Genomic DNA, 121,896 nt, shown 5'->3' with positions numbered 1-121,896 from the left:
GGGTCAATCGTTCCCTTTAGACATAAGAGGGTCCGGAGAGGTAGAGGAAAATAGAGACAACAGCAAAGCGGTAGTAGTAAGGAGAAAGCAAGTTTCGTGGAGACAGGACTTGGAGACCCCCCGGCCATAGTGAACCTTACTGACTTTGAACTAAATGCTGACGTTTACAGCTTGCTTAATAAAGGTTTAAATTTTTGCATTTCAGAGCCGTTCAACTTAGTGGACTTTGAGTCTGAAAAAATTTTTTGCACAGGGCCCAGGGAAGATGGAGAAAAAGCTAGATGGGGAAAGACCCATCTTCTAACACTCTAGGCTTTTATTTAGCAGGAGCAGAAACAGAAATGGACTATGAATGTTTAAACACATTGGCAGAATTGATTGGTCATACAGATGATAAAGACCCCACGTGTGAACATGCGTTTTTTACAGGTGGCATAAAATCAAGCTTTACCCCCCCGGTCCAGCCAGGCAGTAATTTAGACCTGTTTCGCATCAAAGTATTGGAGGATGTTAGAGCCTTGGTATATCCAAAGGCACCCCCCAATCTTACTACAGCCGAGCAAAAAGCCCTCAAATGGCTAAAGGAGAATGATGAAATCATAGTGAAAAAAGCAGACAAGGGGGGTAATGCTGTGATTATGACAAAAAAAATATTATTTAGAGGAGGCTGCACGACAACTAAATGACACACGTAACTACAAAAAATTAAGAGAAAACCCCACACATAAACGTAAGGGAAAATTACAAAGCTTATTGCGCACCTATGTAGAAAAGGGAGTCCTAACACAAGCAAAAGCAGAAAAACTCTTGCCACCTAACCCTAAGGAACCATGCTGGTACCTCGTCCCGAAAATCCACAAAACCTTAATAGCACCTCCCGGAAGACCTATTGTCTCCGGTGTAGGATCGCTAACTGAGTCCCTTTCACAATATATTGATTGGTTACTAAAACCCCTTTTAAACGAGGTATCAACATTGGTTAAAGATACCAACGAGTTTTTTGCATCTATAGAAGACACACAGTGGGAAGAGGGGGCTTGGCTAGCGTCAATTGACGTAGAGAGCTTGTACACTAGGATCCCACAGGAGCAAGGAGTACAAATAATACGCTCGCTCTTAATGAAAACTGAAGTAAGCACTGATTGTATAGATTTTGTGTGTGACAGCCTCAGCTTTATCCTGGAAAACAATACTTTCACTTTTAACGGTACCTGGTATGCCCAATGCGGTGGTACAGCGATGGGCACGCCGGTGGCTTGCACCCTGTCAAATTTGTTCTTGGCAGACCTAGAGAGAGAAATGATTTTTAATGTAAAAAATCCTTTTTCCAGATTCATAAGATGTTACAGACGGTTTGTCGAAGACGTCTTTATGATCTGGTTAGGGACGAGGGAGGAGTTTAAAGAATTTATGAATTACTTACAGGAAAACAACTATAACATGTCCTTCACGAGCAAGCTAGGAAAACAAGCTATAGAATATCTAGACGTCTCAATACAAATAAAAGATAACACATTAATCACTACGAGCTATAGAAAACCTACGGCCTCCAACACGCTGTTGCACTACAACAGCTACCATCCTAAACACGTTAAGACCGCAGTCCCTTATGGTCAATATCTCAGATTAAGACGTATCAACAGCACTAATGAGTCCTTTTTACAGAAGGCAGAAGAACTTACCCAGAGATTGCTGTTGAGGGGATACCCGGAGAGCGAGCTTAGAGCAGCACAAGAAAAAGCCCTGAAAAAGGAAAGAAAACATTTAATAGCGCTAAACAACAACAAAAAACACAAAAAACAAAATTTGCTTTTGCCTTCAAGTATAGCCCCTTAGCAGATTTAATACGTAACACTATTTGTAGTAACTGCTATCTGATAGGCAATGATCCCGTGCTCTCTCAGATATATTCAGAAAAACCTCTCATTACTTTCAAAAGGTGCAGGAATCTGAAAGATGTCCTTGTGCGCAGTCGTTTTGAAGAAAAGAAAAAGACAAACTGGATCCGCGCTGCGGCTCCAAAAGGTATGTTTAAATGCGGCAATTGTACATGGTGTGAACAATGTCTAGACACCAAGACAGTTACGCTGGGAGGTGTAGCCTGCACTATAAAAGACTTTATATGTTGCGGCACAAAAGGAGTAGTGTACGCCATAGTATGCTGCTGCGCCGTACACTACATTGGAAAAACTATAAGAAAATTAAACCGCCGTTTTTATGAACATATTTATTCATGCAGAACAAACAAAGGGGCGACAAGACTCATAAAACATGTACAAGAAAAACATCAGGGCAATACTGAGTGCCTCAAATTCGTGGGCTTAGAAAGAGTATACAGCAGAACAGGCATAGACACAAATAAAGTCTTACTCCAGAAAGAAGCCTGACTCATTCTAGCAACGGGCGCAGAAGGGAGCCTAGGTCTAAATGATAGACTAGAATTAAATATGTTCTTGTAAATCACAGCTTGGATGATTGGATTTTAACAATTTTGTTTTTAATTCACTGTTTGTAAACGCCTACTCACACACGTCACGGAAAGAGGCTATTTAGCCCCGGACTTGGGCGAAGGGCGGTGTCTGTAGAAGCGCACATGCGCGTGAAACAGCTGTTACCTGGTCTGGTGGGCGTCTGGCGTCCGTGTCAAGCCCGATGTGTTCAGCACTTTTAATGCACGTATAAAGTTGAAATAAAGAAAGAAGATCACGCTATATGGTGAGTGCCCTCATCTTTCCTCTCCGCTTGGATGTTTGAAATCGTTGTGTATTTCCCTTGGTAGTGAGCACCAACCAGTGATCTACTCCCTTATCCTAATCCACTTGTGGGATCCTACATCAGAAGCCGCAATAGAGCAGTGGCGGTGACTGTGTTTCTCTCTGACTGAGTGTAATATTTCCAATTTATACTCACATAGAGAGCGGTTGGGGGATTCCGATTATAGTTATTAACAAATTAATTTGTATCAATGGTAGCTTTGATTCGATCATACCTAAGTTTAGATGAGGGGAAGAAGGCAATGGCTAGAGATCATTAAATAAATTGTTGATGGGATTTCTTGTTATATACAGTGATACATAGAAGCTGCAAAAGACAACTGGTTAAAAATGTTTGATAAAACCTACTGCAAAAATGTTTTATTCCAAAATACATTCACCTCATTGTAAAAGAAAATGTCCCCATAAGTGCCTATAGCATGTATATAATGATAGCATAAGTTGAGTATGTGTTGGGGGTGATAATTACTGCCCTGCGTTCCTAGCAGTCTTCTGTGTGAATGTCACTCAAGGCTATATATCATGTTCTCTAACAATACCACAGGAGGACTCTGACATTTCAGCAGTTGTTTTGTGTCTATATGTGACAGGAGCTGAACAGATCTACATCACATGTGTATGTCTACTTTTTCCTTTAATGTGATCAAAATGATTTGCTATTGTGTGTATTTAAAAGGCCTTGTAGAGTTTGTACATTCTAGTTTAATCTTCCTAGTATTTGTAATTGTTCATGTTAGTTGCTAATGGTTTATCTATGTCTGGTGTTTGTGAGTGAAAATTACAGTTCAGTCCATAACATCTACATGTATCTAATCTATTTAAAACCATAGACTCATATAGAAAGGACCTGACTGAAAAAAAAATCTAAAAGGGACAATGCCTTTCTGGCAGAGTTGGGACAAAGGGTGCGTATTAGAGGTAGTTGCAAAGGGCACATTTCCATGGGCCACTTGGTTTAAATGTTGTGCATCCCCAGTATGCATCTGTTTGTGCGTGTTGCGGTCATTTAACAGGAGCTATTACACCAAATGAGACAGAATGGTCGGAAATCAGCCAAGTATGGCCGATAATCCTTTGGTGTAATAGGGCCCTTAGATAGTGTCCTTCTTTTCCAACAATGGCAATATGTTTTTAGTGTCCAGTTTGTTCCACATGTGTTTACTTCATTTTCTACAATTTAATTTACTGATACAAAGCCGGGTCATAAAAAGAAATTAAGATCTGACAAACATTTACCCTGGTAAACAGACATAATACAGTCAGATAGTGATGATACAAGAAAACTTGAAATATCTGGCAAATATTCATTAGAAAAAATGTTCCTATATTTTAATGAAGCAATTTTCCTTATGATCTTAAAGAGCATGTTATTAATAATAATAATAATAATAATAATAATAATAATAACAACAATAATAATCACAAGTCTTAGTGATTGGATATCAACACTATCTGATCTTCTTACAAATGATGATAACTATTATGTATTTAACCCTTTCATGACCTGGGGCCATTGATGCCTCAATGCCCAGGTCGTGTTTTGACATCAGCTTATGGGATCATAATGATCTCATAAGCTGATGTTCGTAGGTCTGCCCCCTCTCTGTTGAGCTCTGCCCCCTCCCCTCTCTCCCCTGCCGCTGTTACAAGATAGTAACAGCGGCAGGGGAGAGAGGGGAGGGGGCAGAGCTCACAGGCGCATGCCCCGCACACCCAGCCTTTCCTCCCGTCCCCCGCCGTCTTCCGTAGCCAGGAAACCGGAAGCCTCAGGCATTCCATAGCTACCATCAGGGCTCTGCGATTATTTCTCAGAGCCCCAATGGACACCGAAGAGAGAATTCTGCCTCTGTAGAGGGAGAATTCTCTCTCTGGAGCCCTATAGATGCTGCGGTCGTGCTGACTGCAGTATCTATAGCGGTGGGTCCCCGGCTATCACTGATAGCTGGGATCCGCCACAGATGACACAGGTATAGCTCCTGCACCTGTTCTGCATAGGCTGCAGCAGCGTTAGTTAACAGTGCGGCAGCGGGAGGGGGTTAACTATGTGTGTTTAAACTGTTTAAGAAGAAATGAACTACAAACGGGGGCTTCTGCATTTACACTTCTGTAAAATGATGTTGCCATGTCGGGAAACAAGTTTGCACATTGATGCATTTTAAATGGGGCCCTTGCATTTTGTATGATAAACTTTGTATGTCTTAAAGAAGTCAAGTGGAAAAAAAATCACTAGCAGGCAGAGAGTTGCAGAAACATAATAAAGAATGCATACTTACTCATCCCTCTGCCCCTGTAGAGCCGATGTAAGCAGCAGCAGCAGGAGCTGCATGAGGTGATGATTGTCAGAGATCAGTAAGGCAGCACTGTGGGGAATAGGTAAGTATACATTCTTTATTATATTCCCGAACCCCTTGTCTGCTTTTTTTTTTTCTTTCACATAACTACTCCTTTAAGCAGAAGTTGAATTGCAGCCCACAGGTGAGTTTTGACACCTTATCTACCTTGCACCCTAACAATAGTACTACATATACTGCTCCAAAGGCTACCCTATCAAGTACAAAGAAACCTTTAAATAAATAATGAAATGACTATCAAATTGTAGTACAAATCTTGCTATGTTTCCAGGATGGAATGAACATCTAATCTGACCATTGCTTAGAGGGGAAAAAACATATAGCATTACATATAACACTTGGGGGGGGGGGGGGGTGACTATTAGGAAGAGGGACAGTAAGGCATGGCAGTCAAGTTTCCCCAGGTTTTTAGAATCACTATATTCTCTGCCCTTTAAAAGTCACCAAAAGTGATATGATGAAAGCTTTCATTACTCAGATTTCTGGGAGGGTCCAATTTGAGAATTAAACATAATTCTTTATGACTTTAAAACAAAAAAAGAGTGGGAAGTTCCTGTCAAACCAAGAGAAAACCCGTCTAGTCCTCACACTAGAATCAACAGTAGAGATGAGCGAATTTACAGTAAAAATAAAGCAAATCGATTTGTTCGGCAGTCGGCTTATTAGCCTGTTGCCTTTGAGGTCCGTGATGCTCCTCTCCGGGTGCCAGGAAAGGCTAGATCCAGTCCTGGGAAACTGAGACAAGTTTCCTAAGACTGGATCCAGCTTTTCCATGCACCTGGGAAGGAGTATCACAGACTTCAAAGGCAACAGGCTGATAAGCTGAATGACAAACAAACAAATCGATTTGCTTACTTTTTACTGTAAATTCGCTCATCTCTAGTTAAACAGCAACAGTTATATGAATATGATTCAAGTGATCTAGCCTGAAAATTTATAGTTACATTAAATCATTATCCAATTAGTTGTCCATTTACACACAGCAATTACTATACTACTACAACTAATAAAAATACTATCTGTACTTCTTTACCTAGATTCCTAGTATAACTATACATACAGTTTATTTAGACTACAGGTCTATGACAGTATATGTTGCTTTAGTGGAAAACTTGTATTTTTTCTGTTAGATAATGCTCCAGTTTATGCCACATTAACCCTGTGTATTCTGTTAGGCTCCTTAAACTCTTCCAGGAATTAAAGGCTTAACGGACAACAATTTTCTTTAGCCCTTAAAGAGACAGTGTATCAGTTTCCGAGCAGCAGCTGTGCTCATTACAGAGTTAAGATCAGCCTGGAATCTGTAGATGGCAGAAACACGAAGGGTGGGAACAGCACAATGTGAAGGGTGGAAAGAGGGAATTTAAACAGAGAATAATATTCTGTGTTGTTATCGCCAGTTGTTGCTTTCTATCATATGCACATGAGCTGCTAAAACCGCACACCACAAGCTGAGGAATGGTTAAGAGACTATGCATTGCTGAAGCATTATGTGACAGACAAACACACAGACATTCACTAGGGAATCAGGGAAGACTAAGCATTGCATAAGAAAGTATATTCTATAAGGCTTAACGTAGCCGGGATTATATATTTTGCACCAAGCACAACACCCTAACACAGATCAGATTTGTTCTTTTAGTAACAACCATCATTTACAGCATGAGTTAATAGTAATGTCTATACCACCTCTACTCTACTGCAATATGGACGAGAACAAGTGATTTGGTAGATATCTGGAATTATTGGCTGCAAATTACTTGACAAATAGGATAACTGGGGAGCATTTGTACTCCTCTTGCCACACACCAATTTGTGCTTTCATCTGGGTTATTTCATTTAGCTACATGGATAGGAGCACAGTTATACTAGATAGATAGAAAAAACATTTAAGTATCCTTAAATACACTAGAAATAGCGGAAGATCCTGTCAGAAAGTTCTCCACTGCTCTGCAACTCTGCCTTAGGGGAAAGTACTTCTAGAGGTTTTCAGCTGTAGGTAATTGCTCACTGGTAGAAGAGTCTCTTGATAATACGCTGATCACTGAATGCCCCTATGACAAGGTCCAATATTAAGGAGCAAAAAAACGCCAACATGTAAAGTCAGTGCTCACAAACATTGAATGGGGAGTCCGTGAGGAGCTGCCGGAGGGGCTGCCTTAGATCGTCCACGTGGCCCATAGAAGGTAGCAGCCGTATACTGCCGCCAGTCCTATTACATGGAGTGACAGACAGCAGACCATTGCTATCATTGTCACTTTAATAGAATATGTTGTAAGACAATGATTAGCTGACATTGTGCATGTCGGTTCATCGATGCCTTTTAATATGACCTATTACACCAAACAATTGTTGGCCGGAAAAGCCGGTAATTGGCCAAGTATGGGGCCCTTAGTGATCAGCTGTAATCTGTGGAAGATCCTGTCAGCAAGTTCTCCGCTGCTCTGCAGCTCTGCCTTAGGGGAAATGACACCCATCAGCTACAATAATAAAATCACCTGCCTAATATTGAAACGGTGCCCTTAACGCCACCAATAGGTATGAATTATAAAGGCATGAACTCCACAAGTCCTCTGAAGGTGTTCTGTGGTCTAGACATTAGGAGCAGGTTTTCTTAGGGCAGTTTTACGTGACTGAAACCTGTCTGTAAATGAGTGCTGATCTTTGTGATCAGCTTTTGTTTGGAGGGATATCACAAGGCTTGAATAGTTATGCAGGCTGCACAAGCGATCGCTGCAATCACCTGTTGGCCACACCCGCTAAGATGTGCAACTGACAGCTGATGATTTTTCACCATGTCTGAACTGCCTGATTAGCAGTTTATTCATCCTTGATAAAAAAAAAAACGCCTGATCACCATTGTTAGGATTTTTTAAAGGACTAATTCCCGTTAGTCGATTTTTCAATTCCATCGATTAACGATAAATGATTGCAAACGAGTGCTTTTGGGAATGACCTGAAATCGTTCACCATAATTCACGGAACAGTAGTCATTAGTTACAATCGCAATTAGGATTGTTCATATACGAACATTTATAATTACGAACGAACGATGTGTACATACACTGAAAGATTTGTGAACAATTTGCGAACGATGAACAATGATTTTATGGTCATCTCAAAAGATGTGATCAATGATATACATACAAATTTCCGTTAGTCATTTGATTGTTGCCTGCATACACACTGAAAGATTATCACTTAAATTTTAATTATATAATGATTTTTCGCACAATAATCCATTGTGTGACCTGTCAGGCTTGTGCGGCCGCTATTCATTGAATAGTGGCTGCCCATAACTGACATGTCGGTTTTTCGTGCGGCCACTAGGGATCCCGGCCAGAGTGTATACTATGTGTATACACTCCGTCCAGGATTCCCTCAGACTTCTATGCAACCTAACTTTTGTATTAATAATGGCCGTTGTTGCAAATCAGCAACAATGGCCGTGATTAATACACAACTTACGTTGTGTGAACATGGTTTGATTTCATCAGCTAGTTGTTTTGTGCCAAGATGAATCTGGATACATTTATACACCATTTTGTCATAATACAGGAATGACTGGAGATGAATAAACAGTAATTAAAGTGTTTGTTTGCTCCAGCAATAAAGAATTATCTGCAATGAATTATATCAGGCATAATTGTATGAGGGTGTGGATCTCTTGGCTAAAGTTATCAATATTGCAAAATAATTATCAATCATCACGGCAACACACTTCTCAAACCATTAACCAGCTAATATCCTTACTTTCACCATTTGTGTAAAGCCCCTATTACACGGGACGACTTGAGGAGCAAACGAGCGCTGTCATTGCTTGTTTGCTCCTCGTTCCCCGCTCGCTGCTGCTGCTGCCACCACTACACGCGGCGGCAGTGAGCGAGTAAGTACAGGGGAGGCTGCGGGGAGCTGCCTGGGTGATCGCTAGATCGTCTGGGCAGCCCATAGAAGATAGCGGTGGTCTGCTGCCGCAGCTACTGTTCCATGGAGTGATGGCAGCAGATTGCTGCTATCAGTTGTTTGTCTTTCAACAAGTTGAAAGACAAATGACTGCAACGATCAGACAACATCGTTCATGTCAGCTGATTGTTGCTTTCTATTACACGGCCGTAGCGGATGATATCGGCCGAGTACAGCCGATAATCGCTCCTTGTAATAGGGCCTTCAGTCTGTACATATTGTGAATAAAACCTACTAAAAAAGATAATATGGTTTTATCTAAAAGAGATAGTCTGGGCAAAGAATATATTTTTTTTTTTAAAGTCCAGGGATGGTTTATCACATCTACCTCCCTGGCTCCTGCACCGCTATCCTGCTGCTCCATCACGCTGTTCTGCCACTTCCTGAGGCTATGATGTTGGAAGCCGCTGATTAGCTAGGTGGGCTTGTAACATCACAGCCTCGGGAAGTGGCTGAACAACGTGATGGAGCAGCAGGATAGCGGTGCAGGAGCCAGGGAGGTAGATGTGATTTATTATTTTAAAACAAACCATCCCTGGGCATGTGTTAAAAAATGTCCCTTGTACGGAGTAGCCTTTTAACCCTAAAATTAAAGTCTTATATACGAAAGCCCCCCAGTGTAAATAAAATATGTAGCCGAAGCTATTATACAATATTAATGTGTGTGTGTGTGTGTATATTTATATTGATTACATAGATTTTGTAGAAAGAAATAAACTAAGAAAGACATTTCTTATGTATATAGATACCTTAAGAGTAAAATAGATGTTCTGCATACAAGTAAAGCAAAATGGCAAGAAGAGCAGTGCCCAAAAATTTATCGGCATATTAAGTTGACATCCATGTCGAGTAACCAATTTAACCCCTTCATGCCAAAAGTCATTGATGCACAGATGTCCAGGTCAAATTGAAGCAATGAAGCAGATATGCACATATATGAATGCTATGCTATTCCATAGCATTGCATTGATCAGTACTATCAGTGTTCTGTGGATAGAGTCTGCCTGAGAGCAGACTCTATGCACAGATTGCTGATCCAACAGAAAGAAGGTAAGGGATTTACCCCTGCCTCTCAGTGTAAGTGATTGGAACCACCATAGTCATGCTGCGGGGCTCCCGATCAGTCAGTGACAGGTGCTTATCCTGTCACTGACTTCCTTAAACGCCATGATAGCTATGCATCACAGCATTTAAAGGATTAATGACAGGCAGCTACATGACCGGGGCTGCCTGTAATTCCCTTTGGCGCCGTGTGCGGGATCGCAAGCAATAGAGCGGCCCGGCACACATTTAAAGCCCCTTTATATGTATATGTTCCTAGAGGCGTAGCTTGAATTCATGGGGCCCCATAGCAAAAATTTTTAAGGGGCCCCACACAAATCATTGCATATATATATACTGTATATATATATATCTGCTTTACTGCTGGTGCACTGATAACCCCTTACCCCTGCACATTTTCCTACTTGATTGCGCAGCTGGAGAATAAAGGTCAGAGGTTATCAGTGCAGTGAAGCAGAGATCTCTGTCTTCCGCTTGTTAACCCTTTTTTTTTGTGTTGCAGCATATAAGTAAACATTGGGTCACTTACACACTGCAGTACATAAGGAGTTAAGCAAAAGGACACACACTTTTACCTTCTCCCCTCGGCCCCCCTCCTGCACAGGCCCCATAACAACTGCCTACCCTGCCTCTATTGTAGCTACGCCACTGTATGTTCCTACTGCAGGAGGCATTGGCATTAGGAACGTATATATACATATTGGGGGAGATTTATCAAACATGGTGAAAAGTGAAACTGGCTTAGTTGCCCCTAGCAACCAATCAGATTCCACCTTTCATTTTCCAAAGAGTCTGTGAGGAATGAAAGGTGGAATCTGATTTGTTGCTAGGGGCAACTGAGCCAGTTTCACTTTACATCATGTTTGATAATCTCCCCCATTGTGTACGTGAAATGGTTAATATAATACACAAATTGTCCTATACTCCAGCTGTACTTTCAAAAATTAGAAAAACAAATGTGAAGAATTATCCTAGACGTCCAAGTAGTGATGCAAGATTTGCTGACATGTTGTGGTCATATCCGTAATTGAAGTATTTCTGGAACTCAACGTTACAAAAGATACCACAATAAGTTGCCCTATACTCCAATGTTTATCATATTGGGTGAAATATCCATGGTAAAGGCTCCTTACAGGTTATTAAAGAGAATTGAGAGATTGCTGTTTTATGCCAGACTTTTCATAGTTCATAAATAAATATCTTCCCAATCACCTTATATTGAAAATCGGGAAACATGTGTAAGTATATACGAAAAAACATTATAAATGATTTCTTTTCCTGCTCACCCTCAGCGGCAAAGGGAGAGGGGAAGGGGATAGGGGTGAGGGATGGGGAATTTTATTATGTGTATTGAACATTGATGTATTTTTGCAATGTATAAAAATGATTGGAAAAATAAATATAGAACAAAACAAACAAACAATGTCATAAACTAAAATCACAAATTTCCACTTGATCGCTGCCTTAATCTGTGGGTTACTATGTGTTTCTATTGGTAGGATGAAGATTGGTTATTTAGTATTAATGACTTTCCAACTGCAGCACCCAATAATGACTAAAATAGTCCATCACAGGAGATCAACCCTTTCACAGATATCTGCTCTCAGTCAGCATACATCCTGCTTATTCAGATCACAAAAAGGAGCAAACAGTCGACAGTAAATGGTCTAAATTGGTCTACCAGAGTCAAATTGAAGGTATCCATACACTTTATAGTGACGTTGGCAGGTTCAGCCATAAGTACAAAGTATATAGACTTTACAGACAGAAAATGTTAGTGGAGATAGGGGTCGGGCATAATAGAATTTCACTTGCCCCCCCCTACCCATAGAAAATACAGGAACATTTGACTGTGTCACTATGTATGGGGAGGACAGGAGAGAAAACTGTTGGCTGAATGATCATCTAGCTGACAGTTATTAAGGGTACAAACCGACTTGACGTATTTACTGCGTGAATCAGTCTTAAAAATAAGCAGGCAAAACGCAGGTTGGCTTTATACGATTGTTCTGCGTTAAAATACGCAATTGCGTATTTTTGAAGCGTGAAGCTACATGCGTTTTTCGCACAGGTTGTTAACAACTGATGCTTTGCTAACAACAAGCTTCACGCTTCAAAAATACGCAATTGCGTATTTTATCGCAGAACAATCGTATAAAGCCAACCTGCGTTTTGCCTGCTTATTTTTAAGACTGATTCACGCAGCAAATACGTCAAGTGGGTTTGTACCCTGAGGCCAGGTTCAGACTATGTAACTGTGCGGCTGTATTTGCGGCTGTAATTGTGCGGCGGTATTTTTGGTGGTTCATGCGTACGCTGGAAAGTATAGGATATACGGCTGCACAGTGCACACTATGTATGAATCTACGGCCCGATCGTAAACGGACCCGTAAAAAATGAACAAGACCATTGTTTGCGGCTGGACATGCGGCCGAGGATTGACAGACGGTCCGTAAGGAGTACTTTAAAAATAGCCGGCAATGATGCCGAATGCCGATGCCTCTAATAGTTAATATATTAATTTAATAAAACACATTCTCTTTGTAATAAAGTCCCTTTCGTTGGTCAATAATTTAATTCTAACGAATCCATCATTTTGCAATTAAATATACTGTTAAAATAAATAGATATATAAATAAATGTATATTTATATATATATATATATTTATTTTTTGACAGTATATTTAATTGCACAATGATGGATTCGTTAGAATTAAATTATTGACCAACGAAACTGAATTTATTTCAACGAAAATGTGTTTTATTAATTAAATATTAATTAGTACAGGAAGCTCCATAAGCCGTTAATTCATATGCCGGCAATAGAGCTTTCTGTACTAATCATCACTTTACTTTAATGAAAACATCAAATGTTTCTTCTAATTATGTTATCACAATAGCATTATTAGAAGAAACATTTAGAATTATATGTGCGCTCAGCTGATTGGCTGATCGGCTGAGCGCACATATAATGAGCCGGTCCGCAGTACAGTGACTTCATTGTGCTGCGGACCAGCGAAGAGGACACATCGGGGTGAGTATAGAGCTCTCCCCACCCCCTCCCCAGCACTGCACCCCTCCCAGCAAGGAAGGGGGGGTAAGTTAACCCCTTCCTTGCTGGGATGGGTGCAGTCTGACATCAGTCTGGCCCCCAAGGGGTTAAGGGGGATGCAATACATCCTCCCTTAACCCCTTGGGGGCCAGACTGTAAGCAGCGATCTGTAAAGATGCTGCATACTGTAAGGTGCACAACACCGCTCACAATGATGGGTGTTGTGCTCCTATTTGTGTGTTTTTTTTTTAATAAAATGGTCAATGAGGGGTGTGGGGGTGTTTTTATTTGAATAAAAAATTTTTTTAACTTGTGTCTTGTCTTTATTTCTTTACTTTATAGACTTAGTAGTGGAAGCCGTCTAATAGACGGAATCCATTACTAAGTTGGGGCCTAGTGTTAGCCGGTATAAAATGGCTAACACTAACCCCCTATTATTACCCCAGTACCCAATGCCACCAGGGGTACTGGGAAGAGCCGGGTGCCAGTGGTCCCGGAGCGTCAAAATTGGCGCTCCTGGACCGGGCAGCAGCAGGCTGGTAAGATTTAGGCTGGGGAGGGCATAAACCAATGGCTCTTCCCACCCTGGTGTTACCAGGCTGCTGTCGTTTGGTTTTTAACCCGGCTGGTTATAAAAATAGGGGGGACCCTATGCGTTTTTTTAAAAATAAATAAATAATTAAAGAAAAACTCATAGGGTCCCCCCTATTTTTATAACCAGCCGGGTTAAAAACCAAACAACAGCAGCCTGGTAACACCAGGGTGGGAAGAGCCATTGTTTTAGGCCCTCCCCAGCCTAAATCTTACCAGCCTGCTGCCGCCCGGTCCAGGAGCGCCAATTTTGACGCTCCGGGACCACTGGCACCCGGCTCTTCCCAGTACCCCTGGTGGCATTGGGTACTGGGGTAATAATGGGGGTTAGTGTTAGCCATTTTATACCGGCTAACACTAGGCCCCAACTTAGTAATGGATTCCGTCTATTAGACGGCTTCCACTACTAAGTCTATAAAGTAAAGAAATAAAGACAAGACACAAGTTAAAAAAAATTTTTATTCAAATAAAAACACCCCCACACCCCTCATTGACCATTTATTTTAAAAAAAACAACAAACAACCGCTGGTCATCGACGTAGTCCACCGAATCCGACGTAATCCCCAGGATACCGATATCTGAAAAACAAAAAGGGAGAAACACACAAAAAACACACAAACAGGAGCACAACACCCATCATTGTGAGCGGTGTTGTGCTCCTTACAGTATGCAGCATCTTTACAGATCACTGCTTACAGTCTGGCCCCCAAGGGGTTAAGGGAGGATGTATCGTATCCCCCTTAACCCCTTGGGGGCCAGACTGATGTCAGACTGCACCCATGCCAGCAAGGAAGGGGTTAAGTGACCCCCCTTCCTTGCTGGGAGGGGTGCAGTGCAGGGGAGGGGGTGGGGAGATCTGTATACTCACCCCGATGTGTCCTCTTCGCTGGTCCGCAGCACAATGAAGTCACTGTGCTGCGGACCCGCTAATTATATGTGCGCTGAGCCGATCAGCCAATCAGCTGAGCGCACATATAATTCTAAATGTTTCTTCTAATAATGCTATTGTCATAACATAATTAGAAGAAACATTTGATGTTTTAATTAAAGCAAAGTGATGATTAGTACAGAATGCTCTATTGCCGGCAATATGAATTAACGGCTTACTGGAGCTTACTGTACTAATTAATATTTAATTAATAAAACACATTTTCGTTTAAATAAAATCAGTTTCGTTGTTCAATAATTTAATTCTAACGAATCCATCATTGTGCAATTAAATATACTGTCAAAAAATAAATATATATATAAATATACATTTATTTATATATATATTTATTTTAACAGTATATTTAATTGCACAATGATGGATTCGTTAGAATTAAATTATTGAACAACGAAAGGGACTTTATTACAAACAAAATGTGTTTTATTAATTTAATATATTAACTATTAGAGGCATCGGCATTGGGCATCATTGCCGGCTATTTTTAAAGTACTCCGTACGGACCGCCTGTCAATCCACGGCCGCATGTCCAGCCGCAAACAATGGTCTTGTTCATTTTTTACGGGTCCGTTTACGATAGGGCCGTAGATTCATACATAGTGTGCACTGTGCAGCCGTATATCGTATACTTTCCAGCGTACTCATGAACCACCAAAAATACCGCCGCACAATTACAGCCGCAAATACAGCCGCACACTTACATAGTCTGAACCTGGCCTAAAGGTGTATAGCCACCTTAACCCCTAGCTGCATCAATCTGTAATACTACATCCTTGTAGGAGGTTAGTTTTAGTACCAGGACATACTATTACTGACCTGCTTCCGATGCTCACTGTTTACACAGTGACCAGAAGCCGCAACTAAACTGTCAGCTGATAGCTGACAATTTAGTGTAACTGCCACTGAACCCCCAAAGGTCGTCGGCATTGGTGGATCGGTAACGGTAATTGGTGTGGTAAAAAATACATAGGATTACATTGAAATCTCTGCAAAAAAAGTGCTAATTTTAACTTTCATTCTTACTTGGCAGTTATTCCTGTGAAATGCCCAAAGGGTTAAAAAACTGTATGAATGTCAATTTGAATACGTAAAAGGGTGAAGATTTCAACATCAGGTAAATTATGGGGGTTTCAAGTATACAGGCCTCTAAAATATACTCCAAAACTGAACTGGTTCCTAAACAATTTCTGAGTTTAAAATTTTCATGAAAATTTTGAAAATTCCTACTAAATATTTGCGGCCTCTAACATCCTAAGGCTATGTTCACACTACGTATATGTCTGGTCGTAGTTCATATGCAAAAAACTACGGCTTTGGGAAAAATAGACATGCGGCCGGATAGCGAACATGCGGGCGAACCGCGAACATACGCCCGTAGTACAGTTATGCTTCCTAGCTTGTTTCGAAGCGATCTGAAACAGGTAATTTACTTGGAAATCTTCGCCCAGCCTTGTAAACCACACAGAACCTTTTGGATCTAAAAATCAAGTTCAATTTGGCTGAAATAAGTACTCCGTACGGGACCGCAAGGAAATCCACGGCCGTGAGTTGGAACAGGTCCGGCCGCAAACAATGGTCTTGTTAATTTTTCACGGCGCTGTATACGATCCAGGCGTAGGCTCATACGTAGTGTGCATTGTGCGGCCGGAAATCGTATACTTCCAATGAGAAATGCTATTTTTTTTTTCAATTTTTCCCGACATTTTGGAGTTTTTCACAAAAAAATTCTAAAGGTATCAACCCAAATTTACCCCTAGCATAAAGTAAAATATGTCACGAAAAAACAATCTTGGAATCACAAGGATCGGTAAAAGCATTCCAAAATTATTGATGCATAAAGGGACACATGTCATATTTGAAAAGTTTGGCTGTATCATAAATGCCAAAACTGGCTGTGTCCTTAAAGGGTTAAAGGTGCCAATACACTTTAGTCAAAAGGGTTTGGCTTAGGGCCCTATTACACGGGATGATTAAAATCATTAAATCGTTTGAATTTAAACGATAATCGTTCTGTGTAATTGCAGGCAACGATCGAAAAATCGTTTGTTTGTTGTTGATCGTTGATATAGATCTGAACCTAAAACTATTGTTAATCGTTCACTGTAATTCCACGTTCGTTCGCAAAAGTTCCGCATTTGTTCACTAATCGTTCAGTGTGATAGCATATTGTTCATTGTTTTTCTGGGATCAGAAGGAATAAACGATCAGAGTAACGATCACAATAACGATCATAGTAATGATCGTAACTAACGATTATCGTTCTGTGTAATATGGTGAACGATTTCAGGTTAACGCTAAACAATCTTGTTTGCGATGGTTTATCGTTAGTCGTTAATCGTTAAAAAAACGCTCAGTGTAATAGGACCCTTACTCTCTAATGTGTATTGAACATTTGTTACTCTGTAGATAGATAGATAGATAGATAGATAGATAGGAGATAGATAGATAGGAGATAGATAGATAGCTAGGAGATAGATAGAAAGATAGATAGATAGATAGATAGATAGATAGATAGATAGATAGATAGATAGATAGGAGATAGATAGATAGATAGATAGATAGGAGATGGATAGATAGATAGATAGATAGATAGATAGATAGATAGATAGAAGATAGATAGATAGATAGATAGATAGATAGATAGATAGATAGAAAGATAGATAGATAGATAGATAGATAGATAGGAGAAAGATAGATAGATAGATAGATAGATAGATAGATAGATAGATAGAAAGATAGATAGATAGATAGATAGATAGATAGATAGATAGATAGATAGATAGATAGGAGATGGATAGATAGATAGATAGATAGATAGATAGATAGGAGATAGATAGATAGATAGATAGATAGATAGATAGATAGATAGATAGATAGATAGAAGCTATTACAGTTATTGGGATAATTTACTAGCTCTGTCCCCACTAATATCAGTAAACATCTGGTTCCCTAAGATAATGTATATTAAACAGCTTATAAAAATCTGCCTTATTACAAAAAACAAACTCAGGCCTCCATAGTCCAAACAGAAGTGTTTTAGGATTGTTTGTCCATCCCAAATATTGCTTACTCAGGTTTTATTGGTATCATATCAGTAGATCTTAATCAGTCACGTGTATTACGCCAAGCCAGTGACCTCGAGTAATGCTGTCAACTTACAGAACTCTGAACCTGTTGTGCAAGTCCCTTAAACTGCGTCATATTGCATCATATATCTTGGTGCTGAGAGTAGTGGCTCTGGACACTATATAGAGGGAAAGGGGACAATAGCTAGCCAATGTCTACCTTTTCTGTCCCTTATACAGGGTGCTGACCAGCAGGTTCAGTATTCTCGCTCTATACACAGACTTTTATGAGGTGTAATAAATGACTCCTAATGAGACGCAGCACCATTTTATGACATTTGCTGTGCAAAGTCTCAGTTAATTACTTGAGCAATTAGCAAAGCAGCAAACGATGAAAGTGACCATGTGATTTATTATGACACTACTCCTGTTACCCTACCCCAACCTTTCATCACACGCCATACCACTTTCTCTATTGATTCAAGGTGCTAGCACACCAGCAAACACCGTAGCCGTCTCCAGTTCCGGAGAGATGCCATTAAAACCTCTAGTAATTAATGGAGCACTTAATGTAACACGCATATGCTGAAAATCAATATTCAGTTATTTACTGCAAGGTCAATCATTTATAGTAATTTATTGTTCCGCCTTGCCATGCTGCCAGTTGTATATAACTTGTTATATATATACTTGTGTATACATATTATTTTTAGAGTTCTGAGAGTTCTGATAATCTTCATTATGAGTCATCGTCTTTTTTTGGCCGGCTGTCATTTTGCGGCCAAATATTGGGCATTATTTCAAACAATGGCCGCTACAAATAACTAAAGGCTGTTATTTGGCTGCCAAACTATGGCTGTCCTTAACCCCCCCAAAAAAGACATTGTGTGGTCGTGGCCTTATACTGTACATTTAGTGACATCAACCCTGTGTTCATTTATTGCCAGACCAAAAAGTTTATCAGTATGGGGGAGGGGGAGGGGGGGGGGAGGCAAGAAAAAATTGCCTAGTAGACAATATAATAAAATAATACAAAGCAAGAGCTGTACCATATTTAGAATAAAAACTGTATAGATGTATCTATTTTTAGTAGCTTTAAATTTTAAGTATAAGTGTCCTAAGAATAGTTTTTGATTACTTACACCTGAAACAATTTTCAGATACAGGGACACTTTCCGTAGCAACACAGGCTGTAAACTGCAGTTGAAGGTGTTATCCAGCGCTACAAAAACATGGCCACTTTCCCCCTACTGTGGTCTCCAGATTGGGTGGGGTTTCAAACTCAGTTCCATTAAAGTAAATTGAGCTTAATTGCAAACCACACCTGAACTAGAGACAAGAGAGGGGGAAAAGTGGCCATGATTTTGTAGCGCTGGATAACCCCTTTAAAAAAAATATATAAGTTCTATTAAAGTCTATGGAAAGACAGCCATCAGTGCACACCTTGGATATATATATATATATTTTTTTAATTTCAGTAATTTTTATTGAAAAATATATAACACTGAGGTATTTCAAATCAAGGAATGGCACAAATGCAAACAGATCAGAAAGGATAATCTAGGCATTTCATAAGCATTACATTAAGCAATATTTAGTAAACCCGCATAAAAACAGTGTCATTTTCATTCAAAATCGATCTTATAGTCAGTTTAGACAGGTATGACCCAATACTTATATACGTATATTGCAGGTTTGCCCATGTACGCCATCCTTACCTAAAATAATATCAACCCCAAAATATAACTTATCCTTAACTAATCTCTATATACTCCTTCCAAGCCATCCCAAATCTATTCAATAACCCCCCCCCCCCAAAACCCAACCCCCCCCCCCCCCCACACACACACACACACACACACACCAGCAAGGCCGTCGCTGCAGGATATATAGAAAAAGGAAGGAAAAAAAAAAAACGTTATAGAAATTAATCAATTTGCCTCCATCTCCCCCATATTTTTTGGTAGTTCTTCTTACCCTTAATTGTCTGAGAATAACAGATTTTCTCATAGGAGTGAATTCTGTTAATGACCGCTAACCATTCATTTACCCTCGGTCTATCCTCCGAAATCCAATGCCTCATTACCGCTACACGTGCAGCCAGCAGCACCCTGAGGATTATAAACTAATTTCAATTTTTTTTACTTATACAATGTGTGATCTGACAATGGCTTTTCCATAGATTTTAATAGAACACATTATTAAATTAGAAAAAATACAGCTTTTTCTACCTTTTTATGAACATTTTCTGTTTTTACCTTCCACTGTGTAGCTTTGGGTTATGGTTACACACTGTCAAATTAATAATGACTGTTATTACAACATTTGCCGTAAAATGATGGCCATCTATTAAAAAGACTGTCTTTTTGACAGAGTGTGAACATAGCCTAAATGTGCTATATCACCAACACTGCCAAGTGGCAGCACTTACTCCTCAAGCACCCAGCACTAGACCATGTTACATACCTGTTACATACCATATCTAAGCAGTACCCTGAAGAGAGTTACCAACAAACATCTGATGTGTTTCCCTATAAGAAATTTTCATGGTTATTTTTATTGGTATCAATGCACATCTGGCCCAAGGTATCTCTATGGCCAGTTTTGAAGTGCCTCACACCTTTGGACTAACTTTTTTCCTTGTAGCCAGAGAATTGCCTAACACCATATTATTATTTTGTTAATTTAAAATTACATATGAACGTTATGATAGTGTTAAGGAAAAGTGTTTATAGTAGATATCCAACCATAAATAAACTAAGGAGGGGTGGCAAAGGAGTATTTTTATTCAGTGAGAAGTGCAGCCAAGGACGTTCTGCTTCATTACGAACATTGCACCCATCTGCTTACACATCATTTTGACTCCTGTTCGGATTGGGTGCTGACATGTTTTAATGACCTACTTTTTAGATTCAGGTTAGTTATTCTCTGTCTCTTGACCTCCTCCTCCAGATGTTTTTTTGTGCCTTTTCTCCTTAAAGCAATTTTATTTTCCATATTCCCCCCAAGTACCCCCTGCAGGACACCGTTAAAGTGAGATAATTACAGACTCATTGAACTAAACTAAATTTCCTGTGGACAGGCAATAAAAGTTACCCCTAAAATTAAGTTTAATTACCTGTTAAAAACCCTAATCTTCCGCTGTGATCACTCAACTCAATGTGGGCACTTTGACTTAAAGGTGGAGCCAGTTTGCTGCCCAGGGCTGCTCTGAAATTGGCAACCTAGCTGAGGAATATTATTGGTATTCTCCATTATTGGAGGAACGATCCTAAAACATAAACATGTAATATATTATGCTACAATATAAGTGTTAACAATTAGCCATTATAATTTTTATTTGTCACTTGTCGTTGTGTATTTTGTTGTACTCCTAGATCTAAATTTGTAGAACTTTCTAGTCTATTTTGTATAAATTAATATTTTTATTGGAAGAATTAAAGCAGACCTGTCAGCGGTTCGTGTCTCCATGGATACAAAGACGCAATGAGACCATAATATGCGCGACCCCCATTCTTATCCAAAAGGGGCCAAGAATTACGATCTCGTTGAATCTGTCGTATCCATGGAGACGCAAAGTGACTTTGAGAGGAATTTACTGCTGCTCAAGAAGTGGCTATGCTAACAGGTACATTTTAAATACTACTATAGGAAAGGAGAGCTAAACAACAGCAAACTGCTGATGCTATCTCCTATGAGCTCCCTGGACAATCTAAAGATCGTCTGGGGAGCCCCCCTGAAGCTCCCTCTACATTCATTGTCAGCACGTGTAATAGGGCCCGCAGCGAGCGCTGACCTGAGAGGTCGGTGCTGGCTTGCTCCTGCAATAGGGACTTAACATACATATTTTATGTATCTTAAATTGAGTAAAAGCAGGAATCGAATCAAATGTCACTATTTGACTATATTTGAGCCACCAAAGAAAATGGGGTTCATGCCTGTCCATGCACAGATACATCAGCACCTAATTTGACAAGTATCCATGCCTCAGATCACAGCTTAAATCAGCATACACACATTTGGGGGAATTTCGGGCATAAAAAGGTCACAAAGAGAGCTTTCTGCACATTGCAAAGTGGGAAGGGCCATGATAAAGGGGGTGTTCACGGTGGCCCATTAAATTTAGATTATTGCCTAAAAAAGGCTGTACATTTCAAAGTGCTATGTCAGTCACTGATGTGCCAGATTTATTAATAGGTGTGTCTTCTGTTTTGATGCATTTATCTAAGGCTAGGTCCACACTGCATTAGCAGTTTCTGTTAAAGTCCCCATACACTCTCAATAACTGATGGCCAAACAATTGTTATCTTTCCTGTCCGCCACTGTCCTCCCCACACAGGAACGTCAGGTGCGGCTAAAGCCCTAATTACATGCAACGCCAGAGAGCAGGTGAGAGCTGGGGGGACCGCAGGTAGGTGCGGGGGTCTTCTGCCGCCACTCCTATTCCACGGAGAGATGGCAGCAGATCGTTGCTATCCTGGTCATTTGTCTTTTACCATGTTGAAAGACAAATGACAGCAACAATCAGCCAACATTGTTTATGTTGGCTGATCGTTGTATTCTATTATGTTGTATTCCAAATATGGCCGATAATAATTTAGTGTAATAGGGCCTTAAGAGTTCCTGTATTCTCTAAGGCAAGGGGTTAGCTGCAGTGAGAGAGCTGCTGAGGCTTATCTCTCCCAAAACAAAGGGGTCGGTGGTGATTTTCCATCACACCCAAACCCTATCACAGCCTACATCATCTGTCTGTTTTTTTGGGGGGAGCCCCATACACCTTAGAATGACTGCCAAATCCACTTTGAGTGGAGAGTTCAGCCATGTAAAGTCTAAGGTGTATAAGGACCTTTAGACATATACATTGGGTGGGAGTCCGTATTGTATAAAACTGACTTATCCCCAAGATGGCTATATTAGAGAGTGTCATACATTGGGACCTATGTTAGAAAAAAAACAACGTATAACATACAGTATAATTTTTATAGGATTTAACCGGATGGAAGAGCAAGTTCAACTGTACTATTCCATCTAGTAAATCCCAACGTATATGTCTAGAACTAAGGATAAAAATTACACACTTTTTGCCTTTGTCAAATGATGGGTGTCTATGGATATGTTTAACACATTCTTATGCTAAATGGAGGCTCCTGGATCACTGCTAAATGTAGTGTGGACCCACCCTCAAACAGGCACTGTGATTTCAGCAAACTTTGAATAGATCAATAGTACAAGTGAATCTAAGAACCTTTGTACTATATCTAATCAAACAAAAAATGCTTCCTTCTACTGTCATCAATGATCTTTCCTCTCCCCCCCCAACCCCCTTTGCTGCTAAACTGTTATCTACTCATCAAAATTATTTACTGGTAACAACCTATAATCTGATCCCTGAGCTAGCTGTAAGTCTATAGAGGGGGGATATTTCCGCAGGTAAAGAGCCTTTCACAAAAAATAGCCTATCCTGCAAAAAATAGTTAAACATTCAAATTTAAGAGAGAATCTTCTAGTGTAAATGCAGCAATGATCAAACATTGAATAAAAATGTGTTGATCCCATCTTTTGAGCTGACCTCAAAATCATTGTTAATCATTCTCAAATCTTTCAGTGTAAACACTCATTGTTCACAGTATATAGACATGAATGCAATTACGATCGTAAATACATTCACAGTATACACGAATGCAATTACAACTGTAAATACAATTGCATAGGGATTTATCCTTTCATCTACACTCCTATCCTTTTAAAGAAAAAAATCATTGCTTGATGTTCGCTAAATGAGCGCTTAAGCCATTTATCTGTACATGTAAAAGGACTCTTACTCTTTTTGTACCCCAGCCAATGAAACAATGACACGAGCCTTAGCCCCCAGGATATATAAACTGCCTGCCATCTCTGAATAAACGAAATCCACATTGACCATCAGTGCGTCAGTGTGATTCTTCTGTGCACAAGATAATACATTTAGGCCACGTTCAGACTTAGGGCCCTATTCCACCGGACGATTATCGTTTGCATAATCGTTAACGATTAACGATCTCAAACGACCGCTATTGCGAAAGACCTGAAAACATTCAGTCATTTCCATGGAACGATAATCGTTACTTATGATCGTAATTGCGATCGTTTTTCTTCGCTATTTATTCGCTATTGCGTTCATATCTATTGTGAACGACCGAACAATGTCTTATTCAATGCGAACGATTTGCAAACGTTTTGCGAACAAGCAACGATAAAAATAGGTCCAGGTCTTATAAAGCGATCAACGATTTCTCGTTCGGTCGTTAATCGTTAACTGCATTTCAACCGAACGATTATCGTTTAGATTAGAATGATTTAACGATAATCTGAATGATAATCGTCCGGTGGAATTGGGCCCTTAGTATGACACCGGCCGTTCTGTGACCTGGCCGTTTCACAGAACAGCCGGTGTCAGTGAATTTTATGCCAGCTGGTATTGCAGTACTGGCCGGGATAAACTTCATTTCTACTGAATTGGGATGCGGGCGCATCCATGTGTCCCTGCATGTCAATTCACCTTTTCACACAATGGAAAGTGTTCGAGGAATAGTGGCCGCACAAAACTGACATGTCACTTTTAGTTGCAGCCGCTAGAGATCCCGGCCGGAGCGTATACTATGGGGGAGATTTATCAAAGTGGTGTAAAGTAGAATTGTAGATTCCACTTATATTATTCACAGATTCTTTGAAAAATGAAAGGTGGAATCTGATTGGTTGCTAAGGGCAACTAAGACAATTCTACTTTACACCAGTTTGATAAATCTTACCCTATGTGTATACACTCCGGCCCGGATTCCATTCATTTTCAATGCAATGTATCCAAATACAAAAGATACGTTGGGTGAACGTGGCCTTAACATGTAGTTTGGAACAGACAGTCAATATGACAGCACTCTTAGGGTGCGTTTACACGTACAAGATCCGCAGCAGATTTGATGGTGCAGATTTGATGCTGTGTTCAGTTATTTAGATGAAATCTGCTGCAAATCTGCTGCAGATCCGCAGTAGAAAATCCGCTGCAGATCCGGTACGTGGGAACGTACCCTTAAGGTTCATCCACTTCAGAGGAAGATGAAAGGGGGAGTGCATAGAGAGAGAAAGTCATTTGAAAAGACAACTTGCACATCAGAAATCTGCTGTATATAACATTAGGCTTGATGGACGTCTTTAAGGACAGCCGTCATTTTGAGGCCAAATAACGTCCAATTTTTCTACAATCACGGCTGTCATTATGAAATAACGGCTTTTATTTGGCCTCAAAATAACGGCTGTCCTAAGAGACGGCCGTCAAACTGCTAGGAAAAGACAGTGTGTCAACATAGCCTTATAATGGCCAGTCCTGCTCCTCATGTACACACAAGACAGCTTATCCTGAAAAGTCTCCTGAAATGACAGGTACGCTTTAAACTGATCTTGATTAACAGGCTGTTATTGACTAGAGCTGCATTCACACTCATGCTGTTATGCTGTTCATATGTAAACTGTAATATGGGGGCACCATTTTCTCAATGTACCAGTGAGGCCAAAATGTACTTGTTACATGTAGTGTTGACTTTGTAGAGATCTTTGGTGGGTGGGGAGGATTTCTGCTTACCTTCTGGATGAACCCAAATCATTGTAGTTTGGGGTATTTTCTTTGGCATAAACTCTATAGTATGTCCTAAATAGTTGGTAATTTCCTGGCATAAAATGAAATATGAAACGTTTCTCTTTGTTCCACACTGAGTATATAGAACCTCAGTATTTATGATAGGTAGCAGCAATGTGGACCTGTCAGACATGTACAATTTGGGTATGAACAATCACAATGAACATGAAATGGAACAGCAACTACTTTACAAATCTGGAGCTGCTGTGTCCAGTTGGCAGCTAGGAGATTTGGTAGATTAATGACCTCACTCTTTGTCCTAAAATAATGGTGGAACCTACTATGTATCCCCTCCCCCACCTGGATCTGCTTACCACACCTAGTACTGATTACTGCTTTTGTCTGGGACTCATTACAATTTCAATAGAGCTGCATGGAGCTTGGTCCATTAGTAAAAATAACAGCAGAGAGGAATAGCTTAATCACATTGTGATGTTACTCTGACTATACCCCCTACCAGAAGATGCAGAAAGAAAACAGTAACTTAAAGTTGCCAAGTTAGCACATATTGCAAAGCCAAAATATCTAGGGATTGGTATGGGGAGGGGGAGTACACCTTTGGGATTAATGTGGAGGTAATAATCCCTTAATTAACCCATTCACTGCAAGATGAGCCTAATATAAAACACAGACAGAAACATGTGATCAATACAGAAACGTGTCACATTTCACAGGAATCATTAAATAGTTCTTGAACATACTAAAAGTGATTTATGGCTGTCAGGGAACCAGCTAAACAATGCCTAATCTCTTGTAGGATACAGGTATGTCACCAATATTAAATGAAAACTGTCATAAAGTAATCTCTTGACATGTCACAGGGACATGACAACATTTTGGATTGTTTGGGGTCTTAATGCTTAGACCCTTACCGATCAGGTAAATGAGGTTGGACAATTGTGCAATACAGCATTTCACTCCCCAGCCATCCAATCTCATCCAAGTTTTAAGAAAAAAATACTGTTCACATATATTATATGGAAAAAAATAATGTTTCCTTATCAATTAAAAATTCCTTATTAATAATCACTGAAAGAACCAAACAGAAAAACGAGTGAACATATCAAGTTGAGTGTGCCAAATAGGGATGGTCCGAACCTGGTTCGGGTCGGGTTTGTACGAACCTGAACCCTCGGAAATGATTCCTGCTGTCTGCCCTCTCCTAGAGAGGGTGGATACAGCGGGAGGACCGCCTGGAAAACTGGGATACAGCCATAACCATAGGCTGTATTCCAGTTTTCCAGGCGGTCCTCCCACTGTATCCACCCACTGCACGGAGCAGGCAGACAGCGGGAATCTGATGCCGAGCGATCGGGTTCATACGAACCCCGGCAGGTTCGGACCATCCCTAGTGCCAAATATCACTTTTTTATATATATTTAAGCTAGGAAAAAGTTGGCAACTATTCTTGACCATTAGATGACAGCAAGTTAAATAACGGCTGAGACATATGATGTTGTTATGCACCTTCATTAAGGTGCATCTTGTAGACAGTTTGGTGCATGTATAAATCAAAAGATTTACAAACTAAACACACATAGGGAGATAACATACTCACCCAAACCCAAAATGTAGAGTGCAATGCAAAGAGTGGACAAACATTTCTGCCCAACAAAATGTAAAAAACATTCTCCAAGGGGCACACTTCAAACTGGTAAAGCTGGCAGGATGAATGTACTTAAAGACATCAGGAAAATTAACAGCAAGGGCAAATAAAATGAGTAAATCTACCCCAACAAGTGGCACTCTGAACCATCTAAATCTGGAAATGCTTTATATAGGGTGCCTTCACACCTACCGAGATCCGCTGTGGATCCAGTCCCATTTATTCCTATAGAGCACATACTCGCAGCGGCATTGACATCCCGCTGTGAGTATGTGAGTTAACCCCCTGCCGCTGAGAGCATACATTACCTGCTCGGCGATGCGGCTGCATGTAAGGCTCCCGGCTCCGGTCCCGCTCATCCAATCAATGCACGGCAGCACTGATTGGCTGAGCAGGACCGGAGCCGGGAGCCTGATAGGCAGCCGCGTTGCCGAGAAGGTAATGTATGCTCTTAGCGGCAGGGGGTTAACTCACATACTCACAGCGGGATGTCAATTCCGCTGCGAGTATGTGCTCTATAGGAATGAATGGGCCTGGATCCGCAGCGGATCTCGCTGCGACTCCGCATCGTGAAATCCACTGCGGATCCGGTAGGTGTGAAGGCACCCTTAAGGTCCTCATACACGGTAGGCTTGGCTGTCAGTTTATGGTATATGGGACATCCCCCAACTGTCTACCAACAGCTGATGTTGGTGGAGATAGGGGTCGGGCATGCTGGAAAATCTCTGCTCTACCCCTTTATTTTGGGAGAGATAAGCCGCAGTTATAGAAACTGAATGGCCATCAGATAACTGCCATCAGTTATTAAAAGCGTATGGCTAGCTTTAGAGGGGAGGGGGGATTTCCTGCTTAACAATGTAGATCCCAGACCCTAAAAACCCATAATCGTTATGAGTGATAAGGTGAACTTTTGTTTTGTCTGACTTTATGAAATCAGACTTTCCCCAGGATAGGATGGTTCCTAATTGAGAGTTAGCAGCTGCAGTTCTGCTTAAAACTTAAAATCACAGACACAGACACTGATGTACGTATCAGTAACATAAGTTGGGTAAGCTTCCCTTTATTGATTTGTGTTAGCTTTTATAGACCAAATATGGGACTGTATTACTCATGCGTAGTGTATTCAAGTATTGCAAACGTAACATATGCGTCAGAGTTCCTGGAAACTATCATTGTGAGCGAGATTTCACATTCCTTTCTTCCTTCCAGACCATCTTTCTGTCACGCTCTGATCATCTTTTAATTTAGAGAGCTGTATAAATAGGTGTAGTCCCACAGGTCACGGTGGCAGCAGGTAAAATCACATCACCTAGCCTTATCATGAGTGAGGCCAATTGATTTTTACATTGACTTATGATTCAGTGAGCAACATTCCTGCTTGTTTTTGCCAAGTGCATTACAGATCTATAAGTAAAAAAACAAAATGCTGTCATGTTCACATGAGAGGAGATGTCACATGTTCTTACTTAAATAAATGAATGAAGTCTGGCTTATAAATTATGTAAGCTAAATGTTTTCATAAAGACTTCTATGAGTCTAACAATACTCTCAAATATGTTAGCCCAAGTTTCTATACATATGGAACTGATTTAACACCCATGGTATTTGTCTGGCACTGAAGAAGTTAATGACAGGAAAACAGGGGGCAGTGTGTTGGGGTGTAATATTTTCATAATGTGATCCCTTTGTTTTCTTTTCATTAGAAGAAGGTTAGGAATGTAAAGTTTGTTTGAACACAGTGCAGTCCTGAGAGGATTTAATGAGGAGCATGAATAGCTAAGACACTGCAGGTGGCAGGGGTGGTCCTTTAGAAATCAGTCACCGTCTGCCAGACCAAGACATGCTTTTCTGGTATATGTTACAAAGGTGGCCAACTGACTCTTTTTTTTTGCCAGAAGTACAATAGTCTGAGGAAAATAGAGCCATCGTTTTATTGAATTGAACCAGTAAGTACTTCTGCATTATTGTAGGCATTCGATGACCTGGTAGATATGTGACTAACAAATTAGGTAGACTCTCACAGACTTTATAGAAAAAGACTTTGCCCCATTATGTTTGGCTATAATCAGCCATAGTTACATACACAGAATTAATATCAGCTGTAGTTTTTCGAGGATAAGTGTTGTAATATAGTAAAAGTTTTTAAGGCTAAAAAAGACGTATGTCCATCCAATTCAGCTTAAAACCCAACAGTGTTAATCCAGAGGAAGTCAAAATACTCTATGAGTAAGAAGCCAATCTTCCTCATCCAAACTTCCAACTTGTGAGCTTATCAGCTTAATTCCCTAAAATAAAAGGGGTTGTCCGAGGAGTGTGGTTTCATCTACACGCAATGATTGCCCCTCCACCTCTTGAAAGTAAGCCTTCCGAGATTTGGAGGGGAAAAGACGAAAGTAAGTGTCCGGGAGCTGAAGGCTTTAGCCATCTCCTTCTCCCTGAACAACCACTTTAACAGTTTCTTCAGGATATAATAACTATAACATGTAATATTATTCTCCAAATATATCCTTACACCTTTGTTGAGCAGACAGCTATTTCAATTGATATCCCCCCCAACATGGTGGAAAATTCATGTGTTCCGTATGGCAGGGCCAAATATTAAAGAGTAAGATAGTTGCAATCCAACATACCCGATTCTTCTCTGCCTAACATCATGTGACAATGTCTCCATACAGCAGTCTGCCAAAAATGATATGTATGGGGAGCCTTTAGTGAGTCCACCATGACAACTTTCTCTGGCAGAGAGGTAAATAGTCTCAGTGCTCTTACACTATTACATTGAGTCCCCCCCCCCCCCCCCTAGATATAAAGGATACCCCATGTTTGTATTTACTCATTTGTATGTGTGGGTAACGTTTGTTTACTATTGTCATGGGAATGTACCTATATGTGGGGCCTACATTGTATCCATTCAAATAAGAACAAAATTATGTTTTTGTTGAGTCTTCAAAAACCATCTTGGCTCACTTTAGTAAGAAGAGGACATGAAATATAAAAATAGTGCAGAATAGGTGCTCTATCGTGCGAAACAAAACAGTTTGTTCCTAAAGTATGATAATCCACATAATAAAACAATAAAGTAATAATTAAATTGACATACTATAATTCTATGTACTGTAGTCTATATGTCATTTCCTAGTCATTTTTCCCGTTGGTCAGACACAGATGTTGTTTGCTTTCTGCTGAGATGATTGATATACATATATATAGTATGAGTAACTTAGCGAAAGGTTGCTTTTGCCTAGTATTTTCCATCCTTAATGAGTATGTTGCTGTGCCCTGTGGACAGATGTACGTGAGCTATACATGATTGCAAAGCGCATTATATTTCTAAATTGCCCATAACAGTCTCACTTTCAAGCTGTTACATTTTAATAATGGAAACTATGTATAAAGTTAAAAGGCTGTATATATAGTTTTATTCATAGTTCAATATGAATAGACTTGCTCATTTATGAAGGCTCTCACACATGACAAGCACACAAAGATTTTATGTATAACTTCAGTGAGGGAAGAGGGGGGGGGGGGGGACTCTTAAAAAATAAAACGCAAAAACTCTACAATCCAGTATTGTCTCTTCCAACCTATTTCTCTACATGCAAGCAAATGACACCTCAATCAACTCTTCTCCTCAATATAAGTGACAGCATTTGGTCTCCACCAGGGTCAGACTTGTCCATTAGAATAACAAATGATTCTTCAGGAGTCCCGAGTCTGACACAATAATGGGCCCCAAAGGCCCAGCAGACAACTGCCCTATTGAAGCCAACAGTCTACTTCTTATGTATTGATTCACAAATAGCATATTAAACTTCACCACAATATGTCTTTTCCTGGACCTTCATATATATAGTCATATACATGAAATCCACTTCATAAAAAGATATTGTACTTATAATTTCCATATATAAACGAGTGAATCTGTCAAATGCAATCATTATTTGATTTGCATACAAATTACCCCAATCCAGTTACTGTTTATAATAGATACCCTATAATAGGAACCTAGAAAATAGACGCCTAATTTTGGGCTGCCCGGAAGATTTAGGGATCACCCGGGCAGCTTCACTGCACCTCCCTGTGGCCTCCCCTGCACTCACACGCTCGCTGCTGGAACGTGTAATTGCGGCGGCAGCGAGCGGGGAACAAGGAACAAACGAGCACCGACAGTGCTCGTTTGCTCCTCTATTTTGCCCTGTGTAATAGGGGCTTTAGTTAATAATCCCTCCCTGGGAATGTTGGCACACAAGGTTGGCCCTTCTGTGACGCTACGGGCCCCTATACACCGACGCTCCCAGGGAGGCGTGATTAACAAAGAGGATTCTCACCAGCTATGATTTTTCAGCAGCTGAGAACCACCCCCATGCCTACATAGATAGAACTTACAAAGTACGTTTTTGGGCCATATAAAGGCCCCAATACACCAAGCCATTATCGTCCTTATTTGGCCAATTATCGGCCATTACGGACCATAATTGCTTGTTGTAATACTGTTAAAAGGCAATGATCAGCTGACATGCACAATGTCAGCTAATCTTTGTCTTTCAACATGCTGAAATTAAAGAGAGTGGTGGTCTGCTGCTGCTGCTCCTATTGCGTAGAGCGACAAGCAGCAGACTATCGCTATCGTGATTGGGATTTTTCAACCTGGTGAAAGACCATGATCAGCCAACATTGTGCATGTTGACTGATTGTGGTCTTTTAACAGGCAATATTACACCAAACGATTATCGTCGGGAACGGACAGTAATGGGCCAAGTCTGGCTGATGATATTTTGGTGTAAAAGGGCCCTAAGTTGCATTACTGCTTTATGGAACAGATAAAAGACAGATGTAGGTGGTCACCTTTGCCAAGGGATACAGAGATTGGCATAGCTAGTACCAGCAATCTTCTGATAATGCAATATAAAGTTAAAGTGTACCTGTCTTCATATCTGTTATCATAGAAAACACGGCATTGTGTTCACACTTTTTTTTTCTAAGAGTCTAAAGACATGAAGTCCCGTGTTTCCCAGGTCATCCGCACGTCCACAGAGAAGGCAGTCATGTGATTGATGGACGCAATGCGCTGGGACTGTCTGTACTGGCCGGGACTTCATTGTTTAGTCTCTTTTCTTTAACCAGCACAAAACTAAAAAACTTCAGGAGACTGGACCTGGATTTCTAGTAGGTTCAGCTTTGTTTTAAAACAAAGATGAAAAAATAATGAGTTTAAATTGCAAACTTGCTTTATTTCACATCAACTGTTGAAAGTTATAACAACAGGTACACTTTAAATTACTCTACTGTGACAAGTCCTTTTATAGCAAATTCAATATAGTAGTCTATGTTATAGTTAAACTTTACTCCGGGGCCAATCTATAGCTGAATGCCCAGATATAATATATGTAGTCCAAACAAGGAACAAATAATTATTTATGGTAAAGTTATAGTTAGCAGAGCTAATATCTGTTAAGCAATTAGAACAAAGAAACACAAGTATATGTATGAACCTAGTAGAAAGTGTTTCGTAGAGTCAGTCTGTTTATTGCAAAGGTTTACTAGACTTCAATGAAAGGGGGGATTGTTACCTTTATAATTCTTGCTTAACTTTTTTTGTACGGTATCACAGCCCATTGAAGAGGTCTTGTGAATGGTTTATTCATAAATAAAACTTCCCTTCACATAAATTTCCTTCAGAGTGTTGTGTATTCCAGTCACTTCAGGCCGGGTACATGTACGTGTGTGTGGTTTGATTGAGGTGTTCCTGGCCCTGGATAATTTATGTGAAATTCAATTTCTTTCCTCTGTGCTCCGCTGGTGGAAAAAAAAAACAAGCCTGGTATATAAGTTGTGGGCAAACAACTCGTGAATAGAGTCTTTGAGAGACCGAAACATCAGCCGGTCTCACAGTATAAGCAACAGAGACAGGGCAGGAGGAAATGAAATGGAGAGCCACAGATAGTGAAAAGATGGATAAGGATATTTACCAGACAGAAAGGGTGCTATTAGCAATTATTGACCAAATGCTCAGGGATAGCAGTTCCGCTTTTTTTCTGCACTTTCTTTATTTCCATGCAATTTTAAAACTAAGAGGTACAAAAATATACAACAGAGAGGATTCTCTTTATTTAAATGAAGTTTCATGGAATAAGGAATTGATTAATAAAGGGAACGAATCAGCGATTGTGCTGATATAGCTCCCTAATGCACAGTATAGCTCTGCTGTGCAGCTCCCGGAAGTAGTTTTATTCTGCCAGGCCCGAAGACGAGAGAGGGGCGGCAACTAGTCATCTGGGTGGGGATTCACCCCTGACTAGTCACGGTTAAAAATGAGTTCTCTAAAGTGGACAATCCAATTTACATACACAAATAGAAACATACAAAATTATTATCATGAGCAATGATAGCAGGGGTAAAGCTAGGATTTATGGGACCCCACAACACCCCTTTTACGCACAACACAAATCACTGCATATATATATAAAATTATATATAAATTAAATATATATATGTATATATATATATATATATATATATATATATATATACAAATTTTCCCGTAAGAAATCATTGGAAATGCAGACAATTGGTTCCACGCGCCAAAAAAAATGATTTTATATTCTGAATAACATGTAAAACAAATGAAACAAACATTTATAAACAGCTGAATATGTGATATTATAAGTTACTGTACAGTATAACAAATAGCATGTGGAGTATAATGTATAGTAAGGGCATAAACCTGATAACACAGCAGCAGTTTGTAGATACAGGATGGAACTGCAGATCCCCATAATGAAGTAGCATAGTACAACAGGCTAAAATAGAGATGCAGGGCTGCTGTCAGAGGTGTGTGTGGTCACATGACAGCAATGGGGAAGGGGGGGGGTGTTCAGCATGGACCAATCAGGACTGACAGAGTCTGCAAGGAGCATGAAGTATTGAGTAGGACATATGTGTGCACATACATGCAGCGCTCTCTGTCCGGGGAGAGAGGGGTTACAGCTATGAAGAGATTACCTCCACAGTCCTGTCCCCTGATGTAAGCCCCAGCCTGTAGTGGATCTGCTATGATTTGGAAGGTAAGGTAGACTACCTGGGTCAGAGTACAGTGCTCTAGACCCCGCTATGCAGACCGTGCTCCTCCCCCACTCACCCTCCCACACAGTACAGCGAGCTCTTAAACCAAGTCACAATTTTGAAAAAAACTGTGAGTTCTTAAACCAAAACGCTCTTAAACCAAGTTACTCTTAAATCAAGGTACCACTGTATATACACATGTTGGGCCAAAAAAATTAAATCTCTTGTGTCCAGAGTCAGAATCCTGCCTGCAGCCACAAAAGTGACTGGCAGAGCAGACAGCCAATGGCTACTTGCTCTGTCAGCCCACTGTATTTTACTAAAAAGGCCCATTAGGAGCCCTTATGGTTAAATACATAGGTGCAGGAGTGTGTAAGTGGGCTGCTGTGTATAAGTGACCCAATGTTCACTTACATGCTGCAACACAAGAAAGAATTAAAAAGCGCAAGACAAGGAGATCTCTGCTTCACTTCGCTCGTGCACTGATAACCCCTGACCTCTGCATGGAGCAGAGATTTCCTTGTCTTGTGCTTTTTAACCCTTTTTTGTGTTGCAGCATGTAAGTAAACACTGGGTTACCTATACACTGCAGTACATAAGTGGTTAAGCAGAAGATCTGCTCTCATGTTCTTCAAGCTGCAGAGGGAGGATGCCACCCGGGGACCGCCTGAAAAATGTCTGAAAAAAACATGGATACAGCCATAGCTGTAGATTGCAGTTCCATTTTGCTCTGTACGAAGCAAAAACAAATCTGATTCACTCATCTCTATTTGGGACCGATAGTTCAGCATTTGAATACTGGTGGCTGATGAAGTTGAATGCAGTCCTAGGAAGTCCTGGAAAACATGGCCGCTCGTCTCTATTAAATATTGTATCCATTGCATAGATTAATGTTTGCCATTTTCAAGCTGGGAAAAAGATATCCAGCAAAGAGCTATAACATTAACTTACACAGTATACAGCACTGTGTATATTCAGCTTATGAGCTGAGTGCTACTGGTGACACTTCTATTCTCTATTTTGTACCATTTTGGTTGGTGGTGTGCCCCGGGATTTTTTAAGTATAAAAAGTGTGCCGCGGCTCAAAAAACGTTGAAAATTACTGCTTTACAGATCTTGCTTCATTCCTTTCTTGGTTGCTAAGGGAGTGCCATGCTGATAATGTCAAGCAGTATAAACTAAACTAGAACAAAGAGGAGAACATGATATAGAATAGATGAAGAACTTATTCTTATATTCTAAAAAAATGCAAATTACATTCAAAAAGCTATTAAGAGGGTTTCTAAACGCTGGAAGGAATCATTCCTTGTGTTGGGTTAAAAGGGTACTCCGGCCCTTTAATTTTTTTTATATATTGCTGCACTTATATGGAACATAATAAAAATCCAATTCTTACCTAACCACGCTCCACGGGGTCCCCCTTCAGTGTCTTGTTTCAACAGTGACAGCTCTCTTAGCCAATGACTTACTGAGTTGCAACCGCACCCTGGCAGTGACTGTCCATCTCAGAAGGGGTGGAGGGATCGTTCAGCCTAGAACCTAGTTCAGAGAAGTTAAAGTCTCTCTCTCTCTCTCTCTCTCTATATATATATAATATATTTCTGTAAACCAAAACCCAGGATAAATGTAAACATTGTATTTAATTTAGAGGGCTTCTCAGAGATTTTACATTGATTACCTTTTGTAGAAATAGGTCAATAATGTGTAATATGTGTAATGATGTACACCAAGTTATGGAACATCAAGTGCACCCACTTTCTGAAAAGTGTTTCTCATTTAAAGCTATGGTAACACACGGTAAAACAAATATCAAAATATAAGTCATTTTCAATGATAAAAGGATGTGTGACAGTTAAAAAAAATACAGCCGTATTTTGCATAAGAAGGTGGTAAAGAACCAACATACTTATTATTTGCATGGTTGTAATCAATTACGGCTGTTATTCTGTATGGTGTAAGCAGGGGCGGTCTTGGCATTTCTGGGGCCCCAAGCAAAGTTATGTCTGGGGCCCCCCCCTCGACACGCGTTCCAAAACAATAGACCGCTGCGTGTTGCCCCCAGTAGTATATACCCCTTGTGCGCTACCGCCAGTAATATATACTCCTTGTGTGCTGCCCCCAATAGTATATACCCCTTGTGTCCTGCCCCCAGTAGTATATAGACCCCTGTGTGTTTCCCCCAGTTATATATAGCCCCCCATGTGCTCCCCCAGAAGTATATAGACCTCCTGTGTGCTGCCCTAGTTGTATATAGACCCCCAGTGTGCTGCCCCCAGTTGTATATACCCCCTGTGTGCTCCACCACTAGTATATAGGCCCCCTGTGTACTCACTCAGGGGTATTTAGCCCCCCTGTGTGCTCCCTCAGGGGTATTTAGCCCCCCTGTGTGCTCCCCCACTTGGATATAGACCTCCTGTGTGTTCCCCTACTTGGATATAGACCCCTGTGTGCTCCTCCAGTAGTATATAAACCCCCTGTGTGGTTCCCCCAGTAGTATATAGACCCCCTGTGTGCCCCACCAGTATTATATAGACCCCTTGTGTGCTACCCCAGTAGTATACAGACCCCTGTGTGCTCCCCGTTATATATAGACCACCTGTGTGCCTCACAAGTAGTATATTGACCCCCTGTATGTTCCCCCAGTAGTATATAGACCCCCTGTGTGCCCCACCAGTAGTATATAGACCCCTGTGTGCTCCCCCAGTAGTATATGGCCCCCCTGTGTGCTCTCCAAGTTGTATATAGACCCCATTCTGCTGCCCCAAGTAGTATATAGACCCCCTGTGTGCTGCCCCCAGTAGTATATAGACCCCCCTGTGTGCTCCCCCCATTTATATTGACCCCCAATGTGCGCTCCCCCAGTTAAACAGACCCCTGTGTGCTCCCCCTCCCATATAGTATATAACACAATAAAACAAACACTTATACTCACCTGGGTCCGGGCGTCTCCTCTTCTCTTCACTCTTGTGGCCACAGGAAGGGTTTTCCTTGCGATCACAAGAGGCCGCGCTCCCCTTGTCCTGGAGCCGATGCTCCAGTGATGTCACTGGAGCGCCGGCACCACAAGGACAAAGCTGCCACTTGTGACCGCAGGGAAAATCCTTCCTGCGGCCACAAGAGTGACTGACAGGAAGGGAGCCAATGTCTCCTGCCCTGTCAGTGCTGCTGCATGTAACTATGAGCGCTCATTACGAGTGCTCATAGTTACAGTTCAGATGGCAGCAGCGAGCGGGGCAGCAGCCCTGTCTAGCGGTCTTGAGCACGAGAGCGGGGCGTGGGGCCCCCCCTGGATGTTGGGGGCCCCAAGCGATCGCTTGGGGTGCTTGGTGCCAAAGACCGCCACTGGGTGTAAGCATCGCTGGCCAGTTCCCCATTGACTTCAATTGAGCAAATTTATTATATTTTTTACTTCAAATTATGGCTGCATTTTCTTTTATCTCACAGTGTGTGAAAATAGCCTAAAAATACTGGTCTTTCCACCTATAACTTTAGTGCCATTCCTCACATATAGCTGATTCCTGATATACAGAATGTATTTATTGTGCTCTATCTCTTATCTCTGCGTTTCATTCTGACATGACGAAGTTTCCACTGAAATGATTCGATAGAAGAAATCAAATTACAGCAAAGTATAAAGATCGATCCTGCTGGCACCTTGCTCAATAGAAATATCATAGTCTGGCAATATTGGGTTTGGCTACATGACTCTATTGAATAGACTGAGGTGAGACATTTGATTGAATTACTTTGTCTGCCTTATTAATAAATAACATTTGTGTCTTCTGGCAGATTATTGTTTTCTGTGTTCCAGGTGTTAGTTTTCTAACTTTTACGGACAAAGACTTCCTTTCAAGCTTCCATGGGCTGTATTCAGGTGTTGTCTACTGAAACAAGTCATTTTCTTGATGGAATTACCACTCTGGTGGGAATTTATATTTTGGGACATTAAAATAAAAGTGATTTATATGTCACCAAAAGCTTTTCAGTAGTAGACTGGAGACAGTTACAAAAGGCCAATATATTGCACATATGTAGGAACATTACATGCCGGTTGTATGTATAAGAGTAAAGGAGTAAAGTTTTTTTCCGTACTTCATTCTGTGCGCAGAGAAGTGTATGAAATGGTATATAAGTGAAATTTATATCTATGGATAGTCAGAATTATAATAAACTTCCAGAGAGTGGGTGCTGCATGCAGTGGAGGATTAGGTAGCCCAGGCCCTGAGCTCATCCCCAAACTTGGGCCCCCTTTTCCCAGCGCCACATTGCCATGTATAGTTAGGGTCCTATTCCACGGGCCGAGGAGGGCCCGATCAACGATGTAAACGAGCGGCAATCTGCTAGATCGCCGCTCGTTTACTGGGCCTATTCCACGACCCGATGATCGTTGAGCGAGGGCTGCAGGGATATCGTTACTGATGTCCTTTGCAGCCCTTGCAGCTTCATACATTACCTGTCAGGTCTTCTTCTCTGCGCTGTCTTCATCCCCGAGTCCCCCGCGCTCTATCTTCCGAATGGCCGGTCAGCTGGCCTGTGATTGGCTGAGCGCTCCGTCAGCTGACCGGCCATTCGGAAGATAGAGCGCGGGGGACCCGGGGATGAAGACAGCGCAGAGAAGAAGCCTGGACAGGTAATGTATGCTGCTGCGCTTCTGAAATCGTCGGTCGCCCACCGTGCACCGCTATTCAACCGTAGCGATGCGCGGTGGGGGAACGATGATTTTAGGTCTGGCCCTAAATGAACGATCAGCCGATGACACGATCATCGGCTGATCGTTCTCTCTATTTCACCAAACGATAATTGGCTGAATCGGGCCAAATGGGGCCGATCCGGCCGATTATCGTTACTGTGGAATAGGGCCCTTAAACCTGTGCTAGTAGGTTTCATTCTGTGTAAACAGTACAGTGAGCTCCTGTTCTGCTTGTATGAATAAATCAATACTTGATGTTACAATTCTCCTTATCAGAGGACTGTGCTTCTGCACAGTATAGCAAGTCCAATGATAATTGACAGTAAGGGCCCTATTACACAAAGACATAATCGGACGAATTTCTCTGTGTAATAGAAACAATAATCAGCCGAAAACTATCATCAGCTGATAGGTCTGATGCCAAAATGCACGGCGATGCACGGCCAACGGCTACAGCTGAATAAACTTAATACATTACCTCTCCATGCTCTAGGTCTTCTTCTGCCCTCTGCTCACTTACTGACACTGCGGTTGTAGCTTCAAAGCAGTCTCTGAGCTGACAGGCCACTCATCCAATCACAGCGGCGGTTCTGGCCAGCGATTGGCTGAGCTGCCTGTCCGCTCACACAGGCTGCTCTGAAGCTGCAGCTATAGTTCCGGGAAGCAAGCAGAGGGCAGGAGAAGACCATGAGCATGGAGAGGTAATGTTTTAACAGTTTAGGGCAAGGGCTGCATGGACATCGCTAATGAGGTCCGTGCAGCCCTTGCTAAATGATAATCGAGCCATGTAAAATGGCCGTCATTGGCCCGTCTAATAGGAGCCTAAGGGTCCTATTACACAGTGCACTTATCTGCTAAATGAGGCTCATGTAATAAGGACAATGATTAGCCAAGGAGACGATCATTGGCTATTTGTTGTCTTTCATCAAGTTTAAAAACCATGGCTCTGGGCATGGGGATCGCTGATGAGGGTATGTAGAAAATAATAAAACTATACTTTCCAATGCTCCCAGGTGTCCTTCTGGCTTCCTTCCGCTCATCACAGCCACTGCTGTCACTTCTCAAGCCAAGTCTCTAAACGAGCGCCAATCTAGCACTTTCACTATGCATCAGGTTATGTCATAAGGCCCTAAGACACTGTATGCAAACTGTATAGGGACACAGGTTATTGACAACTGGAACGCACAGATGATTGCAGAGTTTGCTGCAGAGATACATTTTGGTGTTTCAGACCAGATCACTAAATAATTCAGACCTCCGACTTCCTTTTAAATCTTTTGTTATGGGAATCCCCATAGAAAACCTCCCCTGCTCTGGACAGTTCCTGTCTCGGCCAGAGATGTCAGCAGAGAGCACTGTGTCAGACTGAAAATAAAACAACATTTACTGCATGATATATAGTAGCTAATAACAATGGGAAGACTTGAGATTTTTTTAATAGAAGAAAATATTTGAAAGAAAAAGATTTTCGCTGGACAACCACTTTATACCATGGCAAAAACTGACATCTTTTTAATTTTCTCTTTTTTGACATTGTGTGAACATAGCCTTTTAAAGAAAATTACTTCCTGGAATACACCTGGAATACGCAAGATTCCACAAATAAAATTATGAAGATTTGATAATGGCAGATATCTGGTTTCCAAGAGACAGTTCCTCACCGCTAACTACACCCAATATCCATACATAGTCTAATTTTTAAAGGATTGTTTTTCCAGGATAAACAGGTTGCCATTTTGCTGTTCTGACCTCTGACCAAGAGAACTTCAATTTTGTCTGGGTTCAGTTGCAGCCAGCTGGCATTAATCCATTCTTTAGTTCTGCTTAGCAGGAATGTATAGCTGGCGATTGGTTATTGAATTCATATACATTGACAGGCAAAGTTGAGTATCGTTTGTGTTGTAGTGGTATGCTAGACCTTGGCTCTGGATAACTTTGCCTAATGGTGGCATGTAAACCACAAACATCATTGAGGATAGAAGCGAGCCTGGCAGTAGTCCATATTTTGAGGTAATAAGTAAGATGAACCAAGGGATTCTCTTTGCGGTTTGCAAGCCAGGAAGGAACTAAACCACAGAAGAACTGTGCCATCAATTCCACAAAACTTTTAAGTCTATAAATTAAGATGCCATGGCTGACAGTGTTAAATGTTTTTGAAAGGTCTAAGACTATTAGGATAGAGCGTTCACCTCTGTGTCTTGTCATGAGCAGGTCTTTCTGATGCCAGACTTGAAAGGGTCATAGATGCAATCACAAGCTAGCCTGGTATCTAGCTTAATGCCAACAGCCCTTTCTCTTTCTTTGTGGATGGCAGGTTTAAAAAAATTCCGTAGGTACAAAAAAATTGTAACCGTAGTGCACAAGCACAGATGAATGGTTAAAGGGGTTCTCCAGCGCTACAAAAACATGGCCACTTTCCTCTAGAGACAGTCCCACTCTTGTCTCCAGCTTGGACGGGGTTTTGCTGCTCAGTTCAATTGAAGGGAATGGAGCTTAATTGCAAACCGCACCTGAACTGGAGACAAGAGTCGTGTTGTCAATAAAAAAAAAAAGGGGCCATGTGTTTGTAGCACTGGATAACCCCTTTAAGCCTGGCGGTTGAGTCACATGCTCAACTGCACGTGCACTGCCTCTAAGTGATCATAAGGCAGTAGCGATCAGTTAGTTTGTTTCAAGCTGTAATTGTACGTAGGTAAATGTAAATGTAAGGATGTTGTACGGTGAGTGAAGTTCCCAGTTTTGTTGGTGTTCAACATGCCTACAAGCAGTGGTGTAATACACGTGGCCACGAAACACAATGTCAGAATTGTGGTTGGAAAAGCATCCTAACTGAGGGGGACTGGAGACGAGTTTCATGGCTTGTAGATAAAAATCGCTTACAAACTTGACAGAATTGCTGCAGTCAGTGAATGAAGGTGACCCATCGTGGTTATCAAGGCCACAGGCAGAGTTACAGAATATTAAATGATAATTTTCATGATTTTTTTTAGGGGTGACAAATTTTTTGTCAGGGGAGCTTATCATCTGGACTTATAGAGGGCTTCTTTGGAAGCGGTTTGATTGCCGCAGTCAGTCATCACTACCTTAGGAAAGATCCCACAATGCAGAACTGTTGACTACATTTATAATTGTCAGAAAAAGCAGGTCAGAACATTTCAACAGGTATAATGTCCAGGTCACATGTTGTTCTGCGAATATAGTATAGGTCCTGGTAAAGGTGCTTTTACACGGAGCAATAATTTAAAGATTTTGAAGCAAGGATTTGATTTTTATTTAGTGTTATTTAGTGTTTAGACTAAGAGAAAAATCGTTATTGCAATAATTTTAAGATCGCTTAAGCCCATCTCACACGTAGGGTGAATCTGTGAAAGACTATTTACACAAAGCGATCTGCGAATTTTTAGAGAACGACCAACGACTATTTGAGAACATGTTGAAACATAACAATGAACGATTTCTCGCTCGTCGCTTGCTGTGTTTACACAAGCCGATTATCGTTCAAATGCAATCGTTATCGCCAAAATTTGAACAATAATCGTTCTGTGTAAACGCAGCATTATACTGTTCAATTATTGTCAGTGATGGGCTGCAAGATTCATGCAGCTGGATGTCTTATACAACACTGTATCGATCCCTTTGATCATAGCCCTTTTGGCCAATAATCACCCATGTAAAAGGCCCTTTAAGAATGTTTGTTATCTCTGTTTTATCTACTAGATCAAATTGCAACCACAGAATTAAAATGTTAATATTTCTGTTATTACTGACCAAGAATAATATGTCAGGCTGGATAGTAGTTTTTGGCCAATATGGATTGCAGAGTTTGTTTAGGCAACCTTGGGCTGGTTTTATATGGCAGTATTTGGCTCAGTATTTTGCATCAGTATTTGTAAGCCAAAACCAGGAATTGTACTAAAAGGCGGTAATGGCTGACCTCACACACTGCAGTTCTTCAGCCTAAGTCAGAAGTAGGTCCAGCAGGAAGCCGAAGTATAAGTCTTTCCTTCATATTTCCCATGCCTTTTGTGTGCACTCAAACTGAGCGGGTGGCGCAGAAGGCAAAATTCCTTACATTCTTACTGGTGTTTGGTAAAAACTGTGCAAATTTGTGCTGTCTTTGCTGCTCACGCCAAAGAGGGGGAGAGGGGGTAGGACAGTGTGAGTGGTTGCACAAAGAGGGGACACGGCCTGTAACGGTCCTCCTATTCTGAGCAATAAATCTCTCAATTGATCGTTTAACGATTTTGAAGCAATGATTTGGTTTTTATGCCAATCAGCATTTAGACGGAGAGAAATAGTTTGAAAAAAATTGTTTCTACAATCACTTTAAGATGTCTTAAGGTCAACCCACACAGCGAGCGACTAGCGACAATTTGAGAACATGTTGAAAGACCACAATTAATGATTTCCCGCTCTTTGCTTGATCACTAGCTGTATACACACAAGCTGATCGTGCAAATGCGATCGCTATCGCATAGAATTTAACGATAATCGCTCCTAGTAAAAGCAGCATAAGTGTGCCAGTCGCCATAAAACCCCTCCTTAGTTCTTACTCAAAAACTGCAGTGGCAGTTTTCCAAATAGAACAGCCATGGGTGACTGCAGCTTAGGACTGTGTTCACACACAGAAAAATAAAAGCAAAATATGACAATATTTTGAGTTAAAAATACATCCAAATTTTCAATATAATCATGCGCACAATTAAAGTGGGAAATAAGACGCCATATAGAATAATGGCTGTTATTTACGGCCGTCCAAATAGCGAACATGCTCATTATTTACCAAGTTTAACAAGTTTTGAACCACCTGAGAAAATGCCCCAATAACTGCCTGCTGTTTTTCTGGTGTTTTTTTTATCTTTCTCAATATAAGTATAGATTTATTTTTTAGTCTTTTGTGATATAAATTTTATACACTTTTACAAGTCCTGTGATTCTTTCATCATGTGACTGATGACGAATTCTATTCTATGATCAAGTGGCAGGAAAAACAACATGCATAAAAACATGGCATTTTTTCTAGCATTTCCCCCCCCTATGGAGGTCAATAAAAGGAGAAATGCCACTATTTGTTGAAAAAACAACATGTTGAAATGATGCAAAACTGCCAATGAGCAGATAAAAAGAAACAAGAATGCCCTGAGAAAAAAAAATGCAGAAACGCCATATGGATATGGTTTTTCATATTTCCCCAAATGACTTTTTGTTAACATCCGGCCACAGTGCTTTTGAGCCAAAAAAAGAAGAAAAAAAAACATACTAATTTTGGCATTATTATTGGCTTTTTTTTATACCTCAAAAACACCTAGTGTGACAGCACCCTTAAAGTATCTCGCATGTTACTAGTGACTCCCTCTAGCTGCTCAGTCTGATATACTCACCTATATGTAGTTTAATTGCACCAGTGCTTTAAACCAACATAAACAAGTGTCACCATTCCAACTCCTAATATTGTGTAGTTCCTCTTTGTCTCTCAAATGTAGTATGAAGCCTGGCTTCATTATCTAATCACAACGCCCTTTAAAATTCAGCCCGACTCAATCTGGTAGGTGAGGGTGTAGAGACAAGACTGTAGGGGGTAGAAGTAATTGTGTGTTATCTTTTCACAGGCATATTCAGACTGTTTTAGCCAAACACCTAATTAACTTCAATGGACATCAAAACCAGGAATGTGATTGAATAAATGAAGGCACAATGGCTGAATAGCAGACATCAGCTAAGCAAAGATGACTCCTGCTGTACAGTACCGCTTATCTCTAGACAGTAGGATTTGTTCACTGGAGGCAAAGAAAAGTTGATCCATTTGGAAAATGAATATAATAGAAAGTCATTTTGGCTTTTAGTAAAAAAAAAATAAAAAAAATTATACATATACTGGCCCTAAAAACATCCTCTCCTGTCCAGCATTGAAAATCTCTGCTAACTGTGCTTTTTTTTTTTTTTTTTTAAAGAATCCTCTTGTCTATGGAGGTGACCATACACATAAGATAGCAATTGTGGGCCAACATCCATTTCTTTTGTTACATGCTCAGCCATACTCAATGAAAAGTCACTGGCTACATCTCTGGTGGCGGCTTAACTCCCCAAGAACAAAAAACTCCTCTCAAAAAAAGACCTGGTAACCTGTGACTATAACAATTACTATTTGGCTGTGAAAAAAAATTGTGAAAACACCGAGAAGTCACAACTAGGTTGAACTTACATGACACTTGCAATGAGGTCAATGCTGGCAAAAAGTGGGGGGAAAAAATGTATCTAAATTTCGTGTGTCATGTCGACTCATGTCTAGTCACAGCACAATAAAAGTCATGCTGCAGTCTTCATATTGCACAAGCAGTCTCCTAGTAGCTTTATTTCCACATGTACTTTACTATAGAGCTGGAGGACAACATGGGGTCATGCAGGGAATATTCTTCTATAGCGGGAAATCTGAGGTAATCTCTCCACCTTTGGAGGTAGCTGGCACCTAGAGCCTCCTGACCGGGCAGAGTGAGGGGCAGTGTGAGGGACAGCCTGTGGAGCTGTTAGGGGGCCAGCCCCGGGTTCCTCACACAAGTGCCAGGAATGTCATCATTAGGTCCAGGGCTATTGTCCTCAGAGGCAGGAGCCATGCTGGGAGTGAGAAAGCCCTGAGCTGGCCAGCAAAGTGAAGCAGTTTAATCCTCCGCCACAAAGCTGGGGGAGAACTTAGCTAATTTGAGTGTGAAAGGGTGAGGAGCAGGGGGGGAGGGCGGCGGAGGAGCCCGGGGGAGGGAGGGGGAGCAGGGCCTGGGGGCGGTGTCTGTGCTGGGATTCCCTGCAGCATTGCACCCTTATAGCCCATTGTTACTAGTGTGGGGGGAGAGTGGACAGTCCGTGCGTGTAATGTGAGAGCCAGGGATGTGTGACCGCACGGAGCTCCCTGCACACAGCCTGACGCTCGCCAGGTGACGGACACTGCGGCTTTCTATGGGCACCTAGGAGCTGGCACAGGGCGGCTATCTGCAGGCGGCACTCACCCCGCTACTTCTCTTTGGATTGCACTTTGGGAGCCGCAGGATGTTTGGCGCATGAGAGGATTTTGGCGCATTGGATATAGGATTTATGGTGGCTGGAGCCTGCTCATGGATGGAGAGAGCCCATAAGTGAAGGATCAGGTGAGGAGCACATTGTGCAGCCGGTGTGGGGGGGGATCCTCCTGCGCTTTCCTCTAAACTTCTCCAGTGCGATCGGGAGCTGCAGGAAGAGCTGGGAGAAGCGCCTGGTGGTCTCATTGGCCGATCTAGTTGTGCGACATTGGAGCTGGCTCGGAAATAGTCCTATATGGCAGCTAACAGTGTCATGTACAGGGCAGGCAGAGATACATTGCTTACAGGCTGTACATCTATGGAGATGAGAGCCGGCTAGTCCTCACTAGATGCATGTGGCTAGCTGCTGTGCTGTTGTGGCTGGCTAGCTGCTGTGCTGTTGTGGCTGGCTAGCTGCTGTGCTGTTGTGGCTGGCTAGCTGCTGTGCTGTTGTGGCTGGCTAGCTGCTGTGCTGTTGTGGCTGGCTAGCTGCTGTGCTGTTGTGGCTCAGGATGAGGCTCATCTTATGGGAGTGTTGGCTGAGGAGGTGAAGCTGCTTTTAGAAATTGCTTTTGCAACTTGACCCTATAGTATGTGTCTAAATGCAGTGTAACTCCTGTGTGTATCCAGAAGAATTGTCTAAATATAGTGTAACTGCTGTTCTTGAGCCTTGTGTGGATCCAGAAAAATTGTGTAAATTTGTTGCTAGGTTCTATTGTGGATCCAGAAGAAGTGGCCACTGACAGTGTAGTCCCTGTGCTGGGCTCTAGTGTGAATCCAGAAGAAGTGTGTAAATACAGTCTAACCCTTGTGCTGGGGGTCTAGTTTGGTTTGAGGAAATGACTAAATATAGTGTGGATCCAGAAGAAGTGACTACTGACAGCAGGCAGTGACTGGCTGTTTACGCTTGCATACCAGTGCTGGGATTTCTGTTCCTTTATAACAGGGGCCGACCTGTAATATATGTGAGGTTTGCAGTGATGTATGTAGTGTTGTTCTTGTCTGATTCTCTGTTTACTCTCTCCTTATCTGTGCAGATTGCAGAGCTGCTCTGTGTAAACTCACTCTGGTACCATAACTATTCTGTAAATCTATAACCAGGGTAGCCTTGGCACACAAAGGCCTTTGTGGTTTTGTGTTCAAAGATTAAGCTGGAGCCCAGGGTCCCTGCAGCTAGTTACACATTGATATCCCATGGAATGCAGGCACTGCTGGGGGAATTAACCCCCCTTCCCCACCTCCTACACTCACTTAATTTCTTTATTCCCGGATTTTCCCTGCTCCATCACTTGACTGGCTCTGCTGCTTTACCAGTGGTATCAGTCTGACATTAGAAGGAGCAATGGTAACACTGAAAAAACCCATCATCTGAACTAAACATACTGGAGGAGATTTATCAAACTGGTGTAAAGTAGAATTGTCTCAGTTGCCCCTAGCAACCAATCAGATTCCACTTTTTATTCCTCACAAACTCTTTGGAAAATGAAAGGTGGAATCTGATTGGTTGCTAGGGGCAACTGAGACTTTACACCAGTTTGATAAATCTCTCCCACTGTGTGTATGGCATAGTCTTATATCCATGCATTGTAATCTGATGTGTCACATGACTGCGGTATGGCATCAACTATGGTGTTTAAAGAAAAACTAGAAAAGATGTCCCAAACTCTTTACCTGGCTACATAACTATGTAAGTTGTTAGACTATCCATACCTGCATTGTAGTTGTTCAAAGCTGCAATCACCCATAAAAAAAACTATTGCATTTTGTTGCTGCCCTGAAGTGTCATAGAGCAGTGGCCCGGGTATTTCAGTGCCCTGGTCACTCCTCTAAGACACTTCAGAGCGTAAATTTTTTTTTCGGTGTTTGCAGCCTTGGACCACTACAATAGAGGTATAATTGGTCTCACTACATGCATAGCTATAAAACCAGGTACCGTAAGCAGTTTGGGAACTCTTCTCTAGCTAACAGTTTCCCTTTAATCTGTCTCACAATTGCAATAATCTGACATACTGATATATGTGGGCATTAAGGCAAGCGATAGCTAGCAAATCGGTGCTGGAAACGTAATGTTGCTTTTTTTTTGGAACGGAGCACTACTGTGGATAAAATTGGCAGTAAATCTGTATGTGTTACTATGTAGAATTATGTGGTCATATACAGTGTGTGCTGCTGCGTATGTCAATAAATTAAGTTTTATTTGGAATAACTGATGCTTGCACCAAATATATTATCTAGTTGTTTGATAATACTGAGATGTATTGGATGTCAATTGTACTCATTCTTCATTGTTCTTTCAGCCTATCCACACTTTATTGGAGCATACGTGTTCTGTCAAGACTACTTATAAGAAGTCATTGCCATGCAGCGCTTAGGACGGTGCCTGATTTGTCTTCTGGCCTTCATCACCGTAACATCATGCAGACCAGCCGTGCCCAAAAAAGAAGAAAGTCAGAAAGGTAATTACAAGAAGAAAAGCAAATCATTGGCTGGTGCCGCCTTCTTCAAGATTTCCTCTAAACTGGTTCAAGTGATCTAAAGAGCATGGTCCACTACTTTGTTTGGGGGCTCAGCATTTGGGAGTCCTGCTGGCATATCATCACTGGCTTTTCCACAGCTGACTATAGACATAAAGGGCATGATGTAATATATTTTTCTCGGTGGATGTAATGTATAACTTTCGGAGCACGTCTTCTGACCAAAGTGATGCTTTTCCATTGGTCTGAAAACTAAAGAATGTAGTAATACATAATGGTAGATAAAGTGAATGGACATAGTAATACATTTATACCAATTAATTTATTGACTTATTAAATTAAAATTATTTGGTTGATTTGCATTAATCTGTGGTCTATGGTCATCAAATAACACCAATGGAATATTATTCACGAGGGAGCCTAATGGCTTTTAGCAATTGGAAAACGTAAAGCAGACAGGTGGTTTGTAGTAAATGAATGCAGAATATGTGGAAAATGGGCAATATCTAGTTTCCTATAGTATTCTGACAACACACAAAGGTATTTTCTCTCTTCCCCCCCCCCTGTAGCATTATGCCAAGAGACAAATTACTTGGAGGTCAAAAGGTGACCACCAGGTCAAAATACAAGTTCAGGATGGTAATATTGGCTGAGGTGAGAGAAACAACACCCCTCTGGAGTGTGTCTATTTTACACTGAGACCCCAAAAACCAATAAAGTTCACCTAGTGGTTAAATAAACAGAAGGGTGTTTTCTAGGAGTGGCACTATAGGGGTTAAGTAATTGAGTCATGTGCATGTGACCCATCCCTGTTGAGTCCTATGGGCCATAGATGTAATTAATTATTGCTGTGTGACACAAGTATTTCCGTACTGGCATTACATGTAGCAATGTTTTTTTATGTGATGTTTTTGGCTTCAAACTGTAAACTAATCCTATGGAAGGAAATTGGTGTATAATTGAAAACACTGTATAACTGTAGAAGGATCCAAAATATTATTGAAAGGAAGTGCTAAAACCAATCCGCTCTCATCCAGCAGAATCGGCACCTCAGCTAGAAGAACATTATCTTCTTGATCCTGGAAACCACTTGCATCTCTCTTGTGATTCCAATTACAGTAGTAACATTAACTGGTATAGAGAACAGGACAGGCTGCAGGCGGGAGAAAAGATTCGCTTAGAAGGCCATGTACTGGAAATGAAGGATGTAACCTATGAAGATTCTGGACTGTATTTGTGTGTGGTCCGTGGTACTGGCCAGATCCTGAGAAAGTTCTCTATATCTGTTGTTGGTGAGTGATCAATCTAGTAAATGGAGTAACGTCCTATGGTTCTGTGTGTTGTCCTTAAGTAAGCTAATGTAGTTGTATATCTGTAGCCTTGCTAGGAATTGTTATTACAGAGGCAGGTCACCATGTTATGTAACGTACAGGCTACAGTCCTGTGTTTCTCTGAATTTGTGCCTCTGAGGCAGCAGTAATTTGTTCTAGCAGGATGTTCATGACCTGTAAAGCCACGTATAATTATGCATTGTTGGCACTAATATTAGGATCAAACGAACAATGCCTTTGAGGCTCCCAATTCTTCATATGGTTATTTGTCTCTCATAGATTCAGCAGCGTCTGGAGATGAAGACGATGAGGATGGCCGCAGGGACGATTTTCAGGGGGATCTGAGTGAGGAACCTGTTTATATCTACCAAGGTGAGTGCTCTCCTAAAGAGGTTACAAATTAGAGGTTATAATGACCTCAGTCCTCCTCCCATCTAGGCAATAAACTCTAATAGTAGTGTATAGCAGACGTTCTCCACATACCAAAGACCAGACAGTCTGTGATGGCCTGTGAGATGGGTAAAAATGTCTCTGACCTATGCCCTGAAGTTTACAGATAAGCAGACCAGAGCCTGACTGTTTTTTTGGACAAGCAGAACCAATATGACTGTTAAAAATACTTTACTGTTCAACAATCCTGAAAGCATAGCTTATTTCATTACCCTCCATAGAAAAAGTTACTATTGACATTGGTTCTGTCTTTCAGCACCATATTGGACCCATCCACGTCGTATGGAGAAAAAGTTATATGCCTTACCTGCTGGAAATACTGTAAAGTTTCGCTGTGCAGCAGGGGGCAGTCCCCTCCCAACCATTCGATGGTTGAAAAATGGAAAAGAATTTAGAGGGGAGCATCGTATAGGAGGTATTCAGGTGAGCCAATATACACCATTTTTACACTATAAGCTAGTTACACCACAATGCTGACTACTGTAGAGTTTCTGAACCCCTAAATTAATTATTTTGCTTTTATCTAGCTAAGGCACCAGCATTGGAGTCTAGTCATGGAGAGTGTAGTACCTTCAGATCGTGGCAACTACACTTGTGTGGTGGAGAACAAGATGGGCACCATCACTTACACCTACATATTAGATGTGCTTGGTAAGTAGACAAGTATTTTTCTTTTTATTGATTTTGTTGGGTGGAAAGTGATATTTTATACATGGAGGACTTGGAGCAATAGTTACCTAAAAGTGACTGGCATGTGTGAGCAGGGATCCCTATAAATAACTGATGGTGTCCTAGTTCTGTCCTGGAACCTGCTGGAACTTCAAACAAAGTCAATAAGATCCTGTTCGTGTAATAAACCTAATGAAGGTGGTTATCTGCTCTCCAGCCGGCCCTCTGATAGCTCCCACAACTGTCTTCTGGCTATCTAGCTGCCTTTACTTAGATACTGTCTGCACTGCAGGCCATCTTTTATGGATGTTTGTCATGGTCTTAATGCTAACATTAGATTTTGTAGGCGGTTTCACTTCACGAGTCGTGTTACAAACTCCTTTTTATAAGTGTAAATTTATCTGTAGACTTCGAACTGTGACTTAAAATCTACTTTTGTCGCGGTGGTCCGAAAAATATTTGTAAACAGGCAACCACAATGTAATATCATACCTGTGCTTTAGTTATAGGCTCTAACTTCCCTTTTTTTTTTTTTTTTTTTTTTTTTTTTTTGGGTCTGTCCCTAAAGAGAGGTCCTCACACAGACCTATTCTGCAAGCCGGTCTGCCAGCAAATACCACAGCTCGTGTGGGCAGTGATGTGGAGTTCCTGTGTAAGGTATACAGCGATGCTCAACCACATATCCAGTGGCTCAAGCACATTGAAATAAATGGGAGCCGCTTTGGACCTGATGACGCACCATATGTACAAGTACTGAAGGTAGGTTTATGTCATGGATTTTGTCAATTTGATTATTGGTGTAATCCTTTAGTGTAAATTTTTAAAAATATTAAATTATTTTTCCTACTTGATGAATGGGCCAGCTATGGCATGGGTGGTGAACCAGCAGCTTTGATTTCAGGATTGCCAGATTCAGATTTAATGGAGGCATATTATACTTACAATATTTAAGATGCTTCTATCTATTCTATCTATCTAATATATTGGTATTACTACTGGAAATCATCCACTATCCAAAGTTAGGTGACAGGCCAAATCAGTATGGGGGTTACTCATCCCAAGAACAGAAAGAAATTGTATCCACAAATGACTAGAGTGCTTGGACCTACCATCAGTCTGTTTTCTCCTGTCCTGGGGAAATTAGAATGCCTCTTTCATTTTACTTTTTTTTTACATGTTTTCTTTCCTTTTTCTAGACTGCAGATATCAACACTTCAGAAGTAGAGGTGCTTCATCTGCGGAACATCACAATGGAAGATGCAGGAGAATATACATGTCTAGCTGGGAATTCCATTGGCCTCTCATATCAGTCTGCTTGGCTGACTGTTCTGCCCAGTATGTATAGAATTTCTATGAACGTGTGCCATACTAAGTGGGAGAGTGTGCTTAATATGTATAATGTATATGTATAGTTTGCAGGGATTAAATATGCCATTGTAAGTGCAGCCAAAGCACATCTGTAAAGGAAGTCTTGTGCCATCATTTTAATATGTGAAATTGCTTTGAATATGAGGAAATGTGTGGGTGAGACTTGGATAACAGATGGGAATAGCTAAGAAGGGAGACAGAGGCCATAAAGAAGGTCAAGGTCACAGATGTGGCACTGACCCTGTCTATTTCCTTTCTCCACAGATGAAGACCTCTTAGTGGATGCAGAGCCTGCAGAGTCCAGATATATGGATATAATTATATATACTTCCGGATTCCTAGCTGTGGCAATGGCTGTTGTCATTGTAATTCTTTGTCGTATGCAAACGCCACACAGCAAGCAAACACTACAGCCTGCGACAGTGCATAAGCTAACAAAGTTCCCCCTCATACGACAGGTAATAAGGTTATAAAAGTCTTAATTTTGTATCTTTTTATTATTCATGCTTTATTTTCATGTGGCTTTTTAATTTTTATCTGAATATCAACATGCCAGATTTTAACAATCATGGTCTCCCTATTCAGACAAATAGTTTTTTTTAATTTTATTTGTTTTTAAATGTTATTGTTGGGCAACGATCAGTTGACTTGACCACGGGTGAAAAAAAATCTTACTTTTGTTTTAGCATACATTTAAGTGTATATCCAGTTGGCCCACTGGCCTGTTTGCAGCTTCTGCAGGGCTCCAGACTAAAAAATTTACCTAGGAGCCATTGGCTCCTAACCTGAAAAATTTAGGCGCCAAATAGAATATTTGGTCGCCAACATTTTAAACCATGTAAAATTAATGTTATGTTACATGGGACTTACTGTGTGCAGAGGCCGCGGCAGCATCCTCCTCCTCCTCCTCCTCCTCCTCCTCCTTTAGATTCTCTCTTTTCTTAGTTTGAAAATGTTCAACATGGAAACTTGCAACCTGACAACCATATACAGTCTGACAACCATATACAGTCTGACAACCATATACAGTCTGACTCAGTACTTCAGCTTTTAATGAGGCTTACTCTTCTGAACTTGAACTTAAAGGGAACCTGTTGACCCCCGTGCCAGGGTGACAGGCTCCCAACCCCCCGTTAGAGCCCCCTATACTCACCTCATTGCGCCGGATCCCGCTTCTGAAGATGGTCGGGTCCCGGAGATCTCAGCCGCTGCAGCCCGGCGTGCGCTGAGAGATGAGTCCAACGCTCAGAGAATGACGGGAGAGTCCAGCGATCCGTCATTCTCTATGAGCGTTGGACTCATCTCTCAGTGTGCGCGCCGGGCTGCAGCGGCTGAGATCTCCGTGACCTGACCACCTCCAGAAGCGGGACCCGGCGCGATGAGGTGAGTATAGGGGGCTCTAACGGGGGGTTGGGAGCCTGCCACCCTGTCACCGGGGGTGACAGGTTCCCTTTAAAAGCTTGCAACAGTCTATACATACTAAGCTAGACTTATGACTGCAGCCATAGTGACCCCCCACAAGATGTGTATATAGATAGATATATCTCTCACCTAGTGACTAATGCAAGTGACCCCCTACAATACAGACACCTGAGGGGCCCTGATAATAATAATTGTGCATATATCTATCTCCCAGTGTCTGCAGCCAGTTTGCCCTACACTTATAGATGGCCCCCTCCCCTTATAGATGCCCCCTCTCCCCCCCATTATAGATGCCCCCTCCTCCCCCCCATTATAGATGCCCCCTCTCCCCCCCATTATAGATGCCCCCTCTCCCCCCCCATTATAGATGCCCCCTCTCCCCCCCCATTATAGATGCCCCCTCTCCCCCCCCCATTATAGATGCCCCCTCTCCCCCCCCATTATAGATGCCCCCTTCTCCCCCCCATTATAGATGCCCCCTTCTCCCCCCCCCATTATAGATGCCCCCTCTCCCCCCCCCATTATAGATGCCCCCTCTTCCCCCCCATTATAGATGCCCCCTCCCCTTATAGCTAGCCCCCTCTCCCCCCCTTGAACATGGCCCCTCTTCTCCCCCCATTATAGATGCCCCCCCTTCTCTTCCCCCCATTATAGATGCCCCCCCTTCTCTTCCCCCCATTATAGATGCCCCCCCCCCCTCCTCCTCTATGCTAAGCAGTATTTAAAAAAAATAAGCACACAAACTCACCTGACAACCCGCTCCCCCGGCGATCCTCTTCTTCTTCAGGCGCTGTCCCCGGCGGCGGCGCGCTGTCTCTTTAAGTCCGGTCCCCGGCTGATGCGCGGCTGCCGGGGGTGTCCCGTCCTATCCCCGGCAGCGCGGCGCGTCAGTGAGCTCCCTGTACGCCGGGGCTGTGACTTCTGACACAGGAAGCGTCTCTGACGCGCGCTTCCTGTGCCGGAAGTCAGGGCCCCAGGCAGCTCACTGATGCGCCGCGCTGCCGGGGATAGGACGGGACACCCCCGGCAGCGGCGCATCAGCCGCGCATCAGCCGGGGACCGGACTTAAAGAGACAGCGCGCCGCCGCCGGGGCCAGTCGCAAATGGCGCCCAGATTAATAAATCTGGGCGCCATTTGCAAAATATTAGTCGCATTGGCGACCATTTTGGTCGCCATCTGGAGCCCTGTTCTGGATGTGGTCAGGATACGGAAAACAACCAAAGTGATGAGGTTACAAAATTTGCATAATGACTGTAATGTAGTTGCACAAACAGTTTATTGCGTGCTGCATTGCTGCTTGCGCAACTCCTATTAAGTGGATTAGAGTTAATCGAATTGCGTAACTCCTGCGCTTAGCTTGTTTTCAGCTTCACCACCACCACGTGGAGCTTTGAGCGTTCAGTTCCATATAATTCACAAATGTCTGACAGCCTAAATTGGTCACTTTTGTCTACTTTCATCTTATTATGTAAGGGTTTACAAATTCAGAGGGGCTGATGGTTAGTGTGGTTTACCATTAAAGTAATGTGTCATCCTCCTAACAGTTTTCTCTGGAGTCAAGTTCTTCTGGAAAGTCCAGTGCTCCTCTGATCCGAATCACCCGCTTGTCCTCCAGCTGTGCACCTATGCTTCCTGGTGTGATGGAGGTGGAGTTGCCTTTAGATGCCAAGTGGGAGTTCTCCAGGGACAGGTTTGTTGTTGTGTTTTTTTTTTTTTTCTTTTTACTTTAACTTTTGTTTTTACAAGCTTCCCTTACATCTTCTTCAATTTTTTTTAATCCATTAGGCTCGTCTTGGGAAAACCTTTAGGGGAGGGCTGTTTTGGACAAGTAGTGAGAGCTGAGGCCTATGGACTTGACAAAGAACGTCCTGAAAAACCCGTAACTGTAGCAGTAAAGATGCTTAAAGGTGAGTATTGAATAGTTCTTTTTAGGCTTCATGTACAAAACTACTTGTTCAGAGTCAAAAACTGTGTCAGATCTAGTCCTGTAAGGTCTAGAAAGCCTTCCCAAAGTCTGGCGTTTCACATGCTGGTCTGAAGTAATGTTCTGATGTCATTCCACAGAGAAGAGACACATGCTTTTGTTTTTACTAATCAGCCATGCAGGAGCAGCCAGAGATTTTAGTTGCAGCTTATGCCAGCTCTTTGGCATAAACTGTAATACATGGGGTGGGTGCTATTATTCTTAAGCCCCACCTGCTTGGTGAGGGTGGCATAAAATGAAAAAATTCGCAAAACGTGACTTTTCTTTGCCTGTGAAGAGGGCTAATTTCCTGTTGTAAACAAATATGACCGATCCATTGTACAACGGTTCCAAAGTTTCTCCAGGTTTTGGTCAAGGCTTGTATAGTTTTGGCAGCAAGTGAAGTACCATATGCTGTACTTTTTTTGCTGTCAGTGCAGTTGTGGACATAGCCTAAACTAAGATTCAGCAAGTATAATATGTTATAAACAACCAAATATTAACATCATTCACTAAGAGCTGTGTAACAGACAGTCAGTGATATTTTATACTTTGCAGGACAAGAAAATTACTGTATATTTGGTATTAAGGAGAAAAAATCATTATAACCAAAATCGTCAACACTTTTTTTTTTTTTTTTTTTTTCCCCCCCTTTATCTAGATAACGGTAATGACAAAGATCTGTCTGATCTGATCTCTGAGATGGAGTTAATGAAAGTTATAGGAAAGCACAAGAACATAATCAACCTTCTTGGCGTGTGTACTCAGGAAGGTAAATGACTGCTCATGCTTCCTACTATTACATATGGGCTGAATTTGCATGTTATTTATAAGTGCTGTGGAAATGTTAACTTTACTATATTTCTGCTCAGGTCCTTTGTTTGTTATTGTGGAGTATGCCTCTAAGGGAAACTTGCGCGAGTTTCTGCGTGCCCGACGCCCTCCTACACCAGAAGATGCTTTTGATGTAACCAAGGTGCCTGAAGAGCTTTTGTCCTTCAAGGATCTTGTGTCTTGTGCTTATCAGGTTGCCCGTGGCATGGAATACCTAGAATCCAAGAAAGTAAGTTTATACCATTTATTAAGAATTTTTTTTTTTTTTCTTTTTTGCTGCCCAATCAATATACACTTATTTTCATCTTGCATATTTTGCCATTTTTAAAATAAATGTTTTTTTTTTTCTTCCAAGTGCATACACCGAGATCTGGCAGCTAGAAATGTCCTAGTAGCTGAGGATAATGTCATGAAGATTGCTGACTTTGGTCTTGCTCGAGGAATTCATGATATTGATTACTACAAAAAGACTAGTAATGTAAGTTCCTCTACTTGACCATACATGATTACAGAGTGTTCTAGTATATTATCTTAAGTCTAATCCAAACAATCTGTTCAAACAGGGTCGACTTCCCGTAAAGTGGATGGCACCTGAAGCTCTGTTTGATCGTGTCTACACACACCAGAGTGACATGTAAGTTTCACTTTTTTTTTATGTCTCATATCATCGTATTAGCCCTTAGTACATAGATGGAAAAGTTCTTTATAATAATGAGCCTTGTTTCAGGCATCTCTGTTTGAATTTAAGAAATTCTTTTTTGTTTTTTTTTGTTTTTTTAAACCCATCTGTAATAAAACAGACAATATTTTACAAAAATGTATAAGCTTTAGATGCTGCAACTGGAAAAGCTGCTTGTGTTGTACAAACTGATGCCATTTCAGCTGTAAAACCATTTTTAAATATATGGATTAAAAGTTGATCCTGGACTATAACAAGGCCGTACACTGCTCCAAAATTGTGTATTCAAAGACCTTGATCTGACCTGCCTTTTCAATATGTATTTTCTAGATGGTCATTTGGAATTTTAACTTGGGAGATATTTACTCTTGGTGGTTCTCCATATCCTGGCATTCCGGTGGAAGAGCTGTTCAAACTGTTACGGGAAGGACACAGAATGGATAAGCCATCCAATTGCACCCATGAACTGTAAGCACTGATTTTGTACTTCCTTTAGTTGATTTGAGACTGTTTGCTGAAAGTGTGAGCCACGAATGTTGGCCTGTGTGTATGTACCATAACTTTTTTGTGTGCGTGTGGTAAAGCAGGGTGTATATTTGTTTTGTACTTTTTTTATTTTATATTGCAACAATGTTGTGAAAATCATGTCTGCCTAAATCAGGGATGGGGAACCTTTGGCACTCCAGCTGTTGCAAAACTACATTTCCCATCATGCTTCGATTTGGCTGTCTGGGCATGATGGTAATTGTAGTTTTAAAACAGCTGGAGGGCCAAAGGTTCCCCATCCCTGGCCTAAACCAAAACTGTCTGTCTGGTTTTACCCATATCATTTGCAGTTAGATTTCACCAGAGTTCAGATATGAAAGCTGAGCTGTGATTGGTTGCTGTAGACAAAACCAGACAGTGTTGGTTCCAGGCAAACTGATAAATCTGGGCCATATTTTTTATTTCCCAATGATTCATATATACATTTCAGCAATGTGAAAAATTGTACATTTTTATATTGTAACATCTGTAAATAAAAGACATAGAAATGCGATGCAAGGTAGCAATATGGTAACTAATTTAATGAATGGCCTCTTTGTAGGTACCTGTTGATGAGAGAGTGCTGGCATGCTGTCCCATCACAAAGACCGACATTCAAACAGTTAGTAGAACAGCTTGACCGAATTCTCACAGCTGTGTCCGAGGAGGTAAGATTGCATTTTTTTTTATTAATGTGTGTAGATAGAGATTCACTTTCCCCTCGTTATGATTCTAAATAAATGCCATGTTGTCCTGGAGACTGATGGATAGTGTACAGCTTTGGTCAGTTTTATGTATATTTATCCTTGTTAACGTTCTGATCTTTCCCATTTCTTTTTTCCTCAGTATTTGGACCTGTCGATGCCCTTTGAACAGTATTCTCCTTCTTGTGAAGACACTGCAAGCACGTGTTCCTCCTCTGACGACTCTGTGTTTACCAATGACCCTGTACCCAGTCCTTCCTGCGTCTTCAATTATCACAATGTACATTCTCATATGGGGACCTGAAGCTATGGCTGCTCATAATGGGGGAGTATGGACATTATAAATACTGCATATACCCTCATGAGGAACCTAATTTATTCAAGAGACGTGAACCGTGTCTAGTTTTGTAGACGCTGGTGATACACTGTGCTGCTTTTCTGTTCTGCTTGGGAGAAAAATTACATTGGTGCTGCCCTCAAGCCACCGGTATACAGGATGCAAAGCACTGTGAGCCCTGACTGGCTGAGCCCTGACTGGCTGTGCCATGCTATGTCGGGGAATATGTAGTAAAATGCCATGTTGTGGATGTGAAGGACTACTGTTAGCAGGGATGCTTTCCCCGGTTCTGTTCTAAGATTCGCCAAATGGCTACTGGGAAGCACTGCGCTGCTGGGAACATAGCTTTTCCTGCCTGTTAATGCTCTCTGCATTTGTAATGCCAAGCTGCAATCTGGAATTACAAGTGGCCCAAAAGTGCCTGGAGTTTTTATGGTTCTAAAGTCTGTAAATATTTTCTAATAGAAATATTTATGTCCCATTTTCGTTTTACTGCATATAATAGGTCATTTGAAACATTTTGTTGAAGGGAGGACCTGCAGCATTTGTTTTCATGGTTTTTTTCTTCTAGCAGCCATATAATTTATCTCATGGATATTTTTATATTTACATATGATGGACTCTGAAGGATCCTTACAATCAGAATTCTTTTATACACTATAGATATATTTAAAACAGAAAATGCTCTTTTGCAGTTTACCAAAAGTTTCATATTTCAAGTTGATTTTATTTTATATATTGTAAAAAAGTTACTTTTAATATAAAGACTTAAATTATATCAAACAGACTTTGGCTTGTAAGAGTTTTATTACCTCTGTGTGGTGGTGGTGGTGGTGTTCTCCTCTCTTGTCTGTCAACAGACTAATTCATTAGTAATTTAGCTTTCTAATTTTAAGTTTCTTCCCACTACAGACATTGATGGCATATATCATGAAACCAAGAACATCTGACCAATGGGCTGCCAACTCATAAGACTGCTACTGGTACAACCAAGGAGCCCATATGGCTTTTGTGACACCATATAACTAACCCCTGACTGGAAGTCTAGCATGGTGAGGTGTAGTAGAAAAGCCAAAATGGTTATACTAGTCATTGAATGCATAGATGTGAGTAGTTTTGAACTTATAGTAAAGCCCCTATTACACTAAGCGGCCAATAATCATTTTGTGTAATAGAAGAGAACGATCAGCCAACATGCATGATGTAGGGTGATCGCTGGCGTTTCAGCATGTTGAAAGACAACAATCAGCCTGGCAGCAATCTGCTGCTGTTGCTCCACGTAATAGGATCGGTGGCAGCAGACCGGCGCTGTCTCCTATGGGCTGCCTGGACGATCTGACTATTTCCCCCCCCCCCCCCCCCCAAATTCCATCTCATTCCCACTCCTCTTGCTTGTTTGCCCTCTGTAGGCACATGTAGTAGTGCCGGCAGCGGGTAGGGGAGCGAGGAGCAAGCGAGTGCTTACCTGACAGGTCGGCGCCTGCTTGCTCTCCACATAGCCCAGTCTAATAGGGGCTTAAGTTTTGGTTCGTGAACTCCCAAACAATGACATTTGACTCCCACAGCCTGGAGAAGATGGTTGCAGCCCTAGGACTGTCTGGAAAACATGAATAATGGCTATAGTATGTCATTGAGATTAATATTACCAAACATCTGCTTGGGTTTATTAAGTCATGTTCAAAAACTATTTTTTTTTTAGATTTGTGACAAGAATAAACCCACAGCTGATATCTAACATACTGTTTCATCTAAAGTACTTAATAGCATTTGTGGCTTTTTTTAAGCAAAGGTTACTGAAAGTTGATGTTTTAAAACAGATAATTTTTGAATAGTGTTGTTTTTTTTTTTCTCTTCAAGGTCTCAAAGCAAATGATTGATTTGTAAACTGTAAAGCCTTTTTAGTAAGCAGGGGGCATGTGATTGATCTGTGTGGAGCCATGCATGGGTGGGGGTTTCGTTACTTGACCGCAGACCCTTTGGCCATTTTCAATTGTAACACTGTGATGCATGCTGCACATTGACTGAATACCTGGCAAGGCAACCACTGTCCTGAGGGAGAAGCAACTGCTTTCCAACCAATTCATTGTCCTGTGTCCAGAAGGACAGGCTTAGTAGCCTGGGGAGTTCTTGCTACACATTATCTAATGCGGCTCCTCCCATGCATCTTAATGAAAAGACTCCTTCATATATACACACACCTGCTCCCCCTTACAAACACACATGCAGTTACACTGCAGGGGATTACAGATTTACCAAACAACAATACTGTGAATTGAATATTTAACTAAAACACAGCTGAGGTTTTTCCATTAGTTTCTGTGGGGTTTTGAAGTCTGTCTTGTGATTATATATATTTTAGGATATTATATAAAAACTATCTAGTACTAGATCTATGATCAAAATTATTTAGCCCACATGACAGTCCTCAGTTAGATCACGGATTCCTTCCACAACCCCATAAAGCTTTCAGTTGATGGAAATTTAACATTAAGCTATGCCTCTTGGTGTGTTTCATTTGGTTTGCCAAATGAAGTACAATAAAAAGCTTCCATGTTTATTTGCTTGTGTTACACATGGTTTAAGGTGGGAATCACTATCAAAACAATTGCTTTTATAGATCAGGATTTTTGTAGCTTACTAACATAGGCTATGCTGCTACTGCACAGTGTTTCAGGGTTGTTTTTGAGACCTGAAAAGTCACAAAAAAGCCCCCCTCCCCCAATTTTTTTTTCTTTTTCCCCATTTGAATTAATTTAGACAATCTCTTTATGTTGTCCCTTAGCTTTTGGGCTGCTTATGTCACTAAATATGTCTGTTTTTAATGCAAATGTCCCAAAAACATTTTTTTTTTTTTTCCCCCCTTCCACCGCAATCTAGCCTAAGGCTGCATTCACACGTTCCGGGAAGTTGTCCGTGCGCACGGACAATTTTACAGCCCATTGCTTTCTATGGGGCTATTCAGATGTTCCGTGATTTCACGGATCCGTGATCCGTTCCGTTAAGAAATAGGACATGTCATTACTCGGAACAGATGCACGGAAAGGATTCCCCATAGAAACCAATGAGATCCGTGTTTTTCACGGATGTACACGGATGTCACATCCGTGTTCATCCGTGAAAAACACGGATGTGATGTAATCAATATCATTTAAAATGCTGTAAGACAGATCCGTGAAAAAAACGGAAACTGATACAAAACGGATGCAAAACGGACTGTTTTGCACGGATCACGGAGGTTGCTGCCGGACCACAATCACGGATCGGGAAAATCACTGAACGTGTGAATGCAGCCTTAGGCTTAAACCCCTTCCCGCAGCATTCATTCTGGGCCTTGTTCTTCCATGTTCCTCCTCATGTGTGTTTTTTATTTTTTACTTTATCCCCCTCATGTTCAGGTCAATATGGATGTGGTGATACCAGAAATGTGTTTAGTCTGTTTTTTTTCCTTTATGTGGAAAAAGGGAATATATAGGCAACCCCCCCCCCTTGTCCCACATTACTACTATAATGTGTTACACTAGTGCAGTGTATCGGGCTTGTCAACATAATGCTAACAGGCACTATACCTGGCTTTCCCGCAAACATGGCTGGGTATATGGGCATCCATAGGAGCTCTTTAAAAGGCCCCAGCTGCCGTGGAGACCCATCAGCACCAGAGATCCCACTATCTGAATGCTGAGAGGTAAGTATAGAGCAGTAGACTCTTCACATGTCGCAGATACAATCTGATAGCGGCATGTTTAGGGCTAATTTACCAGGTATTGAGGTTTCTCTTGGTGATACAGGGTGGCCTAGCTGTCATACGGATACCTGTGATCTCTGCACAGGGGACCCGATTGTTTTATTTTAGGCCCAATGTAAAAATGTGGGGGGGCGCATTGTCACATGCCTCTCCACGTTGGCCATCTTATTGACAGACTCACAACAGAGCAGGGCAGCACAGTCTGGAGGAGGGGAACCTGATTTTATCTGTGAGGTACACAGGGAGCTGCTGTCAGTAAGTGGTGTGTATTACCTATTAATACTGTACACAGAACTAATTTACAATAAAGTAGCCAACCTCTTTAAAATACACAGTTGTGTTGACCGATTCTTGGAATTGACCCTAAATTGAACGCTGGACAAACCAAAGTATGCAGCATTTGATTACTGATTACCGGTGAATGCAGAAGTTAAATGCCTGGAAAACAGACACAGGTATAGGCTGTACCCATATTTTCCTGGATTCCCTAGGGCTGCATCCAACTTCTGCAGTCACCGATAATCAAATGTTGCATGCCCTGGTTTGGACCCGTGCATATGTGAAATTTGCTCATCTCCAATTATAAAATTTTGCCCAGTCTTTGAATGTGGTCATATAAAAGAGATCAGCAGACCCCATGGAAAATAATTGGATACTTTCACCAATGAATATGTATGAGTATCAGCGATAACATCATGAGATCACTACTATCTAAATATGTAAGTAAGTGATGTCACCGCTGTTAGCTTAAGCTTCCGTTATGCTTTACAGTTTAAATACGTTAGTAAAATTGTAAAAAAAAAAAAAAAACTGTGTGAGAGCCATAAATGTATATATCCATCATACTTTTAGCAGCCCAAAATCTATTAAAAATCTAGGGTCTTGTGAAAATAAAGGTTTTTCGATTCCAATACAGTGGGAATTGTAACACACATGCAAATGTTCTACCTTTTGACCTTTAATTTTCAGCAGGGAGCTCTCTATTAGACTGTGGCACCTTATTGAGTGACAATACAATTGGACTAAAAAAACACTGTCCTATCTAAATTAACCCTGCACAAAAGTTTAATTAGATGCACAACCCCCAGTCATGCAAGATGTTCCATTTGTCATTGTGGGTTAAAAATGTATACTCTAACAAAAGTTAAGTGCACTAGCTGCCCTACAATATTGTCATTTTTCCCCATAGAACTTGCAAGGTTATACCCCTGGTGAAAGTTTTTATGAGTTATGTTCTCTACTGTTTATTGAAACTGATGTTGCACAACTCCGTTGTCGTAATTCAGTCATATTAGAGAACGTGGGGATGGTGTATGTGTGTGTGTGTGTGTGTGTGTGTGTGTGGGTGGGGGGGGGGGTGCGAAGACTGGTGTTTTTATATGTCAGTTGTAAGTAAATCCCTCACCTATTAATCTTTGGCAGAATAGAAGCAGAATGCAATCACAATCATAAAAATGATGTGGGAAAGCTTACAGAGCCATGGCTTTAAAGGGGTTGTCCAGTGAAAATCTTTTCCTTTCAAATCAACTGATGTCGGAAAGTTATATAGATTTGTAATTTACTATTTATAATTTGTAATTTTCTATTAAAAAAATCTCAATTCTGACATATTGCTCTCTGCTGACATCTCTGGTGGAGACAGGAACTGCCCAGAGCAGGAAAGGTTTTCTATGGGGATTCATAGAAAACTGAGACAGAGTTCCTGTCTTGGCCAGAGATGTCAGCAGAGAGCACTGTGTCAGACTGAAAATAAAACATTTCCTGCAGGACATATAGTAGCTAATAAGTATGGGAAGACTTGAGATTTTTTTTTTATAGAAGTAAATTACAAATCTATATATCTTTCTGACGCCAGTTGATTTGAAAGAAAAAAAAATTCGCTGGACAACCACTTTAAATGTGCCACCATTCAATAAAAATTTGGCACAAAGTAAGACAAGCCATGGGTAATGGGATTTTTTTTTATTCCTCCTGCATTAAAAAACTCAGTATAGTTCAGTTGAATTAAAAAATTTAGCACTGTGTGTATGGAATTACAGGCTGGAATCACACATGGCAGTTTTTTTTTTTTTTTAAAACTGCCATTGCAGTTTTTGTGACCTCAAAATGGGATAGGTAATGGGACTTGTGGATTCAAATGGGATAGAAACTTGGACTCTAAAGCTTTAGTGTCAATTTTCCACAAATACTGCCATGTGTGAATCCAGCCTTAAAGAGGATGTACCACCTGGTACATCCTCTTTAACCTAAACCCACTGATCGAACGGCGCCGGCACGGGGAAGCCAATGCCCCGGTCCGTTTTTGGGACCGAGGCCCTGTTCCCGTGCACGGCGCCGTTCTATGCACCGGAACCGGCTGGTGCTCAAGCACTGGAGGCGGGCCGGGCCGCCCCCAGTGGGAGGGAAATCCCTCTCCTGTATGATGAGGCTCCATTCATTCTAAGGGAGCCGCGTCATACGGCACCGGTTCCGTTGCATAGAATGGCGCCGTGCACGGGAATGGGGCCTCATCCGAAAAACCAGTCGGGTTTAGGTTAAAGAGGATGTACCTGTCCAGGGAGCAGAAGATGGCTAAAGCCATTGCTCCACGGATCTGGTAGGACAGATCTAGCTTGCGATTATTGGGGACACTGTGTGCCTATTGGACATCACATGCAGATGTGGTATAGCCCACATGTAATAATCAGGACTCAGAGCCACACCTCCATGTCTCGGGATACTTCCAAGATGTGGCATGACAGGAACCAAGTGCCAGGGAGCAGAAGGCTTCAGGCGTCTTCAGTTCTGCAGACAACACCATTAAAGGGGAACTCCAGGTAGAGGTAAAAAAAAAATGAAACTTCTGCAGAAGCATAAAGCATTACTTCTATCTATTCCATTTTTGAAACTACCAAAAATCATTTTTTTTTTTTTTTTTTTTTTTTGGGGGGGGGGGGGGGGGGGGGGGCTTCATCTGTTTTGTGTTTCTGCACTTCCTGGTTGAACAGTTGTACCTCGTACTACAGGTTCCAGAATGCAATGCTTTCCCTCATCTGTTCATCACAGTCCTCCACCCTGCCTATTCCCCGCCCAAAGCTGTTGCAGATCATCTAGGCTGTGTTCACACATTGCAGTTTCATTGTGTTACTGAATTATTTGCAGTAATTTATGATTTCATTGTGGTCCCACCCACACAGCACGCTGTATTCTCTACCTGTAACAGCACACCCTATTCTCTACCTATAACACCACACAGCACGCTGTATTCTCTACCTGTAACACCACACAGCACGCTGTATTCTCTACCTGTAACACCACACAGCACGCTGTATTCTCTACCTGTAACACCACACAGCACGCTGTATTCTCTACCTGTAACACCACACAGCACACCCTATTCTCTACCTATAACACCACACAGCACACTGTATTCCCTACCTGTAACACCACGTAGCATGCTGTATTCTCTACCTGTAACGCCACACAGCACACTGTATTCTCTACCTGTAACACCACACAGCACGCTGTATTCTTTACCTGTAACACCACACAGCATGCTGTATTCTCTACCTGTAACACCACACAGCACGCTGTATTCTCTACCTGTAACACCACACAGCACACTGTATTCTCTACCTGTAACACCACACAGCACACTGTATTCTCTACCTGTAACACCACACAGCACGCTGTATTCTCTATCTGTAACACCACACAGCACACCCTATTCTCTACCTATAACACCACACAGCACACTGTATTCCCTACCTGTAACACCACGTAGCATGCTGTATTCTCTACCTGTAACGCCACACAGCACGCTGTATTCTCTACCTGTAACGCCACACAGCACGCTGTATTCTCTACCTGTAACACCACACAGCACACTGTATTCTCTACCTGTAACACCACACAGCACGCTGTATTCTCTACCTGTAACACCACACAGCACACTGTATTCTCTACCTGTAACACCACACAGCACCCTGTATTCTCTACCTGTAACACCACACAGCACGCTGTATTCTCTACCTGTAACAGCACACTGTATTCTCTACCTGTAACACCACGTAGCACGCTGTATTCTCTACCTGTAACACCACACAGCACGCTGTATTCTCTACCTGTGACAACACACAGCACGCTGTATTCTCTACCTGTAACGCTGACATTGGAATAAAGTTAAGAAATTTTTGAATTTTTTTTTCTTTTCATTTCCATGCACATATTATGATCAAGCCTCTGTTATCTTTGAAGTTGAGCCCCACAATAAGGCTCTGATCCTCTCTGCCATTTAGCATCATTTACTTGTGTTACTGCATCATTTTTGTGACTACGCTGCAGTACTGCAATGACACTCCAACATGTGTGAACACAGCCCTAATTTCACTGCACAATTAGAGAAATCAGTGCAACACCTGCTTCTGGCTAGTTAGAGATGGTGAATCACTCAGGGGATTGGGATTGGGAGACAGAAGCATGGAATATTTGTCTCCTAAGGGGGGATAGAAGAAGGAGCAGGAGACAATGTGGATTTGTACAAAGGCCATTTTTTTTCACTTCCTGTATTTCTATCAGCTACCAGTGTGGCAGAACTGTATAGATACAGTAATAGGCTATGTTAATACTGCGTATGAATCCGTCCATAGTGCGAACCGCGAATATACGCACGTAGTTTTGAGGTTGATGCGTTCGCTTGAAAGTATACGATATACGCCCGCACAGTGCACACTACGTATGAGCTTACGGCCGGATCGTAAACGGCGCCGTGAAAAATGAACAAGACCATTGTTTGAGGATGGAAACGTTGAAACTCACGGCCGTGGATTTCAATGCGGTCCCGTACGAAGTACTTATTTCAGCCAAATTGAACTTTGATTTGATTTTTCGATCCAAAAGGTTCTGTGTGGTTGACAGGGCTGGGCGAAGATTTCCAAGTAAATGACCTGCCTCAGATTGCTTCGAAACAAGCTAGGGAAGCATAACTGTACTACGGGCATATGTTCGCGGTTCTTACGCATCCGGCCGCATGTCTATTTTTCCCACGCCCGTAGTTTCAGCCTGACATGCACGACGGCGTACGATCTACGGACGGATTCATACGCAGTGTGAACATAGCCATACATTGTATAGACGCATATATTTAACTTTTAGGTTACAAACCCACTTGGCGGGTCTGCAGCGAGTCTCCATGCTGCGTTTTTGCAGCGAGACTCGCTGCAGATCCCGGCCCTATGCTTTTAATGGCAGACAAACACGCAGCAGGGATGTACATCCCTGCTGCGAGTTTGTCTGCAGCCCTCCCCATTAACCCCCCGGCCGCCGGAGCTGATACTTCACCTGATCCCAGCTCCGGCGGTTCCCGATGTCTTCAGCAAGCCGGAGCGGGGACCAGGTGAAGTATATGCTCTAGCCAGCCGCCCGATTGCCCCCCCGCAGCCCCGGCCGCCCCCCCTCAGCCCCGGCCGCCCGATGGCCCCCCGCAGCCCCGGCCGCCCGATCGCCCCCCCGCAGCACCGATCGCACGCCCGATCGAGCGGCCGGGGCTGCAGGGGGGCGTGTAAGCGATCGGTGCTGCGGGGGGGGCGATCGGGCTGCGGGGGGGGGGGGGGGGGGCGATCGGGCGGCCGGGGCTGCGGGCGGCTGGCTGGAGCATATACTTCACCTGGTCCCCGCTCCGGCTTGCTGAAGACATCGGGAACCGCCGGAGCCGGGATCAGGTGAAGTATCAGCTCCGGCGGCCGGGGGGTTAATGGGGTGGGCTGCAGACAAACTCGCAGCAGGGATGTACATCCCTGCTGCGTGTTTGTCTGCCATTAAAAGCATAGGGCCGGGATCTGCAGCGAGTCTCGCTGCAAAAACGCAGCATGGAGACTCGCTGCAGACCCGCCAAGAGGGTTTGTAACCTTAATGTACTTTTAATAGAAAACAAGTTTTTCTCATCCGGAGTTCCCCTTTAACACTTTCCTGGTGAATTTTCCCTAACATCGCCAATCCATTTTTTTGTTAAAATTGAGGAAAAAAATTACAGTTATATCACCATAGAAATGTGGCATTTTTCTAAAAACATTACATGTAGTTTTGAGGGAATTTGTAGAACTGTTTGGGTTCAGCAACATTCTCCGAACCCGAACGCTCAGCATTTGACTCCTTGTAGCTGGAAAAGTTGGATGCCCCTTCTAGGACTGCCAGGAAAATATGAATATAGCCTTTGGAAAAAATGAGCAAAATAAACTTTAAAATGAGGATGAAATACTGACAAAATAATATATGTGAACCCAAACTTTTACACACACAGATATCTGACAGATTAGCTGACAGATTTTTGCAGAAAAAGCCAATAACAGACTATAAACAGAGAACAGGTTTTAAAGGAAAGACTAATGGTGTATTTACACAGAGAGGTTTATCTGACAGATCTTTGAAGCCAAAGCCAGGAACAGACTATAAACAGAGATAAGGTCATAAAGGAATGACAGGGATCTATCCTCTTTTCAAATCCATTCTTGGCTTTGGCTTAAAAAAATCTGTCAGATAAATCTGTCTGTGTAAACGCACCATAAGAGGGAGATTTATCTAACTGGTGTAAAGCATAATTGTCTTAGTTGCCCCTAGCAATCAATCAGATTCCACCTTTTGTTCAATGAATCTATGAAGAATGAAAGGTGAAATCTGATTGGTTGCTATGGGCAACTTAGCCAATTCTACTTTACACCAGTTTGGTAAATATCCAGTTTCTCCTCTTTTTATATCTTTTCGAGCAATCTGTCAGATAATCTGTGTTTGTAAAAGGACCCTTAAAGTTCTTTGCCTTAATTTAACAACCTCAGTCTAATAAAAAAAAATCCCATCAACTAATAAACCTGAAGTCTTCAGACCTTCTATGAAGTAAGAGGGTTTCATACAATGCTTTTTATTTATTTATTTCAGATGTTATGTAAAAATATATAAGGAAAATTTAATTAAACCAAAAAAATGTCACACAAATATATGTTCTAGGCGTAATGAATAGAAAAATACCATTTGTATAAAAAAAAGTAATGTGTGTGATGAAGACCTTACACTTGAAGCTTTTCTGTGATCACCACTTTGTGATGACCTTTACTTGACTCTTCGCCCTTTGAGTGACATGAGATTAGTTAATGTTACTTTTTTAGCACTTGCATTGTCTCCTGCTATAGACTTGTGAATTGACACTTTTTAGTTGGATCAATTGGTTTCTACACATAATTCAATAAAATCACTGACTGTACAAATAATTATTTTTGATGTTGTAATTTCATCCAAATCTGCAGCTTTAATTATGAAAATACTCTTTGAGTCTAAAATGTATTTATATTATTATTCAGCCTTGCATCCTTGTCATGTCAGCTAGTTGATAACACCTATCACTGGGCTTATACTGACCAAATAAAGCATCCTATGCAAAATAAACAACACCTAAAGTATTCACTTAAAGTGTCACTGACATCTCAAAAAACTTTTGACATTTCATAAAAACATGTCAAAAGTTTTGATCAATGCGGGTCTGAGTGTCAGACCTGTACTGATCGTCATAACGACAAAACATTTTTCAAATCAACTAGAAAGTTATACAGAATTGTAAATTACTTCTATGGTGTATTCGTTCCAGTCTGACACAGTGCTCTCTGCTGCTACCTCTGTCCATGTCAAGAACTGTCCAGAGCAGGCAGGTTTTCTGTGGGGATTTGTTACTGCTCTGGAAGACTTAAGATTTTTATAACTTTCTGGTACCAGTTGATTTGAAAAATGTTTTCGCCGGAGTACCCCTTCAACACTGGGTGACTAATGTTATCAAAGCTTGGACAGTTGTTGGAACAGTAAGTCCCACTGATGGAGCCTTCTTGTCCTGCCATCAGTTGTCATAGCATGGGGGAAATGCAAAGTAAAGTTATTCAGCAAACACAAGGCACTTTCTATCCAAGTCTTGATGGGACACTTGTTTTAAAAAGGGATTAAGAAAATAAAGTAGGGAAGATGACCATGGAGCGAGCTCGGCTTGCAGGCTTTTATGTAGATATGAGTTCACAATACTAATTATGGAGTCAGTATAAGGGATGAGTGACAAATCTGAACAGGAGTAATCTGTTGTGTTTAAGAGCCAAGTACTCAAAGAATGACTTTATTCCTGATTCACTGACTACAAAATCAACATTATACTGGGAAATTTATGTGTGACAGCTCCTGGGTTAGGAAGCTAAAACCACAAAAATTCTCACTCATCAGTCTGTTCCTGTAAAAGCATTGTGTTATATGATATCCAGTTTATCATAAAAAATGGGAAAGTGTTTGCATTATGTGCTGGCAAAAGGAAAAGTAGAAGAATGTATATCTCACCCAAATTGGTAAAAGAGTATTGCCATCTGGACATTTGTGGCATATATATCCATATGATATACCAGGAGGAGTCCCACCTCTGCTGCAGTGAAGCCCACTGTACCGGTTAGAGGGTTGTCCGGTGTATATTACTAACTTACTGTGCTGCCAGAGCTGCGAGGAACATAATAGCACTGTGCTGTTAGAGCCGGAACTCTATACCAGAAGACCTGAACGTGGTATATGAGGCAATGTTGTTTGATCAAATAAGATACTTCTGATGTTGGTTTTTAATGTAGCTAAGAAGCTTTAGTATCAACCATGGGTGCGATGTGCAGCCATTTTCTTGTTCTACAGACTTGTACATATTAGCACTGTATACTTACTGTCCCACTCTGCCTCAGCTGCTGGTTCCTGGGACACCCACTGTCCTCTTCATGAGAATTTCTGCTGACATAACGTGACCGCTCAGCATACTGCCTATGGGCAATCATTTATTGGACGATCATGACTAAGCCTTGCCCCTCCACCTCTCAGAAGGGGGCAGTCTTCAGCTCCATGGCTTTTGCTGTCTTCTGCCATCTGAACTGTAGTGTGATAGGAGGGTCTAATGGGGAAAGACTCTTAGGCACCTTTCACATGTTCCATAGTGCTGCCTGTAACCATGGACCCACATCTACAGATGGCATTGCGGATGTGCATTGGTAGTTGTGCGATCAGCAATTGTACGGTGAATGGTGATCCGTACCACAATTGTGGTCAAACCAGCTAGGGCCAACTAGCATTTTTTAAATGAAGGATCACGGCCCCGCCACAGGGCCATATAAATGAATGGGTCCATAATCTGTTATCAGTTGTAGATGTGTGCATGTACCCTTAGGGAAAGAGCCACAATAGTATTGCTAAGCTGTGTCATAAAGTTACACTGAAGTTATTCGGCAGATTCTGAGAGGTGCATTAAAGTCAACACTGTTTATACTGTAGGTTTACATTAGGTTAGTACAAGCGTGAGGCCCCTGTATAGTTAACGGTGACCTGTGAGAGAGGTGGGATAGTTATGTTCCAGAGCACCGGTCAGGGGTAAAGCACTGCAGGTGGGCCTGCCCCCAGTGTGACAAATCCCTCTCTCCTCTGTGATGCGGTTCCATAAGAATCAATGGAGCTGCATCACAGAGGGGAGGGCCAATCATCATACTGGGGGCAGGTGGGCCCACCTGCAGTGCTTCACCCCTGGCCAGTGCTCTGCAATAGACTGGCACTGTACGCAGGAACCAGGCCGCGGTTCAAAAAAAGGACATTGGCACCGGCATCTCCGTGCCAGCGTCGGTCTATCCATGTAAAAATAAAAAAAAAATAAAGGAAAACTAAAACTCCACAGTTTTTATTTATTCCCACATTGTGTTCATCACTTTAGCATATTGAGATATAATAGGTTTTATGTTTATTCCCCTTCAATATGCAGCTTTTTTGTAAAAAGCAAACAAAAAACAAAACAAAAATGTCCCTAAAAAATATGATATATGTTTATCCCATGTTTACATTCAGTTATTGTACATTTACCTACCATGTCTGCTGAAAGTTTGTTCCAAACATCTACTGCTCTTTCAATAAAATATTTTCTCACAATGCTTCTGATCTTCCCCCCAACTAACCTTTCACTGTGTCTTCTTGTTCTTGAGTTCATTTTCTAAAATTAAAAACACTCGATTGGCGCAGTTCTTTTGCTGTTCATCAGCTTGCCCCTATGCACTGGAAGCGGGCCCCCCTTAGTGTAAAGATATTGCCTCCCCTCTGTAACACAGCTCCATTAGAATCCCGCTTCCAGTGCATAGGACTGGGCCAGTGCACGACAAAAGAACAGCGACAAACACAGGAACCAATCCACCTGGATCCCCGCGCCGGCGCCAATTGGCTAATGTAAAAAAAAAAGTAATGTACCGGATGGTAGATTCGCTTTAAGTCTTTCCTTATCTATGTTATAATAAATATATTATTAACTGAAACAGAAAAATCCAAATGCCAATTTATCAGTTATGTTTTATTTATCTGCAGGTTATTGTTTTCTTTAGCCTTACATACTCCATCTAAATGCCATTGACATCTATCTATATTACACTCTGCAGCAACCTTGACCTGTCACACTCTGCTGACAGTAATTACAATCCACAGATTCTTACAGAATGACTTTTGACAGTGGGAACTCATATGTCTTAAAGCGACAGATGCACACTATGCCACATCTATGAACCCCAAGCCTCTGTCTCATTGAGAAACACACTGTATGATGTCAGTTAACGTCATGAGACCTGGAAAACAGACATAGGTTAATGGAATTTGAGCTTAGATGTATGAGAAGACTTGTTTGCACTCTGTGCTTAAAAGGTCAAAGATAATTTGAATTCGCTCATCAACTATAGATCTAGAAGGAAAAAAAATACACTAAAGTGAATACCTTTCATGTTTTATTGTGAAATAGAAAATGCATGTGTGTTGAAGGTCACAAAATGCTCTTTCACTCACAGGCATGAATTGATCTATGTTTTTAGCTTAACATATATGGAAAGTAAAGTGATGACAGTATGTTTTCATACTGTAGCCTCTCTGTCTGGAATCATATACTGTGGTGGAAAAAAAGGCATATGGGGAAATCCGGGTAATGGAAGAACAGAGTGCTTTCTGCTTGTATGTACATAACCATCTTGCATCCAAAAATGCATAAATCAATGTCAAAGTCTGGGACTTAGGACTGGCTGACTTTGTAGACCCCTCCTGTGGAACCTCCTAGTTTTTGTTAGTTAGTTTGGTATCTGCACAATATGGAAAGGGTGTAAATGTGATGTTATGTGTGTGATTGAGCAGTCCAGACAAATGTTTAACTTGCATACAGGGTTAAACGTTACTAAAAGTCCCTGTACAGAAATCCACGCAAAGACTTGGTCAGGCAAGATTTAGTCACAGTTCCCCTGCTCTTTAAGCAGTTTTACTGAATAAAAGTCTCTGAAAAACGTTAGCATTGCTATGGAAGTCATACAGTGCATTCAAAAAGTCTTCGGACCCTTCCCCCTTTTTTTTTTTGATGATGATGCCTTTTCTCCAATATTCTGTACTGAATAACCCATAATGAGAATGAGATTTTTTTTTTCTACAAATTTATTAAAAAGAAAAAAAAACTTACACTTCACGTGGACATAAGTATTAGGCCTTGAGCTGTGGCACTTTAAATTCAGCTTTGGGGCTTCCCATCTCTCCTGATCATCTTTAAGATGTTTCTGCGCCCTTATTGGTGTCGCCTGTTCACCTGTACATTCAGTTGACTGGACATGATTTGGACAGACACCTGTCTGTAAAAGGTCTCATAGCTAACAATGAACATTAGAGCAAAGTGCAAACCATAAGGAGAAAGAACAGCTTCCACTTAGAGACATGATTGTGTGGAGGAACAGAAATGGAGAAGGGTAAAAAAAAAAAATCAAGTTTGGAACAACCATCCAAGGATTTTTCCTAAAATGGCCACTCCTCCGGGGTTTTCCGGCGAGCAGACCACTGTTCGCTGGCACTCACTTTCTTAGATTGCATGCCTGTAAGTGAGCATTCCAAGTTGTGGGGTGGGCTAAGTTACGATCATTGCGTGCTGGTAAAACTATGACCGTACGCGATGTCAATTAGCTGTACAGTCTCATAAACAAAAAAGCGACCATATTATAGAAGACTATGCACAATCTAATGTCAGAAAATTGAAAAGGTATAATCTTTAATGTCAGGTATGGGACTGAAGGACACAAGACAGGTGAGGCCCTAGCACTGACACCAGCCCGCTATTCCTACCTGCTTATCACAACTGTCCTAAGTGGCAACAGATAACCAGACGAAAGTCCCTAGCCTGAACAGGTGTGAACACAGTATGTGGACAAGACGAACAAACACAATAAATCAGGCTCAGATAGCAAGGTTGGTAACAGACAGTTAGTGTGGTACTAACTCGGAAAGTCGAGAAGCCAAAAACCAGAATCAGGAAACTAGGGAATTCAATCAGGATAAATGCTAGCTTAGTCACTCTCACAAGGAGGCTCTACCGCAAGAAAGGGAGGACAAGTAGGGGAGTATACTTATGGAGGCTGGAGTCCCAGCCCCAGAGCATGATTAGGGTTGAGCCTCCAGCTCCAATTACACATAACTATCACTGAAAACATGTAAGTTAAAACTTCTAACAAATTTTATTGGATATGCATTAAAAACGTGGTCCAAGAAATAAATCAACAAACAAATAGAAAACTTAGTGAATGATGCCGCACTAGAAAATCAAGGTAGTGTGTCTATTTATTCATCTATTAACACACTAAACCCTAATCACCGCATATATATACAGTATAGTGGCATCAATCTACCACCCCGGTCTCTACGCGTTTCTCCCCACCGGGATCATCAGGAGACCAAACTAGTAAACTGGGATGACAACAGGGTTAGTGTTACCACTATGTCCCGAGTCCCTAAGGACAATAAGGGATAGTAATGCAGAGGCACTGTAAACTTTCACTCCAAAAATGCTATAAATTATAAATGGAAAGTGTCACAATCGACCAACCAGTGCCATAATAAAACCGGGCTCAGACGAGCCACTTACGATCCCCACAGACAGATGTCCAGTCTCGTATGGTAGTGCCGAGGAACTACCATACGAGACTGGACATCTGTCTGTGGGGATCGTAAGTGGCTCGTCTGAGCCCGGTTTTATTATGGCACTGGTTGGTCGATTGTGACACTTTCCATTTATAATTTATAGCATTTTTGGAGTGAAAGTTTACAGTGCCTCTGCATTACTATCCCTTATTGTCCTTAGGGACTCGGGACATAGTGGCAACACTAACCCTGTTGTCATCCCAGTTTACTAGTTTGGTCTCCTGATGATCCCGGTGGGGAGAAACGCGTAGAGACCGGGGTGGTAGATTGATGCCACTATACTGTATATATATGCGGTGATTAGGGTTTAGTGTGTTAATAGATGAATAAATAGACACACTACCTTGATTTCTTAGTGCGGCATCATTCACTAAGTTTTCTATTTGTTTGTTGATTTATTTCTTGGACCACGTTTTTAATGCATATCCAATAAAATTTGTTAGAAGTTTTAACTTACATGTTTTCAGTGATAGTTGTTTCTATGTACATGTAGTATACTTACATCCATCAACTATCTAGGAGGGAGTTTTTTCAGTGATTGTTGTTCCAATTACACATACAAAGCTGACTGGCGGTGCCGACCGCCAGTCAGTTAATACAATAGCCGGTATCTGTGCCATTTGGGGCAGGGGTGATGAAGCCCTGGCCACCACAAGATCAAAGGACGCTGCCACCACTCTTCTAACAGCCGGCTGGGCCAGTTGTCAGGGGACTGGCTGCCTGTTCCAGCAGAGCCGAGAGCTGGGCGTGGCGGCCGGCTCCTAACACATGCACTACCAACAGACAATTAAAAACAGTTTATAAATTACCATAAAGTGGTCTAAAAAAAGCTGTCGGGTCTCCACAATAATTAGTACCACACCATACACCAGCAATGCATAAAAAGATGAGGACAACTCACATAAGGAAATATTATAGATAATAAAGTAACAAGTGCATAAGTATTCAATGCAGTGTAACTGTTGCAGAACATAGCAGAACAAAATAAAATATTCAATACCTGCAAACAGACTTTTAAAAGTAATAATAGCACAAGGTAAAATAGGATGGACAATCACCACAGTCTACCTGTCAAATACCAAGACAGCACACAACTAAAATATGTTGTAATGAAGAATCAGTGAGTGAACTAATACCACCCATTCCACTATGTCCCCGTAGCTTTCTAAAAGGTGAATGATATAATAGAGGAATGCAGAAGTATAAATAACCAAGGAAATAATAATTACTCTAAGATTATTGGTTGGTTTGGTTTGGTTACACCAGGGTTACTCTGTGATTCTTTATTAGGGTACAAACCCACACACCGTATACACAGCAGATACGCAACAAATACGCAGCAAATACGCAGCAGATTTGTTGGTACAGATTTGATGCTGTGTTCAGTTATTTAGATATAATCTGCTGCGTTTTTGCTGCGTGTTTGCTGCGTATCGCAGCAGTAAATACGCTGCTTATACGGCTTGTGGGTTTATACCCTTACAGTATATATTAGTTGTTTGCTGCCTTGATAGTTGGCAGGTAGACTGTGGTGATTGTCCATCCTATTTTAACTTATGCTATTATTACTTTTGATAGTCTGTTTGCAAGTAATAAATATCTTATCTTGTGCTGCTATGTTTTGCAACAGTTACACTGCATTTAATACTTAGGCACTTGTTACTATATTATCTATAATATTTCTTAATGTGAGTTGTTCTCATTTATATATGTATTTCTGGTGTATTGTGTGGTTCTAGTTATTGTGGGGACCCACCAGCTTTTGTTGGACCACTTTGTGATTGTTTTTAATTGTCTGTTGATGTATGTAATAAAGATGATACCTTTTCCATTTTTCTAATTTCAAAGTGTGCATAGTCTTCTATTATATGTCACTATGTGGCTGTGCGCGCCTTCATCTTTTTGTTTACAAATAAATGTACAGTATCTCCGATTGTGACAGCCCTGCCCCCTCTCCACATCTCAGAAGGGAGGGGGGAGAAAAAGTTTAAGTGACAGCGAACATAAGGCTTTAGTCATCCTCGTCTTCTGTTCGCCGGACAACTCTTTAAATGGTTACTCTGGCTGAGCTCCAATGATTCTGTGTGAAGAGTGGCCAACTTCTTGGCCTCAATTTTAAGAATCATGTGTGGAGAAAACGAAACATTGCTCATAACCTGCCTAATACCATACCTACAGTGAATCACGGTGGTGGCAGCATCATACTGTGGGGGTGTTTTTTTATGCGTTTTGATCCTTTTTTTAATAATGGAAGTCAATGGAAAAAAACGAATGCACACGACTGCATCCGTTTTTTCATCCATTTTTAGCGAAAAAGGATGAAAAAAAAAACTATTGCAAAAATGCAGTATGAACCCAGCCTGTTAGTAAAAAACGGATCAAAACGTATGGCATACAACAGCATCTGTTTTTACCATCCATTTTTGCATCCTTCCCCCTCTCCATAAATGATACATTAACCCCTTAGCGACCCATGACATATCTGATACGTCATGGTGCCGCTCGGGGTGTTCAGAGCGGGGTCCCGCCGGGACCCCGCTCTGAACGGCACTGATCCCGGCTGACACGTGCAGCCGGGCAGTGCTTCTATTAGCCGGCGCGGGTCCCGTTGCCGCGCCGGCTAATTAAGCCTCTAAGTGCAGCTGTCAAACCTGACAGCTGCACTTAGAGGCTTCAGACCTCACGTCCCTGGTGTCTAGTGGGACGGATCTCCCCCCCGCGATGCGATCGCGGGGGGGAGATCCGTTCTTCTGCCCGTGCCGGGCCTCAGCGTCGGAATGACGCTGATCCCGACTCGGCAATAGATTACTATGGCCTGCAGCAGGCCATAGTAATCTATGACCGATCTAATCGATCTTTGCTGTGTATATACACAGCATTGATCTCTATGAGAGATCAGTGCTGTCTATATATAAGTCCCCCAGGGGGGCTTCTAGTTACAGTAAAAAAAAAAGTAAAAAAATGTTTTTATTAATAAAAAATCCCCTCCCCTAATAAAAGTCCAAATCACCCCCCCTTTTCCCATTTTATAAATATAAATTAATAAATAAATAAACATATTTAGTATCGCCGCGCGCGTAATCGCCCGAACTATTAATTAATCACATTTCTGATCTCGCACGGTAAACGGCGTCAGCGCAAAAAAATTCCAAAGTGCAAAATTGCGCATTTTTGGTCGCATCAAATCCAGAAAAAATGTAATAAAAAACGATCAAAAAGTCGTATATGCGCAATCAAGGTACCGATAGAAAGAACACATCATGGCGCAAAAACTGACACCTCACACAGCCCCATAGAGCAAAGGATAAAAGCGCTATAAGCCTGGGAATGGAGCGATTTTAAGGAACGTATATTTGTTAACAATGGTTTGAATTTTTTACAGGCCATCCGATACAATATAAGTTATACATGTTATATATCATAGTAATCGTAACGACTTGAGGAACATGCATAACAAGTCAGTTTTACCATAGGACGGACGGCGTAAATGCAAAACTCCCCGAAATCAAAACAAATTCGTTTTTTTTTTCAATTTGACAGCGCAAATGATTTTTTTCCGGTTTCGCAGCATATGTTATGGAAAAATAATGCCTGTCATTGCAAAGTACAATTGGTTTCGCAAAAAATAAGCGCTCATATACGTCTCTAGGTGAAAAAATGCAAGCGCTATGGACTTTTAAACTTAAAATGGAATAAGCAAAAGCGCAAAAACGAAAATAGGCTTTGACCTTAAGGGGTTAAACGAATAGCAAAATCGTAATATGAACTTAGCCTGACAAAGCCACATACAGGTATAATGAACACATGATATCACAACACAGGAATTCAAGAGGTAATGCTGTAGAGAAGTAATTATGTAATCATCAGAGATATCTGTGGGGTATATCGGTGCCATATTCAATTTTCATCACCCTCATACATCATCCATAGACATCACAAACTGATGTTTATATTGTTTGCTCCCCCCCCCCACACACACACACTTGCTGCCTTGCATATCCCCATATTCTTCTTATAATAATCATAATAAGCTGCTAGAATCATCGTTGGGAAGTAGAAACTAATTGATTTGATCGTTATATCGACTTTTGTATCTAATATTCACTGAGTATGGCAGTAGAAAGGGTCTGTAAATCAAAAAGATGATACAGTAGGCCTTGATGTAGTTGAGCAAAGCAGTAGGGTCACCTTACTGTACTTGTGACACATTTATATGTTTGTAAATCATCTGGAGGGTAGGTCTCTTTTACATGTACTGTTTATATATGATATTCAATCCGCTTCTTCTCCTACGAGTCATCGTCTAGTCTTCTGCATTGTAGAGATATCTTCACTTATTCCTGTGGGCAAAATAATTACACAACATTCTCAGCTCTTCTGTTAATTCTTGTCTTCTATTTATTCCTGTGGATAGGGTTTTCTCTGGAATACAATGGCGTTCAACAAGCATTGCTCATTCACTATCCTCGTCCTTGTGACACTGTAGTGGTCTGGGGATGTACACCTGTGGGACAAAGAGTTGTCCACCATGCATATGTGTAGGCTTTCTAAGAATGGTGGGGAGGTAATGCCAAAGTGATGAGGTGAAAAGCAGATCTGTACAAAGGGATTGGTGTGAATCCATGAGAAATGTCAACTTTATCCCAGTCAGTGCATGCACATGGCCTCATACTCTGTGACAAAAATAAAATAAAGTCCTTTGTTCCTGTCCTACTGAGGTAAGAATCAGGTGGACTCTTCATAGTCAGGAACAAATACAGATCTTCCTTCTAATTCTGATTATTATACAACAGTTGCAGGACTCCAAAGATCTCACACTGAATAGGATTCCAGTGTCCAGCTGCCGTGAATTTCTATATGGACTGTCGTAGGTCATATGTCGCATCTGGGCATTATCACATCTGGACGGACAACTTCTTGGGATAGTTCTACTGCATTGTAAGATTAACTTCTTGTACATCACAATGTTATGTTTTAAAATATGTATAGCAGCTGCTAGTATTTCATTACACAATCCTCTATTGTCAGACAGTCAAATTTCATACAGCATTTTCCACATATTTTTCAAGGTAAGCTTAGGCTTTATTATAACCATATTGATACAGTATGCTGACTGACCCTTATTGTAAGCAGCAGTTTAACACAAACACACTAAGGTAAAATAGAAGAAAAATGTATTTAAGACTGTTAAACATTACTTTTTTCCTGAATGGCTTTACTCATATTTGCTATTTAACTCATTAACCTCCTATCCTATTTATACCCATGTTACATTTGTTTTGCATGGTTTTTTTTTGTGTTAACTTAAAATATAATTTTGCAGTGACTAAACACTGCCTTAAAATGATACCGTCACCTCCCCTTACTCTATGTGTGGTTCTCTGCACCATCTACAAGCTTGGATGATGCTCATTCGACATATACCTCTATAAAACTTGTCTGTGTCTTCTCTGTGCTCTAAAATCGCTTTATTTCATCAGCTGACAGTGCCATCTAGGCAGGGCATCACTGCTGTGAAGTTCCGCCTAGGTGACACTATCCACTGGACCGAGCTACACATAGAGTAAGGGGGTGACAGTATCACTTAAGGGCTGAGCTTTTTTTGTGGGACCAATTTTGTGGGACTTTGTAATGACACCTTTCTTTTTTTCTATTAAGTATATATAGTGAAATTAAAGCAACAATTCGACATAATTTAGCTAATTTGTGGAGGGATGTTTGTTTTTTCATCATAAACTGACAGCCTATCTGTATTTGTCAGTTCAGTATGATTGCATTACCTGATTTATATAGTTTTTGTTGTTTTAAACAAACTCTTTAAAAAATGCTTTAAGGGTAGCTTCACACATACTTTATCGCAGCGGATTTGATGGTTATCTGCTGTACCACCAATGACATGCACCAGTATTGTTCACATGTCACTGTCAGTACTGATCACATAAATGTTTTGAAACACTTAGTATCCTAAAGCCTTTTTTACAATATTGTCAGTCATTGTTACACACTGACAGGCACTCTATTAATAGGCTTATACCTATGACAGACATGAAGGGTTTATATTAGGCCTCTGCCTCACAGTGTACAGAGGGGTTGACAGTCAAACTCCTTGGATGCCATAGATGCCATAGTCCCTATTGACTCATAGGTCTATTACAAGTCTTTAATTGGTTAATAGCAATGTTTATTATGTTTTGACCTCATCCAGAAGCATATAAAGCAATACAACTTTTTTTTTTATACATATTAAAGCACACGGGTTTGATCTCTGCTACAACTACTACTGTTTTCATCATAAATATTATTATTTTATAGTATTATGTCTGCACCTTTCTGTTTGGCTTGGCTAATAAGGTTGCCACACAACATGATTCATGTCATATTTTGGCACATACACAGTCATGGCTGCTTATGTATCTGTGTGTATCACATTCTGCACAAGCCTGCAGTGTGTATATTGCAGCAGCACATCTGTTGTGAGTTAGTCTCCCTGTTACAGTAAGTAACCATGACCTCTGTTAGCAGCACAGACTTGTAACTGATCCCACAGCTGTGACGGCTTCAAGGATGGGAAAGGATTTCAGATTTCACTAACACCATGTGCAAGACACATAATGCACCCCCAGCCATGGCACTAGCCACCTGCTCTCATCCCTATCCTTCATGCACAGAAAATAAGAAGAAGATAGCAAATATGGAGATGCACCAACAAATAACAACAAGTTTTGCCTCCTGCTAAATATGACTCATAAGTTACACTAACACTATAGATATATTACAAGTACATGCTGGAAGTTAGATTGGCAACATATTTAATTCCTGATCTGTTGGTCCTTAAGAAAAAATTCAATATACAATACAATTAAGTGTTAACAGTTTTAATGCTATTTTTATTGTAGGAATATTACTCTGGATAATAGTGTGTAACACGTGTTGGAAGCACAATATGCCTCATATCATCACACTCATTGGATGGAGAGCATTTCTGATATGACCCTTAGAGCATAAGAAGAGATTTTCCTATTGTATACCTCTTTATCATTTCACTAGCTGCTATATCTTTAGGGACAAGAAATAAATAGACTGCTCATTAAGTAGATATGTTTGCTTTTTTATCTGCAACAGACAAAATTGGTAAAACTTTGATAAAAGTATAATGCTTTTCAGAGAATTGAGGCTGGGTTCACACTACGTATATTTCAGTCAGTATTGTGGTCCTCATATTGCAACCAAAACCAGGAGTGGATTAAAAACACAGAAAGGATCTGTTTACACAATGTTGAAATTGAGTGGATGGCCGTCATATAACAGTAAATAACTGCCATTATTTCAATATAACAGCCGTTGTTTTAAAATAACAGCAAATATTTGCCATTAAATGGCGGCCATCCACTCAATTTCAACATTGTGTGGACAGAGCCTTTTTGTGTTTTTAATCCACTCCTGGTTTTGGTTGCAATATGAGGACCACAATACTGACTGAAATATACGTAGTGTGAACCCAGCCTTAAAGTGAATTAACATTGGTTATTGGACATTTTTTCACTTCTGGTAGATATAACAATAACTAACCCCCATACCCATATATTTTCTAAAAATTGTCAGGCTGCATTCACACGTGCCGTAAAATTGTCATTGGTCGCGGATTTAGGGACCATTGAGGTGAATGCAGCTATTCACATGATCCACACCGTGATCCACACTGCAAAAAAATAGGACATGTCCTAGTACGATTCGCGGCACGGATCACGTAAAGAGAGGAAAAACTACCACAGGGATAGAAGGGCATAAGTATTATATAGGGGCACAGATGGACCCTACTAATATATGGATGCCCGGATATGAACTATCTTCTCCACTGTGTGGAGCAATACAGGTAGGAAGTTTGTATAGGGGTGATGATGGCAGATTTTGCAGAGACAAGTTGTTGCCAGGAAAAAGTTTCATGATGGCTTGGTTAGGTGGACAAAAAAAAGGAAAGGTGTGCTCTTCTGATTAGAAAAGACGCCCCTTGTGAGTCACTGGATGTAACTGCACTGTATTTACTTATATAGTATAAAGTGTGGTGCCTGTGTACAACTAGTATCTACCTCTATGTAGGTTAGTGTCCTCAAAATGGGACCGAAAGCCACCATAAGGACCAAAACGTTCTGTCACAGTTAGATGTTTTATCTTCGTTCATTGTAAATCATTGTCGGATTTGATATGAACTCAATGGATTGCTGTGGATTTTCACTTATTCATTGGTGGTTGGACTCGTGATTAGGGTTCCATATGATGGCACCCAACATATTGGCATTGGAATCCAGAGGTTCTGCTTTCCTGTAATCATTTATATATGTGTTTGTGTGTTTGTGTGTGTGTGTGTGCTTTTTTGTAATATACCTTATTAGTGCTGTCCTGGGACCATTTCCAGACAATGAGTCTCTTGAAGCTTCAAACACTACAACTTCCAGCATTTTCTGACAGTTTAGAGCTCAAGGATGTGCTAATAGTAAATATTCCCAGTCTGTGCTATTTCAGCCGGTGTGACTTAATTCACTTGCGAGTAACTGTGATACAGTACCGCTCCATGAGCTTGAACGGTATCTGCCGTATCACCACCACTAACCTCCATTGCAGACGTGCTACAGTTGCACTGATCACCTAGGTATCAGTTGTCTACGTATATTTGAAGGTCTATAAAGTGATCCGTGAACTAGTTCCATTATAAGTGGTGTGGTGTGAGTAGAGTTGCTCCTCGCAAGGTATTTGCTTCGGCCTATAGTGCATCATACGGGATTTGCTGAGATATGAAGGACAAGTGAACAGACATTTCCTAAAAATTTGTTATTTACCAAGGAGTTATGGACCCAGATACAGCTGAATCCAGGTTGGAACTGGGACGGCATGTCATTTATCATTGGTTCTCAATGGGCCTCAGGATCAGTTCCAGTGAAAACAGGAAAAAAAACACCCCAGTGCTCCAAACCTCCTGATTAGCATTAGTATCTAACAACTAACTGCAATGGAAACCGTGCCGAGGATGAAGGTAAGAGACTTACTCTCATAGGTTACATGCACATACATGTAATTCTCACTGAAAACTCTGCCGCATGCTATTCCGCGCTCCCACTTTAAGCTCAGAAACATTAAGTTCACATTATGGAGTGCTGCAAATTTACCTCAGTTTGCGCTATCCTAAGGACTCATATACACAGCACAAAGATTGAAAAAAGACACATGGAGCGTCATATTACAGAGCTGTAGGTAATCTGTCTGCTGTAATATGGGACCTCAATAAGACACTTAATTATAGTGATAATCACATAGGAAATGTACATGATTTAACCAGTCAGTAAACACCGGTAAACACCTTGACAGTATGAGATATATATAATAGGGAAGATAACAATCCCCTCCTTACAATATATACTGTACATACTATCATGCTGTATGTTCCTGAAGGAAAATAACCATATAAAACTAATCAATTTATCCTGCAAAATATTCAGAGACATATCTAATCCATTCTCAGATAGTTTTTATTATTTTCTCAGAATTATTTAGGGATTCCGTCTCAATATCCTTTGAGCCATTCCTGAAAAGTATTTTCTTGCTTAATGCCACAAGGAAATATGGAAGCTAGATTTAATAAGCACCAGCTTCTCAGTAATCTTCAGTGACACATGAAACATCCTCTGGATAATGTTAGTTCTCCAGATGTGAGTCTTAAACTTCCGTTTTATGACAATATAATCCCACATGTTAGCAATTATAAACTGCATGTCCAGGAGATAGGCAAAGTAGTGAAAAGTATTGGCATCTTCTGACAAACAGCCTGCCACATACTGTGAACGACAAACAGCTGTCGCTACTGTCCTGCAAAGAAGCAGGAACATTGTAAAATAACTGACTACAGAATGTATAATGCTAGTGAACAGTATACAGGCAGGTGTAATAAAACTATATATTTTTATAGGCTTTTCAATGATGTAGCTATAAGAGGTATCAAGGGAGCTGTTGCAAGTGGGTCTCCTGTCAGATTTATATATCCCAAAGGCCAGTTATAGATATTTCTATAAGGCTAGGGACACACTGTGTTTTTGCATCCGTTTTACTGTATCCATTGTAAAAACTTTAAAGCAAATATACCCCTTCATTTAATGAAAATCACCGCCTGATTTCTGCTGTGTTGGTTTCTTGATCTGCAATTTGGCCCGCTCTATATACTAGAGACGGGCCCTGCACCCCTAGATCACCGATATCCCCTCCCCTTGTGAAGCGGCCAGACTTGATTCTGATGGACTGGGGTCTGGGCCTGTCGCCAGTGCATAGAGCAGGCCACATTACAAATCAAGAAACTTCAACAGATGCCGGGACCCAAGTGGTGGTTTGAAAAATGGACCTTGCAACTGGGATCTATGCACTGGTGCTGACCAGGTAGGTATAAAAAAAAATCCAGTAAGTGAAATGGTACATTTACTTTATTGTTACTATACAGAAAAACATGGTCAACCATGTCTTTGTGATTGTTAAAAATATAAAAATGACAAATCCATTTTCATTATTTCATTATTTTTTATCATGTAAGTCAATGGAAAACTGGTGCTGCAGTATGGCATACAACTGCATGCATTTTTACTATCCATTTTTGCATCTGTTTTTTTCCTTTAAACATACACATTACATGGACAGCAAAAATACAGTGGGGCCCTAGCCTAACTCAGAAAATACCCATATATTAATTTCGTTTTTCATACCCCCAAAATTGAGTTCACAGCTACAATTCTCATTAGTGCTATGTCATCCATGATGTTGTTCTTTTGTGTATATGATATGTAAGCTGGTTCTGTGATCTGGTATCTGGCTCTCTGGTTTGACAGCTGTATCTTCAGGTCCCCCCTGCTTCGGCTGTCAGTCAATCTAGAGGAGGCAGCCTTAAGTTAGGGTTGGAGAACCAGAGAACCAAATGCCAGGTCACAAGCAGTGTGGCTGGTAAGTATAGCACATAGAAAAAGAAATTCCCGGCACTCGCCAAATCTTCTGCAAGGTGATTTATTTACAAGTGTAAATACAGACAGACATCAAGGACGCGTTTCGGCGTGGAGCCTTTCTCAACAAGTCTATAGTTCACTTTAACAATCGCTAGTTTTATACACGTGGTAGGCGCTTTCAATATGACGTCATCACAGCTGCAAAATAGACGCTCCCTCCTAACGTCATCATAGTGGGCGTGGATTGGCGATCAGCTGGGCGTCACATGAGCGGACACAACCTAGGTTGCCAAGGTAACTATACAAACAAATCTCATTACGTATATAGACCAAGGACAAAACAACTAGATATTTACAAATACAAAAAAACAAAGAACAAAAAACAAAAAGTAATACACATATGTTAGTAACACCAAAACAAGGTGGAATTAGTATCACATAAATTACATTAACCTTCCACCGTCCCGTTTTCATTATTTTCAGTAAGACATATCTAGGAAAAACAAAATATAAAATTAGATAAAAATACAGCATTACGTGAGTACAGATAGATCATAATCCCTATTCAGACCCATAGGTTCTAAAGTTTGCAAAGTATGGATCCAAAACGCTTCCCGGCGGCGTAATATTTTCTTAATATTGCCGCCTCGTCTCGGTACCTGAACTCTCTCAATTACCTGAAATCGCAACTGTGCGATATTATGTCGGGCCTCTCTGAAATGGTGGGGTATGGGCAACAACCAGTTGCCGCACCTAATGGTAGATTTATGTTTAGAAACTCTGTCTTTGATGGGTTGAGTGGTCTCACCAACATACAATTTACCGCAAGGACATATGATAATATAGATCACATTTTTACTATCACAGGTAAACTGTCCCTTGATGTGATAACTTTTACCTGAGTGCGGATGGTTGAATGAGCTCCCCTTCTGAACATTATTACATTGGGCACATCTAAGACACGGAAAGGTCCCTTGTTTCCTCTGTGTGAACGTAGTTTGATTATCACTAGAGACTCCAGCTCCTCTGTCCGCTCTTACTAATGCATTATGTAAATTAGGGGCACGTTTATTGCATATAAGGGGAACAGTACCAAACTCCTCTATGTCCGGGTGTGCCTGTGTCAATATATGCCAGTGTTTTTTAATAATACCATCCACTCTGGTACTGAATGGATGGTATTCCCGTACAAAAGGAATTCTTTTGGTTTTTGTTATTTGTTCTCTTGATGTGAATGCGCGGGGTCCATCTGCCTCTACAAGGATATGTGCGGGGTACCCTCGATCATGGAAGCGGTCCTTCATCTCTTCTACCCGTACCTTACGGACCTCGGGATCTGTAACCAGTCGGTTAACCCTCTGTATCTGTGACCTGGGAATAGACCGTTTGACCGACAGTGGGTGAGAGCTGTCATAATGTAGAACACTGTTTACGAAAAAGGTCAGTTTTAAAATGACCCTGTGTATCTTTGATAACAGTTACATCCAAGAAACTGATGGACCCATAGTCACTAGTGTACGTAAATTGCAATTCTTGCCAAATAGAGTTAAGATATGCCATAAACTCTATCAGGGTCTCATGTGGGCCCCCCCATACGCAAAAAATATCGTCTATAAATCTACGCCATACTTTGGCGTGCTGTACAAACAGGTGATTACAATATACAAATTTCTCCTCAAAAAACGCCATATAGGCATTTGCGTAGGGGGGGGCCACATTTGACCCCATCGCCGATCCTCTCTTCTGCAAATAATACGCCTCCTTGAACAAAAAATAATTCTCATAGAGAACTACTACAAGAAGGTCCAGAAAAAAGCTCTTTTCAACATTAGTATAAGGGCTTTCCCTAAGGAGCCATTTTACAGCCTCAATCCCCTTCTGGTGCTCAATTGATGTGTACAGACTCGCAACATCAATTGTTACGAGAATGTCCACATCAGAAACACCTTGTATGTCATTGATGACCTGCAAAAAATCAGACGTATCCTTCAGGTACGATTTTGTACCCTTTACCCAAGGTGTCAAGACTCTGTCTAAAAGAATAGACAATGGGGTGAAGACAGAATTAATAGATGCCACGATGGGTCTCCCTGGGGGGTCAGTAAGAGTCTTGTGCACCTTGGGCAAAATGTAGAAAACTGGTGTAATTGGGCAGACTGTTTGCAAAAAATTCACCATCTTAGGACTAATAGTACCCTTTTCAGCATAAGTTTTTAAAATATCATTTACCCGTGTCTGGACTTTGCATAGTGGATTACCCGGTAGTTTCTGGTACGTGGTTATATCAGTGAGTTGGCGGACTATCTCTTTATCATAATTACAAGTATCCATAACGACAATAGAGCCGCCTTTATCCGCAGGCTTTATCGTGACTTCTTTGTTGTCCGCCAACTCACTGAGTGCCAGTCTCTCTTTCCTAGAAAGGTTAGGATTAATGCGCAATAAACCATGAGATATCGTATCCATTAATTTGTGTACATCATCGCGCACAAATTTTACAAAAGTCTCAGTGGGATGGTCATTCCTTGGCGGATTGAAGGAACTTTTAGTTCTCAACCCAAAGTTGTCAGGTTCCAATCCTTTATTATTACTCGAAGAGTCAGATACAAAATCCTGGCCCAGACTCTTAAGGTTGTGAAAGTATGACTTCAGTCTTACATTGCGAAAGAAACGTTGCAGATCTATATCCATCTGGAAGCTATTAAAAGGACCCACAGGGCAGTATGACAAACCCTTTTGTAGCAAGTTCAGTTGGTCAGGGGTTAAAGATCTGGATGAAATATTTATCACAATTGATGATTCCCTACCTGGGATCTGGTCGATTGTGCGGGACCCATTGCCATTCTGGCCTGGCTTAGTGGTGCGGTATCGGTGGTTGCGCCCGGCCCTCCTCGTTTTCCTGGGGGACGCCCTCTCCTTCCCTTCCGGAAAAAAGGGGCGATATTAAGAAAATATTACGCCGCCGGGAAGCGTTTTGGATCCATACTTTGCAAACTTTAGAACCTATGGGTCTGAATAGGGATTATGATCTATCTGTACTCACGTAATGCTGTATTTTTATCTAATTTTATATTTTGTTTTTCCTAGATATGTCTTACTGAAAATAATGAAAACGGGACGGTGGAAGGTTAATGTAATTTATGTGATACTAATTCCACCTTGTTTTGGTGTTACTAACATATGTGTATTACTTTTTGTTTTTTGTTCTTTGTTTTTTTGTATTTGTAAATATCTAGTTGTTTTGTCCTTGGTCTATATACGTAATGAGATTTGTTTGTATAGTTACCTTGGCAACCTAGGTTGTGTCCGCTCATGTGACGCCCAGCTGATCGCCGATCCACGCCCACTATGATGACGTTAGGAGGGAGCGTCTATTTTGCAGCTGTGATGACGTCATATTGAAAGCGCCTAGTATAAAACTAGCGATTGTTAAAGTGAACTATAGACTTGTTGAGAAAGGCTCCACGCCGAAACGCGTCCTTGATGTCTGTCTGTATTTACACTTGTAAATAAATCACCTTGCAGAACATTTGGCGAGTGCCGGGAATTTCTTTTTCTATGTGCTATACTTTGGCCCAGGCACCACCAGCCATCGGAGTGCCGACCCCCATCGACCACACGTATGGCTGGTAAGTATAGACTTCTGCTTCTGGTCTGGAAACTGGCAGCATGGATATATATGCATATTTGTGCTGTCAATCTCCCATTATCCTTATCGGCCATTCAAAGCCTGTTTACACAGGGAGATGTGCAGCCGATAAACATACATTTTTAAGCTTCTAAACAGCCGATCATCTGATAATCAGCTGATCCCTTTCACTTTTACATGGGCCGATTATCGGCCACAGGAGCGCTTCTAGTGATGCTTTTGGCTCATAAGCAATCTGTGTAAAAGGCTCTTAAGGCTTGACAGCAGTTTGTCTCTACATGCACTGAAGAGGAAACTAATAATTGCCTGCAGAAGAAGAAACTGGTGAAAATTGCCAGAAACAAAATGTTTTTATTACTCATGTCTAATAACATCTTAGGCTATGGTCAGACGTAGTATGAAACCGGTCGGGTCATGGAACGGCCGGTCTCAGAGAAGATCATCCCGGCTGCAGTACCGCTGCAGTACTGGCCGGATGATCTTCACTGCCACTAAATTCAGATGTGGGTGCATCAGTGTGCGCTGCATCTGAATTTCCCGCTGCACAATATAGAGTGTGCAGCCGGAGTAAAACTGACATGGCAATGAGTAGCGGTCGCCGAAAACTGACAAGTCAATTTTTTGCGGCGCCGCTAGGGATCCCGGACGGAGTGTATACAATGTGTATACAATCCAGCCAGGATTCCCTCAGCTGCAGCACTACGTAAGCTCCATAGTAATAACGGCCGTTGTTGCAAACCGACGTAGTGTGAACATAGCCTTAAGATGGTACTTTTAGTTATCATGTTATCATGATATGTTCATGCTACCACTCTCTATCCATACCACTATTGAATCAGAGGAGTAAAGCTGTTATAATAGTGTCCTAGATTATGTTACCAAATCATAATATACAGAAAAGGTCATCCAGTTCTGTTCTCTCCTATGTTTACTTCCATTTAGTATAAAAGATCTTCCTTTTTAAAAAAAAAAAACTGTTGAATCTATGCATAAAGTGGCATGATTTTTAATTCTCTACTATTGCTAGTCTTATTATTCATATATTTATACACACGCTGTGAATAATCCATAGTTCAGTGTTGTTTTTGTTTCCAGGACGCAGTTCCATTTCACATCCATATGCAGACCCAACACTCCCCCCTACTGCATGTAAGATAATATGGGGTTCAGCAGCTGTGCATTGCTCCCCTCCCTACTCCCTGACTGTTTTGGATGCCCTCCCCAAGGAAATGCAGAGCTCTTGCCAAGAGCATATCACATATCAGTGGCAGGACCCGCCAACTGCAGCTAAGACAAGCCAGCTTGCATCTCCATACAAATATAGAGAAGAGAGAACATAGTTGTGCCAAGCCTAGATGACACATCAGTGGTATACAATCACACTCACTCTGAGTTGTGGTATTGAGTACATTATACAGAAAAAAAGAAAGTTCTCAGAAAAGAAAATTAGCCAGACATGGTGGTCTCTATCTCAAATATACAAATAGTGGTGAACAACAGACCAGTGAATGCAGTTTCTATTTCAATTGAACTATAATAATAAATTATAATAAAGAATTATACTATAAAGGTATAAAGGTACTATAAAGTGTAATTAAGGGTCATATTACCAGGGTCATATTATATTATTTTTCCTGACTACTCCTCAGTAACCCAGAAGAAAAGAGTGGCCTTTCTGGGAATTAAAAAGCGGCTAAGGGAAAAAAATGTTAGATATTCTCTGTTATTCCCTGCTAAGTTGAAGGTTGTTTTTGAGGATAGGGCCCATTATTTTGGTTCGCCAGAAGAAGCTAGCACTTGGTTGGAACATAAAGGCATGTAATTTGGCAGTTGTTAAATGGTATCATTTTGGTAGGGAGAACTGGAGGAATGCTCCAAGTTAGGTAGCTTGGACACGGACTTGTCTAGAAGCAGTATGGGGGGGGGGGGGGGGGGTCCGCTGGGAGGGGAAGGGTGGGGAGGGAGGTGGGGGGTTTTCTTCCTTTTTTTTTTTTTTCTCTTTCTTTCTTTCTTTCTCTTCTTTCCCTTTTCTGTCCCGGTTCTAGCTAAATGACAGTTAAAATTTTGACATGGAATGTCAAATGAGAGGAGGAAAAGAGTGGGAGTTATGAGTTATATAAAAAACTATATGCCAGGTATTGTTGCCCTCTTGGAAACTCATCTAGTAGAGGAAACTAAGCATGTGGTGCACAAATCATGGTGGGCTAAGGAATATTTTTCTTTTCATTCTAATTATTCAAGAGAGGTTGCAGTTCTGGTACATCGGGGTATTAATTGGGAGGTTATGGATTTAAGGGTGGATAGGGAGGGGCGGTTTATATTTTTTTATTGTAAAGTGGATGGATTAATTTGTATCTTAGCTTTTATGTACTTTCCTCCTCCGTTTAGATCAGACATATTGCTGCAACTGTTTAGCTATGTTCAAAAATTTCCGGGGTGTCCGGTCCTAGTAGCAGGGGACTTCAACTCGGTAGTTGATGAAGGTATGGAGAGAGTGAGGATGAATGATACTGCAAGGATCCCCAATAAATCCCCTCTCTGTCACCTGGTAAATGAAATGGGCCTGATAGATTATTGGAGATCGTATAATCCAAAGAGGAAAGAGTTTTCTTGCTGGAATATATCCAGTAAGACGATGTCAAGAATTGATCTAGTCTTTGTGAATTCTCAGATGGTCCCCAAAGTTGGGGAGATGAGATATTTAAAACGAGCCCTCTCTGATCATGTCCCAACTCTGACTGTAATAAATACGGATAGGGAGAGAATAGTTCGTAAATTTAAGTTGAATTCATATTGGTTGGAGATATTGAATAGTGGGGACAAGATAGGTAGGGATATTAAGGAGCTCTGGGAGTTAAACTTAGGGACTGCTTCGACACAGTGGGTGTGGGATACGGTAAAGGCGAGTTTGAGGGGGGTTTACTTTGGGGCTATTTGTTGTATGAAAAAGAGGTTTAAAGTAGAGGAGAGTAAATTAAGAGAGAGGGTGGGGGGTTTAGAAAGGGAATATGTTAGTTCTCCATCACAAAATGTTCACGAGGATTTAAAGAGGGCCCAAGATAATTTAGATGCATATTTGCTGGAAAAAGCAAGACATCAGATAGAGTTTATGGGAGAAAAGAGATATAAGGGGTCAGGCACATTAAATAAGGGATTATTAGCACTTATTAAAAACCAACAAAATAGAAAAGGAATAGATGCAATTAAAAAAGAAAGAGGGGTGGTCACCACACAAAAAAAAGAAATATTAGAAGAGTTTAGATTATTTTACGCACAATTGTACACATCGGAAGTAGAGTATAGGGGGGAGGATTTGAAGGATTATTTTAGCACAATAGTAGTTCCAAAAATTTCCCTAGATCAAAAAGAGGACCTTGATAGACCCATAACTTTGGCAGAACTGAATAGAGCTCTTGATTCAACAGGGGGGAACTCAGCTCCGGGTAACGATGGCCTTCCGTTTGGTGTATATAAACAGCATAGAGACACACTCCTTCCGGCTCTCCTCGAAACCTCTTTCTAAGTCGATGGGGGAGGCGGAGATTGTTGTAATACCTAAGGAGGGAAAAGACCCTCTGGAAGTGGGGTCATACAGGCCCATCTCCCTTATTAATACCGACGCCAAGCTGTTCGCGAAAGTGTTGGCGACCAGACTTGGCGGCGTCATAGGAGAGGTGATACATGAGGATCAATGCAGTTTTGTAGGGGGAAGAATGGTGAAAAATAATATAAGACGCTTGTATGAAAATATGCAACTCGAAAGAACGCCGGTCTCCCACTCCATCCTGTCTTTGGACGCAGTTAAAGCCTTTGACAGGGTAGAGTGGGAATACCTGTGGGAGACCATAAGACAATTTGGGGTTGGAGAGGGCTTTATAAGTATGGTTAAATTGCTATATACAGGTGCCAGCGCCTCAGTTTCGCTGGAAGGAGAGTCCTCTGCTCCTTTCCTTCTTGGCAGAGGTACAAGGCAGGGTTGTCCTCTCTCCCCCTTGCTCTTCGCCCTGTGTATAGAGCCTTTAGCGATAAAAATTAGACTAGACAAAGGTCTAATAGGGTTTGGGGCGAGGGGGACAGAGTGTCTCTATACGCAAACGACTTGCTCCTTTTTCTGAAAGATCCGCAGACATCTGTCCCCAGGGTGATGAAAATAGTTAGGGAGTTGGGGGCCTTCTCTGGCTTGGAGATAAACTGGTCCAAGTCGGTGTTAATGCCTCTAGATGAACACTTGAGACTTGAGTTCCCCCCCTTGAGATCCCTAGAGATGAATGGTTCCTTTAGATACCTTGGAGTGTGTGTCTCCAGGAGGCTGGAAGAATTTAACTCCCTTAATACTAAGCGGGTAATTGATCAGTTGGCTAGAAAAACAGAAGTATGGCGAAACCTTCCAATATCGAGGGTGGACAGAATTACACTAATTAGATCAGTGTGCCTTCCAAAATTATTATTTTTGTTTGCTGCTTCCCCCTGTTGTATTGAGGAAAGATTGTTTAGACTTATCAGATCCTTATTTAATGCATTAATTTGGGGCAGGGGTAGAGTTAGAATAAAAATGGAGATGTTATGCATCTCAAGGGAGAAGGGTGGTCTGGGGGTCCCTGACATAAAAAGGTACTGGTTGGCCTCACAAGTATACTGGTTGGTGAAATTAAATCTAGCTCTTTTTTTGGCCAATTAAGAGTAAAAGGAGAAAATCAGGGTTGGGATATATTCCAAAAATTGGAGGCAGCGAGCCTAGAAGTGGGGGAGTTGAGACAATGGCCCATGGTAAAACTGCTTATAAAGGTGTGGAAAGAGTTGAAAAGGATGCGTGGTATTAGGGGACTCTGTGATTTCGCCCCGCTTTGGGGGAATCGTTATTTAGAGAATACTAGCAAGTTAGAGAAGATAGAGAGGTTGCATAGACTGGGAATTCAGAAAGTTGGGGATATTGTAAGGGGGGTGGTAATCAAAAGTTGGGTAAGGGTAAGGGAGGAATTCAATATTGACCAGGGCCTATGGCTAGAATATGAGGGTTTGAAATCAGCATTGATGGCAAACTTAAAACAGAGGTCGTGGCAAGTCATAGGGCAACATTGGCTAGTGGGAAAATTAATGGGTCAAAATATTGGGAAAAAGGAAATATCCTTCCTGTATAAACTCTTGAGTAATGATGTAATGGACTCAGCTCTTAGGCTTAGAAGTTGTCACAAATGGGAAAAAGAAGTTGGGGAAGAGGTGAACTGGAATTGGTCCTTAATCTTTAAGAATATAAAAAGGGTCTCCAGGTCAGGTAATCACCAACTTGTACAGTTTAACCTGGTCCATTGCCTGTACTATACCCCGGTTTTTCTTTACAAGATTGGTTGTAAACCCCACGACCAGTGTCCGAGATGTGGAGTGAGTGGAGTAGATTATATACTCCTCTGATTACATAGTGGGTTCGTTCTCTTGGGGGACATGGGTAGCATTCAATTGCGAAAAGATCAGAGATAGATCATAGTGAGACTCATTTTCTATGCTAGGCTGGTGTTGGTAAGGAACTGGGCAGCAAAAGAAGCGCCAAAAGTGTGGGACTGGGAAAGTTGTGTCACTTTGTATGAAAAACACTTCTTTGAAAGGGTTTTGTTTTTTTTCTTTTTTCTTCTTCTTCTCCATTTTGTTTATTTTTCTTTGTTCTTCTCTCAGCGGACGGGGGTGGGGGGTGGGGGGAAGGGAATATAAGGTTGTTTTATAAGTTGTGATTTCTAATTTATACTTGGATGTTGATATGTGGTTTGTTTTCTTTTTGCTACTAATTGATGGAAAACAGTAAAAAAAAAAAAAAATAAATAAAATAAAGTTTAATAAAAAAAAAAACATGCCATTGGGGTCAAGATATGTTTGCTGTATCATGGTAACATGTGCTCTTTGCAGTTACCTGGTGGTAGGTTTCAATATTGCAGCTCTCCTTACTACTTTATGTTAGGCTTTTGCATGTCTCCCCTGTTAGTCTTTTGTCGCCACCTTCTGGGCATGTTATTCACTGCAGTTCTGTTTAATTTTTGACAAAATGAAACAGAAATTCTAAATTGTAATTGGTGTTCTGAAAAAATAAATGATGAATGAAGGGTACGTGACATTGTAGCATCACACATTCCTGGTTACTCTATAATATTTCATTCTTGTTTAGTTTACCTTTGATTGGAAAACTGATGTCACTCTTTAAAGTTAACCTCTAGGCTATGTTCACACACAGTAAAATAATACCAAACTATGGCTGTAATTCTAGGTGAAAATAAAACAATGTATGAATAAGTTAAAAAATATATATATATATATATATATATATATTTTTTTTTTTTTGCAAAAGCAGGTGGCAAAATGTGATCATGTTCATTATTTTATTGGTCATAATCGACTGTTATTCTATATGCTTTGTGCACTGATTTAGATAATGAGATAGCCTCTGGCCTGCCAAGTATTAAAGCCTGTGAGATCCAGCCACGGGCAGAGTCTCACAGGCTATAAGTGTCAGTGTTATACAGCACTGCAGTGCAGAAGTACTGCAGTGTAATTTACCAGCAGTTGCATAGCCATCATGTAGGCGGACCACACAACTGCTACAGGCCCCAGGCAGTAAGGGGGCCCGGGGCAGGCAAACCCTCCCTCCAGGGAAGGGTGCTCTGCCTATAAGGTACGGCACTGACAGCAGCCCAGTAGCAACAGGGAAGCGGTTCACAGCAGCAACTATTAACCGTAGCCCCCCCCCCCCTTTTATATGTCTGTCTGTGCTTCCATAACATAGAAAAACACTTCTATTTTCCAGGGCAAACTGTCAGAGAGGCTTTACCAAACTGAAGTACAGCAAGCTGTAACACGCTACTCACCTTCCCACACCTGACCTTGCTTGGGGCTCATCTTTCAGGTGTCAATCAAGCATTTGGGAAGGGGAGCGATGAGGCATTGCAGCAGATGGGGAGCTTGGAAAAGCCTCTTTGACTGCTTGTACCAGAGAATAAAACTATTTTCTTACATTCCGGAAGCACAGCTGGATATATATAGGAAACATAAAATGTGTCTCCTTGTCCTAACAGCTATCTAACAGTAGTTTGAAGCATGAATTACAGCTGACAGATTCCCTTCAAGGGGACAAAGGGGACAAATAAGTTTAAAAAGGTAGAGTTTAAGTTAAACAAAAAAATTAAGTGTTAAAAAAATGTTATAAGATCAAAAAATCAAATGTAACCCCAAGAATAGAGAGAATAAATAATCAGTAGATGGTGGAGGTCCTACCACTGTTATCTTGACTCATCAAAACAAATGGGGTTCCTGAATGCCCCTTTGGGAATGGATCTGCAACAACATGCATACTGTACATTGTGGGAACAGACAGCCTACAATACTACAATACTAGGGTATTACAATGACCAACATGGCAATATTACTAGAGCATGACAGATATGTAGTATATATAACCAGAGCAAGTATGCATAGGAAGGTATTAAAATAATCAGTATGGTAACGTAAGAATAACATTCATAAAGAGAAAAATGTGTTCAGTGTATACACTATACAACAAAGGCAAGCAAATTGCAATCAATAGAGCAGCAATGGAATGAAAGTGGACACCATGGAACACTAAGGTAGTACAATGAAGGTAGTACAAAGGAAGGTAGTACATGGTAATATTAGTATAACACCCCTTTAGTAGGAGCACCAATATGAATATATATATATATATATATATATATATATATATATATACACACACACACACACACACACACACACAGTGGTGCCTTGGTTTAAGAGTAACTTGGATTAAGAGCGTTTTGCAAAAAGAGCTCACAGTTTCTCAAAATTGTGATTTAGTTTAAGAGCATTGCTTTGGTTTAAGAGCTCACTTTACTCGGTGGAAGGGGGTGTGGGGGAGGGGCATGGTGTGCATAGCGGGGTCTGCAGCACTGTACTCTGACCCAGGGAGTCTCCTTTACTTTACAAATCATGGCAGATCCACTTCAGGCTGGGGCTTGCATCAGGGGACAGGACTGTGGAGGTAATCTCTTCATAGCTGTAACCCCTGGACAGAGAGTGCTGCATTTATGTGCCCACATATGTCCTGCTCATTCCTTCATTCTCCCTGTAGTCTCTGTCAGCCCTTGTGTTTCCTATCCTCTCCATTCCTGCTATAATGTGCCTGCACTTACACTCAGCTATAGACACTGCTGCTATAATGTGCCTGCACTCAAACTCAGCTATACACACTGCTGCCATAATGTGCCTGCATTTACACTCAGCTACACACACTGCTGTGTAGAAAAGTTTCTGTCACTGTTCTCCTGCACAGCTCTGTGATTCTCACTTCCTGATTGGTCCATGCTGAGTACACACGCCTTTCCCATTGCTGTCATGTTACATAGTTACATAGTTAATACGGTTGAAAAAAGACACATGTCCATCAAGTTCAACCAAGGAGGGGATGGATACAGGGAAGGGGGAGGGGTGATAGGTTCTATACATATGCATTTATATTATTTTGCTCTAAGAACTTGTCTAGCCCTGTTTTGAAGCCCTCTACTGTTTTTGCTGTGACCAGATCCTGTGGTAGACTGTTCCACAGATTCACAGTTCTCATTGTAAAGAAGGCTTGTCGCCTCCGGAGATTGAACCTTTTTTTCTCCAGGCGGAGGCAGTGCCCCCTTGTCCTTTGAGGGGGTTTTACCCGGAACATCTTTTCCCCATATTTCTTCTAGGGGCCATTTATATATTTAAATAAATTAATCATATCCCCACTTAAACGTCTCTTCTCCAGACTGAACATATTTAATTCTTTTAATCTCTCCTCATAACTAAGATGCTCCATTCCCCTTATTAGTTTAGTCTTTGTACCCTCTCCAGCTCTAGAACATCCTTTTTATGAATCGGATTCCAAAACTGGACAGCATACTCCAGATGAGGCTTTATAAAGCTTTATAAAGCGGTAATATTATATCCCTGTCCCGAGAGCCCATGCCTGTTTTAATGCATGACAATATCCTGCTGGCCTTAGAAGCAGCTGATTGACATTGTGTGCTGTTCTGTAGTCTATTATCTACAAGTACACCCAGATCCTTCTCCATCAGCGACTCTCCCAGTGTAACTCCCCCCAGGACATATGATGCATGTGGGTTATTAGTACCCAGGTGCATAACTTTACATTTATCCACATTGAACCTCATTTGCCAAGTGGACGCCCAAACACTCAGTTAGTCTAAGTCATCCTGTAACATCCGCACATCCTCCATAGACTGTACTGTACTACAAAGTTTGGTGTCATCTGCAAAGATAGAAACATTGCTGTTTATTCCTCAATATCATTAATAAACAAGTTAAACAGAAGAGGGCCCAGTAATGACCCTTGGGGTACACCACTTATTACCGGGGACCATTCAGAGTAGGAATCATTGACCACCACTCTCTGGGTACGATTATTAAGCCAGTTTTCAATCCAGTTACACATTAAACTTTCCAAACCGATAGACATTAACTTACCCATCAGACGTCCATGAGGAACTGTGTCAAACGCTTTTGCAAAATCCAGGTACACGATATCCAAGCCACGCCGCCTTCCAGGCTTCTACTTACCTCTTCATAGACACATTATAGGTTGGTTTGAAAGCTTCTGTCCTTAGTAAAACCATGCTGGTTATCACTTATAATACTATTAACCACTACATATTCCTGGATGTAGTCTCTTATAAGCCCCTCAAATAGTTTTCCCACAATGGACGTTAAGCTTACAGGTCTGTAGTTACCTGGGGAAGTTCAAGAGCCCTTTTTGAAGATCGGCACTACATTTGCCTTATGCCAGTCCCTGTAAGCAAAGAATCACTGAATATTTCATACAAGGGTAGAGAAGACTTCCGGTTCCGGCGCAGGTATGTGAGGACGTGCGGGACGTAGCTCCTCCAGACCACCTCATAACACCTGCATTTATAGCGACGCCACTGGCTGAATTTGGGGGGTCTCAGTACTGAAAAGCCTTAGACCTGCTTGCGATACAACTCACATGGACCGGTTTGTGCTCAGAGTTCCTGCGGGCCCGTGTTCCAACACAGCGGTGACCGCCGCTCCTGTACACAAGATGGCGGGAGATGCCTGCACCGACATGCTCGCTTCCGGACAAACCAGCACAGAAGGAGCAGCTTGTGACGGTCCGGAGATTCCACAAGGACAGCTAGGTATGTCCGACCCAGACTATGTGCTGCTATCACAGGACTCTCAAGTATCCTTGCAGACTGAATTGGATGCTGCGCCACAAGCCTCCATGATCCCTATTAACTATAAGCACCTGGCCATAGAGGTGGCTGGTCGATTGGCGCCTGATCTGAGGGAAACTTTAGCCTCCACTATAACTGCCTCCATGCAGGCTTTACAACTGGAGGTACAAAGGAACACAGCTCGCCTAGATGAGGTCGAACAAGTGCGTTATCTCACAAGAGAAACTGCAGCGCTCAAAGACCGCGTTGAGGATCAGGAAAATCGGGCGCGTCGCAATAACCTGCGACTCATTGGACTCCCGGAGTCTATCAAACCGCAACAACTTAAACAGCTATGCGAGTCCACCTTACCAGAAGCCTTGGGGTTGCCTTTCCCCAAGAGAGTCGAGCATGCACATCGAGTGGGTCCTGGTATAACCAACCTAGATGAAAACGCAGGCTCCCTGAGAACCCATCCGCGACAAGTTATTATGCGGTACTTGGATTTCAATGATAAGGAGGACATTTTAAGGGCCTTCCGAGCTAGGAACACCTCCTTACTTCTCAATGAGGCCAAGGTAATTTTGTTCGTAGATTACTCGGCAGAAACCACACGCAAACGCAGGGCTTTCAGCAATGTCTGTTCCGCGCTACACTAAAAAGGGATAAAGTTCCGCCTGCAATATCCTGCCACATTGAAGGTCATGTACAGCGACGGCAGTCTGCAATCGTACACTTCTGCAGAAGAGGCAGCCAAATGTCCTTTACTACAACCTGCCTCAGCTTCATCTCAGGAACACATGATCCAAGAACTACCTGGAGATACTTTCTTTGTGAGCCCTGATAAGAAACGCCGCAAACAGAGGCGCATGTTCACACTGGAGGATGGTGCTGCCCCCTCCTGACAACCCCATCCACACAACGTCTGGGGATTATCCAGAAAAGTAGCATACTGCGTTGATTCGTTGGGATTTAACTGTTGAATTACGTCAGATTTTAGAGACAAAAGTGTTTGGTTCATGTCTCTCACGGGCCGGGAGTGGTCTATAGTCTCCATTCTCCGGAGTTCCATTAAAATTGGTGCGGAGTTATCCTGCCATCCCCCCCACCCTTCCCTCCCCCCTATACTTCCCCTCTCCCTTCCTTCCCTTCCCTCCCTCCCCTATACCCCCCCTCATTCTCCCAGGCCATTTCTATGTTTCGTGAGGTTATGTGGTCTGGGGAAGAGTTCTTCCCCCTGAAGAAAGGAAGTCAAGAGCGCCTTTTTCTCTTGGCCAGAAGTCCTGCACTGGCCACTCCGCCATCTGTTGGCGCTGTTAATTTCTTTGGTTATGACAACATTGTTGTTTTGTTGTGTTTGTTTTTTCATGTGTATGTTAATGCAGATTTCTCCCATGTGCGAGCCCAGGACTGGATACGGCGGACAGACCGACCCACTAGGTTCAGTAAGTCATGATTGGCAAGGCCACATTATATCTCTTTTATATCTTTATGCGTATTATATCATGGAATATTAAAGGGTTGCGCTCCCCGAATAAGCGCCTGATGGTGATACGCCACCTCAAAAAACTGAAGGGGGACATCATCCTGCTCCAGGAGTCTCACCTGACTCAGGATGACTTTCATAGAATGAAAAGGCTGTGGGTAAGAGAAGTATATGGATCCCCTTCCAATAATAGAAAAGCAGGAGTGATAATGCTGTTGCACAAAAATCTCTCATGTAAGGTTCTGAGCTCTTCAAATGACGCAATAGGGAGGACTCACAACCTTGTATTGGAGACACCGTGCGGGACTCTTAGTATATATAATGTATATGCTCCAAATGATGACAACGCAACTTTTTTCTCCTCTTTAGAAGCGCAGATCTTGGCAGACTCCTCCCCCTTTAAAATTGTAGGCGGAGGCTTCAACTCAGTAGTTCACCCCCAAGCAGACAGGTCATCCCGACCCACCCCCTCGGATACCATGGTTATACCCACAAGAGATAAAGTATTGCCCCCATTAATGTCCCATACTGACTTGATGGACCCATGGAGATCGCATCACCCTGTAGAACGTGAATACACCTTCTACTCGGGCCCGAGATCTACATGGTCCCGTATAGATTATATTTTTACCTCACAGGCCTTATTCCCTAAAATCACGCACACATCCATAGAACAAATGGTCATTTCAGATCATTCATCAGTATAGGTTTCCTTGGCTGAGATATTCCCTAAAGGAACCGACATTTTGTGGCGCTTTCCAGTGTTCCTTGGCAGGGATGACAACGTTGCCTCCCTTCTTAAGGGATGGTGGCTTCAATATAGCGCTGATAACGTACAGCACAGGGAAAATAGAACTCTCTTTTGGGACACGGCGAAGGCTGTTCTGAGAGGTCATATTATAGCGTATACTACTGCAAAAAAGAAAGAGGCGTTGGTGAAATTTAAAATGGCTAGTGAGCATTTACGTAAATGTTATGATCATTTTTTACAGATGCCTAATCAGACAACCAAGGAAGCCTGGACTCAGGCCAAACGCCAATTTGATGATGGGGCGGCGCAGAGAGAGGACCTATACCGCTCAGAGATGGAAGCCACATTGCATAAATTTGGTAACAAGGCGGGTAAGCTACTCGCCAATCTAGCTAGGGGGCGTGGGTCTGTCCACCATATTACTACCCTCCATGATTCACATAATCGACTTCTTGCCAGCCCAAAGGCCATAAGCGAGTACTTAGCCCAGTATTACTCACAACTGTACTCTGACCCCTCTACCACCCCCATAACAGATACCCTCCTCCAAAAAGTGCCCCTACCCCGTGTAACACCTGAACAACTAGAATTACTTAATGCCCCTATTTCTCCCCAGTTGGTATTAGAGACCATCAAATCCCTCAAGCCCTCTAAAGCCCCAGGTCCCGATGGATACTCAGGGGAGTTCTATAAAATTTTAGGCGACCAAATAGCCACTCCCCTTTCAGAATTATACAATGGAGCTCTGACGGGTAATGGCCTACCTTCCTCGGCGGATTGGTCCTACATAAAACTCTTGCCTAAACCGGGTAAAGATCCCCTGCTCCCGGGCTCATACCGCCCTATATCCCTAATAAACGTGGACGCTAAGATCCTGACAAAAATCATTGCTGACCGCCTCTCTGCTATTATGCCGTCCCTAATATCAGCAGAACAGGTAGGGTTTATTAAAAACAGGTCCGCTGTCACTAATATTCGGACAGTACTTACGGTGCTTGATAGAGTACACCTCCTTCCTCAGCCAGGGGATCATCCTACTCTTGTCACGCTTGATGCCGAAAAGGCTTTCGACAATGTTAGATGGCCCTGGCTGGGGAAGGTACTGGATGCTTTCGGGATCTCGGGATCATTTAGGACCTTGCTATCCTGTATTTATTCAGCACCAAAAGCACGAATATACACCCCGGGATTTCTTTCTCCAACAATCTATCTACAGAAGGGTACCCGCCAGGGCTGCCCGCTATCACCCCTCCTTTTTGACCTGGCCCTTGAACCGTTAGCCAGATATCTTACTTCTGGGGCGGTGTTTTCTGGAATCCCTGTTGGAGAGGGAGTGGTACGGGCAGCCCTATTCGCGGATGATATCACCCTCTTCTCTAATGATCCTGTGGGTGACATCCCCAAAATTATACGGGTATTAAATGAGTTCGGTAGTTATTCAGGATACAGAATTAACACAAGTAAATCAGAAATGCTCCCTCTTTTCCGCCCCACCAGAACACAATCCATTGACCTATCGTGTCTAGGCCTCGCCATAGCTAAATCCACTCTGACATATCTGGGAATAAAAATAGGTAGGACCCCTCACTCCCTCTACTCCCTTAACTATCCCCCCCTATTTGCTAAGATACGGTCAGATCTTTTTAGGTGGCATTCACTTCCCCTCTCCCTACTTCCCTTCACTCTACTTTCACCAAATTTATTTGGGCTGGCAAGAAGTCGAGAATTGCTCTCTCTGCCACTCTGTGGACATGCATGATACCGTACTAGCGTGGAAACAGATCTGACAGGTGTACAATAGGTCGTTTCAATGCTCCAAACACTTTCCCTTATGGAACGTTCCAGATTTTCCTCCGGGTAATACTAGTAGTCTCCTATCTCAGTGGAAAATTGGAGGGGTAAGAGTCCTGGGAGATTTATTACATACTTCTGAACGTCGCTGGCTTTCTCTGCCTGAAATAGCGGAATCTTTTCACATACCATCTGTTGACTTCCTTTCTTATAATCAAATTAAATCATACTTTACCTCTAGATTGCATAACATGGCATCGGAACCTCCTTTGAATGACTTTGATGCCCTGTTACTAAATCCTCCCAGCAACTCCATTTCTCTTCTGTACAAGAAACTTCTCCCACGACTCTTGCCATCCTCCTGCAAGCCCCCGGGTAGATACTGGAGCAAGGTACTTAATATTCCTGACGTGGCCAAACATATCCAGGCGGGACTGGTTGCCTTCCGTAAACGTATTATAAATGAGAGGTGGAGGGAGACACAACTGAAACTTATACATAATGCGATCTACGCGTTTCAGTTTCCTCCCTCCACATGGATTCCGGAGCGCAGACCAGCCTGCCCGAAATGTGGTGCCCCTAAAACTGACCTGTTCCATGGTATTTGGACTTGTCCCCGTCTGGAGGCGTACTGGAGAGAGGTGCCACACTTCTAACCCCGATGGAAGCCCTGTTCTATGTAGGGGGTGGGCCCTGATGGTTCTGAGGAGGCTTATTCTTATCTCCCTGCCCTGGGCCACTATGTACTAATGGTAGCCAAATTATGCACACTTATGGAATGGATAAAACCTACCCTTCCCACCCTAGCCACTGTGATAGGGCAGTTGCAACATCTGTTTTCTGTGGAACATAGGCTAGCCTTGAGGGTAAAGGAAAAACTGACTGAACCGCTCTTCTGTAGATGGAAGTGCTTCATTAAAACATACTTCTCCCAATCAGAGATCCAATATATCATGAAACCCTTTACACAATCCACGTGGTATCTCACTGAGGATTTGAAGGGATCTCTAGGTCCACTTAAATTTCAGCGTCCTACAACTGCACCCTGAGTGCTACCAGGATTTCCCCTGTACCTCCTACATCTCTCCAGTGCGCCCTGACAATAAGCAGTGATGACTGGACACCTCCCAGTCATGAGTCTATCGCTTGCCAACATCTTCAGATGGTACCAAGTGGTCATGTCTTCTGTGAAGTAGCTTTCACACCTGGGTCATTTATAACTGTGGTCATTGTCTTTCCTGGGTACTCGCACATGGGATAATTGTTGTTAGAATTGTTACTGTTAATGTTAGTATAATTATTTGGGTTACTATTGTGAGTTATTTGCCGGGCTCCAAGCTATTACTTGCCTCTTTAACTGATATACTTTTGAGAACCTACATGTTATGACACCTGAGACTCCATGTATGATTCCATTTGTTATGTCTCCTACTAGTCCTTGTCTTGGGACGACGCTACACTGCTGTTTACCTGGCTTGTATTTTGTACCTGTCTTTTAAACCCTGAATAAAATATTATTAAAAAAAAAAAAAAAAAAAACAAGGGTAGAGAAATTACAGAACTGAGTTCCCTAAGAACTCTGGGGTGTAATCCATCAGGCCCGGGAGCTTTGGTTACATTGAGTTTATTTAATTTATCTTGGACCATATCTATAGTAAACCAGTTCAGTACATTACATGTGTTAGCAGCACTGGCCCCACCCACCTCAGTACTGGACCCACCCACCACAGCTCCATCCTCTTTTGTATATACAGAGCTGAAGAACCCATTAAGTAACTCAGCTTTCTCCTGATCCCCAGTTATTAATTCCCCGTCGCCATTATTTAGGGGTCCTACATGCTCTGACCTTGTTTTTTTTGCATTAATATATTTGAAGAATTTTTGGGGGTTTCTTTTGCTATCTATGGCCACCTGCCTTTCATTGTGAATTTTTGCTGCATTACATTTTTGCAGGTTTTGTTGACTTCTTTGTAATGTTTAAAGGCTAAAGCTGACCTCTCTGATTTGTATTTTTTGAATGCCCCTTTCTCTCATTTATAGCCCTTCTAACCTCGGTTGTAAGCCATGTGGGATTTGATTTTAACCGTTTATATTTGTTACCCATAGGAATATATTTGGCAGTACAGTTATTTAATGTGGATTTGAAGATTTCCCATTTATTAGCTGTATCCGTATGTGACAGCAGCCGCTCCCAGTCTATGCCCTGAAGTTCTGCCCTTAACCCAGGAAAATTGGCCCTTTTAAAATTAAGAGTTTTTGCCCTCCCAACATGTTTTTCTTTTCTACACTTTAAGCTAAAAGTCGCTATATTGTGGTCACTATTACCCAGGTGTTCATGGACAGTTACATCCCCAACCAGCTCAGCATTGTTAGAAATAACCAGATCCAACAAGGCATCACTTCTAGTTGGCTCCTCCACAATCTGGCCGAGAAAATTATCCTGCAGGAGGTTAAGAAATTCTCTCCCCTTTGTGGTTTTAGCTGAACCGTGACCCCAATCTATATCTGGGTAGTTGAGGTCCCCCATTACCACTACTGTCCCCTCCCGGGCAGCCCGCTCTATTTGTCTATTCAACTGGCCATCTACCATCTACCTGTGACCACACAGACCTCTGACAACAGCCCTGCTTCTCTATTCTAGCCTGTTGTACTACACTACTGAATTATGGGGATCTGCAGTTCCATCCTGTATCTATAAACTGCTGCTGTATTTCCAGCTTAAGGCTATGATCACAGTACGGCGGTTGTTGCCATCGGCTTTATGCGCCTGTGAACACTGCCCTATTTGCTATGTGATCCCGGCCGGAGCATTTACGCATCGTATACACTCTGGCCGGGATCCCATGTGGACCCGCAAATGACTGACATGTCAGTTTTCTGCGGCCGCAATTCTGTCAGTTTACACAATGAAGGGAGCGGCTCCAGCCGCTTGCTTCATTGTGTGCTGTGGAGTGTTCTGATGCGGGCACGTGCTGATGCGCCCGCATCAGAACACTACTGCCATAAAGATAATCTGGCCGGTACTGCAGTACCTGTGCAGAGACCGGCCGTTTCTTACAAAGCGTGAACATAGCCTTATGCACATACTATACATTATGCTCCACATGCTGATTGCTTTATTGTACAGTAACTTATAATATGACATATTCAGATGTTTCTGATTACATGTTTTAAGAACAAAAAAAAATAATTATTTTATATATATATATATATATATATATATATATATATATAAACAGCGGAACCTTGGTTCTTGCACTATTTTCGAGGAAAGTTTGCTTTGGTTCTCAAACACTTTTCAGGCACCAAGTCTTAAAGTACAGTAATACCGCGGTATTCTAGCAAAAATTAGCCCGTAACAAACATTCAGAATTCAAACTTTGTTTGGTATCTGAACGTGGATGGTGGATGGTGGATGGTGGGTTGTACCTGGTGAGTTTAGCACTGGTGAGGCTTTACATATAGTACAGTACTGTATAAGACTGCTGGAGAGCGTATGCAGTACAATCAGTGCATCACTATCTCCCATACTTTACAGTGCTTGTGTATACAGTATATGCTTGTGTATATAACAGCACAAATTATACACAAGAAGATAATATAGTGGTCAGTATGAGAATAACACTACAAACCATGGGAGGTAATACAGAAAAGACTGAATCTGCTGTCAGGGAGAGAGCTCAGATTTATAACCACAAACGGATGACATCACAATAAGTAACATTATGATCATCACGAACAGTACATCACAGAAGTTGTTTTATAAGCAGTATATAAGAATTTCACATACCAAAATGCCTGTTATTCTGGACCTAAAGGACTATCAGTATCATTGTATTAGTGACTCTAAGGATGCACAACATTTGGTCTATATAAAAACATTCACAGCATGCAATGAGTGTCAGTGTGGCTAAATATAATGACAACTAAAGCATTGTGCAATCTACAATCATCAGTGTGAATTGACAGCGATACAGTGCATGCTTTACTATCAAAGACTATTTCATATACTTTATGCCACTCTGTGAGGCACTACTGGCATATGCACTGATAGATAGGACAGGGCAGTTTCTAGGAAATTTTGCCAGAATTAATAAAATACAATAATAATGTTTGGTAATTATTAATGTAGAGCAATAATTTCTACTCAAATATTAGAATCACTAATTTCTAATGATAAGTTTACACAGTATAGAATTTTTTTTTACCATGTAATACTACAGTTCATATTGGATGAAGGGTAGGTTTTTCCAAGGGGGGTTGGTCGTACAACATATCAAAGAAGACCCGAATTGTCTCAAAAATCGAATTTCGCAGTCAGATTCGCAATATCAAAAGTGATTAACTTAGTTGTTCATTACTCATTCAGCTCTGTGTTCAGCACCAGGGACAGCACATTGAATGTGCCAAATAGCTTTGCATTATATGGAATGTTCCCAGGTGTTGTTGCAAATTTCTGTGTTGGTAACTTTAGAACAACAAAAGGTATTAATTCTGGCCTTCTTAACCCCTTCAGGACTGGACTGATTTTGGCCTTCAGGACCAGAGCCCATTTTTTAAAATTCTGATTCTTCCTCAGGGATCTGAGGAAGGCGTTGGTAACGCTGAAACTAGTAGGAGAAAGTTTGGTCCTCACCTTGCTCCGTAACAAACTCTGTGACGTCACAGTAAACCCTTACCGGAACACTAGCTAGCTGGTTGAGAATACGCCACCGGCCGGGGCGTACTCCCAGCGTGGACTATACTCACCCTGTTGGAATTCCAATTTGGAAGGATTATAAACACCTCACCACCAGGAGTAAGCAGACGAAAAAGATTTCGTGAGTAATGATCTTCTTATGAGTTTTATTTAGCTGCGCTAGATGCAAATCTCTTTATTTATCTTCTTATTAATAATCACACGGGAAACTACGGGTATCCCCATTGTGCATCAAAAGCAGCACACTAATTGCCTACTTAGTACAGCGCCGTGTATGATATACGCACAGTATATACATTATATTACGATTATTATTATTTATCGCATAGAGACCGTTTTGACTAAGGTACGTTTAGGGTGAGGGTGAGGATGGAATGGAATGGAAATGTGGGTAGAGAGTCGGATGGGAGAGGTTAGATGTTAATTTCAAAAGCTTCATTGAGGCCCCCCGGCATTAGCGTATTTACTTTGTATATCCAATACATTTCTCTCCTTTTTAGAGTTTGAAAACGCTGCTTTGTATCTGCAGGGACGTGGTCAATTGGACAGACCAGAAAATTCTCAAAAGAGCAATTATGCATGGTAAGTGCATGTCTAGACACGCTGTGATTTTCATAACCATTTTCTATGTTCCAACGGTGTTTATTAACTCTCATTCGGAGAGGCATCGTGGTCCTACCGATGTATTGAAGGCCGCAGGGACACGTCAGGAGGTAGACGACATAGTTTGAGGCGCAGGTAAGTGGATACTTTATCTTAAAGGTTTCATTTGTTGTTCGGCTTTTAAAATTATTGGTGGAAAGAAGGTTATCACAGCACTTGCATCTGGAGACTTGACATTTCTGACTGCCGGCAGATTCGGTGGCAGAAAGTGTTAATTCTTGGATTCCACGCAACTTACTAGGAGCAATAATGCTTTTGAGGGTTCTAGCTCGACGGAACAATAACTTAGGTCTCCGGGGGATGCATTGTTCGATGTAAGGATCATTCAGTAATATGTTCCAATGTTTGTGTAGTATATTTTCTAATTTGTTGCGGTTACGGTTGTAAGTGGTCGTGCCGGGGTGACAGGCTCCCGACCCCCCGTTAGAGCCCCATATACTCACCTAATCCCACCGGGTTCCGCTTCTGGAGGTGGTCGGGTGACGGAGATCTCAGCCGCTGCAGCCCGGAGCGCTGGACTCTCCTGTCATTCTCTATGGGTGCTGGACTCATCTCTCAGCGCGCGCGCCGGGCTGCAGCGGCTGAGATCTCCGTCACCCGACCACCTCCAGAAGCGGGACCCGGCGAAATTAGGTAAGTATATGGGGCTCTAACGGGGGGTCGGGAGCCTGTCACCCCGGCACGGGGGGTGACAGGTTCCCTTTAAGGCCAAAATTGGTTATTTCTATAATTTTCTAAAAGGCAGGGTTTAATTATGATAATGTTGCAATCCCAGTTTCTCCTTTTTTAAAACGTGATTTTAGTGCCCTCATTGCTTTTTGTGAGCCCCTGAGAGATCCCTCCATGGTACACAGCTGTTTCTCATTTGGGACGGGACCAAAGCTGAACTGTTTGCAAGTTGCTTACACGTTTACTTCTCTGGCTAATGACACATATGTGGGGCTACGGCTCGCGGATTACCGATCCACCCCTGGCCGGCCCGCCCATTCCAGTGATTATCAGTGGAGTGGGTCGGATCAGTGCTCTGGGGGCGGTAGACCCGCCCCCAGTGCTTTAAACATCCTTACTAGATGCTAGTTTAAACTATAAACTGCATGGAAATGGCGCTGAGGATAAAGTTAAGAGACTTACCTTCGCCCTCCGCCCAGTGAGCAGTAGGGAGTTATTAGCAGGTTAGATTGGACTAATGCACACAGCCTAGGGTCTCTCTCCTGCATATATCATATGCTAAGGCCCAACCACACTTCCTGTTTTCCACATTGCTGTCTCTGTTACTAGAGATGGATTTTACCTAACTACAGGCAGTGACTAGCAGATTGCAGAGAAGTAAAACACCTAGTGGTCAATTTCTGTCAGAAACAAAGCACTCTTGTAGGTAAAATGACAATTTCATTTTTTTTTTTTTAATTTCTACATCGAAGAAGTGCAGCAATCTAGTTAAACCTCCTCTAGCATATAGGCAGAGTGCACTGCAGACATTGGGCACACAACTTCAAGAGTGGATGTCACAAAAAAGTACTTTTCACATTTTCATATATTATGATGGCTGAATTCTTTTTCCAAACATGGTCCATTTCTGCCTACCTTGACCCTGATGATAATGGTAAACTAAAATAAAATAAAATATATGACTCTAGAATTATAAGAACTGAACTTTACCTAAGTCTGACATTTGTCGAGCAGTTTATTTACACAAATATTAATCTATTGACATATATAGTAGGATTTTAATATTATTTATTTATTTTTTAAATCTAAAGTGGCTAATGATAGCTAATGTGCTGTTTGGCTAATGGACTGACACTTCATGTGTACTTTTCCAATATAAACTGGGCTAAACCTCACTTAGGTACTTTTACAAAGAGTATAAGATTACGTTTAACATTAAAAGAGCATTAGTTGAATCTTAATCAAGTTCCTTTATATGCCATGTGTCATATCATTTCACTTGTACTGTATAACATTTGCAATAGATATATATTACACACCAATGTGGCAAGACATCTAGGTGCATATTGTGTGGTCTGTTACTTTAATGGATGGATTCAAATGGTATAAGTGAGCAATAGAATAGCATAAAGCGACTGTGTACCCACAATCTGACCCCCCCCCCCCCAAACCACTTTTACCTTCGGATAGCTGCTTTTAATCCAAGATCTGTCCTGCAGTCAGTTCGGCAGGTGATGCAGTTATTGTCCTAAAAAACAACTTTTAAACTGGCAGCCCTGTGCTCAATTGCCGGGGCTTAGATTGTTTATGCATTAGGCTGGCACAACCTCTCTGTCCCTCCTCCCCGCTCTCTTCATCATTAGGAATGCTTCAGGCAGATTGTCTCCTATTCATCAGCTGTGCAATGTTCAGATAGGAGAAAATGTTCCAGTGGCATTCCTAATGATAAGGAGGGTGGGGAGGAGGGACGGAGGGGTGGTGCAAAGTTAGGGCACAAATACTCTAAGCCCCGGCCGTTGGGCACGGGGCTACAAGTTCAAAAATAGTTTTTTAGGACAATAACTGCATCACCTGTCAAACGGACCCCAGGACAGATCTTGGATTAAAAGCAGCTATCCGTAGGTACAAGTGGTTTGGGGGGTCAGATTGTGGGTACAGAGTCACTTTAAGTGCTATGGTGGGAGACAGTACATGTTGTAGATCAACTTAAGGACCAAAGTCAGACCAACATTACCAATAATACTACTATACAAGGGACAATGCTCTCACACTATGACCACATAATGAGTGAATAATATACTTTTTCCAAATAATACCACCACACAATGAGACCATATTACCACCACATGACTAAAAACACCATACAGTTACTAAATAAAAAAACACTACACTTAAACCAATATTCATCCCCATGTAGTAATTATACCCCTATATTTTACTTAAAACTCCTGCACTCGCTCATTGCAATTGAGTACCAATCTGACAGCTGTTATTTCGTGACACTTGATCTTCTATTCATATATCACTGTTTTTCATTAGGTTCAAGTACTGTTGCCTCTTATTTTACTAGTGACTCTTCAATAAATGACTAGTATTTACTGCAACATTAGATAATAAAAAAAAACCTGTACATTAAATATGTTCAAGATACAATTTTATATATTCTATCATGTATTCTGTCATCCGCAACACCTTAATGGAATCTGTCATTAGGTTTATGCTGTCTTAAATGAGGCCAGCATAAATTAGTGACAGAAATAACAGATCGTGGTATTACTTCCATCATTCTTTTCAGCCATTCTCCTAATATGCAGGGGAATAGGATTCTTGACACACCCCTACCCCGCCCTCTAGCTGCTAAATGACAGTTGACTGACTATACACAGCATGGATAGATAACTGCAAATCATCAGCTGGTGGGTGGAGTTTCCTGCTTCTCATGAATATTGAGGACTACTGGGCTCACCCTAATGGAAAGAACTACTTATTATTCATGTTACTAAGAAAGATATCCCTGGATCAGCTACACAGAACAATGTAAAGGAAACCTCATTCTGTTCAGCTCCTCTGTCACTAGTTTATGCTACCCTTAGATAGGACAGCATAAACCTGCTGACAGGGTCTCTTGAATGTTACATTCACACAATGTTTTTTCAGCTCTGATTAAAATTATGTTTATCATTTAGATTCTAAAATAACGGACGTTATTTAGCAGCTTGGCCTCCCCTTAGTGCTATGACGGCTGTTGGTACATAATTCTAGTTTGGGTTACTAATTGACCTTTGGGTGTGGCTTAATTTAAAAGTCCATTGAATTTAATAGTAAAAACAGAGAAAGAAGGGTGTGTGAACAATTTCCAGTTTCATTGTGTTACTACATCATATAATTTTAGTACTTATTCATTTCATTGCAGTACTGCTTCATATTTGTTAAGACACTTCAGTATCGCAATAAAACTCCAACGTGGGTGAACATAGTCTTAGAAACTCACTAAAGACAGCAAATGTGAATCAAGATGTCTGAAATCCTATGCCTGCCACATCAGCCAAAACAGGCAAGCAAAAGACATACACAGAAACCTCTATATTATTCTCTAATAATAGCTATGCCCCATAGCTTGGAGTATAAGAGCCTTTACGTAATAATCCCTTTGGAAATTTTGGAAGTACAAATGTAAAAGTAATTGTGATAGCTAAATATTTGACCATAAGTACATTTATAAACAATATATGAAATTTTACTCTTTTGCCATCAAAACATATGCATTTGTGACAAATAGGAACAGAACCTTCTTTGATAAAAAGGTCATGTTTAATGTCAGTGGGTGGAGACAAATGCCTCAGTCTAAGGTATAAATACTGTAAGTTTTAGAGGTTGTTCAAAACAGTTCCAAGAACTCTTTGGATATTCCTTCTGAATAACCCACACTGATCAACTCCCACAATGAAGGTGTCCATTGCCTTTCTATTAGTAGCTGTAAGCTGCATCTTTGGTAAGTTGTTTTTATATGAATTCTAACAATGCCGTGTAGAAGAACTAGTGTGAGCGATGTTAAGTGGAAAATTAATAGGCCTGCATAAATGGATTTGTGCAATGGTTTTGATGTTTTTTTTTTTAATATCTGTTAAACAGGTAAAGGCAGTGCGATTCTTGGCAAGAGTAAGTAGTAAATACCACTAAATAAGCCTATTTAGGCAAGTTTTTTGAAATTTTGCTGCATTTTGAGAGAGGAAGGATGTTTTCAATCTATTCCTAATTCTGACTAAATTGCATGAAATTTGAACTGTAAAGTGGGCCTTTCTTTCTAGGCTTTTCCTTCTAGAATTAACTTAAAACAGAAGTTCACCTTTAGAAACATTGGGCCTGGCTTAATAGCTATAACATAAAAAATTTACCACTATGTAATATATGTTAATCACCTCTTTAGCCCCTCTCTTACTTCCACTTAAGGAAGTACAGGAAACAGTTTTTACTCATTGATCCTGTAGATGCATCCTCTAACAACAGCATCACACAACATACTGCAGTGACTGAGAAGAACCATCTTAGCAGCAGTGATTGTGTATGTGCAGCTCCAAAATTTTCTGTGAGACAGTAATTAGCAGGACACAGGAAAGTGTTTGCGGCATGTTACTGAAAATCAATGCCTAATGGGCCCAAATTTTACACATTTCTGAGAAATTGTTTTGAAAATGTTGCATTTAGAGCAAGAAGAAAAAAAAATCAACATTGCAAATTAGTGCAGATCCAGGTTTAAGTGTAACATAAACCTTTACTTTCAGGTTAAAAATATTTAGAGACTCGTTTGGTTTGGAATAACACCTAAACGGATTCATTTTTCCAAAAGTACAGGGTAATAGGTTCAACTAAATGCTTTCTAGAAACATTTGATGCAGAATAGTTAATAGGTAATCTCAGCAATATGGACCCAAGGAGATTAACGTATCTGATATAAAAAAAAAAAAAAAAACATTGAGAGAATTGGTAAGACTTCTGTTCCTTTACCGACCCTAAGAAAAACTTTTTGCATCTTTTTTAATAATGTTGTTTTATTTTGCAGGTTCAGCTGCCCCCATGACCATCCCAAAGGATTGTCTTAAAAAACTAATTCAGGTAAAAATATAAAAACTTAAAGGGAGTCTGTCAGCTGCAATTCACCTTCTAAACTGCTGACACTTTTAAGCGAGGGAGACACTTGATATCTTTTATATATCTGTCTGTGCTTCTAAAACATAGTAAAAAGCTTCTTTTCTCTGATGCAAAGAAAATGACCAAATTGGAAAAGCCTCTTTGCACCAGAGAATCGAAGCATTTTTCTACATTCTGGAAGCACAGATGAATTTATGAAATGTAAGATGTGCCCACTTGCCCCTGACAGCTATTTGTAACAGTGTCAGTGCCGTATTGCAGCTGACAAATACCTTTTAGGCTTATTATGTGACACATTCTCCTATAATATTATATTAGAAAACTTCACAGTGCCTAATGTAAAACAACATCTACCAAAATTAGACACTCCAGAGACAGTTCCGTAGATACTTTTAGAATTAAAAGAGATTTTAACTACAGTTATATATTAGACTGTAACAAGATCAGTAATACAAGATCAACATCAGTGTTAACTACTCAACTTTAATGTAGATCAGTTTAATGTACAAACTATTTTGTCGTTATGTCGTTAAATGGGGTTATTCAAAGAGGACAAGCTGTCACCTGTCCACAGAATAGGTTAAAAGGGTCTGATGGGACTCCAACTGGCGGGACGCCACCAATCATGAAAATGGGGGTCACAAGCAAAGTATACACATCTAAATTATATGGGACCACAAAAGTAGGGAAATAAAACGATTAAATAATTTTTAATTGCAAGACAGAAAAGATATGACAGTAGCAATGGTATTCCTGCTTAGCACAAATGTAGACTTGAAATCTAAAACTTCTTGTTTGTATATATCAGGGTCTTCCTTGGAGTAGGTTAACTTCCAGCGCTGCTGTGCAAGTCAAGACGGTTGCCTTAGTGTCCCATTGATTTGTCCCATTGATACTACAGATTAATTCAATATATGCATAGCTTTATAGTTTGTTCAATGCTAAATATTATCATTCCAAGATATTTTCACTATTTTCATAGGAAGATGTGCCCCAGGCTCTTGATAGGCTCCAAAAATTGATTTGCATGTACATGCAGGGGAAGGTATGTAATATTATTTATCTATATATGTAGATTTATTATCTCATTACGAAAAAATACCCATCTCACTGGTCAGTTTTCACAGCCAACAGATACATTATCAAATAACTTTCAATGATTAGCTGAACTTCTAATGAGCAAGTTTGATATATATGTATTTATTATTATGAGGAGCTTGAGAAAAGACCACTGCTGTGGTTAGAAACGTCGCTGTGTTTAATTTTGGGATGTAAATAAATTTTCTACACTTTTTCACTACAGGAGTGCCACTGCTTTTTCTTGGATTATATAGCTGCCTGGAGGCTCCCCAGCACGCATGCTGGCACCCATATACTCTTGGTTTTCCTGAGTGATACGGGCTTTGTTTTTGTGTATTTATTATTAGCTCTTAAAGGGGCACTCTTGAGACTAAAAATGTATTCTTAGTACATTGCTTTAAAAAAGGTATGCAGCCAGTCAATGGAAGTATATATGCACTATGTATTTTTTTTTCTTAAAATAAAGTTGTATTACTAAGTAATATACCTTTATTAAAGCAATGTAGTAACATTAATTTTTAGTCTTCTAAATATCCCTTTAAATGGTCACTGTCATTTCAAAAAACTTTGAAAAAAATTATAGTATAGACAAACATATTTATTTTAATATATGTTATCAGAGAAAGATACATTTTTTCCTCTTATCAAGCATCTCTCCCCACATGCACACAGCTAAACATGATATTTTTGGCCGTTGCTTACCAACAACGGCCGTTCTTTTGATGTTTAGCATGTCGTGGAAACATAGCCGGGGTGGGGTGGGGGGGGTGGAAATTAGCTCTTGGAACCTTGAATTGGAATAAGAGAGGTACTTCTGGTCTTAGAATTGCATTTGATCATTTAATGATAGATGCCCTTTAAATATAGTGTATATAGCAAAAACATTTACATTTATGATGCTCCTAATACTATTAGAAAAGCACCTAGTTATACTAAGTATACCAAGTTAGGCTGGGTTCACACTGAGTTTTTGCAGTCCGCTTTTTTCATCCATTGTTTGCAAAAAAATTTATAAAAAACGGATTGCAAAAGACGGATGCATTTGTGTGCATCTGTTTTGATCCGTTTTTCCATTGACTTCCATTATAAAAAAACGGATCAAAACGGATCCGTTTTTTTTTTACGAACACAAAAATGTTGCTGACACTATTTTTTTGTCCGTAAAAAAACCCCAGATCCGTTAAACGGATTACAAAAACCCAGTGTGAACCCACCCTTATACTTATTAGTGGTGAGATAGAAGAAATAAATGCTAAGGTAAAATAATATTAATGTAATTTATGATAATCATATGTATTTGACATGGTATTTTAAGTTCTACATAATAATTATAATAATAACAATAATTATAATAATATTGGGTTAACGTTAAGTAAATATTTGCTTTCACTTTTTTGCAGAAAACTCAAAATCAGCAGCTGTACAAGGATTTTCTAGTCGAATTGCACCAGGCTCTGGTAATGTTTTCAATAATTTAAAGTTTTTGTTCCTTTTGTCCTAAGTTATTATTTTTTTTATAATAAAATAAAATAGATGAAATTCTTATTTTTTTTTTTTTTTGCATTTTTTCAGATAGATGCTGGTTGTACAGTCGACCAGATCCTGAGCACTCCACAATTTATGGTATCTAAGTTACAGTTATTATTATTGTTGTTATTGTTGTTGTTGTTAGGAGTAGTGGTAGAGATAGTAGGTTGAAGTAAGTCTTCAATTTATCTAAGCTTAAAACTGAGAATATGCTCCGCTCCACATATGAATTCATAATTCATAACTTCTCTTACAATTACTACCCCAAAATTTATTTGCTAGCATTTTTATCTGTTTTTTATTTTTCTTCTTTTTTTCATTCTTCTAGGAAAAGGTTGGTGATGAAGTTGGAAAAGTTGCAGATCAGCTTGGGTTTGAAATTTTGAAAACATTGGTAAGCTTTTCCTTTAATAGCACAATTTCCTGCTAGTGCAGGAGGAGGCCACACCTCCTCCCCACCTTGCTGTGCTCCCCCCGCCCACCCTCTAGCTGAGCGGGGCTGCGCCTGGTGAATACTTAAATATAGCTACAGTTTCTTTCACAGAGTGGGTGCTTTGCACAAAAATATGTAGTTGTTTTAACCTGGCGCAGGAATGATAAATGGAGCCCCTATGTCTTTATACAGCTACATTATATCTATACAGAGATCACTCCGATCACTGTTTTAAGAGCAGAGTGGTGGTTGGTAACTTAGACAACAAGCTGTCAACAATGTGAGGGGAAGAGTAGCATATCAGAAGAAAGAGACAAGTTTGCTCAATTAATGTTTTTGCTAAATATTTAACTTGACAAGCGCTACAAGGTTTACTATGGTAGTTGAGATGGAAATGCCCCTTTAAATGTTTTTCCAGGGGAAGGAGGGTTGACAAGTGACTTGGACTGCAATGAAAGTGATTAAGAAGTGTATATTTATATATTTTATATATATATATATATATATATATATGTATATATTTTTTTTTAATTAAACAGAAGTATTCTTTGTTGTCTGATACAAAAGTACAAATGACACATATAGAAGTATAACATTAGAATATTGTAAAGAGAATCTAACAGGCTACTGACTATGAAACAGAAACAGCAGGAAGGAAGCAGGTGTATATAGAGTTAAAGGGGTAGTGCGGCGGTAAAAAATTATTCACAGAATAACACACATTACAAAGTTATACAAAGTTATAATCGCGGCTCAGCGGCTGATGATGCGGCCGCGTCATCAGCCGCTGAGCCGCGTGTGGCCGAGCACACGTATGCTCAGCCAATCGCGGCTGAGCAGCTGATGACGCGGCCGGCACTCGGGAAGATCGTAGGTGTTCGGGCCGGCCGAAGATGACGTTTGGCACAAGATGGTGGACGCGTGTCGGCACGGATCAGGTATGTATAATGCACTACACTTCCGGGTACACGGGTGGGGGGGTGGGACACGGGGAAGGGGGCCATTCACAGACATAACATACATTACAAAGTTGTATAACTTTGTAATGTGTGTTATTCTGTGAATAATTTTTTACCGCCGCACTACCCCTTTAAAGCAACTGAGAAACATCATGGTGGCAAAGTACTGAGTGATCAGGTAATTCACCAATAAGTGTAAATATCTCATATGTGTGCTAAGAATCAGAAAATGTTTCTATTGATTTCTAGGAGGAACTTGGAGTAAGTGATATTGTGCTGAATATCCTGTGCAGTGTGTTGGTAAGTTATGAATACTCATATAAATAGCTTTGTTGTGAAAATATGACCATATATAATATTTTAATTGCAATCAAGTTAAATAAAATCAGTTGTAATTTTATATATATATATATATATATATATATATATATATATATATATATATACAGTGGTGCCTTGGATTACGAGCATAATTCGTTCCGGGACCGTGCTTGTAATCCAAATCCACTCTTAAACCAAAGCAAATTTTCCCATAAGAAATCATAGAAATGCAGACAATTGGTTCCACACCCCAAAAATAATGACTTATTATTCTAAACAACATGTAAAACAAATGAAACAAACATTCAGAAACAGCAGAATATGTGATATAATAAGTTACTGTACAGTAATGGAGAGAATGGGAAACACAAGGGTGGACAGAGACTGCAGGGAACATGAAGGAATGACAGAGGAGATGTGGGCACAGTATAGCAGCTCTCTGTCCGGGGAGAGAAGGGTTACAGCTATGGAGAGATTATCCATAGTCCTGTCCCCTGATGTAAGCCCCAGCCTGAAGTGGATCTGCTATGATTTGGAATGTGAGGGAGGCTTCCTGGGTCAGAATACAGTGCTGTAGATCCCGCTATGCAGACCATGCCCCTCCTCCACTCGCGCTCCCACCCAGTACAGGGAGCTCTTAAACCAAAGCAATGCTCTTAAATCAAGTCACAATTTTGAAAAACTGTGAGCTCTTAAACCAAAACGCTCTTAAACCAAGTTACTCTTAAACCAAGGTACCACTGTATATATATATATATATATATATATATATATATTCTTTTTTTAAATGTATTTTTTTTTTATAGGGAGAAACACTTCAAAGCTTGAGCAACTCTCTGGTAAGATATCAATTTATCTGTCTAAAGAAAAATTATAACTGATATGGGTCTTATTGGGTCTTATGGGTCTATTACTAAAATGATGTTTTTAGGTCTTCAATACCATAATCAAAAAATATTTGGCTCAGGCTATGTTCACACACAAATAGAGAAAAGGCGGCGGCTGTTGCATTTTAAATTAACATCCGTTTTTGTGGCGATTTAACTGACTGTAATGCATTGCATTAAAGTCAATGGAAAGACGGACATCCAATGCACACAATGAATTGAATAACGGATGTTTTACCCCGGATGTCAAAATAATGAACATGATCATTATTTTCTTTACAAACAGCGGACGTATTTTATTAGTTGTTCACGCACAGTTTTTCTTTTCTCACCTCACTGTTCTTTCTCCATTTGTACTATTAAATTCAATGGACTTTGCAATTAAGCCACAACCAAAGGCCAATTAGTAACCCCAAACTAGAATAATGTACAAACACCACAGGCCAGGCTGCTAAATGACGTCCCTTATTTTAGAGACAAAATAACAGACATAATTTTAAACAAAGCTGAAAAAAACGTTGTGTGAATATAGCCTCTATGTGATTGTGATTTTCTTTAAAGGGGAACTATTAGCAGGTTAGATGAATCTAATCTGCTGATAGCCCCCTATTGCATATGGGGCGTTAAGGATGAAGGTAAGTCTATTACCTTCATCCTCTGTGCCATTCCCGTGCTCTTAGTCTTTCACTCCACTGTCCGGTAGGACCGCTTGGAGCACTGGGGCGCTACTAGGAGCACTGTCCAGCCCTCATAGTGTCGATCCACCCCCAGCCAGCCCACCCTTCCTAATGATTATCAATGGAGCGGAGCCGGATCGTCGATAGGGGGCTGGGCAGTACTCCTAACAGTCTTACCAGACCAAGGAGTAAACAACTAAGTGCACAGGAACAGCACCATGTATGAAGGTAAGAGACATACCTTCATCATTGGCACCTTCTGCGCAATAGGGACCTAGCAGGTTAGATTTGTCTAACCTGCTGATAGTTCCCCTTTTAGTAACATACGCTGCAGCTGTACTGATCTACAGTATATATTAATATAATGTCTGTGGGCTAATAGTTATTAGGATCACTACCCATGTCTAGCCCTCTCATAACATGGTATTAAACAGGCAATAGGTGAATCATGTAACATCCACTGCTAATTTACACTGAATTTATATGGAACCTCCACTGTTGTGCCTGCATAGACACATGACAGCCTAAGACTTTATGTTACTATAAAAGGCAGTTTGAGACAAGATATGAAATATATAATTGAACTAAATACTCACAAGGTGGGATTCAAAACTAATACTGAATAACCTCCCCTACCCACTAAAGTGATGGCATTTACCATCTCTCCTTAACTGTATAGACTGATAAATGAAGAGTTAGATACAGTAGATTTGAATATTAACAAATTCTGCCCCCAAATTAGGAATAATTGTTATAATTATTGTTATTCTTATATAATAAAACTGTTGTTAGGACAAACTATTAATACATTGGATTTCTCATTCCTTTTCTCT

At 41.2% G+C, this 121,896-nt stretch overlaps 1 protein-coding gene across 4 annotated transcripts; it reads left to right on the top strand.

Moving 5' to 3' along the window:
- Nucleotides 1-15,832: 15,832 nt before the first annotated feature.
- FGFR4 (fibroblast growth factor receptor 4) lies at nucleotides 15,833-59,348 on the top strand. Of its 4 annotated transcripts, none has more exons than XM_069972565.1 (18): nucleotides 15,833-15,854; nucleotides 48,176-48,334; nucleotides 49,390-49,644; nucleotides 49,963-50,055; nucleotides 50,390-50,556; nucleotides 50,661-50,784; nucleotides 51,371-51,561; nucleotides 51,999-52,137; nucleotides 52,435-52,628; nucleotides 55,138-55,283; nucleotides 55,379-55,500; nucleotides 56,218-56,328; nucleotides 56,429-56,619; nucleotides 56,746-56,868; nucleotides 56,954-57,024; nucleotides 57,400-57,537; nucleotides 58,157-58,262; nucleotides 58,441-59,348. In XM_069972565.1, exons 2-18 carry the CDS (start codon nucleotides 48,238-48,240, stop codon nucleotides 58,600-58,602), a joined length of 2,430 nt encoding a protein of 809 aa, XP_069828666.1. In that variant the 5' UTR covers nucleotides 15,833-15,854; nucleotides 48,176-48,237; the 3' UTR covers nucleotides 58,603-59,348. The 4 variants fall into 4 exon arrangements, with proteins under 4 accessions (XP_069828666.1, XP_069828659.1, XP_069828675.1 ...); XM_069972558.1 differs by lacking the exon at nucleotides 15,833-15,854 and adding an exon at nucleotides 37,800-37,866; XM_069972574.1 differs by lacking the exon at nucleotides 15,833-15,854 and adding an exon at nucleotides 45,617-45,968 and having other exon boundaries at nucleotides 49,393-49,644.
- Nucleotides 59,349-121,896: the final 62,548 nt, after the last annotated feature.

Source organism: Dendropsophus ebraccatus, chromosome 1, assembly GCF_027789765.1.
Source record: "Dendropsophus ebraccatus isolate aDenEbr1 chromosome 1, aDenEbr1.pat, whole genome shotgun sequence".
Classification (NCBI taxonomy): Eukaryota; Metazoa; Chordata; class Amphibia; order Anura; family Hylidae; genus Dendropsophus; species Dendropsophus ebraccatus.
Note: the sequence above shows the minus strand (reverse complement) of the source record. Positions and strands in the feature narration are given on the sequence as shown.

Bases quoted from the DNA above. Each gene is read 5' to 3' on its own strand.
- FGFR4 (XM_069972565.1), top strand. From the start codon at position 48,238: ATGCAGCGCTTAGGACGGTGCCTGATTTGTCTTCTGGCCTTCATCACC. The intron at 49,645-49,962 runs GTGAGTGATCAA...TGTCTCTCATAG, and splicing joins GTTCTCTATATCTGTTGTTG to ATTCAGCAGCGTCTGGAGAT. The intron at 51,562-51,998 runs GTAGGTTTATGT...TCCTTTTTCTAG, and splicing joins CATATGTACAAGTACTGAAG to ACTGCAGATATCAACACTTC.